Source organism: Brachypodium distachyon, chromosome 3, assembly GCF_000005505.3.
Source record: "Brachypodium distachyon strain Bd21 chromosome 3, Brachypodium_distachyon_v3.0, whole genome shotgun sequence".
Classification (NCBI taxonomy): Eukaryota; Viridiplantae; Streptophyta; class Magnoliopsida; order Poales; family Poaceae; genus Brachypodium; species Brachypodium distachyon.
Window position 1 is genome coordinate 50,387,038 of NC_016133.3, and position 138,500 is coordinate 50,525,537.

At 46.3% G+C, this 138,500-nt stretch overlaps 16 protein-coding genes and 2 long non-coding RNA genes across 32 annotated transcripts; 8 read left to right on the top strand and 10 right to left on the bottom strand.

Moving 5' to 3' along the window:
* Positions 1-6,039: 6,039 nt before the first annotated feature.
* On the bottom strand, positions 6,040-9,724 carry LOC100839236 (phenylalanine ammonia-lyase). The gene is made up of 2 exons (XM_003575348.4): positions 9,265-9,724; positions 6,040-8,146 (listed from the first exon to the last, which is right to left on the bottom strand). The coding sequence occupies exons 1-2, from the start codon at positions 9,627-9,629 to the stop codon at positions 6,388-6,390; spliced, it is 2,124 nt and encodes a 707-aa protein (XP_003575396.1). The 5' UTR covers positions 9,630-9,724; the 3' UTR covers positions 6,040-6,387.
* An 8,114-nt stretch (positions 9,725-17,838) lies between these two features.
* Positions 17,839-22,324, bottom strand: LOC100840340 (phenylalanine ammonia-lyase). The gene is made up of 2 exons (XM_003575352.3): positions 21,733-22,324; positions 17,839-19,874 (listed from the first exon to the last, which is right to left on the bottom strand). The coding sequence occupies exons 1-2, from the start codon at positions 22,137-22,139 to the stop codon at positions 18,128-18,130; spliced, it is 2,154 nt and encodes a 717-aa protein (XP_003575400.1). The 5' UTR covers positions 22,140-22,324; the 3' UTR covers positions 17,839-18,127.
* A 1,872-nt stretch (positions 22,325-24,196) lies between these two features.
* On the bottom strand, positions 24,197-26,735 carry LOC100841149 (phenylalanine ammonia-lyase). The gene has a single exon (XM_003575355.3). It carries the CDS (start codon positions 26,583-26,585, stop codon positions 24,450-24,452), a length of 2,136 nt encoding a protein of 711 aa, XP_003575403.1. The 5' UTR covers positions 26,586-26,735; the 3' UTR covers positions 24,197-24,449.
* Positions 26,736-30,511: 3,776 nt separating this feature from the next.
* On the bottom strand, positions 30,512-33,032 carry LOC100841454 (phenylalanine ammonia-lyase). Its single transcript, XM_003575356.4, has one exon. The coding sequence runs from the start codon at positions 32,825-32,827 to the stop codon at positions 30,689-30,691; it is 2,139 nt and encodes a 712-aa protein (XP_003575404.1). The 5' UTR covers positions 32,828-33,032; the 3' UTR covers positions 30,512-30,688.
* A 10,860-nt stretch (positions 33,033-43,892) lies between these two features.
* Positions 43,893-47,166, top strand: LOC100844899 (protein CNGC15b). 6 transcript variants are annotated; one of them, XM_010237430.3, is made up of 6 exons: positions 43,893-44,043; positions 44,453-45,065; positions 45,150-45,362; positions 45,437-45,726; positions 45,813-45,924; positions 46,005-47,166. In XM_010237430.3, the coding sequence occupies exons 1-6, from the start codon at positions 44,015-44,017 to the stop codon at positions 46,863-46,865; spliced, it is 2,118 nt and encodes a 705-aa protein (XP_010235732.1). In that variant the 5' UTR covers positions 43,893-44,014; the 3' UTR covers positions 46,866-47,166. The 6 variants fall into 6 exon arrangements, with proteins under 6 accessions (XP_010235732.1, XP_024317746.1, XP_010235733.1 ...); XM_024461978.1 differs by having other exon boundaries at positions 45,813-45,920; XM_010237431.3 differs by having other exon boundaries at positions 45,826-45,924.
* Positions 47,167-48,594: 1,428 nt separating this feature from the next.
* LOC100841756 (probable cytokinin riboside 5'-monophosphate phosphoribohydrolase LOGL2) lies at positions 48,595-52,272 on the top strand. The gene is made up of 7 exons (XM_003575357.4): positions 48,595-48,883; positions 49,379-49,476; positions 49,638-49,668; positions 50,412-50,511; positions 50,979-51,049; positions 51,164-51,307; positions 51,894-52,272. Exons 1-7 carry the CDS (start codon positions 48,746-48,748, stop codon positions 52,038-52,040), a joined length of 729 nt encoding a protein of 242 aa, XP_003575405.1. The 5' UTR covers positions 48,595-48,745; the 3' UTR covers positions 52,041-52,272.
* On the bottom strand, positions 49,820-52,609 carry LOC104583809. Its single transcript, XR_731825.3, has 2 exons — positions 52,356-52,609; positions 49,820-50,540 (listed from the first exon to the last, which is right to left on the bottom strand). It is a non-coding gene; the product is annotated as an uncharacterized LOC104583809 (long non-coding RNA).
* Positions 52,610-55,294: 2,685 nt separating this feature from the next.
* Positions 55,295-59,152, top strand: LOC100842265 (UDP-xylose transporter 1). Its single transcript, XM_003575358.4, has 8 exons — positions 55,295-55,571; positions 56,676-56,822; positions 56,976-57,160; positions 57,235-57,302; positions 57,632-57,764; positions 58,213-58,374; positions 58,465-58,740; positions 58,852-59,152. Exons 2-8 carry the CDS (start codon positions 56,708-56,710, stop codon positions 58,924-58,926), a joined length of 1,014 nt encoding a protein of 337 aa, XP_003575406.1. The 5' UTR covers positions 55,295-55,571; positions 56,676-56,707; the 3' UTR covers positions 58,927-59,152.
* A 6,871-nt stretch (positions 59,153-66,023) lies between these two features.
* On the top strand, positions 66,024-68,799 carry LOC100842577 (auxin response factor 8). The gene is made up of 3 exons (XM_003575359.4): positions 66,024-67,283; positions 67,370-68,307; positions 68,433-68,799. Exons 1-3 carry the CDS (start codon positions 66,099-66,101, stop codon positions 68,500-68,502), a joined length of 2,193 nt encoding a protein of 730 aa, XP_003575407.2. The 5' UTR covers positions 66,024-66,098; the 3' UTR covers positions 68,503-68,799.
* Positions 68,800-76,309: 7,510 nt separating this feature from the next.
* LOC100842883 (ubiquitin-like protein 5) lies at positions 76,310-77,006 on the bottom strand. Its single transcript, XM_003575360.4, has one exon. It carries the CDS (start codon positions 76,760-76,762, stop codon positions 76,541-76,543), a length of 222 nt encoding a protein of 73 aa, XP_003575408.1. The 5' UTR covers positions 76,763-77,006; the 3' UTR covers positions 76,310-76,540.
* A 474-nt stretch (positions 77,007-77,480) lies between these two features.
* Positions 77,481-83,784, top strand: LOC100845205 (pentatricopeptide repeat-containing protein At3g26782, mitochondrial). 3 transcript variants are annotated; one of them, XM_024461014.1, is made up of 5 exons: positions 77,486-78,518; positions 79,838-81,018; positions 81,698-81,829; positions 82,079-82,142; positions 83,431-83,784. In XM_024461014.1, the coding sequence occupies exons 1-2, from the start codon at positions 77,553-77,555 to the stop codon at positions 80,879-80,881; spliced, it is 2,010 nt and encodes a 669-aa protein (XP_024316782.1). In that variant the 5' UTR covers positions 77,486-77,552; the 3' UTR covers positions 80,882-81,018; positions 81,698-81,829; positions 82,079-82,142; positions 83,431-83,784. The 3 variants fall into 3 exon arrangements, with proteins under 3 accessions (XP_024316783.1, XP_024316782.1, XP_003572732.1); XM_003572684.3 differs by having other exon boundaries at positions 82,079-83,784; XM_024461015.1 differs by lacking the exons at positions 79,838-81,018; positions 81,698-81,829; positions 82,079-82,142; positions 83,431-83,784 and adding an exon at positions 78,906-79,046 and having other exon boundaries at positions 77,481-78,518.
* Positions 83,785-87,872: 4,088 nt separating this feature from the next.
* Positions 87,873-88,854, bottom strand: LOC100843189. Its single transcript, XM_003575361.4, has one exon. The coding sequence runs from the start codon at positions 88,699-88,701 to the stop codon at positions 88,186-88,188; it is 516 nt and encodes a 171-aa protein (XP_003575409.1). The 5' UTR covers positions 88,702-88,854; the 3' UTR covers positions 87,873-88,185.
* A 6,083-nt stretch (positions 88,855-94,937) lies between these two features.
* LOC100843490 (aquaporin PIP2-4) lies at positions 94,938-98,734 on the top strand. The gene is made up of 4 exons (XM_003575362.4): positions 94,938-95,369; positions 95,464-95,759; positions 97,246-97,386; positions 98,259-98,734. The coding sequence occupies exons 1-4, from the start codon at positions 95,051-95,053 to the stop codon at positions 98,367-98,369; spliced, it is 867 nt and encodes a 288-aa protein (XP_003575410.1). The 5' UTR covers positions 94,938-95,050; the 3' UTR covers positions 98,370-98,734.
* Positions 98,735-105,037: 6,303 nt separating this feature from the next.
* On the top strand, positions 105,038-110,895 carry LOC106866290. The gene is made up of 3 exons (XR_001406544.2): positions 105,038-105,551; positions 105,692-105,855; positions 110,414-110,895. It is a non-coding gene; the product is annotated as an uncharacterized LOC106866290 (long non-coding RNA).
* On the bottom strand, positions 106,061-109,961 carry LOC100843797 (phytosulfokine receptor 1). Its single transcript, XM_014899963.2, has 2 exons — positions 109,443-109,961; positions 106,061-109,357 (listed from the first exon to the last, which is right to left on the bottom strand). Exons 1-2 carry the CDS (start codon positions 109,816-109,818, stop codon positions 106,356-106,358), a joined length of 3,378 nt encoding a protein of 1,125 aa, XP_014755449.1. The 5' UTR covers positions 109,819-109,961; the 3' UTR covers positions 106,061-106,355.
* A 5,598-nt stretch (positions 110,896-116,493) lies between the features above and the next one.
* LOC100844099 (defensin Tm-AMP-D1.2) lies at positions 116,494-117,232 on the top strand. Its single transcript, XM_003575364.4, has 2 exons — positions 116,494-116,656; positions 116,760-117,232. Exons 1-2 carry the CDS (start codon positions 116,593-116,595, stop codon positions 116,936-116,938), a joined length of 243 nt encoding a protein of 80 aa, XP_003575412.1. The 5' UTR covers positions 116,494-116,592; the 3' UTR covers positions 116,939-117,232.
* A 761-nt stretch (positions 117,233-117,993) lies between these two features.
* Positions 117,994-123,757, bottom strand: LOC104583810. Of its 8 annotated transcripts, XR_002964923.1 has the most exons (5): positions 122,948-123,757; positions 121,256-121,343; positions 119,000-119,054; positions 118,573-118,663; positions 117,994-118,444 (listed from the first exon to the last, which is right to left on the bottom strand). XR_002964923.1 is itself a non-coding variant. In XM_024461279.1 (4 exons), the coding sequence occupies exons 1-4, from the start codon at positions 123,206-123,208 to the stop codon at positions 118,429-118,431; spliced, it is 420 nt and encodes a 139-aa protein (XP_024317047.1). In that variant the 5' UTR covers positions 123,209-123,753; the 3' UTR covers positions 117,994-118,428. The 8 variants fall into 8 exon arrangements, 1 of the variants encoding a protein (XP_024317047.1); XR_002964925.1 differs by lacking the exon at positions 121,256-121,343 and having other exon boundaries at positions 122,948-123,754; XR_002964924.1 differs by lacking the exon at positions 118,573-118,663 and having other exon boundaries at positions 121,256-121,354; positions 122,948-123,754.
* A 2,872-nt stretch (positions 123,758-126,629) lies between these two features.
* On the bottom strand, positions 126,630-130,551 carry LOC100844598 (gibberellin 2-beta-dioxygenase 8). The gene is made up of 3 exons (XM_003575365.4): positions 129,795-130,551; positions 127,829-128,150; positions 126,630-127,017 (listed from the first exon to the last, which is right to left on the bottom strand). Exons 1-3 carry the CDS (start codon positions 130,310-130,312, stop codon positions 126,787-126,789), a joined length of 1,071 nt encoding a protein of 356 aa, XP_003575413.1. The 5' UTR covers positions 130,313-130,551; the 3' UTR covers positions 126,630-126,786.
* Between the last annotated feature and the right edge of the window lie 7,949 nt (positions 130,552-138,500).

Sequence of the window (138,500 nt, forward strand, 5' to 3'; positions counted from 1 at the left end):
TACTATTATTTACTCCTCCCTCCGTCTAACAAAAGATGTCTCAAATTTGTCAAAATTTGAATGTATCTAGACATGACTTAGTGTATAAATGCATTCAAATTTACTCAAAGTTGAGACATCCTTTGTTGGACGGAGGAAGTATTTAGATTGTATTGAGTCAAATTACACTTTCATCTTTTTTTTTTCCGGGTAAATCACACTTTCATCTTAATGATTTGTGTCAAATCAACATGTGACAAAAGAATTCATACGTCAAATACACGATGGGATATGACATTAATTGAGTCTTTTATAAGATGAGTTAAAAAAAGTTAGACTAAACTTCCTTCTTTTCATCTGATATTCCAACCTCTGCTGTCCAGACTTCTACCGCGAGTCCGCGACACGTGGTCACCCGTGGAAGAGAGATTTCCTATACAAAACTGCACATCCATGTCTAGCTGATTTACCTCTGTATGTACGTCGTTGGCATGCAGATTTTGGTCCGGCATTGCCTAAGTTATTCCAGACGAAGCTATCGCACAACACTTTTCTGGGTGGAAGAGAGCCAGCATCTTTGAACACATGTTTTTACTTTTTACTCATACTGGTGGGGGAACCTTTTCTTCTCGAGAAAACGTAACTACGCTAACTAATTCTGCGTCTATTTTCATATCACTAGAGGTCTAGAGTCATTTCCTGGCAAAGCCGCCAAGGTCCCTGAATTCTGTTGATCTACCTGCTCAGGCCATCAGTTTCGCTTTTTTTGCTGTGGCGTTGAGAACAGACAGTGACGCGCAGGCTACTCGAGTGCAATGGTGCGTCTCAATCATCGTTGCTGGACACATATACCTTCTTCAATCGCTAGCCGAATTTGTCGTCAGTTGTATCATTGAACGTGTTCTACATCTATCATCTTCGGCTGCACGCCAACTTGTGAAGTAAGTGGTCTCCATGCCCCTGCACTTGATTTCCACCAACCATCGTCTAGCTACGTAAATATATAGTCGCCTTTTCTTCGACCAAATAATCATTATACAGTCCGTAATTTACCTACAGGCTGCAGTCAGAAAACTGAATTAATAAAGTTGAAACGACATTACGAGACTTGATCGATTGTTTAACTAGCGTTCAAATTCAGGGTTGGACCAAAATATTTTTGGGTCAGATTGTGTCATCGAAAATTCTAGTAAGAAGGGTGGGTAAAAGAAGATGGAATTTTGAAAGGAATGTAGAAGTTAGATGGGTATCAAAGACTTTATGTAGAATATATCCGTGACCTTATCTGAATGTTTGGTGAGAAGAGAGAGCATGCACGCACGGTTGAACTGAACAAATTTGTCGTGGGCTACTACTACTACTAGCTTTCTTTTTACAATGGATTGGCTACTACCACACCTGACTGACCACTAGTGCAGTAGTTGGAACCAACTTTCAATACTAGTTAAGCAATAGCCATCTGAGCTTTAGGTCAACTATGAGATGGATCTCCATGTCTCACCAACCTCGCGAGAGGTGCACCTCATCTGATCCTGACCGGTGACAAAGAGTAGTTCTTGTAGTTGTGTGGTACTAAAGGTGAAAATAAGATCAACATGCCGTCCTGGTTTTGCTTAGCTATCTGAAGAAGCAAGGGAGAAACAGTCCCCTGATTCAGAGATGGGGGCCATTTAAGATTTCCTTGCTTTATTGGTGATTTACTGCTCTGATTATTATTTTTCCTCCATAACCATAACCGAAGGAAAGAAGTAATGAACCTGTGACCTGTCCTCTGCTGCTTAATGTTCTTGGTTAGTGATACGATCCGGCTTTGCGGCGAGATCAAGGAACATGATGCTGCTAGCTAACGACCCCGAGATGGAAACTAAATGGGGGCACATGGTACACCTAATTTAAGCATACGCATCATTGCACCAATCAGTAATCAGGAGCACCAAGTGGTCTGTATAGATCTCTCAGACAGACGACTAGCATAATTTGTTGTTAGAAGTTTTATAACGTTCAACTACCAGATATAAATAAAATTAGGAAAGCACTACTGATTTTACCCTTTGTAACTCATTTTCATTGAACCAAACTAATGTTTCGATCGCACACAAATAATAATTTCATGGCACAAGATTAGTTACGCCGAAACAATTCGGGAAGTAATGTTTCATCTTACATTTACTATGTTGCACATATAAAGAAACAACAGCCCCACATTAGTGTGAAGTTTAGGGTCACGGTACGTAGTCGATCCTATGCAAGGACCACACTATCGATCCCCAGGTTTTCCCACAAAATTATCCTTGTAGAAATCTCCGTGACCTCTGAATTCATTTGCATACTCCTATCACTTGTCAAAAGAAGACTTTCATAATTAATTAAGGATAGTCTAGTCTTAAATCTAAGTCTTGTGTCAATGTCCAACCTCAACCTCACTCTTTTGCTAAATTGCACACTTTCCGCAAGGCAATGATAAGCTCGATAATATGGACTTTCAAGTCGCTGAGATTGATGAATCCTTCAGCCAACAAAGAAATAGCAAAACTGATAAACTTAAGGCCTATTATCTTAAGTCAAATTAAGTAGTATATATTTTGTATTCAGTTCCACAGACACAAGCACACTGATGATGGTAGTGCCATGCCATGTTGCCACTTGGCAATATTGTTTCTTGTCAATTTAGCCATCGGTCAACTACATAAAACAGTAGAGTCCCGCATCTTAATTGGCCGTACATGAATAATGTTTCTTAATTTCTGTCTGATTGAAGGGGCAATTCTTTCTTTAGGGGTTACACTTCATAAGAATCCATGGGTGGATGCACATGGCATACTTATCTTCGGTCTTACACTTCTTTTTCAGTTGGAATGATTGATAACAAGGAACCTCTAGATAATGCTCTTTGTGTACCATTAGCTGTCTTTAAGTGTATGACTTCTATGTATCCTCCATTAATGGCCATGCCACTAAGCCACTGACACCTCTGTTTCTTGTAGGTCTTGTAATACTCCCTCTGCTATATATGATGTACATTTAAGCCAAGTTAATCATTCTACTGCAGAGGGATCCCCTGACTTAAAGTAAATGACTTCATTCTACTTTTACGTTTCCTAAAACAGTTTTAATCGTACCATTGTCTTGCGTGAGGGGTTGTGGAGCTGAGAAAAGACAAGAGGAAGTTGAGTGAGTGGTTTAATTGCATGGAAATATAAAAAGAAATGCCAAGTGGCACTTTGTTTCCCTAACTCTTTTTTTTGCGGGTATTTGTTTCCCTAACTTACTGTGTCCTAAAAAAGACTGCAGATACAAGTAAAAAGAAATAGAGAGCTAGTAAGTGGTTTTCTTAGAACAACGCTATATAAGCATTATATATATCTTACTGGTCGAAGTCTTCACTCTTCAGATATGTTTGTAATCAAGTTATCGATTATTAAGTTATTGAAGTTTAGCTGGAACTGCCTGCCTCAAAACTTGGTCAGAATAACAGGTCATACTGTTGGCGAAACCTCAAGCAGGATGCCGTCGTTAGGTTGTTTTGAGTTTATCCTCTGAGTCTCTGACTAGTACCTCTTGTTATTGTCTGCAAGCAAGCTGTGGTTGGTAGATTCATATAGAAACATTGTGTTGTTTTCAGTGTTTCCTGGGGGCCCTGTACTGGCATCACGCTTGTTCTCGCTGAAAGAATAGCGTAAGTTTGATAACAAGATGAGAGAATGCAACAGAAGCTGTGGGCCGATGTGTTCAGATAGAATTGTAAGATGCCATATTAATTTACCGTCCATGTGATCATATCTAAATCCAAAAACATTGTTTACTCCCAGTCCCATGTTCGTTGAATTTCTCGGGATCCAAGCTCTCGTCTTCCTTCTATTCAGACACTGACACTAGCCTCATTTTATACCAACCCTTTTTTCAGTGCCATTAATTTTCTTTTATTCATATCTAAAAAAATTATATTATGGTGCGGGGTAGCAACCGTGGTAGGTAAACAAAGCAGCAAAGTTGTTGATATCCGTTAGGTTGCCACCTCACCTGCTATAATTTCCAGACAAAAGTTTTTTTTCCTGAACAAAGCTGTGTCCGGTCTAATACGCCAGCAGTTAGCGGATTAGACTGTCAGTACGTCAGTGGGGAAAAAATCGAATACAGGTCTGGCGAACTGAAATAAATCTCATCGCCAACAGTTAGCGGATTGGAACATCAGCACATCGCTTGTACGTCACAGAAGTCTCGTATGCAGGTCAGGTATTACTTGCTGATGGATCAGCCTAACTGAAGTCTGGATTAATTTTAGTCCAAACTCATGGAAAACTGCGACTATTCAGTTCCAAATACTGCAGTGACCACACCAAAACAGCGAGTCAAGTTTCTGCCTCTGATTGGTACCCGAGAGCGAAATTTCCAAGCGACTAGAATTATTTCTCGTCAAGCTGTTGTCGCGTGTGGTAGGTAAGAGTGTCGAGCTCATGGACAATTGGCTTCTTCGCAATCCATTTTGCCTTTGTGCTTGCCCACTACTAGCAATCATCCGTCACTATAACAACTTGAGCAAGGACTTTTTGAATGTTTAAGTGTTTAACTGCACTAGTAGGTCATAGACTATCAGACAGAACTGTTTCTGCTACAGTTTAAGGATGAATCTTTCTAGCCAAGTGGTTGAAGTGACGTTACTACTGTTCACTGATTTAGAAGCTTCAATCCTTTAAGCATGGGTGTGTTAGAATAATCTTGTTGTACGAGTTCGTTTAGGACTGGTCCATCCTGAGTTCGAGTAGTAGCACTAGTACGAGTCTAATTAGTTTTGCACATTAAGTCCTAGTCCTACTAGGATTAGATGATTTTGTGTGTATATATAGATGCGCCAGGGTCAGTTTTTGTAACGTGGGATTTGAGATATTGAGAAGAAATAAAAAGAGAGGTACGACAGGTGGCTCTAGCCAAATAAATTTCCGATCGTGTGCGTCTTCATGTGACTGATCTTTGGGCAAACCCAACATTTGGTATCAGAGCGAGGTTCAAGATTCGAAGATGCGCTTGCCCCGGGGAGGCGATGTGCTAGCGCCTCGGGGCGGGCAATCAGCGGCGGAGCGGTGTCCGCGGATAAGAGCGGGCAAACGGTGGCAGTACGCGGAGAGGCGTTTAGCGGATTGGATCGGGCAATTTCTGGCTGTGCAGTGGAGCGACGTTCAGCAGATCAGATAGGACTATCGTCCCAGTGGACCGATCTCCTAGTAACGGGAGATCATCTTGATCGTCGGAAAGTACTCGACATCGGGTCAAGCTGCATATGTACATCCAGGTCAGCGTCTGTGAGTCGTGGTTGTGTCCAAGTGCTCGTCTGTGTGGGACTCTGTTGCAGCCGAAGTACGTCACGGTCGAAGGGCTGTCCGGTGAGGTGTATCACTGAGGGCGAAGACGTGCGTGCAGACAAGGTGGCGGGTGTCATTTGTGTGTCTCGACGAGAAGACGGAAGCTCAAACGTATAGTGGGGCGGTGTACCAGTGAAGGTGAGTCTCTTCAATGAGGACATATCTCTACGTGGAGTTATGGGTTTAGCTAGCACGTATTGCGCTAGATGTGGACGGTGTAGTCCATGCGGGAGCTAGCGTGACTGGGAGTCTGGATCATACGTTGAGTATAGTCAACAAGTCGTGAAGCTGCGGAGAGTCAAGTTCAGGGGGAGCACGAGGAGACGGCAAGTCAAGATTAGGGGAAGATTGTTAGAATAATCCTATTGTATGAGTCCGTTTAGGACTGATCCGTCCTGAGTTCGAGTAGTAGCACTAGTACGAGTCTAATTAGCTTTGCACATTAAGTCCTAGTCCTATTAGAATTAGGTGATTTTGGATGTATATATAGATGCACCAGGGTCAGGTTTTGTAACGTGGGATTTGAGATATTGAGAAGAAATAAAAAAAGAGGCATGACAGGTGGCTATGGCCAAATAAATTCCCGATCGTGTGCGTCTTCATGTGACTGATCTTTGGACAAACCCAACACGGTGAAAATGAAAGTCATCTGTGCTGTGGCTAAAAAAAAAGGCTCTCTCCAATTATAAGCACTGCGTATTCAGAGCGAGACAAATGGTATATATATATATTGTATTATAGGAGCAAAACATTCTAGTATTACAGGGGACAATGGAAAAGAAGCAATAATCGAGTAGCATACTTCACCCCAAAATACAAGGACAATATATCTTAGCAAAAGCTGCCCGGCGGCCAAGGCGCGCGCATTGCAGGCGATGGCAGAGCAGCTGTACACAATGAACAACAAAGGGCAGGCGCCACACCAACAAAAGAAGCGACAGGATCTGAAAAGAACGACATACACGAGCTTAACCGTCTTATTTTCGGACTTGTAATTTTGTAGCCTCCTCTTCTTCCTCCCTCGACCGATGGATACGGGCCAATGGACGGTCTAGACGACGTTGATGGGCAGGGGCTCGCCGTTCCACTCCTTGAGGCACTCGAGCATGGGGTCGATGAGCTTCCCCTGGCTGATGCCGATGAACACCTTGTTGCACTCCTCTCCGGGGGACAGGAGCTTCTCGCCGGTGAGGTACACGCAGCCGAGCTCCTCGCGGACGAAGCGGTACAGCGGGAACGACCTGCTGTCCTTGATCAGGTTGGGGATGGGCGCCGTGCCCTTCTCGAACGCCACCCGCGCGGCCTCGATCTCCCGCGGCAGCGCCGCCCTCAGCTCCTCCTCGAACTTGTTGATCTTGGAGAACACCGTGGCCTCGCTCTCGCCGGCGTTGTCGACGCCGCTGCTGGTGAGCGCGTGGTCGACGAGCACGGCGCGCAGCTTCTGCATCAGCGGGTAGTTGGCGCTGCAGGCGTCGTCGGCGTAGCTGAACACGGCCTCGCGGTCGATGGCGGTCAGGAGGCTCTTCTCGCTGAACCGCGCGCTGGAGAGGTCCCCCGTGGGGTTCATGGTGAGAACCTTCTTGGACACCTGCGTGACGCAGTTCTTCACGGAGGCCTTGATATTCTCCTCCAGGTGGCGGAGGTCCACGGCCTGGCAGAGCGCCACCATGTAGGTGGAGGACATGAGCTTGAGGATGTCCACGGCCTCGGCGGTCTTCCTGGCGGACACGAGGCCCAGGGAGTTCACGTCCTGGTTGTGCTGCTCCGCGCTCTGCACGTGGTTGGTCACCGGGTTGGCCAGGTACTGGAGCTCCGAGCAGTAGGAAGCCATGGCGATCTCGGTCCCCTTGAAACCGTAGTCCAGGCTCGGGTTGCGGCTCCCCGCCAGGTTGGAGGTCAGCCCGTTGTTGTAGAACTCGTTGACGAGCTCCGAGAACTGCGCGAACATGAGCTTGCCGATGTTGGCGATGGCGAGGCGGGTGTTGTCCATGGACACCCCGATGGGGGTGCCCTGGAAGTTGCCGCCGTGGAGCGCCTTGCCACGGTGGACGTCGATGACGGGGTTGTCGTTGACCGAGTTGACCTCGCGCTCGATGGACTTTGTGGCCGACCGGATGACCTCGATCTGGGGGCCCAGCCACTGCGGCGACGTGCGGAGCGCGTACCTGTCCTGCTTCGGCTTCAGCTGCGGGTCGATCTCGTTGACCTTCTTGGCGTGGCTCATGAAGGAGCTCCCAGCCAGGATGTGCTCCATGATGGCCGCGGCCTCGATGGAGCCAGGGTGGTGCTTCAGCTTGTGTGTCAAATGGTCAGTGAACTCCGGCTTGCCGTTCATCACCTCGCAGAACACGGCTGACAGAACCTCAGAGAGGACAGCGAGGACATTGCAGTCAAACAGCACGGTGGCCGCGAGCGCAGAGCCCACGGAGGTGCCATTGACGATGGCGAGGCCTTCCTTGGGGTTGAGCGTGAAGAAGCCGCCCTCGATGCCGGCGACCTTGAAGGCCTCGGCGGCGTCCACCTTCCTGCCGTCGGCGGTGGTGGCCTGCGCGTTGGGCCGCCCCGTGATGAGGCCCGCGATGTAAGAGAGCGGGACCAGGTCGCCGGAGGCCGTGATGGTGCCCCGGAGCGGCAGGCAGGGGCTGACGCCCGTGTTGAGGAGCTTGGTGATGGCCTCCAGGATCTCGAACCGGATGCCGGAGTAGCCCTGGAGAAGGGTGTTGATGCGCACCAGCATGGCCGCACGGGTCACCTCCGCCGGCAGCGAGTGGCCGTCGGAGCCTGTGCCGAAGATCCCGGCGTTCAGATGCCTGTGGAGGCGACAACGACGTCGTGCATGCGCATGGTTCGTTAGTGGATAAACTTCCAACAATATCCAAGTTGCAACTAAAGAAACAGATAACAAAAATTGACAACGCCGGTACTAGAACTAGCTATTGGTTCCTGTCCTCTGTTGCATTTCCCATCAGGATTTAGTAACCAGAATTTACAGAGTTATTTTGGTTTTGGGTTGGACCACTCGTGCTCCCCACTAACTGCCTCCCTGGCACTGACATGATGAAACATCTAAAAGAGTAATTTTCTCGAATGTCAGCAGAACAGATCTAGAGATGCATTGTTTCCGATCTAAGTGTGCCAGTGCGCGCACCACAACGTCTACTTCATCACCGTAATTACAATCTTTTTCTACTTCCAGCTCACACATCACACTGAGTTCCCCATGCATGCACTCACTGCATGCCGACTCATGCGTGTCTCATTCATGGCCTTTTCACCGGGCACAGGCAGCCGTGTGCTACGCGTGACTCGTTTTTTTCCGGGAAGCATGCAAGTAGCATGTAGATCGATGTAGGAGTGCCCGGTGCGGCCGGCTGAGAGGCACGCGACAAATGCCAGCCGTGAGACTGAGACAAAATTCTCGCCTCGGCAACGGCACGGTGCAGATCCGACCAGTACGTACATCTGACCGGCCGTTCATTTTCACTACTCCTCCTGCGTCTCCCATTCTGTGCCGCCTCCTAATTCGACTTGTCGCCATCCAGAGCGTGGCACGCAGTTTAATGCTTACCTGTCAGTCGTCTATGCGGTGACGTACAGGGCTGCATGAGGTACATGCATCTACGGATGTGTGACGATGTATTTATTTTGTTACCCTTTTTTTGTCATGCTTCTTCTTTCCACTGATGTACTTGCTACAGCACATGAATCTCAACGAAGCATCGGCCAGGCAAAACATAAGTTAAGCTTTCCTAGTCCGACTGGTAGATGGACCCACGTACGGATCGATGGAGCCAGCAAGTACTACTAACAAACAGTTGAACAGCGTATATATATGGATCTGGACGCTAATAATCAACGTGATTAGTTAAGGTACTACTGTAAAACAAACTTTTGCGGGGGGGGTTTGATGAGTAAATTGTATTATTACCTGAGGAGCTCGACCTGGAGGGCGGGCCCGTCCTTGGTGCGGCGGTGGGAGGTGCCGCCGAAGCCGGTGGTGACGCCGTAGATGTCGCCGCCGGCGGCGAGGCAGCTGAGGATCCACTCGCTGCTGGCCTTGACGCGGGGGCGCGCCTCCTCGTCGAGCTCCACGGAGACACCGGCGGCGTCCTTTGCCTGGGCCACGGCGGCCACCTGGCCCACGCGGAGGCTGGCCCCCTCGATCTTCACCACGGGCTCCCGGAACTGGGCCACCATCCGCTTCACCTCGTCCAGGTGGCTGCCCGTCAGCTCCGCCGCCGCCGCGCCCCAGTTCAGCGGGTCCTTCTCCGAGATGGCTCCGTTGCCCGCCATTATATTGATCGGTCGGTGGCTAAAATTGAAGGGTTGAAGAAGAGCTAGCTGCTGGAGGAGACTGTGATGAGTGAGCTCTTCTTGGAGGGAAACGGACGCGGAGTGGCACGCTTAAATAGCGCCGGGGCAGGGCAGGTTGGTGGGTTTAGGTGGGTGGATGAGGGGCCTATCCATCCATCTAAGCTCGCCGGCCCTTTCTCATCTCCTCTGCGGTTACTACTAGTGCTCCTGCCTAAGCTAGTGGGTTGGTTGGTGACTGATACGGTGGATCTACTAAAGTTAATTTCATATGAGGAGTGCTTTATTAATTCTCTTATTAAATCGCGTTTCTATCTCTAAGCTCCCGTTCTTCCTACCGGATCTTCGGTGTACTCCAATCTTATGCAATGGGTCCAAAACAGCATCGTAGAAACTGGTACGACATTCAGGAGAACATGACAGTTATCAAAACCAAAGGAAGAGTTCCTTGGATAAAACAAAAGAACAAAAACTAAGAGTTGGGGACAGAGTTTATAATCTTCATTTTTATATGCAGCGGATGTTTATCATAGATAGAAAGAGGAAGCGAGGAACTAAGCCAAAGTCACTTAGATTGAGGAGCAGATGCAAATACAACCTCCTCGCCACTTCCTCTATCATTAGTAGAGCATCTTGTGCATTTTTGTTTTCTGTGCTGTCCTAAAATATCATTTTCTTTCTTTATTTCCAGAACTTAGATCGAGGATTAAGGATTAGGGAAAAAGTTCCCCACGAAGATTAAAAAAATATCTCACCAACCCCGAAAAGGAAAACCAGGTTGCTCTCAAGTGGAAACCGGAGTTGTTGGCGGGGTAATACGTGTGCCCCTCTCTAGCTTGTTGCCCACTGAATAACTGCAAATCCGTGGATTTCGCCTCGCTTTGCCCTCTCCAATATTTACGTGGTTGCGACGTCGTCGCTGCACGCACGGAAGACTGAACTGAACATGTACCCGCGCCCTTGCTTATAGTGCTTGGCGTTCCGGACCAGGTTACATCGTCAGATTCACGAGGATACTGTTGCTTTCCTCCCATCCGTGTCCGTGTCTGCTAAATATGCCAGGCAGTGTGAAGACATTCAGCGGTGTCTATCAAAGAGCAATGTTAAAACAAGGTACGCGTGGGAGAGATATAAAACAAGGCAAAGCTCCAACGATCCCAAAAATGATCAGTCGGTTACTACGAAAGAGCAATGTTAAGCCGGTGCTGCTATACGTACGCCCTTTTTACGTCCGACCTCGTACGATCCGTGTCACGCGAGTTCTTTCTCGCCTGTCAAGTCAGGCCGGCACTGACCTCCGCGATTCTGCCCAAGTCCAAATCCAAGTCCGAGTAAAAATACTAAGCCAAAGGTTAATCATGTGTCTCTCTCGTCTTTTATCTGCACCAAGGGCTGCACCGGTTGTGCCCTACTATTTGGGATTTGGTGCTCAACGGGGAGGCCTTTTTTCTCTTGCGCCCATCGTCTTGGTTGCTGTCGTATGGTATCTGCAGAGTTGTTACCTACTCACTTCGTTCCTAAATTTTTGTCGTGGTTTCAGTACAAGTTATTTCAGTACAAATTTTCTCCGTTTCTAAATCCTTGTCCTGGTCTTAGTACAAATTTGAACTAAAATCACGACAAGAATTTAGAAACGGAGGGAATTTGTACGAAAACCACAACAAAAATTTAGTACAACGGAAATTCCATGAGAAGTGTATCTCAGATTTGACGAGAAAAAAAAATGTTAACCAATATATACCAATGTCGTAGTGGTGTCACGGCAGATGCCATGAGATGGCTTATCTTGTGGCCGATGGACGAAGGAGGAACCGGAGGAGAGAGGACGTGAAGAAAAACACGCACGAATACACAAGCACACACAGATTTACCCAGGTTCGGAGCCCTCTTGCTGAGGTAAGACTCCTACTCCTACTTTGTTGTATTAGCCGAGATAGAGAAACTTTGCAATGACGCTCCTTGAGCTGTATGTGTAAGTGCACCATCTCTTTCTATAGAGGGGTAAGGTTCTATTTATAGGCCGCCCATGTCACACTGACATGTGGGCCGAGTTCCCCAACCGAGTACCCGAGTTTATTTTTTCTGTTAGTGAAATTTTATGACTGCTTTGTCGGCGTTCGACGTACGAATCGCGAAGTCATAGAACAACCCTTTCAAAAAATTAAACTCGACAAACTCGCTTGGAAATACCCGAAACTGGAATGAAATGCCAGGTTAAGTGAAACAACGCACATCTCGGCTCGTTTCTTTGTTTGTTTCTGCAATTGTTTTTCATGTGTTCAGTTATCTCGTTCCCAATCTCTAGCTTGCCATGAAGCCGGGTTGCGGACAGCAGCGAAGTCATAGAGGGGATTTTCAATACCGACACAGTACTAAACCGACATAAGATTACACAACTAAACCATGCCGACATACAAAATAATAATTGCAATATAACACGTAAATAGCATGGAAGTCCTCAAGTTCCTTTTGAGAACCCGGCGGATAATTTCATTGTCTCAAAACATTGAACATAAGGAGAAAACGATACAAATACTCATCTTTCAAGTATAGAACGGATGAAGTAAAGATACATTCCATGCCCTCTTGGGGTCCTCGCCTGACCGGTCCATCCTGTTTGCTTTGGGATCCTGCGCATCTATAAGATAGTATGAATCATTATGCAGCGCTTTGCTCACAATGAAGGGTCTTCCCGGGGGGCGACAGTTTGTGCATGCCGGCTGTGCGCTGCACAAGTCAGAGCACGAGGTCTCCTTCCCGGAATACTCGCGGGTTTACCCTCCGGCTGTGATAACGCCTTAGGTGTTGTTGATAGATGGCCGACCAAGATAGAGCCAATTCCCGTGCTTCTTCGAGCAGGTCGACATCATTTTCTCGGGTCTCTTTTACCTCGGCTTCCGTATACATGGTCACTCGCGGAGAGTCATGTTCAATATCGGCTGGTAAGACAGCTTCCGCCCCGTATATGAGGAAGAATGACGTGTAACCTGTGGAGCGATTTGGAGTCGTCCTGAGACTCCATGGCACAGCCGGGAGTTAATCTAGCCAGCATCCCGGAGTACGTTCCAATGGCTCAATCAGCCGAGGTTTTATGACGGGTAGAACCATGCCGTTTGCTCTCTCAACTTGTCCATTGGACTGAGGATGTGCCACGAAGGCAATGTCTTCACCTCGATTAAGGGGGTTGCGCCCGACACCCTACTGGCCTGCAGCAGTATTGGGTGCTGGACCCCGAGGTTGGTGTCCATGACTAGCCGAGTGACGTTCTTGCTGCTCTCGGCGATTGTTGCCGAGACGGAGACCACTCTGGCTGTCATCGATTCTCCTGACCATTTGTCTCTCGGCCAGAACCGGATCATAATGCTCCAGGCGCTTATCTCGGCCTGAGTTGACACTCTTGTCCCGTTTGCCACCAGGCGAGGACGCTTGTTTGTCAGCCCGGCCATCGGTGCCCGCTGCCGAGTGAACGACTTGAGACGCACCGGGCTTGCCGTGCAACCTCATGTATGCCTCATTCTGCTCGTTGGCTGTGTGGAGCAATTCTTTCACGCGCAATTGCTGCAGCGGGAGTGCCTCTCCCGTGAGATTCGGCAAATCTTCGGCCGCAGCCTCGACGGCCCTGAGATTCTTGGCAGCGGTGTTATATTTTGGCCTCAGCACCGAAGCAAAACTTGCCGACACTGCGGACACCCCTCTGCCATCTCTGGCTATCTCGGTATTCAAGTTCCACGGTTACGCACCTCTCCAACTCGGCTAGGGTTAGTCAATGCGGTGGAATTGAGACCATGGGCTTTCTTATACTCACGGAGCAAAATATCAAGTTCTTGCCAGGCGCGAGCCACATCGACGGCCTCCTTCAGCAGATTTTGGCGCTCCAAGTCCTCCTGCAGCTGGGCCGGGTTAGTGTTTGACGCCACCGATGCGGTCAGCCGTTCGATGGAGGCCTCGAGCTGAATCGGCTTTGGCGGCAGAGCCGACGTGCCAGTTTGAGCAGCGACATTATCCGGCTTCTCCAGGGGGAACTTTGCCGTTCTCCCGGATTTGCTTGGGACTGCGCCGCTCTCTGCGGTGCCCTTGCCAGCATCGACGCCATGAGACGTCACCATAACCTCCACGCGGTCAGCGGGGCAGTCGACATGCCAGCTGCGAACCGTGTTGACATGTCGGTAGCAATGTAAACCTCATGCATGCCGAAGTTGATGAAGCAGCCCGCGCAAGGAAGTGGTGCGTTGTTGAAGCAGCCCGCGTTGTTGTCGACGAAGCCCAGAGAACCGAATCTCTGGACCAAACCGGAGACCACGCGCTCTCCGGTGACGATGAAGTTTTCCGTCCGGATGAAAACTCCAACCAGCGCCGCTGCTGGCCCCACGATGGGCGCCAACTGTCGTGGTGGAGTCACGGCAGATGCCATGGGATGGCTTATCTTGGGACCGATGGATGAAGGAGGAACCAGAGGAGGGAGGACGTGAAGGAAAACACGCACGAATACACAAGCACACACAGATTTACTCAGGTTCGGAGCCCTCTTGCCGAGGTAAGACTCCTACTCCTGCTTTGTTGTATTAGCCGAGATAACAAGCTCTATAATGGCTCTCCTTGAGCTGTATTCTTGAGGAAGAAAAAGAAGAAAGGGGAAACCCTAGGTGCCTAAGTCTTGGATCACTCTCCTGGGAGGGGTAGTGGTCTATTTATGGACCGCCCATGTCACACTGACATGCGGGCCGGAGCCTAACATTATCTTCTTTGGGCCCCGCCGGTCACGCACCTTGGTTTCCTCCGGGTGGCCCCGCAAGGGATAAAACAACTTTACTTTTCCTGGCGCCCTGCAACAAGTACAGCAGTCATCTGCCGGCTTCCGTCAGAGATTCTCTTTCGGTGCTTCTTTGCGCAGTCGCCTGGCATCACAACGTAAGCGGCCACTGCTTTTCCGTGATAAAAATAGCGCGGTGAGGATAAGACCATTGAGACATCCCGGCGCTGGCCGAGATCAAAGTATTTGTCCTTATCCTGCAATCTCATAAGACAAAATAGTCATGCCGGCATACACCTGGTATGCCGGCTTAGTATTACTTTGACTTAACGATGCCGGCATACATGACTATGCCGACTTTGCGTTCATCGGCTCGACTAAAACGTATCATCGTGACCCTACCCGGATCATCTCCCCGACAATCAGATGTGTCTTCCACAGCGAGGCTTTTTAATTTGGGCTGCAAGGGCTCTCGATCGGATATGGACAGGAAGGTACGTACGTGCTGGCAGGATCGGCAGGGAGTGGGACCATGGTACGAAAATTGTACTAAAATCATGGTACGCACAGCATTTCCGATGTTAAGCTGACAAAGAACGGTTCCGGCTTACTAGCTAGAAAGTGCATTTTTCTTCGTGCTTTTTTTTTCAAGAATACCATTTTTTTTGTGCTTTGGAAAAACCGAAAGCCTGCATCATCACCTGTCTTTCTGTTTTGGAGAAGCTAATTAGTATAAGCTGTGGGACCACTTCATAGGAGAACATGTTTTGGAGAAGCTGCGGCAATAAAAAAAAAGTAAGTTTTTGAAAACTACATTTTTTGTGTGTGTTTTAAGTTTTCACGGAACCACAGTCATTGCTAATTGTCTCATAGGACCAACACTCTTCAGTCAGGGATTCTCACGGAACCCAAATTTAAGAGGTTAAACCATTTGATTTGGTATAAAAAAGGTTAAGCCATTTGATAGGGTTTTGACCGCCGTGTCCTGCATTTGATTTGACACGTCAAATCTAGACCTGACCAGGCTAGCCAGTTTTCTTTGACATGTGGGCCACATATGTCACATGTGTGTAAAGAAACAGACTAGCCGGAACACGTGTCACCTGACATGCAGAGCACAACTGTCAGAAACCCTATCAAGTGGCTTAATCTGCCAGATTTGGATTGTGTATTACAAAGAGCTAGTTATACCGAGAACGAGTGGAAGGGCTGGTCCATGTACAATCTTTACTCTTATAAAGGTCTCTATCGGTGGCGACGATCTGTCACCTTCAGACCACACCACCATTTGATAAAACACAAAATATCAAGCCTGGGTGTGTATGAATTATCTGATCTAAGAAAGTTTTTTGAACACGTATTGTATTTTTTTTAGTCCATATCACCCCGTCTGGAGGAGCCTAGCGATTCGAATGCTCAATCTATACCTTTTTGTTTGTTTGTTTTTGAGAGGAGCTTAACCGGGCTACAACTTTTTTTTTTTGAGGGGAACCGGGCTACAACTTAACCGGGCTGGGTGTTAGGCCTTGAGAACCCAGCAGAACTCACACTACATATCTCTCTTCCTGGGCCGCACGGGCTACAACCGGGCTGGTTTTATACCTTTAGAACCAACATCATTCCATGACTTAGAGACTGGGTTCTCCTTTTATTTAAGAAGAAAGAAACTAGGCTCTATTGTACATTCACAACCACAACTCCACGCCTCTCAAAAAAAAAACCCACAACTCCACAAGCAGAAGGCCGCAGTTCACCCCCCTAAAAAAAAGAAGTAGAAGGCCTCAGCTATTCGCCATGATGCCATCAAACGTAGCTGTTGCAGTCTCCTCTTCGCGCATTTGATATACGAAGTATATAATGCCTCATTCTTGGATCACACAACACAATTAAAACACAATAGACCATTGACTTTATTTAGAGTTTACAGTGCAGTTTAGCTAGATCCTACTAATATTGTGAAGCAGAGTTAGTACCAGTCTGTTGTGTACTTTAGACTTCGGATGAAGTGATGAACCTTTGCTGCAAATCCAGTGTATATCGAGTGCTTGTAGACCTAGCAAGCCAAAAGGAACTTGTCAGTTGTGACTTCATTGCGCACCTTTTGTTGGTACAAGTTTGGTTGAGCACTGCAAACATCGCTTTAGTTGTTAGAACAAACATTTCTGTTGAAGAAACTATGCATATCACTCCAAAGTTAGGCCAACAAGCACGTTGATGGATGTTCAATTATCGTCTTTCTCAGCAGAGTGTACTGATGCATTTTCAATTTCCCCGTCTACATCTAGCCTGAAGTCTGAACAATCTTCTCTCAACCTGCCAAATACTCCAGTTGGACTGGCTACAATTCCGTCATTCCGTGCGCATGGTATATATGACAACTTGACATGCTCATTGACTCATAGATAGACAAATAGTTGAGGACTAGTGTTATTGGATTTCCTTTTCATCATCCAAGTTCCTTCTCTATCTCTATTCTCCAGAAGATTGATACATATCCATCGTGGGTAGATGTCCGCTAATAAAAGCTCTATCGTTCATCGTCCGTGGAGCACGCCCAAATGAATATCATATTGGTAAGGTAATCAGTAGTCTTCGCATATGATTGACTTTGGCGGTTTGGCATGTCTAGGAATCTTTGGTGCGGCAAAATGCAAGCAAGTGTGCCAACTACTTGGCTGCATCGAGATATTAGCTGTCATACAGTAGTTCCTATCACTGAGAAAATAATTTGCTCACATGAACTGTACATCGAAAGGGCGGTGATGCAAACGAACAAGGCATGTTGACATCTGAACTAGAATCATTATTTCTTTTTTGTTGCCCAGCGGCGCTTTTGTACTCTTCATAGGATGAGCCATCACATCACATTGCCCGAGTTTGGCACTTGAAACCCTTCCCTGTTTTGAGTGGATCATCTACCATGCATGGAAATTGTATGTTTCCTTGGGTCTTCTTGTGTTGGTAGACAGTAGGGCGCCACTAAGCAACAACGAAAAAAGTACTCTAATTCAATGAAGCAAAGTATCTACTATGAGCTCGTTTTTTTAACGTTGCTTCTCTGAATTCATACCTGCTACTGAAATTTTACGCACCCAGGAGGTTTGCAAGGTGCTTATGCATTTGACGTTTCCAACCCGGTAAGCAAGAATAATAAAATGCTAACGATCGAATTATCCTCGTAAGCTGATCAGTGATCAATTCAACTCATAGTGGTTGGGCACCACCATCCGAAGTACAGTAGGAATGTAGTAGGATAAACAACCAGCTCGTCCAATTGAAACATGGGCACGTCTCTCGCACTCGATTGGAAACAGAGAGGCACCGCCAGTTCGGAAACAGTAGTGGAGTACATGACAAGATCAACGACCTAACTAAATCCCTTTTTCAACCGATCCTGCTGATTCCTCTGTTGTCGGTGTTGGTTAATCAACTCAAAGTATAAGAAAGAAAGGCGAGAGCACGGAGTATATATTATGAAACAAAATAATGTACTTAATCCCCCATCATCGTACAAGTTACAACACCACAAGTTTGAGAAGCTGCCTGCTGTCTGCTGTCATCGCAGCAGCGTGAAACAGCAACAATAACATCAACTTTAAACTACAAAGAAACATAGATAGTATCTTCACCTAAATGTATCAGGAACTTAACCTCCTCTTCACTGCCATGGAATGCTGTATATTCAGTTTGATATACGTCTCTTTTCTTTTTTTCCTTTTCTTCAGCTCGATCAGCACAGTGGCAGGGGCTCGCCGTTCCACTCCTTGAGGCACTCGAGCAGCGGGTCGATGTGCTTGCGCTGGTTCATGGCCACGAGCACCTTGTTGAGCTCCTCCCCTGGCGACCGCGTCTTCTCCCCTGTCAGGTACTCCGTGCCGAGCTCCTCGCGCACGAACCGGTACAGCGGGTAAGAGCGGCAGTCCTTGATCCGGTTCGGCGCCAGCGGCGTGCCGTTCTCCACGGACGCGCGTGCGGCCTCCACCTCCTTGGGCAGCGCCGCGCGGAGGTTCTGCTCGAACTCCGCGACCTTGGCGAAGATGGAGGTCTCCAGGGCGCGCTCGCCGTCGCCGTTGGCCAGAGCGTGCTCGATCAGCACAGCCCTGAGCTTCTGCATCAGCGGGTAGTTGGGGCTGCACGGGTCGTCGGCGTACGCGAACACCGCCTCGCGGTCAATCGCGGTGAGCAGATCCTTCTCGCAGAAGCGGGCGATGTGGAGGCCGCCCATGGCGTTCATGCTCAGGGTTTTCTTGGCCACCTGCATCACGCAGTTCCTCACCGCTGTCTTCATGTTCTCCTCGAGGTGGCGAAGGTCAATGGCCTGGCACAGAGCAATCAAGAACGTGGAGGACATGATCTTCAGGATGTCGATGGCCTCGGCAGTCTTCCTGGATGAGATGAGGCCAAGTGAGTTCACGTCCTGGTTGTGCTGCTCCGCGCTCTGGACGTGGTTGGTCACCGGGTTGCCCAAGAACTGCAGCTCAGAGCAGTAGGAAGCCATGGCGATCTCTGCGCCCTTGAAGCCGTAGTCCAAGCTCGGGTTGCGGCCACCGGACAGGTTGGACGGCAGGCCATTGTTGTAGAAGTCGTTCACCAGCTCTGAGAACTGCGCGAACATCAGCTTGCCAATAGCAGCAATGGCAAGACGGGTGTTGTCCATGGAGACACCGATGGGGGTGCCCTGGAAGTTACCACCGTGGATCGCCTTGCCACGGGAGACATCGATGAGCGGGTTGTCGTTGACAGAGTTGATCTCACGCTCAATTGACTTGGTGGCAAAGCGAATGACTTCGATCTGGGGCCCGAGCCATTGCGGTGATGTGCGGAGCGCGTACCGGTCCTGCTTTGGCTTCATCAATGGGTCGAGCTCGCCTTGCTTCTTTGCCTCCTTCATGTAGGAGCTTCCTTCCAAGATGTGCTCCATGATTGCAGCCGCCTCAATCTGTCCAGGGTGGTGCTTCAGCTTGTGGGTCAGGTGGTCGGTGAACTCCGGCTTGCCGGTCATGACCTCGCAGAACACGGCAGACAGGACCTCAGCAAGGATAGCCTGAATGTTCGCCTCAAACAGCACGGTCGATGCAAGACCAGAGCCCACGGCCGTGCCGTTCACCATGGCAAGGCCTTCCTTGGGCTGCAACTCGAAGAACCCATGCTCAATGCCGGCGATCTTGAATGCCTCAGCAGCGCTCACTTTGCTGCCATCAGGGGCCACCGCAACAGAGTTTTGGCGACCGGTGATGAGGCCAGCAATGTAGGACAGCGGCACAAGGTCACCGGAAGCGGTGATCGTGCCCCGGAGCGGCAGGCATGGCGTGACATTGGCATTGAGCAGCTTGGTGATGGCCTCAAGGATCTCGAAGCGGATGCCGGAGTAACCCTGGAGCAGGGTGTTGATGCGGACGAGCATAGCCGCGCGGGTTGCCTCGGCCGGCAGAACGTGTCCGTCCGTGCCAGTTCCAAAGGCGCCGGCGTTCAGGAACCTGTCGAACAGAGAGAGACAGACTGGTCAGTTTTCTATTCTGGAGTGTCATTACGGACTCTGCAGTTTGCGTAAAAACTCCTACTACTAAATCCCAAAACTTGGTCAGAGCTCAGAAATACCCATATACTAAAACTACACTAGGAAATGTTCCTCGCATTTTCCTTTCGTTTTTCTGACCGTGTACTAGTACGATGGCTCAAATACTGACAACAACTTGCGTGTTCTGCCGAGTATCCCATATATTATTGTTTGTTAGTACATACATGTTGCCCGCGACACTGAACTACTCGTACCCCATAATCCTTTTTTTTACTCTCTTTTTGTTTCAGAGACCGAGTGCTCTCCATAATCCTGTCCCCATTCGGTAGGTGGACACAGAAAATATGACATATCTATTATAGTGACAGGTTATACTTTTCTTCGAGAAAAAAAAAATAGTGACAGGCTAAACATACAGAGCACAGCAGCCGGTGCAAATAAAGTACGTGGCATGCTCAAGCCACTTGACCACTTCCTACGCTATTAAACTCTACTCATCTACCACTGCTTCACAGCTTGCTTAAGAAAAAAAAAACAAGACACGATCTGATGCCTTGCTTTATCTTTATCTGCAAAAGTCTACCGAAACTTCTGAGGCACATGACTCGTCCGAGGAGAGCTGGAGCAAGCAAGTTCACCACCAACAACAACAGTGAAGCGAATTAGCCTCACCAAACTCCAATTGCGTGTGACGCTCGCATCCCGCCTTCTCCGAACCAGCCACGCCCACGTCTTCTCCGTGGCCAGCCAGCCAGATAGATAAACTAGACTATGCGCGCGATGCCGACGACGACTTTGTCTATGGGCAATTGGGCGTGCATGAGCATGATGAGATGACAGGCGGCGCCAGGCAACCCAACTCCCACCAGCCGATCGCCCAACAAAGTCCTTTATTTTCCTCTCGGCGGGCCCGAAACAAACAAAGAGCGGAGGGAATGGGATCGTCCTTTTGCTACATCCCGGGATCTCGGTGAAGAAGAGAAACGTCGGTTTCTTTGATTCTTTCTCTCCTCGCAAAGAAAAGAGAGAAACCAGTAACAGCGGCATATGTGCGGCGTCGGCGGGATCTCCCTGTGAGGTCTACCGAGCTGTCGCTGCCGCTTTGTATGGTGGAGTGAATAGGCGGACACGGGCGGATCGGCACCGATTAAGATGGCCCGCCCAACAGTAGTACTCCTACTGAGCTCAATTCTGGATGTGTGTGTGGCCTACTCTCGTGTCATGTACCCTGGAATCTGAACATATCTATCTGAGTGAGGTACATGCCAATTAGATTGCTCATACATACTACTGCTACGGCCCTACCCAGTGGAAGTCCATTTTCATCTATCGTGTTGCTACTTCAGTTGTGAAACAGAGCACTACTAGATCCTGAACACACGGGTATTTCTGGAATGACGGCTGTGTCATGGTTGGAGAGATGGGTGGTTTTCTATTTGCAAAGTGGGCTACACAAAGCACGTCAGTGAATCTACCCGAATCCTTGAGTATAAGGATCACGCAGTGATGTCTAATTCGGGAAAAGATTCTGGTAATTTATGGCCAATCCCACCGTGATCCCACCAGAGGGCAGAGGCCAATCCAACCTCAGAAGAATCTTTCTGGGCTTCGAAAACTACGGAGTCCTGCGTACTCAACGAAGCAGAGCACATGCGCTGGTGCGGGCGCGCATCTAGCACAGCCAGATGTCTAATAAACTACCACCACCACTCGAATGCCTAATCTAGCATATTAAGTGGATCCTAATCTCAGAATTACAACTGCGTGTGAAACAAAATTAATCGAGCGGAGGGCCGGGATGGCGAATTTCTCCTCACCTGATGAGCTCCCTCTGGAGCGCGCCGCCCTCCTTGGTGCGGCGGTGGGAGGTGGCCCCGAAGCCGGTGGTGACGCCGTAGCTGTCGGTGCCGTTCATCATGCTGTTCATGACCCAGTCGCTGCTCTCCTTGACGCGGCCGCGGGCGGACTCGTCGAGCTCCACCCTGGCCTCGCCGGCGCCGGCGGCCACGGCGGCCACCTGCGCGATCCCGAGCGTGGCGCCCTCGATCTTCACCAGCGGCATGCGGAACTGCGCCACCATCTTCTTCACCTCCTCCAGGTGGCTCCCGGCGAGCTCCTCCGCGGTCTTGGCCCAGTTGAGCGGGTCGGCGGCGGCCCGCGGCGGCGCCGACATGCACAGGCCCTCGCCGTTGAGGGAGCCCACGAGCCCGTTCTCGCACTCCATTGCGAGGGAGGAGAGCAGTCCGGATCGAGGAGAAGGAACAAAATGGAAGGAAACGCACGGGACCGGAAGGCGGGGAAGGAAAGTAGTGATTAGTAGCGGCTACTTATGGGTACAAGTAATTATCGTACGATTTAGTTGTGGAAGAAGAGCTCGAGGAGAAGCTGGAAGCTCTTCTTGGAGAATAGCGGAGGGGGGAGATGGGCTTATATAGGAAAGCGCTGGGGGGGAGAAGAAAGGGGGGGTTGTTGGGTCAGTGCTTCTTGGGCTGGGTTGGTTGTTGGAGAGCTGACTCTGAGATCCGCCCTTGGATGGACCTGCCAACCGTGCCCCGATGCGCGCCACGTGGGCCACCAGAGCTGGCTCCCTCACCCCGGGTCGTCGTCTCGCGTGGCGTGGCTGGCTGTCTGCCGTCCGCGGAAGCCGCCGTGCGGGGCCCAGGAGGAAAACCGGCCCGCCCGGCCCACGGATCGGAGGCCCGGGACGCGCGCGCCGGTGTTGGTGGGTGGCGAGTGCCGGTCTGGGTTTGGTGTGGTTGGTGAGGGGTGGTTCGCGTGTCGTGTGGACGCGGGCTGGCAGCCTAACGCTCGCTCTTCTATTGGTCAGTCCGTCCGGTCGGTCTGGTCGCCGTCGCCCCGGCCGCGTCTCTACGGTTTACACGTGCAAACAGCTTTGCAGCTGCAGATCGATCCAAGAGACGGACCAAGACGCTGCAAAAGGCCTTGCCTGTCTGAAGATACTGACGGAAACTGGCCGGGTTGCAGTTTACAGGTTCAGTTCGTTCCCGACGCTCGGATTGTCAGAATCTCAACTGATGTCAAGTACTACTCCAGGCCAAAAAGATGGAATCTGCTCGGTTCTTTTGCCGGTAATTTCTGCTTCCGTCGACACTTGCTTGGCAATGCTTCCGCAGGGTTGGAGGAAATGCCGAACAAGCGAAGTAGAACGTTAAAGGTCAAGCTGCCGCATTCGATTCTTGTTGCCACCAAGAAACTAGCACATCACAACAGAGCTTCAAAGGAAAGCAATGCGATTCAAATGTGTCATGTGGTGCATGCTGCTCTGTTTTCCCCCATGCCGTGATCCCGCATAATAGTATTCATTCCAAGAAGCATTTGTGCGTGCAAAGTTCCTGTACACAATGAGTGACCCTCCGTCCTCCACAAAGACCATCAGAAAAACGCAGTCGAATCATGAAGATTCCACGTTCCTCTCTTTTGGAATGAAGAAATATTATAAGGGAAAGGGTTGGTTCAAGGATGCATATGCACATTTCGCCCAATTGTCTTGTCTTTTAGGGCCGCACTTTAGGATTGTACCAGTAGTTGGTACCAACGAACTCTCGTGGCGACCAACTCAGCAATTATGCCAGATAAACTCGACGCGCTTGGCGACTAAGCTAGCACGAAAAAAGTTTAATGATTGGTTTCTGGTCCCTCACATAAGTTCAGTCAGACTCAATTGTCATGATGTAGTAACACACCTCTTGCACCTAAACCCCAACTTTCCTTCTTCAGATCTGAACCTGACGAAACATTGACTACTTCAACATCAATTGACGATGTATATATTTATGAAATGAAGAAGTCCAAAAGGGCAAAGAGAACAAGACCAAACGGGATACGGAAAACCAGGTGCTAACTGAAACAGAGCATAGGATTTGTTTTTTTCCAGAAAAAGACTATCATAAATATTCATCAGGGCGATTGCTGAATAGACTAATTGTACTTCAGCATCTGTGAGGGGATTTGGTATTATTATATACTTGCCTTTTACAGCGAGTATGTAGGCAATGCTTATTACCCCCTTTGTTCAAAACTTCAAATGAAGTGAGACTAAGGTTAGGTACATAATGCAGACTGAACCATACAGAATGCTGAAAGTAATACAAGTGGAGGAAAAGAAGAACTTGAAAGCCGCTATGTAGTGGTTTAGATTATGCTAGTTCACGTTGTCCTATTTGAAAGTACTTCAGTTGTTACAACTTACGAGATTGTATCAAAACCCACAACTTTACATATTTGCAACAGGGTTAAGTTGCGGTACCTAACACCAGAAGATCAGTCTCAAATTCTTTTTGGTGATTCACAACACTTCGAAATTTGCCATTGAATTTGTTTTAGCTGCCTGACTGGCCATGCTCGTGGCAAATATGGCATTGCAGTTGCAGCTGTACATAGAAGAAGAACCCAAAACATGTATAGAAAAGAACAAAAGCAAAAACATTTCGCTCGTCTAAACGTATCACTAGTCGTCAGAAATCTGAGGACCACTGTCTTTGTACCCTCTCATCTTGTCCTGTCCGTTCTCAGTTTAGCAAATGGGCAGGGGCTCTCCGTTCCACTCCTTGAGGCATTCGAGCAGAGGGTCGATGTGCTTGCCTTGGTTGATGGCCATGAGAACCTTGTTCAGCTCTTCGCCAGGTGACCGTGTCTTCTCACCGGTCAGAAACACGGTTCCCAGCTCCTCGCGCACGAACCGGTACAGTGGGTATGAGCGGCACTCGGTGATTCTGTTGGGCGTGGCAGCCGTGCCGCTCTCTACTGCTGCGCGTGCGGCTTCCACCGCTTTGGGCAGCGCCGCGCGCAGCTCCTCTTCGAATTGGGCGACCTTGGCGAACACAGAGGTCTCCACATTGTACTCGGCGACGCCGTTGGCAAGGGCGCTCTCCACGAGCACACCGCGCAGCTTCTTCATCAGTGGGTAGTTGTGGTTGCACGGGTCGTCGGCGTAGGCGAATACCGCCTCGCGGTCAATCTCCTGGAGCATGTCTTTCTCGCAGAAGCGAGAGACGTGGAGATCACCGGTGGAGTTGGTGCTCAGAGTCTTCTTTGCCACTGTCATGACACAACTCTTGACGGCGCTCTTGACATTCTCCTCGATGTGGCGCAGGTCAATGGCTTGGCACAGGGCAACCAAGAACGTCGAGGACATGAGCTTGAGGATTTCAATGGCCTCGGCGGTCTTCCTCGAGGAGATCAGACCAAGTGAGTTGACGTCCTGGTTGTGCTGCTCGGCGCTTTGGACATGGTTGGTCACCGGGTTGCCCAGGAATTGCAGCTCGGAGCAGTACGAGGCCATGGCTATCTCAGCGCCCTTGAGGCCGTAGTCCAAGCTCGGGTTGCGCCCACCGGACAGGTTGGATGGCAGACCGTTGTTGTACAAGTCGTTCACCAGCTCCGAGAATTGCGCGAACATGAGCTTGCCGATGGCGGCAAGGGCGAGGCGGGTGTTGTCCATGGACACGCCGATGGGTGTGCCTTGGAAGTTTCCACCATGAATCGCCTTGCCGCGGGAAACGTCAATGAGCGGGTTGTCGTTGACGGAGTTGATCTCGCGCTCAATTGACTTGGTGGCAGCACGAATAACCTCAATCTGTGGCCCGAGCCATTGCGGCGACGTGCGGAGTGCATATCGGTCTTGCTTTGGCTTCATCAGTGGGTCGAGCTCGCCTTGCTTCTTGGCAAGCTTCATATAGGAGCTTCCCTCCAAGATGTGCTCCATGATAGCAGCAGCCTCGATTTGCCCGGGATGGTGCTTGAGCTTGTGGGTCAGGTGGTCGGTGAACTCCGGCTTGCCATTCATGACCTCGCAGAACACTGCAGAAATGACCTCGGCGAGAACAGCAAGAATGTTTGCCTCGAAGAGTACGGTGGATGCAAGACCAGAGCCCACCGCCGTGCCATTCACCATGGCAAGACCTTCCTTCGGCTGCAGCTCGAAGAAGCCGCCATGGATGCCGGCTATCTTGAACGCTTCCGCAGCATTCACCTTCCTGCCATCGGGTGCCACTGCCACGGAGTTCTCCCGGCCAGTGACGAGGCCCGCAATGTAAGAGAGCGGGACCAGGTCACCCGACGCGGTGATCGTGCCCCGGAGCGGCAGGCACGGCGTGACATTGGCATTGAGCAGCTTGGCAATGGCCTCGAGGATCTCGAACCGGATTCCGGAGTATCCTTGGAGGAGAGTGTTGATGCGGACGAGCATGGCTGCCCGTGTTGCCCCAGCCGGCAGAACGTGGCCGTCAGACCCGGTGCCGAACGCGCCGGCATTGAGGAACCTGATGAGTTCTCTTTGGAGAGCGCCGCCCTCCTTGGTCCTCCTGTGAGACGTGGCACCAAAGCCCGTGGTGACGCCGTAGCTATCGACGCCGTTGGCCATGCTGTTCATGACCCAGTCGCTGCTGGCCTTGACGCGCTCACGAGCCGACTCGTCGAGCTCCACCTTGGCCTCGCCGGCCGCGGCGACCGCGGCGACCTTGGCGATGCTCAGGCTGGCGCCCTCGATCGTCACCACGGGCTCGCGGTACTCCACCACCATCCTCTTCACCTCGTCCAAGTGGCTCCCCGTCAGCTCCTCCGCGGCCTTCCCCCAGTTAAGTGGGTCGGCGTGCTGGATCGCCGTGCAAATGCCATTGGCGGCAGCAACCCGGGCATTCTCGCGCGCCATTGCGGATTTGCAGGAGCAGAGAGAACTAATTGGCGCCACTAATTAAGCAGGCTGTGTGCGAGATGATTAGAGAGAAGTGTGTGATGAGCTGATGGCTTCTGCTGGAGTGAAGATGAGGAAGTGTTGGTCGCTGGGAGGATGTGTGGCGCTTGCTGGACTGAAATGGAAGGGGGGACGGGGTTTAAATAGGAAGGGGGGAGAGCTTGGGCAGTGCGCGCGCATGCATGCCGGTCAAAGGGCCACGAGGCCACGACCAACGGTGGTTTCCACGAGCGCAGGACTTGTGTCGTGTGTGAGGACTGAGGAGGGAGTGCTAGTTAATTTACGAACAGCACGTTTAGACGCGTTCCAGTGCTACGTACTACACCTACATGGAAATACTTCTTTTTAGGGACGGCATGGAAATTGTATGGTCGATCCAGCTCGGTCGCGCAGGCTGCGGTTGCCTGGTTGGTGCGCGTGAGGTTGGTGAGAAGAGAAGGGTGCTGCGCATGCTCATGCTCATGCTCATGAGTACTCCCTCCGTTTCATAATTCTTATCTCAAATTTATTTAAAAATAAATGTAACTATTCCTAAAAAGTGTCTAGATACATGTAATATTTCGATAAAAATTATGAAACGGAGGGAGTAGTATTTTACGCGACCGAGTCCAAAAGTAGTAGTTGGGCATGTATTTGGACATGTTTAATCGAGAATTTTGGCTACCTTTTTATGTTTAGCTTCAGCGGTATGTTAAAGCTAACGTGCCGATAAATATAGAATGACTTTGGTGACAGTGTGAAATGCTACGTACTCCGTGGTAAATAGTTCTACCCTCTCCTTCTAGCAAGGCCCCATTCAGAAACCTCCGATACAATGCAAACTGCATGTGTTTTAAAGAGCATGGTGATTTTGGTTTTGTTCAATAGATTTAGTACCCAAAAGATTTGCAATTATTATAGGGTGTAGCTACGCCTCATACGCACATTTTTTTAGTAAAATGCGTAAATCTCAAAGGAATAAATAGCACGTGATTTGGCCGCTATAGCATCACGGAAGTCTCGGCTCGACGCTCTGACGGCTTTCGTGAAATCAATGTTAATCCCTAATTTTGCATTAATTTTTTCTTCATATAACGAATAAATTTAGATCTACCGCTAATTTTCTATACGCGATGGCGCTAGTGCAACATGATAGCGGCTGCTATTGCGGCTTAAAGATATTGCCGCAAAATGATTTAGCACGTATCAAATCTGACAAATATAATTAGTACTCCCTCTGTCCGGAAATCTGACAAGTCACTTATTTTGGGACGTAGGAAGTATATCTAGACGCCATCCCTCCTCCCCCTTTCCATCATTCGCCTGAATCTTAAAGCACAAAACAGATCGGATGGTTGAGCAACCGTCCGAACAAAACTAAAGATTAGACGACTTAAACATAATAAGAACAATTAATATAAATTTGAAATTTGTAAATATGCATTAGTGGCATAACGCAGATATAAAATCCAAGAGACTTTTAATTAATCTAGGAGCATGATTTACCAAGGAGTTGGAAAATGGCCTCTGTAGGTTTAGAAAATCTAGATTTGAAACGTGGCCTCGTAAAGTTGGAACAACATGAACCATCAGATCAGCTGCATCATGACCGTTCGATTCGCGATTGGGACTGCTCATCCACGCCGAGTCGCTCAAACATCTCGCCGTGCCCTTGGACGCCCTGCCCTGCCCTGCTCTTCCTCCTCCTAGCAGGCGTTTCAGCCTCTCGCGACCTCGGATTTGATGAATCAACGGCCATCCCAAGCTTGAGCGTTCCCTCCGGGCCGAGAAGCCACTAGTGCCGCCGTTTTTCTTCTCGGCAAGGTAGTCCCCATGTCATTCCGATTGGTTTTGAGATCGCATTGGCATTGCCTAGAGTCGGCTGAACTTTAATTTTTATCTCTGCTGCCCGTCTCCTTCCATCCATTAGCCCTATGTCATTCCGACTGGTTTTGAGATCGCATTGGCATTGCCTAGAGTCGATTGAACCATCTTTTTTTTCCCTCGGGGGATACCATGGGTGGTTGCCGTTCACATACTTCATTGGATCCACTTATTTTCTTTCGTGCTAAGCTGATTCACGATTCACCTCTTGCAGATATCAATCTTGTATCGGCCCTTTAGGAACTGATTTAGACTTTAGAGGCTTATGCTACGTGATATGGTGTTGTATCATCAGGTTTTACTCTGATTTGTTTGCCAGGTGCTCGATGAAATTCCCACCCAAGCAGATTTTGTTCTGTTGTACCAGGGGTGCAAGGTGGATCTGATTTGAAAAAAAAAAAGATGTGCTTTCCTGTCTCCTGTATGTTAGATATGTTTGGTTGGATGTTATTTATACCGGTCCTTGCTTATTTCCATGAGATAATTTTTGTGAAGGTACAAATACAATACTAGAAAATTTCATAGACCAGAATGGGGATTATACCTTCAGTTCCATTGAGTATGCGCTTCACAATATCTAGTACACTAAATAAAGGAAACTGCAGGTTTTCCTGACATTTGACATGTAAGTAAAATTCTTACTATGTTTGCCAAATGACTGGATATTCTGAATTTAGCGTTTCATAGTGAAATCCTGTCATTCTGAAGTGTACATCATATTTTTTTTCTGTTATTTCATAATAGTGTTTATACAGTCAGAGCATGTTAGAACAAGCTTATGCTTTCTTCTCTTTGTCTTAGCCTCGCCTTTTTGTCTTCACAACCATGATCCAAACCATAAGCTATGCTCTCAACCTATGCGATTCTTTGAAACTGAAAAGAAAAATATTTGCAAATCCTCAGAGTACATTTTATTGCCCATTGTCGGTTTTGAGAGCAACACAAACATTTACTTCCATAGTAAATGGAAATTAACTTTGCTGGCATTTTGTTAAATTTGCTGGGAGCTTTACTTACGAGTGTGGTGCTTAATAAGATTTAGGTATAGCAGTTGGTGCATCTGTTCTGGTTGTTGTAGTCGATGGAGTTTTCTTTGAGCCTTTTATCTATCTCAGTAAAAGAAAGGGTTTTAAATTTGCAGGAGTATTCAGAGTTGTTTAAAGGAGGAATGGAAGGATAAAATGAAGTATCCACTACGACGGCCACTTCCTTATGCATATAAAATTGAGGTATCCCGTATATCCATGATAAGAGTAGTTGCCTTCCAATCCATAAGAAAACATACTGTGCCTTTGTGATTTTAGCTGCATGCAGTTATGCATCTTCCTGTCTTCTGTGAAATTGCAGAATCTCTGTTACCCAGAATTGCTCGAGACTTTGAGCCTACACGTATGAAACCTCCAGATTTTTTTTTGAGTGAAATACACCACTAGTGCATAAACTCGGATAGAATGCACAGTTTAGTCCACAAACTCAAAAAACGCACACATAAAGCCCTAAACATACTGTGCCTTCGTGATTTATTTTCGTTGCTTAGTTTAGAGATTATAGGACCTACATACTGATATTATTTTTGCGCAAAACATACTGATATATGAATGAATGGGCTAAGTTGTTTGTTTTCAGACAAACTGACTTACCTCGCCAGGCTTCTTGGTTTAGCTTGTGATCTTTCCAAAGTTATGAGATAAGAGCCGATCCATTACTGGACACTTTCTTTTTTCAATCTCTACATCTTTATGTCATGTTCGTAGTCGATTTAGGAGGACTTTCGCATGCTTATGGAAATAACGTTTCAAAAGTAAATGCTGAAGTTTTTCGTCTAATCCTAATTTCAACACTCAATTGCATATGCAATTCAACACATGTTATTGAAATGCCTTAAACTATTTTTATATGTTTTGCGAAATAGCTATCCGGGACCATGCAGGCATTTAGGTTGATGAGTAGTGTAAGTTTCTAGTGGAATCTACGCAACCCAAATAGCCAAGTGCACTGTGAAAGCTTTTGAACAACGATGATGCCATGAAAAAAAGTATAATTTATTGTTCCCAGTTCCAGAACTTACAGTTCGCGACAACTATTCATTTAGTTACTTGCCTTGCTGCTGTGCTAATGACAGGTTTACAACAAAGAATGATTGGCATAAGAACAATGAAAAATAATCAGCACCCAGAAGCACTCCTTCTATTCCCAGTTTAGCAGATGGGCAGTGGTTCACCGTTCCACTCCTTGAGGCACTCGAGCAGAGGGTCGATGTGCTTTCCTTGGTTGATGGCCACGAGCACCTTGTTCAGCTCCTCGCCGGGTGATCGTGTCTTCTCACCAGTCAGGTATGCAGTTCCGAGCTCCTCGCGGACAAACCTGTACAGAGGGTATGAGCGACACTCCTTGATTCTGTTGGGTGTCGCAGCCGTGCCACTCTCCACTGCGGAACGTGCGGCCTCGACCGCCTTAGGCAGTGCTGTGCGCAGCTCCTCCTCAAACTGAGCAACCTTGGCGAACACGGAGGTCTCTGCGTTGAACTCAGCCTTGCCGTTGGACAGGGCACGCTCCACGAGCACACCACGCAGCTTCTTCATGAGTGGATAGTTGGCACTGCAGGGATCATCGGCATACGCGAACACTGCCTCACGCTCAATCTCCTGGAGCAGGTCTTTCTCGCAGAAGCGAGCAACGTGAAGACCACCGGTGGAATTGGTGCTCAGAGTCCTCTTGGCCACTGTCATCACACAGCTCTTGACGGCACTCTTGACATTCTCCTCGATGTGGCGGAGATCAATGGCCTGGCAGAGGGCAACCAAGAATGTCGAGGACATGAGCTTGAGGATTTCCACAGCCTCGGCGGTCTTCCTTGAAGAGATGAGACCAAGAGAGTTCACGTCCTGGTTGTGCTGCTCGGCGCTCTGGACATGGTTGGTCACCGGGTTACCCAGAAATTGCAGCTCAGAGCAGTAAGAGGCCATAGCAATCTCGGCGCCCTTGAAGCCATAATCCAAGCTTGGATTGCGGCTACCAGACAAGTTGGATGGTAGGCCGTTGTTGTAGAAGTCATTCACAAGCTCCGAGAACTGAGCGAACATGAGCTTGCCGATGGCAGCAAGAGCAAGACGGGTGTTGTCCATGGACACACCAATGGGTGTACCTTGGAAGTTTCCACCATGAATCGCCTTGCCGCGGGAGACATCAATGAGTGGGTTGTCGTTGACGGAGTTGATCTCACGCTCAATTGACTTGGTGGCAGCACGAATAACCTCGATTTGTGGGCCCAGCCACTGAGGGGAAGTGCGGAGTGCATACCGATCTTGCTTTGGCTTCATCAGTGGGTCGAGGTCACCAAGCTTCTTGGCAAGCTTCATATAGGAGCTTCCCTCCAAGATGTGCTCCATGATAGCAGCAGCCTCGATTTGCCCGGGATGGTGCTTGAGCTTGTGGGTCAGGTGGTCGGTGAACTCCGGCTTGCCATTCATGACCTCGCAGAACACTGCAGAAATGACCTCGGCGAGAACAGCAAGAATGTTTGCCTCAAAGAGCACAGTCGACGCAAGACCAGAGCCCACAGCTGTGCCATTCACCATGGCAAGACCTTCCTTGGGCTGCAGCTCGAAGAAGCCACCATGGATGCCGGCAATCTTAAACGCCTCAGCAGCATTCACCTTCCTGCCGTCTGGTGTAACCGCCACAGAGTTCTCGCGACCGGTGACGAGGCCGGCAATATAAGAGAGCGGGACCAGGTCACCTGATGCGGTGATCGTGCCCCGGAGTGGCAGGCACGGCGTGACATTGGCATTGAGCAACTTGGCAATCGCCTCGAGGATCTCGAACCGGATTCCGGAGTATCCTTGGAGGAGAGTGTTGATGCGGACGAGCATGGCTGCCCGTGTTGCCCCAGCCGGCAGAACGTGGCCGTCAGACCCGGTGCCGAACGCGCCGGCATTGAGGAACCTGATGAGCTCTCTTTGGAGAGCGCCGCCCTCCTTGGTTCTCCGGTGAGACGTGGCACCAAAGCCGGTGGTGACGCCGTAGCTATCGACGCCGTTGGCCATGCTGTTCATGACCCAGTCGCTGCTGGCCTTGACGCGCTCACGAGCTGACTCGTCGAGCTCCACCTTCGCCTCACCGGCTGCGGCCACTGCCGCAACCTTGGCGATGCTCAAGGTGGCACCCTCGATCGTCACCACGGGTTTGCGGTACTCCGCCACCATCCTCTTCACCTCATCCAAGTGGCTTCCCGTCAGCTCCTCGGCCGCCTTTCCCCAGTTAAGTGGGTCGGCGCGGGGTGTCGCCATGCAGAGACCAGTGCCATTGGCAGCAAATTGGCCGTTCTCGCACTCCATTGCAGTTGCAGATAAAGCAGTTAACTGAAGCACTATGCTGAAGAATGTCACGAATATATGTGTTGTATTGGTTCTCTGCACTACAGAGGCTTGTGCAGATCGAAGAGCTAGTGTGGCTTAGATGTTGCTGCTCTTCTTGGGAGAGAATGGATGGGGAGGCAGAGTTTAAATAGGGAACGTGCTTGCTGCTTGGGAGGGTTAGGTGCAAAGCAGCACGAGTGCTGTGTTTGATACTGGGAACTATTTTCTGAGGTTACTGGCCAGAGGCGCGGAAACTTCGTGAGAGGTATTGCTCGGTCGCACGGGCTGTGGTTGCTGCGCGGCACGGGGGTTGGTGACTCAGCGATCTGCTCGCCTGCTGGGTCTTTGGTCTCGCTCTTAGTTCCAGTCGTCTTATCATTTTGCCTAGCATATGCATTTTCTAAGTGAATAGCTTATACCAACTCCACGGATGTCTTCGCACTTATAAAGATCTGAGTTGGTGGTCGCGAGTTCACTCCAACAAGACTATTCTTTAATGGCTACGAAATTATCTAATTGCCACTCATTTTATACATATCACGATTTTTTGACTATGCTTGATTGGTTTTCATGATTTTTAGGATAATTGTTGTTTTCAAAAATAGTATTTGACAAAATTCCTACTTATCAGAAAAATTTAAAAATATGAGTGACACATATTTAAACAACTCATGCATAATATAAATTTTTAATTTCGTAGCCGAGCACGGACATTTAGCTAGTCAGGTAAAAGGTCCATCTTCTTTGGGTAGTTAGAAGTCTGGAGGCTTGGGACAATGTTTGATCAAGTATCCTTTCTCAGGAAATAGCTGGTTAATGTTTCGGCTGTTGGGGCAATTTTCAATTGTGCACTGGTCTGGAGGCTGATGATTTAAAATGGTTTCTTTGAATTGCTCAATGATCATCATGTTTCAGGCGACAGAAGACTATTGATGATTTAAAATGGGTTTCTTTGAATTGCTCAATGATCATCATGTTTCAGGCGACAGAAGACTATCAGCTAATATCGATCACAGTGCGATATTCTCCATTTTATTTCTATATACTACGTTCTAATTAAGGGGGTGACCATGCTACCAACAAGCAACAGCGTTGAACTCCATGAATTGACAACTCTTCGGACGGTCGGTGTACCCCGGTCTGGGTGTGGCACGGTGGCTATACAGGTTCTATCAGACAAAACGGCACGGTTTGGACAAAGTCGACATCGATTAAGAATCATATGGCAATCGCCCTTATTTCAGATCTTTGAGGGTTTGCGAGAACTGACGCATGCATAGAGGGCCGGGAGAGCCGTCCAAAAAAAAAAAGAGGGCCGGGAGAGCCTGAACATGGTCGTCGAAGATCATTGCACATTTACCATCAACAACACGTGTAGTCATGTCTGAGCATCTTGTAATGTAAGCGTGCCACTAGATGATTTCTTGCCAAAATGCATGCATGTGGAAGATTATATCTTATGCCACTAGATGATTTCTAGTGGTTTCTCGTCATGTGTCATGTAAAGGTGAGATTATTTTACACACTCAGACTGGACGCCGGCCGGTAGACAATCCGTATAGATTTATGAAAACAAAATGTGGGTCCATTCCATAACCAAAATCTTACCTACGCTCTCTGACTCTTCCACCCTCTGTTTCTATGATTTCTTCCTCTAGGTCCGACTGACGTGGCTCTCACTAACACATATTCAAAGTTAACTGGACCAACAAAACATTGTTTAGAGCATTGTTCCGGCCGGTTCATGTGCCAAAAGAAAGAGCAGCGCCAAAACATTGAACACGCTTGTGGCATATCGCTGGTCCACTCTAGTGGCTATACGCGTGCATGCGTCGGATGGACTATAGAAGAGAAGAAAAAACGGAAGGGCTAAAGCTGGCTGTGATAGTGTCTGGCGGTAGGTGAAAATGCAAGCTTCACCGACCTGGAGACTATTGGGCATTGGCATACATCTATTTATTTTTCGAAAATGAGAAGCGATCCTCGGCTTCTGCATGGATTAAGTCACACAACCATTTTTATTGGCCATACATTTGGAAAATAACAAGTGGCCTTGCAATAATGTCACGTCGTAATGGTATGGCCTTGCCGTATCAACCAAATCCTCGTAGAGAGATAATCATTAATTACTACTCCCTCCGATTCTAAATTATTGTCAAAATATTACATGTATCTAGACGACTTTTAAGAGTAGATATATTTGGGCAAAATTTGAGACGAGACAAAATTTAGGATCGGAGGAAGTATGAAACAATTTCTTGTTGCAATCCAAGGAAAAAAAGAAAGATAAAATATACTATTGGAACGGGCGTATCCGCGTAGAGCACTGCAATGCGTAGTGGTTGGTTTTGGTGATACGGACATATATACCTTTTCTTAACACATGTAATTAAGTTTAGACTTGAAAGTTACACATATATAAAACATAACTTATTTAACATATGTAATTTTTTAATCGAATAAAACATATGTATTTTTTAGAACTTCTTAAACTCTTAAAGATGGTTTACGGAGTTTTCACCAGAATAAATATTTAAATATATATTTACACGCAAGTAGACATGATTGAGAGGTGTCCTTAAGAGTTTAAGAAGTTCATGAGATCACGTATGTATCTAGTAGGAGTACATGAGATTAGGAAGTCCAAAAGTTGGAGGAAGAACCTGACCTATCCGTTGCTAGCTAAGCCGTTTGTGCGGTCTGACGTTAGGTGTTTCGATTAATTCCAAAAGTCCAAAAGCTCTGTGCAACTTCATATTCAAGGTTAGGTCCGCAAGAAGAAACGGCAAAGGATACAAGTTTCAAGTGCCACCAACCACACTCGGTGGCCTGCTGCCAAAAAAAAAAAAACGTGACCTCCTCACAAATCACAATGACCTCGTCAAGAGTCACCGGCCACATATCCCAACCTCCAGATCCAGATATCGGTTTCTGATTGGGTCGTCTTTCAGACTATTTTCACTCCTACCAAGCACCTAACCTCTGGGCGTATGGGCTATGCAGGGTCATTTTCTTGTATGGGAGAAAAATCCGAGAATGTTTGGACCTTTTGCAGAGAAAATTCGTTTGGTTTGTGAAAACCTGGACAGAGAGATCTGACATTGGAGCATGGAGAGTCTGAAAAGTATATGACGATCGTACCAAGTATATGAAGCTGGTCACTCTACCGATGGATTGCCATGCCATCCTTCCTGGCAACAGTGCTTAGTCACGACGATCTCTGAAAAAAAATTCTTTCTGAATGCTATAATCTCTGAAATTCGCTGTCCCATCGAGCGCTAGTGGGCTACTTGGCACGTCTAACATCCGCACGTTCTACCAAACAAAACTCGCGCACAAGTTGCATCGACCCCTGCAATGAAAACGGCCTCTGGCGTTGCATTTTCAGGTAGGTAGGTCCCGAAAGCAACATTATCACTCAGATCTCATCCGCCAGCGAGAGGAATCGCGAGCTCCGTCAGTTGTCAACTCAGGCAGCCAGAGGCACGGAGCTTACCAAACTCCGACGTTGAAGCATGGAACCGCTGCTGGATTGCTGGTGTTGGTGTATGCAGATTTCCACCACATGGACTGCGGAGAAGGGAAAATCCCCTGCAATTGGGTAGAAGGATGGACGACTGAGTTCACGGCGGCGCACTGATATGTATGACGCACGGGGAGAGAAAAGGAAAATTCTTGGCGCACGAGGAGAGAAAAAGAATTCTTGAGCGACTTGAAAGGCATGTGCGGTGCGGCCACTCATTGTGTGATATCCATCCTGAATTCCTGGCACTTGACATCGTGCTGTGCCTGCCTGATCAATGATCATATTCCTTGATGGGGTACACAGTAAAAGCATCATGCTATCGTGTTCTTCCAATGGGGGCAATAATGCGTTATCTGGACCATCTGAATCGGCGGCTTCCTAGTTCTATTTGAATGCCGATCGGGACCGTAATGGGCATTGCTACTGACAGTACTCTCAGGACACTCAAATCTTACAGAAAGTGTATCCTCGACACTAAAAGGCAGACTAAGAATGAAAATGACGATTCTTCGGCCTCCGGACGGCTAAGGTTTGCTCGAATGTCGCGCACACCAGGCCTAAATTAGATAATGCTAAAAAAGGCAGTCGGCCCATTGTCAACGGACCGAGTTGCCCATGTTGGGCCATACACCCCATTTCTGTTGTTTGGGAGTATAGAAGGCCTAAATTGGGCCATACAGCGCATTACAGGTCTGGCTCCACGGAAATGACGTCACTTTCCCACGAAAGGAAATGTCATCCCCTATAAAACAATTAAATGGAAATTTTTCGAAATTTACTTCTAAATTACTTTTGACGGCCACTCTACAATATACGAAGTAAATGGCATTCGCGCGCACACCTATATTAGTGTCCCAGTTTTGAGAGGATTTGTTCTCGACTAAAAATATTTGGTGGTCATGGGTCATAGCAGCAAATGGAGATCAGTTACAGGCTAGTACCTATCATTCTGGTGTTGCTAGCAATCAAGACACACTTGCAAGCAGGCGTAGCCAGGTTTTGAAGTCAGAGTAGTCTCATGAATATATTTTTGTCACAATATAAAATTAAAATTTTATGTATACACACATTCATATTTGGACAAATTTGAATCACTTAATACGAAACCGAGGGAGTGCTATAGAATCAAATAAAACCACATATAATTGTGCTCTTGCAAGCATGATAAATCGTGGCAGTGGCGGTTCTACAGTTTGCTCTTCCACCGCATTGTCCACCTGCACCGAGGAAAGAGCTGAAAAAGGTGGAGAACCTTCTTCTTTTATGCATGTTTCAAAACACAGAGACGCAATGTCTCTTCCTGTCCTCTTCATTTTTGCAACAATTTTACAATCAATGCTCGATTTATCAATTATCGAAAACAAGCCAATAATACCTCGTCAGGCACCAAAACACTCTTTTACCCATCTGATCAAGAGCTTGAAGTCGGGCCGCCGCCCGTCGGCCGGCCGGCCACTGCGTCGTGCGATGCCGTTCTCCGATTCCCCATTCGCTGCAGCCTCCGCGCTCGTTACTCGCAAGGGCTTCCTGACTAGGAGACGGGAATTTGGGAACTGGGAGTCAGTGGTTTCAGGACGAGTGGAAACTGGAAAGGCGAACGGCCGAACGGGCGAGCTGCATCCTTCGAGGCTTCGATTGATCGATGGATCAGCTATATGCCTGTATTAGGGATGCAGCTGGGACGGGATCAGCCCGCCCGCGTCCCACCGGCGAGATTAAACGGGACGTTCGTTACCGCCCGCGTCCCGCGAAATATCGTCCCGCTGGGATAACTGGGCTCGTTGGCTTCAGCCCGTTTATCCCGTGAGAACCCGTAACGAACAGAATAGGTGTTCGTTCACTGCCTAATTGCCATCATCGATCCAAAACATTTTTTAAAAAAAAGAAGGGTTTCCCCTCCGATTTTTATTAATAGCTATTAATAGAAACCAGCATCCTACAGGTTCAGGTTTGTAGCAACAGGAAAAAGAAAACAGAACAAGACAGATTACAATTCGGAGCTTCGAGACAAGCCACAACAGCTACAGGAGTCACAAACATCGAAGCTCTCCAAGCTAGAAAAAGGCACTGCCTGCACTGTATTCCCTTCCATCTGCTAGAACAGCAACACTCCAGCAAGACACATTAAGACAGATCGAGCCCCTTAGCACCATCGATCCAAAACTACATTAGCTCATTAAAACAAAGACTTGCAACTCAGCACTAAGATGGATCTGGACCTAAAAAGCATTGTCACTAAATGGGATATCCTGAATTCATCCCACTGGCAGTAACAATCCTGATAATTACATGCAGCTATGGATCAACGTCAAGAATCTCATCATCAATCAAATCTTGTTGTATTGTTGTGAGATCAGATACAGCTGAACATAACAATGAGAAATAATTAATTATGAAATAACACTTTATTATTTAAGGGCATAATAATTTATTAAAACGAGACCTGATGGTCGCATCCAATCCTGTAGGCATATCAGTGCATCCGCTATTTCGCTATTCAACCGACTTCGGTAGTCACTTATCACTCTACTTCCAGTGGAGAATGCGGATTCTGATGCTACCGTTGAAGCTGGAATTGCCAATATGTCTCGCACCATACGCGATATAGTAGGATACTTCCTCCTATTGACCATCCACCATTGCAGAATGTCAATAGGTGTATTTGGACTTACTAGCGCCTCTTTTAGATAGCTATCTAGCTCATTATGCTTAGTGCGATGTCTCTGCTGCTCATCAACATGGTTGCTCCAACTCGTCCATGGATCATTTGTTGGAGATGGTTGTGTCTGCTGCTCATTGCCAATGTTTGAGTCACCATGTGCAGAAAAAAATGCATTGAACATGTCTCTGAAAATCCTCTTCACCTTAGCTAAACATTTGGGTCCTTCCATTTCTAACTCATCCTTCAAGTTGAACTCCAAAAATTTGTACTTGCACCGAGGATCAAGTATTACTGGGATACAAATTGTCAAGTATGAAAGCCTCCAGTACTTCAGGAATTTTTTCTTCATTGCATTTACCATTGATCTAATGGTAGAGTTTGCATTTGAAGCTTCCTTTCCCAGCATCCATTTAACCTTCCAAATCTCATTGAAATAGGTGTTAATTGTAGAATATAGTGAACCAGAAAGTACCATTGTAGCATCATTGAAGATCTCTAACAACTTGCAAATTTCTTCAGCAATTTTCCATTGAGCTACTGTGGGTGCACACTTGAATTGTGGATCTTGCAGCGCTAATTGATCAAATGCTAATATATATTCAATTGCTATATTTGCCATGAAGTATGTGGAATTCCATCTAGTACTAACATCCAATGGTATCTTCTTCTCACATGTTATCCCAAGCTGTGCCACAATATCATCAAACCTTTGCTTCTGATGAGGCGAGCTCCTTAAGTATCCTACGCATTCCCTAATGGCGTCAATAGCCCCACAACTAATTTTGAAACCTTCTTGCACAATCAGATTCAGAACATGTGCTCCACAGCGATGATGCAATAGGTCTCCATTCCCAACCAGCAGTCTCCTCCCATGCAAATTTGATTTGACATAACTAACCATCAAATCGTTTACTGATGCATTATCTAATGTTATGGTAAAGATCTTATCTTCTATGCCCCAATCCTGAATGGTCTTTAACATAACATTTAGTAGATTGCGTGCATCATGTGGGGTGGCAACGGAAGCAAATTTGATAATCTTCTTTTGCAGTTTCCATGTGTTATCCACAAAATGACAGGTGATACAAATGTAACCCAATTCTTGGTTAGAAGTCCAGAGGTCTGCTGTAAGAGAAACTCAGGAAGGTGAATTTTTCAATACCTCTAGTAGCTCTAGTCCTTGCTTATGAAATTCAGCCATGCAATCGTTTTTTATCGTGGTTCTAGACATGAGTTTGAATGCTGGGTTTAGTGCTGCCAAAAATCGCTTAAAGCCCTCATACTCAACTATGCGAAAAGGGAACTCATGAAAAACAATCATTCTAACCAGTTCATGACGTGCTTGTTCTTTACCATACTTAAACCTTTTTGGAGCCGGTATCCTTGCATCACCAGGTTGCATGTTACCGATCATCTCATCATACCGAGGTTTCTCCTTGCAAACCTTTAAATGCCTACGACACTGGCTAGATCCAGACTTCTGTGTAACTGAATAGATAACATCACAATGGTTACACTAACCTTCCATAAGCCTGCCTTCATCATCATAGATAGGTGTGAAATCATCCTTCCATAGGTCAGAAGTGAGCTTTCTTTTCTTAGGATTGCTGCTTGAGGGGCCTACATCATGACAAAGAAAGCATATATTATCAGCAAGGTATTAGTACTAAAGTACTAGCCCAATTTATGAATATATATACATAAAAAACTAAAGAGAAATTACCTTTTGGAGCTTCAACTGAATTTTATGGACTTGTTGGAGACATCACAATAGATGGAGACCCCCTTTGCCTTACAGATGGAGACCTCCTTAAACCCCTTTGCCTTATAGATGAAGACACCCTTTCCCTTATAGATGGAGACCCCCTCAAACCGCTTTGTCTTGTAGATGGAGACACCCTTTGCTTTATAGACGGAGACCCCCTTTGCCTTGTAGTCATAGATCTTGACAATGATGGTGACAAGTACCTTCTAATCCCTGGAGAGTTAACAATTGATAGCACCGGCGACTTGAAATGTTGGCGTGTCTGAACATCCATAGAGCATGTTCCTGAGGGTCTGACATAACTGATCCTGCAAATTAGATACTAGATAAGGAAGGCAGCAATAAGGTGGCAACAACATATCATGTGCTGATAAGTGCTTGAACAATTTACAAGAAAAAAAATTGCCCCCATTTTTTTTCTTATAACTGATATAAAAGATATTAAGATACTACCAACAAGCCTCAGCATTTGAACTTACTGAAGTAAGTTACACGCATAGCAGACTCGCATATACACCTGAAGCTTTTTTCCAATTATTTCAGAATCATATTTAACTATACATACGTCAAACTACTTAAACGTGTTTAATAAATTCAGAATTTCAGAACTATAATAGATTCAGCTTCTTGCTGTTGATAGTTAGAACATCATCAAAAGTTCATTAAGTATAATGCATATTCTAACCGTCATAGTGGACACACACAATATCCATGACCAAAATTGAACTCACGGTACAATGCATGTTCTAATAGTCATCTGTAAGTCCTCATTTATTTGATTGGATCCAGGCCTTTCTTTTCCATAATTGCTCCAAATTTGCAGTGCTCATGATTCAACTAAAAGAAAAATTCTAGGATTATACAAGCCAGGTGATCACCGGAACTAGCAGAAACTTAATCGGTACTAAACGACTGGAAAAAAAATTAGAGGATGATGGGGGAAAATCCCCATTCCCCACCGGGATTGCTCTAAAATTCCACTGCTCTGGAAGAAAGCACTATTGAAAATTGCTAACAAGAAACACCTCACCGAGTCACAGATCTGGAAGAAAGCACTGACCTGAAGAAATAAGAGTCCGATCTCCGCACGGAGGCATCCTGCCGCCGCCGGCCAAGGCGAGGGGAAGGTAGAGGAAGCAGGACCTGCAGGCCAAGGCGAGGGGGAAGGTATTGGAGGGAGGACCTCAACGCCGGCCACCGGCAGCCTCCCTTCTCCTCGGTTCCGAGTGCTATGCGCCTGATGCCGCCAGGTCCAGCCCTCCTCGATGCAGCCCTCCTCGATGCAGTTGGGAGAAGACGGGATAAGTGGACTGCCCGGTGGAGTTGGTGGGTTCGTCCACTTAAAGCCTTACGGGATAAATGGGCCTCATTAAACGGGATAAATCAGGTTTTTAGGTGGGCTGGGAGACGGGATAAGTGGCAGGCCCATCCCACTTACATTCCTAGCCTATATGGGCCAGATTTTGTTTTCAGCCCATCCAATACTACATCAGATTCTCTTTGCTTGATTTTTTGCTTTTCTAGGCTGACATAGCTGTAGTATATTGGACTAGGCCAAAATCCCAGGGTGGTCCTGGCACCCTTGTGGCTACGCAAAACACGGAGTTGATAGCGAGGAAAAAAAGTCAAGTCCGACACATTCATGGACTCATCGAAGCAACGGCACAGTTGTTTCGACATCCAACTTGTTGATGCGGAGAAACTATAACCTGCGCATCACATGATTCACTGCACCCCGAAAAGCAAAATATGGGGTAGCATTCACTAATTAATTGCTTAAGTAAGCTTATTGCCTTAATGAATGTGTTGTTCAAATGATCATGTTGTACTCTGTCCTAGTAGCCTAAGCGCATCTTCAGAGGGGGAGGGGAGAAAAGAAACGTCTTCAACAGGCCTCTACTAAGACCCTATTTTAGAGAGGCCCCTAAACCACCCCCTCCCGCCCTTATTCTCAGAGGTCCCTAAGCCCCCTCCTCCCATGATGGCCATCTCCGCCCCTGCCTCAGTGTTGGACCTAACCAAGACATCCAAGGTGGTCCAACAGTCATATTAATCATCAAAATTAATTTTTTCTTTTATTTTGTGAGTGCAGTTCATATGATCATGAAGGAGCCCAAAATCCCAGGATGGTCCAGGGACCACCCTGGCCACCCCCTAGATCCGCCACTGCCGCACCGCACCGCCTCGAGCGTCTGTTACTGGTCATGGTCAGTCTGCTGCCTGCGTCCAACACCCTCGGCCCGACGAGGAATACATCGGGGAAGAAAGGAAAAAAACAATAAAAAATTAAATGAAAGACAAGTCACTGACAAGTAGGGCCCACATGTCATAAAGAAAAATATGGCAGAGGTGGAATAGTGGCTATTATTTAAGTTGTTTAGGGGCCTTGTTTTAGGGCTAATGCTGAAGATGTTCTAAGAGAGCTCATATCCACTTTTCTTCTTATATAAAGGCAAGTTTTGGCTACCGAATGAAAAATTTAGCGGAGATTGGTATTTGCAGGTACCGTTGTGACCGTAAAATACCACTCGGTTACCATCTAGGATTTCTTTAAAACAAATTTTAAATTTCAAACTTTTTATGCATCTAAGTGTTAAAATTTAAAATTTCCAAGATAATTTGGTATCTTTATTTGTAAGTTCATTTACCGGAAGGCTTAGTAAAGGCGGTTACCAGATGATAACCAAAATTTCCGTCCAGTAACCAAAACCCTGCTACACACGCTATACGATTTTGATTGTACGAATGGTTCGTGAGCATTCTGCAAAGCCCCCCAGCTTCACGAATTTTTCCTCTGCGACATAATCATTAAACATTGATGGATCTTAAGCCATTCTAGGTTTTGCGAATAAACATGTGAGAACCAGAGACAGGAACGTTAAAGTAAGCTTCACATGCATGTTGATAACCTGGTCACATGTTATTGGTGTTGGCCTGTCCAAATGAACAGTGACAACAAATATTTCCATTGGTCTCCCCAGCTTTACGTACAAAACCACGAGATGCTTGTAGAAATTAGTTGTAGATGGCCTTTCGATCGGTTCTCGTGGCTGCGCACAGTGCTCCCGTCGCTTTCTCTCCCGTCTCCGGTCGAAGAAATAGTACGGCCGGCATGCCTGCCTGCACATCATACAGCCCCCTCTGCTTGCTTATAAGTTTGTGCCCATGTACACTTGATGGTTTTTGACCAGAGACTGGCTGCTAAGGAGCAGCATGGCGTGCTGTGGTTCACGAACCGTCAGGTGAGCATCCCTCTCGATCGGTCTCTCCACCTCGCTTATCAGGGTAAAATTTCCACATTTCGATTGTTAAGGATTTACTACGTGTTTGATGTCACCAGTACAAAATATAAACCTCTTTCAGCGTACTGAACTCAACTGATTACTTCCAGATCGCTCATTGCATCTGCCTATAGTAGTATTACTAGTATTTAGACTTGTTAATTTCAGCTCGCCGAATAAATGTTTCAGATAACTATGCTGTAAAATATATTTCATAATTGAGTAAAGAATATGTTATAAACTATTTTGTCGGTTTTTGCTTCCTCGCAAAACATTCGAAGAAATCCATGGATAAAAAAAGACTGTTGTCTTCATAATCTCCTTCACTTGTTGTTCATATCACTACTTCTTCTGATTAGTGCTATTCCAGGTTTCAGAACGACCTCGAGGTCCAGCACTTGAAAGCAAGCGCGTTGGGGAGCACGCCATCGCCGAGCAGCAGCAGCAGCAGGAAGCACAAGAAGCCACATGATCCAAGGAAATGCAAGCCGGGTGGCACGTCCCGAGGCTGGCCGCCGGAGGAGCCGGAGAAGCCGTGCAGGAGGAGCCTCAAGGACCGGGTGCTGTCGCGGGCCTTCTCGGAGGAGCTGGAGTCGCTGATGCACGCGGGCAACAACAACCACCACCAGCTGCCGCTGTTCGACCCCCGGGGCCGCGTCATCCACCTGTGGAACAAGGTCTTCCTGGCGGCGTGCCTGGTGTCGCTGTTCGTGGACCCTTTGTTCCTGTACCTGACGGGCACCCAGCAGAACATGTGCATCGAGTTCAAGCACTCCCTGGCGCTCACGCTCTCCATGATCCGGTCCCTGCTCGACGTCTTCTACGCCGTCCACATCTTCCTCCGTTTCCGGACCGCCTTCATCGCGCCGTCTTCCAGGGTGTTTGGGAGAGGGGAGCTTGTCATCCTGCCTTACAAGATCGCCAGGAGGTACCTGTCCAGTACCTTCTGGTTCGACCTCATCACCGCGCTGCCTCTGCCGCAGGTAATAACTGACCGTCAGATTCAGTATAAGAACTTGAAATATTGTGTGAGTGACATCTTCTGAGTTGTGTGCGTGAATTTGCAGTTTGTGATCTGGATTCTGGTGCCGATGCTGAAGGAATCCGCAACGGCGAACAGGAAGGACATCCTTCGCTTCAGCATCATCTTCCAGTACCTCCCCCGGCTTTTCCAGATCTTCCCGCTCACGAGGCAGATCGTCATGGCCACCGGTGCCATGACGGAGAACGCGTGGGCCAGCGCCGCGTACAATCTCATACTCTACATGCTCGCAAGCCATGTATGTCCGTTCGTTTTTGTACGTGAAAAGTACTTGTACTGTGTCACTGAACGCTGAATGGAATCAACGTGCAGGTGCTGGGAGCGTTGTGGTACCTGTTCTCGGTGCAGAGGCAGGAGGCGTGCTGGAGGGCGGCGTGCCACCTGGACGGGCCCATGTGTCAGACCGAGTTCTTCGACTGCAACACCGTGAGCAACAACAGGACGATCTGGTACCAGCTGAGCAACATAACAAGCTTGTGCACCCCGAGCAACAGCTTCTACCAGTTTGGGATCTACGGGGAGGCGCTGGACCAAAAGCTGACCACGTCGGCGTTTACGCAGAAGTATTTCTACTGCTTCTGGTGGGGGCTGAAGAACCTCAGGTTCAGACAAATTAATCCATGTGTAGTCTATCTGATTATTTACATGTTGGTTTCTGAATAATGCAAAAAAATAAAAACTGTTTCAGTTGCTTAGGACAGAATCTGGCGACGAGCTTGTTCATAGGAGAGATAAGCTTCGCGATCGTCATCGGCGTTCTTGGGCTGGTGCTGTTCGCCCTGCTCATTGGCAATATGCAAGTAATTAATTAAGCTCGTTGCTTCTGCTACTCGGTCCTCTAGACAGTGACTGACATTCTCTAGCTCTGTTCTGTGCACAGTCTTACCTCCAAGCGACGATGATCCGGCTGGAAGAGTGGCGGACCAAGCGGACGGACATGGAGCGGTGGATGCACCACCGTCAGATCCCGCAGCAGCTAAAGCAGTGCGTGCGTCGGTACCAGCAGTACACGTGGGTGGCCACCCGGGGCGTGGACGAGGAGGCCTTGCTCAAGGACCTCCCCATGGACATCCGCCGGGACATCAAGCGCCACCTCTGCCTGGACCTGGTCCGCAGAGTTCCCCTCTTCGACGAGATGGACGAGCGCACGCTCGAGGCCATCTGCGAGCGGCTGCGGCCGGCGCTCTACACGCGCGGCACGCGGCTGGTGCGCGAGCTCGACCCCGTGGACTCCATGCTCTTCATCATCCGGGGCTACCTGGACTCGTACACCACGCAGGGCGGGCGGTCCGGGTTCTTCAACTCGTGCCGCATCGGGGCCGGCGAGTTCTGCGGGGAGGAGCTGCTGACTTGGGCGCTGGACCCAAGGCCGTCGGAGTACTTGCCCCGGTCCACGCGCACCGTGAGGGCGGTCTCCGAGGTCGAGGCGTTCGCGCTCGTGGCGGAGGATTTAAGGTTCGTGGCGTCGCAGTTCCGGCGCTTGCACAGCGCGAGGATCCGGCATAGGTTCAGGTTCTACTCGCACCAGTGGCGCACCTGGGCCGCGTGCTTTATTCAGGCCGCGTGGCGGAGGCATAAGCGGCGCCGCGCGTCCATGGAGCTCAGGATGATGCCGGAAGGGGGAGGAGGGGGAGCGAGGGCGGGAGGAGGGGGCGTGAGGTGTCGGAGGCATAGCTGCGACGGCAAGGCGCTCAAGAAGCCCATGGAGCCGGACTTCACGGTGGAGGAGGAAGACGACTGAATTTGTTATTTTCACTCCGTTTTAACTTAAGTACGGAGTACTATAGCTAGCGTTTCGGCTCTCAAAGTATAGTATCGAAATCGAATTTGCTCGGCAAACCATAGTTACATGTCCGAGATGCGTCCGATACTCTCCTGCGCCCCATTTTGATGTAGTGATTAATTTGATCGAAATGTACTGGAGTGTCGGATGAGTATCGGACCGGAAATCGTCAGACCTATAGCACCTCTCCTTTAAAATCTGGTGACGAGGATTTGCACGTTCTTGAATCGGTTTTGCTATTTCTTAAACGACTGAGAAATAACTGTTTCTTAGTCGACAGTAACAACCTTTTGATTCAATCACTGAGATTCGTCTAAGATTAATGTAGATCAAATGGATAAGAAAATCTTCATTGGATGCTACGATTGTCGATCGAGAAATAACTATTTTTTAGGCGACTGAGAAATAGACACTCCCATGTCCCATATGTCTTCCACGTCTTGCTCAGGCACCCAATTTTGTTAAAGGGAACTTAATTAAGAAATGAACATTGTACAAAAAAAATGTCATGCATGACTCCGTCAACTAACCTAAGCCGCCGCCGCCTCTCCCTCGCTGCCCCCGGCGAGCACCGCCGGCGCAGGCGGGGCCTCTAATGATTCTGCGATGGATCCAGCACAAAGGGGCCTGGAGATCAACCGTGCGCAAGACTAGGGAGAAGTTGAGGGCGGAACATTTGTTCATTGCGCGGAGGCGTTGTCCAGCGGTTTCATCGTCGAGCTCGTCGGTGGGAGGCTGCGGATCGACAGGCGCTCAGAGTGCAGATTGATGGTGCCGCCAAAGGCGTGCGCCCATGCCGCGTGCAGACCAAGTAGCGATGCGAGTGGTGTCCTAGGTGGAAGGAAGTCTGAGTCAGCTCCTCCTTCGCCGGTGCTCCTGCCGGCACTTGCTATTGTGGTGATAAAGAGTCTGCTGTCTTGGATAGCGGAGGTCCGCTGGAGTCGGATGGTTCCGACCAGAATTGGTCATGGAAGCGCCGGATCTGCTGTTGTAAAGTGGAGGCAATATTGTGCTCAGGCGGGTACGTAGATGTTCTTCGTGACATCTGGGTTCATTCTGGTCCGTCAGGAAGTGTATATTGTCGGCAGGCGCTACACAAGACATTTGTTTTGCAGAGACATCAAGTCATAAATGTTGTTGTTGGCCCGAAGGTTGTGCAACAGGGGCCGAAAGCGAGAGGGTCGTTGTCTCGTCTTCTAGTATCTTCTCAGCGGTATCCGGCTAAAGATGTGTCGTTTGCCGGCGATGTGATGATGGGAGAGACAACTTCGACGACAGGTCTACGCACTCCGGTGAAAGCACTTGATCCTTGATCGGGCATCGCGCACCTACGTTGTGCCCTTGTTGAAGTTCGTGGCTCGACGCTCAGCTTTGGGGAGGAAAATCCCAAGTTTGACCTTACGATTGAACTCGTCATCTTCGGCGCACAATGCGGCGTTCCTGCTTGGATGCTTTGCTTAGGAGTGGTGTTTCTTTTCAATTGTTTCGGTCTTATTCATAGGGTTTGGATGCATAGGCTGGGGTTTATGCATCTAGTTTAATCTGTTCAATTGGAGACCTAGGAGACTGCACCTAGTTTAATCTGTTCAGAGCATGCCTGATGTTCCTTAAGATAATACGCCTAAACAGGACTAGTTTCAAGGGGTGGGGGAGAATTCAAGTCAAATCAGAGACACATATAATCTCCACTTCGCTAGTGGTGGTCTGCACTCGAGTATATACGGCCAGGCAGGCTAAGTCTTGTTGTAGTGGGTTATCTCAGCAGTGAGATAAAATAAGAAGGAAAACCCTATAGAACCTGAAGAGAAGAGAGTACTAGCAGGCTGCTACTAGCAGCAATGGAGATCAAGATCGATGAGAAGGCACCGGAGGTGGTGGTGCCATCGCGGTTCAGGAGGATATGTGTGTTCTGTGGGAGCAGCCATGGCAAGAAGAAGAGCTACCAGGATGCTGCCATTGAGCTTGGAAAAGAGCTGGTAGGTTTCGTTTCTCTTCCTCGGAGCTTGTGATCTTGTAGCTTTCGTTTTGTTAGTTAAGTGGTAGATGTTCTGCTCATTTAGTCATATACTCCTTCCATTTATCGTTGGGAATACTCTGTTGTTTCGATCATGAAAAGCAACATGCTGAAGCTTTTCAAGTTATGTGAATTCCATGTGATTTAAGAGGCTTCACAGTGTAAGTGTTATCTTCACGGATGCATGCCATATTCCCATGCATCCGAGCTTGGCTTATGTTACTGTTCTCACAAAAACATTCAGCTTCAAATTTCAGACAGAAACAAAGCAGTCCAGCATGCATTTGCTTGAATGTTAGCCAATCTCTGTTGCTCATCGTTACTACAGTATTTAATACTATGCCGGTTTAGATGCACAAAGTGACAATCTACCATTACAAACGTGTTAAGTTTCTAATTTTTATCTCTATGTGGACTTCGGAGCACTTTTTACCGTTGATATGATCGATCTCTTTAGGTGTCAAGAAAGATTGATCTGGTGTATGGAGGAGGGAGTGTAGGGTTGATGGGCCTGGTTTCTCAAGCAGTGTACAATGGAGGAAGGCATGTTATTGGGTATGTAACAAACTAGTTTCTGCTATGGAGAGTTCAAGACTAATACTGCTAACTTGAGAGCAGTAGGTTGAAAGAATATCATTCCAAAAAGTGATGTATTGGTGTCTTCCTCATGTGCTAATTAAATTATTTATTTTGTCATTTTGTTGTCCCCTATGCAGGGTAATTCCCAAGACCCTCATGCCTAGAGAGGTACTCATGTTCTTTCTACCCTACTTAGTTTATTGTCATGCTATGGTTTCCTTGAAAGTAGCATTATAAATTCGATCTTCACTGGTGAATGCTGTAGTGTTCATAGTGCAGAGAAGGAGTAACACAAAAAATAATACTACTCCTACTGTACTAGTAAGGCAATAAATCTTTGCATGACCTAAATATTGTGCTGATGGGAATCAATCTATCGTAATGCTGAAGTGCACAGGCTACTCAGCATGTTTATCATCAGATATAGTATATTAGTATTTGCACAACAGAGCTGTAAAGGTATAACAAATTGATACTGTCCATAGATCTTGCTCCTTTCGTCTTTCTTGCTAGTGGGAAAGAAGAAAGCAAACTTATGATGAAAGATCAGGAGAAATGCCCACTGAAATCTTGTTCCCCCCATGATAGATGAAATCTCACTGATCTTGACCGCCATCTCTCAAGCAGATGCTGGCCAGATTAAACAAAGGGAATGCCCATCACATCTTCTTCTCTTGTCCCCCCACGCCAGCACCATCATTGCCTCTCCTGAACTTGTTGTCTCTGATGATTCAAAACAATACTGGCGCCGTAGAACAGTCGACACACACACACGCTCCCGTTCTTCTTTCTCCATCCGTCGAAAGTTGGTCCTTCTTTTGGTTAAGCAGAAAGCTGCAGGTTCCTCTGGTAATTTTATCATGCGTGTTTGCTTGTGCGTGTGATCGATGGCGTATGTAACCTGCATGCAGATATCGGGTGAAACGGTGGGAGAGGTGAAAGCAGTGGCTGATATGCACCAGAGGAAGGCTGAGATGGCCAGGCAGTCCGATGCCTTTATAGCATTGCCTGGTGAGTGAGTGAATGTGTGTGTGTATCACCTGAGTAAGTAGAGCAATCAATCAGTGAAGATAGTAGTACTTGTAACTGGTAAACTTTGGTTGTCACTTTCTCTTCACTTTTGTTATGATTCACTACTGGTAGTGCAAGCGTGAGTTGAGTGGAAAAGGTTAAAGTTCAGGTTGTATCGTCTGACTCTGACTACTTGACTAGGCTATCTGCTTTGAGCCTCTGAGACATCTGTTCTGCACTGTGACTATATGAGAAACTGAAATTAATTAGATCATGAAATTTTGAACAGAGCTTTCTTTCAACAACAAAACAGTACCTGATATCAAGTATAAACCTTGGGATACTAAAAATCGGAGTTTATATCATCTTGAAAACATAAATTCAGCCCGAAATTTTTATGTAAGGATGCCCAATTTTTTCAGTAAAATCTTCACGATATACCCAAAGTGCTAAACAAAGTCTTGCAGGGGGGTATGGAACTCTTGAAGAGTTACTAGAAGTGATTGCATGGGCTCAGCTTGGCATCCACAACAAACCGGTACCAAACCTTAACTTCACTTCTTCACCAGTAATTCAAGAACTATTGCAGCAAACAAAAAAACTGTATAACAGGTGTTGTAAAGTCTGAAATATTGCGGTTGAAATGTTGCAGGTTGGACTGCTAAATGTCGACGGCTACTACAACCCGTTGTTGGCTTTCATCGAGAAAGCTGTGGAGGAAGGGTTCATCAAGCCTACAGCCCAGCATATCATTGTCTTGGCTCCAACACCTAAGGAACTGATTGAAAAGCTGGAGGTATTTTGTGCTAACCTCACCATTTCTTATGTCCACTTGTGTAAAAACTGGTAAAGAATCCACATGCACAAAAGCTTCAAATGACCAAACTTTCAGGAGAGAAAAAAATCTAAACATTGTTTCTTCTGTACTATAGTTAAGCTTTGCTTATAAGCAAAGGTTACCTGCTTGCCTTGTCAACCAATCATAATCAGATCTGGTGTTAAAACTTAAAACACTGGAGCGTTTCACAGATGTTGCAAACTCAGCTGTCAGGCTGAAAGTACAACCAAATAAACTGCAAAAAAGTATGATTTCACAATCATGAGCATGCTGTTCTTGGTCCATTCAGTGTCAAGGTCTTCATTACTGCGATAACACCTAAAGTGCAAATTCAGATTCCATTGTACTAGCACTAAAGCAATCCCTAGCTAGCGCACAATGACAACTTGTACCTATTAACTGAAACAATGAACTTTTTCCGAAAAGGAGGGCACACCGCACCCCATCCTCTGCATCGCACGCAGCCGCAAATTGAAACAATGATAAACCACAATGCTGACAGAATTTTTTTTAACGATTGGACATATATCTTTCTTGTTTGCAGGAGTACTCGCCTCGGCACGAGAAAGTGGTGCCGCAGATGAAATGGGAGATGGAACAGCTGAGCTACTCCCAGAACTGTGAGATCCCCGTGGCAAAGGAGGGGAAGGTGATCATGGAAGCGCAATTGGGAAACACGGTGTGGATGTAGGCACTCACTACGGGAAGCAGGTCAATTTGTAATATCATTGTGACACTAGTAATATAGGTCGGACATTGGCATGGACGCGCCAACAGTATGTCTGACTATTGTCTTAATCTTTAGGTTGCTGTAACTTTGGTAGAAGGTGCTCGTTCTTGATATACAGTATTCGGCTTGATCGTTCATGTAAAATTTGGTAGTCGTATATGCTATCTATGGAACTTTGGTAGAAGGTGCTTTATCCTGGTATATCTGTGTACTACTTTGTACACAGATCTGGAGTAGATCTGTAAGCGGTACTATAGATGACTCTGTTAGGAATACCTCGTAACTCCATAAATTCGGCGTCGGGCCTCCCGTTGTCAACCCTGATGTACTCGGCCGTCCCTGATCTTGCGTCCGGCCGGCCAACGGTCCGCCTATCGATCGGTGGCCTCGCCGCCGGTCATGGCAGCGCAAAGAACATCCGCCGGTCCGCCGACTGGAAGTGGAAAGGCCGGGCCTTCACAATCACACCGCCTCGATGACCCGAACGATATGCATTACGGATCGAAAGGCCGGGCCTTCACTCCGCCGCCGCCGCCGCCAGAGGACGCTCTGAAGTCTGCACCCCTATGGATTATGTTTATGTATGGCCCATTCAAAGTCTGCAGGCCGCGGCCCGTGGAAAGGCTATGACCCAAACAGCACAAGGCTATGGCCCATCCAAACAGGATGAGCGTACCATGGTACCGGTTTACCGGATTGATAGGGTGAACCCGCGTCAGTTTCTTGTGAGATCTCGTTTCTTGTCGGTGCAACTCGTGAGTTTAGAGCCTGATGATTTGGTTCATGCTCGAGTTAAAAGTCAGAGGTATACAATAGGCGAGCGTGAAGTCTCACCAAACGGTCGAAATAATGCCGGTTGCTGTAGGGCATAGCTGTGCTGTTGGGCCGTTACCTTTGCTTGAGTTCCCAGAAAGCCTACCTAGCAATGCCATGCAAGCCTACGACCACCTACCCCCCCCCCCCCCCCCCCTCTCAACCTTGTGCACCGAGTGACACAATTTCCTTTGTTTTCCCCCTTGCGTGTCAATTATTGGATTATTAGTGAAAGTTCGCATGTTCCCTACGTGCCTTAACTTAATCTAGTTTAGTGGGTGTGGAGTACCTTTGTTAGGTCGAAGCATCTGCTTTCCAAATGCAGCATCCCGGCTATTCCCCCCCGGTTGGTGCATTTTGTATGCAGGATTTGACTGCTATTCCTTATGTATAAGAGAATTGGTTCAATGTATATATTTTTTATCAAATACTCCTCTGATCCATAATAAGTGTTCGGAAATTTATTATAAATTGGAGGATCAGAGGGAGTACCTTGTGAATGCTCGTTTATTTGAAAAAAAAAAACCTGTCATTAAGCAAACAACCTAGCCTCCACGAGGGAAAAACATAATAGCACCGTGACAACTGCTACCCGATGTCGCGGCAACTAGCCAACCTCAAGCCAGCCTCCACCATTGGTCAAGGGCTCTAAGACGGCATCTTCAAGGATGGAATGACGTCAAAGATGCAGCCGCCTTCCGATTATGAGTTTCGATCGGGCACTAAGGTAGAAGAGACACAGAGGCTCCACAAGATGGGAATGACATCCATGGAAGCTGTTATCACAAACACTGAAAAATATATCTTTTGTTCAAACGTTGCGGGAGCTGACATGTCATTTCTTGATGAGTCGTCATATAGGATATGTTTGGTTTGAACCCAATTCTACCTCACCAAAAATTCGGCTAGGTAATATTTTGGATAAAGTTTTGGTTATCCACGATTCGGCTAGTGTTGGCAAAACGATAAAATAGAGTTGTTTATGGAGTATTTGTCTGCCAAAATTTTGGCAACCATCAAAAGAAGAGCCAAATTTTTGTCGCGTCCAAAATGTTGGTGAAACATGATTTGGTAATGAACCGAACACACACACAATACTTTTTGGAGTACTTATTGATAATGTTGGTAAAACAGGATTTGGTAATGAACCGAACACACACGCAATACTTTTTGGAGTACTTATTGATATAATGTGGCTCGTACTAGTTAATCTGTCAGTCTCCAAATTCCGTGACTCTAAACTTCAGAATGTGTTGTACTCATGGTGATGTTTCTCAATTATTTTTTATTTCTTCTCCACGGTCGTCTATCATACCAAGATGATACATACTAGGTGCACGCACCCTCATGGCGAAAACTTATTTCTGCTTTGCAATAGCTTTAGCCTTGATCGCGCTTTTTTAATCTAACAAATCCTCGTGGCATTTTTTTCTGTTGAAACAAGGACGAAAGAAAAAATGATTACACCGCCACTATGATTTCCACCTCACCTACTATCAAAAGGGAGAACTAAAGAATAGAATTCGGACCTCCTCGGCCTATCATGCCATCCCTGGTGGTGTGTCAACTAATAAAACATTATTTTATTTTTTTCAATTTTTCACATGAGAGATGATTACCCATACGCTGCCAGGCCATACCCCTTAATTAGTTAAGCAAGGTTTATGTCACATCGGTGAGTACTGAAGATGAAACATCTTCTTCACATGGCCCTTTACTTAAGTAAGTACTCAAAAACAGTACGATCTCGATGTTGTGCTAAAGCAAGACTAGTTGTTAAGCGTGATTAGTACTGAAGAAAAATAAATAGCGGTTGTTGCGATGGGAGACTAGGCCAATGAGATACGTGCGGTCCACGAAGCAGTCTGAGGCATACAACTTGAAATACTACTACCTTGCAATCAATCAGTCTGTACTCACGTTTATGTAATCATAGGACCCCTCAGAGTTAATTGCGGTCGATCACTTCATCTAGACGAGCAAAGAGGCATATCGTTGGACTATTCTCTGCCACCGTCGTTGCAAATGGAGCAAAAAAAACAGGATCAAATTTGGATCGTAGCAGAATGTTCCACCCGAGCAATCAGGCGGCGTCATATTTTGGCATTGTTGGCCTATCCCTAACTAGTTTTTGCATTATTTAGTCTAAAATTGCGTGCACCGAGATCTCCAATCTTGGTATATATTCTTGACACATCTGCGCAGATTTTTTTGGAAACTTGGAAAACGAAAACACACTGCAAGCCTGGTAGTATTCTTTTCAGCGGCATTGACTCGGGAGAACATTCGGTGATTCGTCCACTGGGAAGCATTCATGAGGGCGAGTTGTTATACCTGACTGCACATATTTTTCCTCCTCCCCCCACCCTTTCTGACGGTAGCACGAGCATGAAGCAAACTAGGAACACCGGTGTCAAAGTAAGGAGGACCAAACTGCCCAAACACACACCGACACACGCCACCAGCACCTCCTCCCCCGGCACACACCAGATACATCATACCTGAACATAAGAATGCGCCCCCCTCGCCCACCCTTCTTCATCCTCCAAGGCTCCAGTCCACCACCTACAATTCGTAGTCTCGACCATTCCTTCTCTTCTCGCTCACACAGGAGAAGGAGGAGACTAAGAGCAGAGCAGAGGGAGGCGCGCTCCTGTGCACTGCAATCAAGGGCTTAAAGTGAGTGCTAGTTCCTCAACCTCTGGTTCTAAAGTCATATTTTGTCTCAGGTTTTTCTTGCTCCTGTTCTTGAATTCGTAGACATATATACTCCATGTTCAATTATATGCTATTTGTAGATACTTAATTCAGTTAGATGGGTTCTCCTTTGGGGAGGTGATGTACTCCTGCATGCTTGCTTGAATTGAGTTTCCCATTGCTCGGTTCTATTTACGGGGTTTGCTTGGTTTGATTCAATCTGGCCGCGTCCAAGATGCCAGCGGATCAAAAAGGCGCGCATGCAGTGGCTTTGGTGATGAGTTCAGTGACAGTTCTTCATAGATGTTCATCTTTGTGAAGTGTCAAGTGATCAATCACCCAGGAATTCAATGGCAAGTGGGAATTACCTCTTGGCTTTTGGGTTGTTGTACTTCCTGGGACCGGAGTCAACCATCGAATTATTGGGACCTAAATTACGTTAGGTCAGGGAATACAGTAGTACTTAGATACCACCACACCATGTGATATGTAGCATTTCAGGAAATGACTAGGCTTTAATGATAGACTTTAGTTAGTTTTTCTTTCGGCGAAACAGACATTCCCAAGCTCGTACAATTCTCGCTGGATCCAATCTGGCAAAGGCATACGTCCAGCGGGATTCCACCGGCCTCAACTGGACGGCACTTTCTCCGGTTTTCCTGACGCGCTACGCGTAAAGCGACCTGGTTCCTGCCGGTGTTTCGTCTGGACTTTGCCATGCCAGTTTGAGCTTTGAGGCTTGAAGTCAATGTTTCCCCACATAACAGTAGCTGCAAGATGAATATATTCTCGGCTGGTGTGGTGGCACGACAAAATGACTTCGGAAAGCATCACAAGGCAGCCGCTCGAGCAGAATCTCGTGGGCTGTCGCGGCAGCCACTTGGCAGCAGGAGCTATACAACGTCGGCCAAATTTAATCCCATAAAACGGTGACTGATTCTGCTTAGGCCGCCGGTCCTGTCGTTCCCGCTTAAACAATGAGCACTTGACTTTGTCTCGTTTCGATGTGTGGTCTTGTCGTGGCAAAATGAAAAAAAAATCCCAGTAGCATTATACCTTAAAACTGAGCTTCTTGACCGTATGCAGCTTCAGACTAGCAGACGCATCAGGTGGCCAAGATGACTGCCGGTTTCCAGCTTGGTGTCATCGGGTCTCTCACGCTCTCCGTGGCATCATCGGTCGCCATTGTCATCTGCAACAAAGCCCTCATCAGCACACTTGGCTTCCCATTCGGTTTGTAATTCAGCTCTCTACTGTACTGTCTACTTTACAAGCTTGAGTTGAGACTTGAGAGAACCCCATTGGCAATTTGGCATCATGGTTATGGTGGGCATTGGATGCTTAAGGAGACTAATTAATTCTTCACTTGTGATGTGATCAATGCAGCTACAACATTAACAAGCTGGCATCTCATGGTGACCTTCTGCACCCTTCATGTGGCGCAGCGCATGCGCTTCTTTGAGCCCAAGGCGATCGATGGACACACAGTGATACTATTCGGGTTACTGAATGGCACCTCGATTGGACTTCTCAACCTTAGCTTGGGATTCAACTCCATTGGATTCTACCAGGTTGGTGATCTTGTCGTTATGTTTCTTTCATCGATATATGAAATGCAGCAGATGCTCAAATTCATGTTCTGCAGATGACAAAGCTAGCAATCATACCTTTCACAGTGCTGTTGGAAACAATCTTCCTGAAGAAAAGATTCAGGTAATTAATGAAATTTGATTAGGCCATAACAATGATGAATATTACATAGAGCATATACTAACACGTACATGTAAATTTCAAATTCAACTACAACTGAAATTTATGTGTATCCAGTGTAGCATTTATTCATCAAACCAAATGCGAAGAAAAATATTAGAGCCGAACTAGATGAAATGTCCCTTGAAAATGAAAACTAGATGAACTGAAACTATGCTTAGTTTTGTTTTTTTTGGTCCTCTATGGCTCATTAAGTGTTTTTCTTTTCAGCAACCAGTCCGTTTCCTTTTATTTCTTGCTACGCTAACGCCAGTCGAACTACCAATGTGCAGTGAGAGCATCAAGTTTTCTCTGCTGGTCTTGCTGCTTGGAGTTGCCATTGCTTCTGTTACTGATCTCAAGCTAAATCTCCTTGGGTCTGTTCTTTCTGGGCTCGCCATCGCCACTACGTGCGTTGGCCAAATTGTATCCTACATTTGAAATAATATGCTCATCATCTAGGTTTGGTAAGCTGGCACCCTTACATGCATCATGGGCATTAATAGTAGACTTACAGAGAAGTGGAATAAATAATGAAATAAGAAAAATAAAAAGGATATGTGCTACTTGTTTTCTTTCCAAAAAGGGAAAGATCCCATCAATGATATGTGCTAATTGTACAATATGTCTCTTCATCATGTTGCAAAAACGATAAGTTTCTAGCATAAACCAATTATGCTATTTCATTAGAAAGTTCCAAACAGTATATATAGTTACCCGTTGTCTCTATTTTGTTACTTTAACAGCCAAATGCATTGTTCATAACTTCATATAATGTGAAACTCTGAACAAGAAAAGGGCTAATTTCCAAACATCATTTTGTACGACTTCCAATTTGCCATAATGTATCCTTGACCTGTTAATTCGAATGAAGCTCACAAATACGATACAGAAGAAGTTGAAAGTCACCTCAACACAGCTTCTGTACCAGTCTGCACCTTACCAAGCGGCAATTTTGTTTGCAACTGGCCCCTTCGTGGATCAACTCCTTACCAACCGTAGCGTCTTCGCCCATAAATACTCTGCTCCAGTTGTGGTATGCACTGTAAAACCATACATTTCGGGATTTTTTGTGTGTGTTCCAAAACGGTGCTGAGTCTGAATGTTGTTTCGTTAACTTTTGCAGGGGTTCATCGTTATGTCTTGTTTGATTGCGGTGTCAGTGAACTTCAGCACGTTCCTCGTGATCGGCACGACGTCGCCAGTGACTTACCAGGTACTAGGGCACCTGAAGACATGCCTGGTTCTGTCATTCGGCTACACCCTGCTGCACGACCCCTTCACCATGAGGAACATATTGGGCATCCTCGTCGCCATATTCGGGATGGCTCTCTACTCCTGCTTCTCGGTGATGGAGAGCAAGAGGAAGTCAGCAGGCGACGCCCTTCCGGTGTTATCACAGGTTTGATCTCATTAACCATCACATGACTAGTGTCCTTAGCGAAGGTTAACTACGGCTCGAGGGCTTGAGTTCGACGGCTCACCAACTCGGTGCATCTTGATGTTGTTGCAGATGCCAGAGAAGGAGACCGAGCCACTCTTGGAAACCAAGGACAGTGGCGACACCAAGAAGGCAAACGGCTGCTGAATATCTTGTCTTGTTTATTCTAGCGCGCCCAGCTCTAGCACCAGGCATGTACACCTACTCTTTTGTAGAGGCCAGGAAAGGAAATGTACTTCTGGTATCTGTTCAGCGGGTATATAAATTTGGCATGTCAGTTACATACGGTACTCTCTTTAGACAGACGTACGGCTCAACGTGGCCGAAACCGAAATTAATTACGAGTATATGGAAGCGGGGTTGTTTGGATCAAGGGGATTAGAGAAAGAATTTCTGAATCAGCTAATGTGGCCAAAGAGAAGTGCCAGCACAAACCTTCGCCGTCGTTAGTCGGCTTCGTTTGCATCTGCTGAATTTGTTGGTGATGGACCAGGTTAGTTCAAAAAGGAGCTTTTTTTTTTTGAGACGTGAACCTTAGCTAGACGCCTCTTTAGCGACTAACTGCTTGGGCGGTAAATTCTTTCGCCCACCCTCTCGCTCTTTCCCCCTTTGTCGCTTTGCCACCGCGGCCCTCCTTCTCCCACCGATTTGCATGCTTCCGCCGTCCACCTCTCCCATGTTGCCAACAGGGGAGGCCGCTAAGAGGCCACCATCATCGACGGGATTCGGCGGATCCAAACCCGACGCCATGATATCCGGCCACGTGGATCTCTCCTCTCGGTGATCGCGCCTTCCCGAACATCATGAGTTCCGCCGGGAAGATGCCTGCCGAGAGGCCACCGTTGGGGGAGTCAATGCCGGGGGAAGGCGAGTTTTATTTTATTATAACCTGCAAAACAAATAAAATTTGAAAAATAAAAGCTTCAAATTAAAAGTTGACAAAAAAATTGGCTGTAGAACTTCGTCCGCAACTCTCTCCATGCCCGAGCTCCGCCAATAAGCTCACCCCAACCGAACCTTGGACTTGTACTTTTTATTTTGAGAACATCCTTGGACGTTTTTTTTTTTAGCGAAGAACATCCTTGGACTTGTACTTTGATCGAGTTCCACCTTCACGCGGAGGCCCTTCTTTTTCCAGACGCGTGACGTGTAAGGTGGCTACTGGGCTCTTTTCGGGCCCGTTGAACCGCGTGCGGGCTGCCTTGGGTATATTCCTATGCGGCAATTTACCGGGGTGGACTCTAGCTCAGTGTGCGAAGTTAATGTGACCATCCTGGGCTAGTCTGGCCTAGGCCCAAATTTGTCTGTACTAACGTCTCTATTGTTCCAAGCGACCAAGGCTTTTTCAGTCACCCGGTGGACATAGAAAATAACTACTCACTCTGATCATAAATTTTTGTCTCAAATTTGTCTAAATAATAATGTATCTATTTTTAAAAAGCGTCTAGATACATGTAATATTTCGACAACAATTTAGGATCGGAGGGAGTACAACCAGTAACAGACATGAGTCACATGACTGCACGCCATGTTGATAACGCATAGTTTTTTTTGAGTAATTTGATGCTAACCCATAGTGGACTTGGGACTTCAATCAAACCTCATAGATAATGAAAATATGTACTCCGTGATATGGTAGTATCATCTCTAACTCCACTTTCAAAAAAAATTAAAAAATCACCGAACCTATTTGAAAACGTCCATCCTTGATTGAAAATAGGGGAAATTTGTGCAATCCACTCCACTAGTTATACTACTCTATGTATGAACTCTTAACAATACCAATAGGAGGGGAAATTTTGTGCAATCCACTCCGCTAGTTATACTACTCTATCTTAACAATACCTATAGGAGCACAAAATATAGGGCTTTCACACGTAATTCAAACACATGACGCTCCCAACAGCAGGATATAGCTTTCCATCCATGCCGTCCGGGACAGACAGAGACAGGCAGAGAGCAGCAGCAGTACCAGCACCATGTACTCGTGCACGGACAGCTAGCGTTAGATGCATCTATAACACTAGATATATAAATAAAGATCCCGATAAAAAAAAAAGCACATGCTGTCATCATGGCCCCTTGCTTAACTCGCAGCTTTGACTTGTGCCGAAGCACACGCCATGCAAGAACCAGCAGCATGTGCATCAATCCTCGCTTTATTATGCATCTTAACGACCCCTTCCTCGATCCCATCCCACGCGAGAAGACTAATAAATAAACAAGCGGCAGCAAGTCAACAAAGCAGCTTCCATAATACTATCGTGTTCGCGTCGCGTGGTCTCACCGTATGGATCGCCGGATGCTCGGATCCCGCAGCTGGCGCCGCGCGCGCGGAGGGGGCGGCACGGGCATGTGGGGCGCGACCGGCGAGCCGGCGCCTTGGCTGGGGCTGGGCTGGGAGTCCTCGGTCGTGCCGGTGCCGGCCGGTCACGTGGGGCAGGAAGGCATACACGTTTCTATGCTCTGCTGCTGCCCCGGGGAATCTTTGTTCCGAGGCAGACACGATCGATGATCCGCCTCAAAAACCCCTTTCCGTTTTCCGCCCTGACACGGCTAGCTACGCGCCCTATGAGTTGTTGTTGACGCCGATCGAGTGCATGCGTGCATATGCCCATGCACTCGCTCTCTCCTCTGTAGTCGCGCTGTCCATCGGCGATATATAAAAACGAGTAATAATATGAGAAATGGGTTCGTCTCTGTAGTTGTCATGTTGATTCCCTCGTTGGATCGCACTGTGTTTTCTTCTTCTTCTCTCCCCGGCCTTCTTGGTACATGTAAGTCAAACTTGGTGACCCAACCTGATCGGTGAGGGCCGAGGCCGGGCGGGGAGGATGCATGGTTGCTCCACGCCTAGACCGTTTTCTTTTTTGGGGGGGGCGGGTTTGATCCCAACGCAGCGGTCTTCGCTCCGTGGTTCATGCGAATAACGGTGACTTCCACTCTCTGACTCTTGCTCCCACCGTCGAGATCCTACAAAAAACTCTCCTCCCTTCCTTCCTTCCTTCCTTCCTTCCTGTACGTCTCCGCTCTCTTCGTTGTAAGTATTCAAGCTCGTCCACAGGCAATTCTTTCATGCATATATGGGTTGACTACGGGCCTATTTTTATCTGATCCCCCTTCTCTGATGGCAATAATAACCAACGGAGTACTGTACGTGTAACAGCATCGCCATGTGCATGCGCTTCCAACGAGCTGTTTCTGCTTGTTTCGGGCCGGGGCTAGGCACTGACGCAGCTAGTGCATACTGTATGTAGGCGCAAAACTACAACTGGGAGGGGTGCAGGGCCGGGCAGACAAGCAGGGACAGGCAAACGTAGCCCAGCATTGGAAACCGGGTTGAACCGTGTTCTGTATATGTCTGCGGCCCCTACCCTGCACTAGCAGAAAAACAAAATAAATCCAGAGAAAGAAAAAATCACCCGTCCAAATCCACGGATTTGCCGAAGTGCCGTATCTGACAGATGCTCCCTGCTTCCGGTTTAGGGACCTTTCGTATGCACTATTGCACCATTCATTCTCTTCGGTATAACAAGTAGCGTAAGCGTATATATAACAGCTTTTTAATGTGTGTGAATGGTTCCAAAGAAAGAAAGAAAGGAAAATAGACGGAGGCTTTGGACCTGGAGAGCGAAGCGCCAACTAACAGCAGAGGCAAAACTTCGCCTTCAGCCACAGACCCCACAGTGGTTTTGTTCCTTTTTTCTCTCTCTCTTTTTTGCCCACATGAGGCAGTTTGGACACGGGGGAGTGTCGATTGTGTGGCGCTGAAGTCACGTCCCTTTCACATGACGGACTGTTTCAGCGGTCCGATCATTATGTCTTGTTAAGCAGAAGCGTTTAAACAAGCGACCGGCGTGTATTAAACAAGTAGCGAGATACGCAGGCGTACAATATCTCGTATAAAAACATATAACACCATGCGTTTTCACACGAGGTTTCGTAGCGTAGGTGGCTCGGCCAGTTCATTTAACTATGCTTAACCCTCCAACAAGCTAGATTACCTGTTTCATATTACCTCCTTCCCATATTAAGTGACTTTTTATTACATGCATCTAAACGTTTTTTAGACACAAATACATCCATATTGGGACAATTTGAGTCACTTAATATGAGACGGAGTGAGTATTACATGTTGGTATCATCCAGGTTACCAACAAATTGCATTATACTGCGTACTCTGTCTGATCATCTCATCGGAAGAAAAGAGAGAAAGAATTCCGATCTGAAACAGTGAACACCACTACGGAGGACTCCACTAGCTATGGGGTCGATCGTGCTGTGGGTGCTACTGCTAGTAGATGTGCCCACCATTTCGATTATCGAGTCCGGGCCCACGCATGCGGGGACGAGCTAGGCGGGGTCCGGCGACAGCGGAGCGGAAGGCGACGCCGATGCCCGCCGGCACGCATCGCCGGCGACAAATCCCCCACCAGCGCGCGTGACGAGGCGCAGGCCGCGGCACGCCTCCCTTGACCTGGCCCCCGTCCCCGCGTCAGCGACGTCGACGCCCCGCTGCTGCCTGCACGGCTACAGTGCCTGGCCCGGTTGTCTGTTTGCTGTCCAAGGGATCCGGGCCCGTGGGCCCGTCGCGCGGCTGGCGGAGGATCCAACGGCTCATACGCGGTTGATTTGCATGAGATCAACTTGAGATGGTAGTACCACTGTGCTGATCTCAAATATTCTCGGTTTGGTTGGTAGCACGGCTTCTGTGTGTCGAGTAGTCCAGTCCACATGGAGGCGTTTCAGATGACAGATGGATATATGCCATGTTTACTCGAGGAACAGTGTTTGACTGTTGATGCATCCCTCATGTGTGTGATGGTCACGAGGGAATAATGCTGCTTATATTATATGGGTTTTTAATTAGTTTGTGTACATCTGTTTTGGATCTCAACATTAAAGAAATTTAAGTCCTTATAATGTGCATCTAGTGCTAAGGGCATGACCGAAAAAGAAGTTTGGAGATGTGAATCTTTTGTTATGACTGTCAGCGATGGTCCATCATTTCAGATTATGTCCCTTCTTGATCCGAGACAAATCAATAAAACGGGAACACATCTGATTGTATGATACTGAGTACTTCCTCCAATCCATATTAGTTATCGTTGATTTAGTACAAAATTATACTAAAAATCCACGTCACTCATTTTGGGACAGAGAGAATACTAAATTAGCGACAATTAATATGGGTAGAAGAAAATAATAAATAATATTATACCTTGTATCATTTTTCTAAGAGATGTACTGTATTGTATTTTTTTTTAAGTGTGCAGAAATGCAAATGTGATGTGCTAGTGAAGAGAGAAGGTTTTTGTGATAAAAAAGGTATCGGCCCAGTTCGTGTAAACTACATGCAACCTTAAGTATCTTCGAACTCTAGGTTGGCTTATGAGTATATGTTAGTCATGTCTTTTTAGTATGCCCTAACACATTACGTAGATTTAGCAGTTCGCTTTTTTGAGTTATAGATCCATTTAACAAAATAATTCTACGACGTGGATCAATATGTGCTTTGCCGTATTGGGACCATATGGGTCTCGAAACACTTTGATGTTTCATTGATGCCCAATCTTCTCATTAAAACTTGTCAATTAATTATGATATCTAATGGCCTAAATAATTCAAATGATGTGGATTAACATGGAGTTCCCTCTATTATTGTGATTTTAGTATATAATAGAATATGTATTGTTAAATACGTTACAATATGTTGGTTTAAGCGTAACACCCGAAAGTATAGGGCGTCAATGCTTGATGGGTTGACTGCAAGTGAGTCATGAGTCATGAGTCAGTGAGATTCGTACGCCGGTCATGTTAGAGATGGTCGTCGCACACTCGACAAGTTGGCGCAATGACACCGTTGAAATAGTTTCGATCCCTCTAGTTGAGCGACAGGAGAGTCACCGAGGGTTTCCTATCGGCTATTTATAGATATCATCACTCGACTTCGGGTCAATCTAATTTTCCCAAGTTTCGATGCTAGAGTCAGAAAGAGCTCTTGGCTTAGCCTTGAATTTCTAAGGTGTCAATACTAGAACTCAAAGGATTAGACTCTCCCATTAAGTTTATCCAAGGTAGATGAAGATGAGTTACAACCCCATACAGAGGGTATTCACAATCATATAGTCTCTCCCACTCATTTGTATGCTTGGGTTTCCCCCTTTAATTAGGTCTTTATCTTGACTTGTTTAAGTCATCGACCTGCTTAGGTGGCTTGGCCAGTATTCGTTGGCACATTGCTTGAAGGAAAATTTCCGCTGGTTTGGTCTCTACTACTTCTGTTCCTTATTTGTACATGCATCCTTTTTCAGTCCAAATAAGTTAAGGGTGACAAATTGCTGTTTGTTCTTCCCCTTACATTCATAATACAATTAGTTTTACTATTCATTCAATGCTCCTCCAATCTCTCCTCTACACCCTACCTCACCCAATAGAATGCCAAAATTAAAATGATTTGCCTATGAAAGATAAACATGCACAGATTAATTAGGTTTTGGGACTCAAATATTGGGATCAAATTTATAGATAATTTGAGAAAACTTGGCTATAACTACATATGCAGCGTGTACTAAGTAGGAACGATAGGTTGACTCAGAGTTCAAAAGTCAGAAATCACAATGTGACAAACATTTTGAAACGGACTAAGTATAAAATAGATAATGTTGTGATGCTAGTATGTGAAAGCAAATCATTTGGCCTTTGTGAGTGCTCTAACTTGGTGGCATCATCGTCTCCTACACTTCCACAACATTTCTTTTTTGTCCATGTGTTGCAAAATTAATATAGAGATGGTGCCGTATATTCTAATTGATGCCAATTTCTTTTCTTTTTTTGCCCATGTGTTGCAAAATTATTAGATTTCGCACACTCGTCAACCAGTTAGCACAAAAAACTTTAATAAAGCGAAGTTTACTGTACAAATATATACTCTAGTGAAAATACGATAAATTAGGATCGATAACTACTAATAGTACATGGAAGACGTTACCATGTCACCAAATGTAACAATGAGGTTTTGTTGCGACCACGAAAGGCTTCTGGGTGCGATCCGTCGGTTGCGCAGACCAAAGCCAGCCGCAGCGACCATTTCCTCGACATGATGAACTCAGCGGCTCAGCTTCACAGTCCACTCTTTATGAGAGGTTCACAGTCCACACTTGTCCACGCGTACCACAGAGATCCCGCACCCCTGTTCCTACGGCGAACCGCCACGCACCACGGACTATTGTGTCTCCCTAATCCAGTCCCAGTCCCCACCCACCAGTCTCCCGGCCCTGCACTTATAAGTCCCCAAAAGCGCCCCCAGCAGCAAGTCCATGCCGTTGCTCGCCTCCGCTTCCTCCTCCGATTCCCATCACAGCCAGTTAACCAGCAGTACACACCACCACCACTCCAGGGGAAACCAACCACCACCTTGCTCTGGGATGATCACGTTCGGGGACCTGACGGATCCGGCGCCCGGGGGCGCCGAGCGGTGCGTCGACCGGCAGCTGTGGCTGGCGTGCGCGGGCGGCATGTGCACCGTCCCGCCGGTGGGCTCCAGCGTGTACTACTTCCCGCAGGGCCACGCCGAGCACGCGCTCGGCCTCGCCGCCGCCGGGCCCGGCGTCGGCGGCCTCTCGCGCGTCCCGGCGCTCCTGCCCTGCCGCGTCGCCGCCGTGCGCTACATGGCCGACCCGGACACGGACGAGGTCTTCGCCGGGATCCGCCTCGTCCCGCTCCGCCAAGACGTCCAGGACGATGGCGCGGCGGCTGCGGGCGAGGACGAGGAGCACGAGAAGCCGGCGTCCTTCGCCAAGACGCTGACGCAGTCGGACGCCAACAACGGTGGCGGGTTCTCGGTGCCGCGGTACTGCGCCGAGACCATCTTCCCGCGGCTGGACTACTCCGCCGACCCGCCCGTGCAGACCGTCGTGGCCAAGGACGTGCACGGGGCGTCCTGGAAGTTCCGCCACATCTACCGGGGCACCCCGCGGCGGCACCTCCTCACCACGGGCTGGAGCGCCTTCGTCAACCACAAGAAGCTCGTGGCCGGCGACTCCATCGTCTTCCTCCGCGGCGACGCCGGGGACCTCCACGTCGGCATCCGGCGCGCCAAGCGCGGCTTCTGCGGTGCCGAGGAGGGCTCCTTGCCCGGTTGGGAGAACCAGCAGCTGTACACGATGGGCCCGATGCGAGGAGGAGGCAATGTGAGCCCGTCGTGCAAGGGCGGCCGCCGTGGCAAGGTGCGCGCCGAGGACGTGGCCGAGGCGGCGAGGCTGGCCGGCAGCGGGCAGCCGTTCGAGGTCGTTTACTACCCGCGCGCCAGCACGCCCGAGTTCTGCGTGCGCGCCGCGGCGGTCCGCGCCGCGATGCGCGTCCAGTGGTGCCCCGGGATGCGGTTCAAGATGGCGTTCGAGACCGAGGACTCGTCCCGTATCAGCTGGTTCATGGGCACCGTCGCCGGCGTCCAGGTTGCCGACCCCATCCGTTGGCCGCAGTCGCCCTGGAGGCTACTTCAGGTACTAGCATCACGAACAAATCATCAAACAGTTGCTGCTTGTACTTGGTTTTACTCACTTCGCTTGTTGAATTGGCTGGCACGCAGGTGACCTGGGACGAGCCGGACCTGCTCCAGAACGTGAAACGGGTGAGCCCGTGGCTGGTGGAGCTCGTGTCGAGCATGCCGGCCATCCACCTCGCCAGCTCCTTCTCGCCGCCGCGCAAGAAGCCCCGGATCCCGGCGTACCCGGAGTTCCCCTTCGAGGGGCAGCTCCTGAACCCATCGTTTCCCCTGAACCTAGTGGCACACGGACACCACCATTACCACCACACCCAGAGCTACCATCCGTCCTTCTTCCCTTTCCCGGACGGTAGTGCTCCTCCTGCAGGCATACAGGGAGCCAGGCATGCGCAATTCGGTCCGTCTCTACCGGATCTCCACCTTACCCACCTGCAGTCGAGCCTACTGAACCCGGGGCTCCGCCGCCACGATCATCTCACTCCTGCCTTGGTCCAACCAAGAATCAGCACTGACCTCACCATCGGCAGCTCGCCGGCGCGCAAAAATGGCGTCTCAAGCACTCTGCCCGACGACGGCGCCAAGAAGCCTAAGCCGTCGTCGGGCCTAGTGCTGTTCGGGCAGACAATACTGACGGAGCAGCAGATGAGCCGTAGCGATTCGGCCGGCGCGACATCCCCGGCAGCCAGCGGGAATAGCTCCCTCAACTGTGACACCGAGAAAGCGGGGAATGTCTCGGAGGGCTCGGGCTCTGGCGTCATCCAGAACGCGTCGCCGGAGAGACTCCGGTGGTTCGGAGACGGTAACAGTGTTTCCGAGCTCGGGTTGGAGCCCGGGCAATGCAAGGTGTTCATCGAGTCGGAAACAGTCGGCCGGAACCTCGATCTCTCGGCGATGAGCTCGTTCGAGGAGCTCTATGGTCGCTTGTCCGAGCTGTTCTGCATTGAGAGTGCGGAGCTGAGGAGCCGTGTGCTCTACCGCGGCGCCACCGGCCAGGTGAAGCACGCCGGCGACGAGTCCTTCAGGTGAGAGGGCATCCTTGATTCCTTATGTGTCTTACACTTGTGCCACTAGTAGTAAATAAATAATTTCTAAATGATCTTACTTGAACTGACGAAGCCATGCTTTAATTTTCCCCTTGTCATTTCAGCAATTTCATCAAGTCGGCACGGAGGCTGACAATACTGGCAGATGCCGGCAGCGACAACATAGGGAGCTAGGCTAGAGAGCAGCAAGCGGGGCGGGAGCATCGTCCCGTCGTCGTAGTCTGTCCAGGCAGGCAGCTGAGCTCAATGAGCAATCGTTTTCAATGAATTTCAGTTCTATGCCACCATATCTTTCATCAAGAAAGCCTGTGTCCAATCAGGCAGTCCACTTCTCCTTCCCGTGTATGTATCCCATCCTATAATGCGTGTAACGAGACATTGGGAGGGAAGGATAATGGTGGTAGTACCATCATGTTCTTTTGTGTAGCAGCATCCTTTCATTCATCAGATATGCATGCAATCGTTGATCCCCGTGCGTACGATGCGAAATCATGTGACCGTCCTCCAGACAACAGAGACTTGAATGCCCCCGCTGCTGCGTCTCCCGGGCCATCTGAGCGGCGTACTGCCCCGTGGACAAGGGACAAGCGCAGCGGCAGCACGTCCCAGATGCAGGCGTTGAGACGCAGTAATGTCTGTGTGTGCGCTGCAGCTGGGGATATCATTGCAAACTGCGCTAGCTGCGGCTCGCCTCCAGGCGTTTCTCTCGCGGTCTTGCCTGCCCCCCGCCAGCGCCTCTGCCTGCCTCCTTGCTTTGCCCGATGAGCTCATCGATCCATAAGATCGCAGCAGCAGCAGGATAGGAGTATCGCGTTGCGTATCTCGCTGCCTTTCCGGCATAAATGCTCCAGGCTCCTGTCCTTTTGCTCAGGGTGAGGAATTATTGCGGGTGTCCGGCTACAGGCTTTAATTTGCTTGAGGCCGACACGTCAGCTAACAAGCCACAGTGCCCGGACTAGCGACTGTGCGTGACGATCTCACACTCACGTCGCCGTTGGTCCACAGGTATAACACGAGCTGCCCCGCCGGTGCGTGTCCCCACATGACCTCAAGGTTTGTGTTTTGTTGGCTTTCCGCTGATATTTTGCCACCCTTCGGACGCTTGCTCGGCTACCTGTTCCCCTCAAGGCCTCCTGGAAGGAAAATCAAGATTCCAGAAATGCTCACCCGGATGTTTATATGACCAAAGCACAGCCACATCGCGCCACACGCTCGGGCTTATGAATGTTTAATCCGGGTCGTTTTCACCGGGTAGCTAGGAAGGCGAGATAAATTGCAACAACTCTAGCTAGCTTAATTTTGTTCGGTTGCGGTTTGCTTGTCGAGCGAGAGAGTACGTGCATGATGATATCTCCTGAGCTTAATTTATCCGTGTAGGGAGCCCGTGTGCAACCGTGCGATTTCTTGTTTAGCCGCGCGCCAAAGCTACCACAGGGTACAGTACATCCAACGGGGTCTTCTTCCTTCCCTGTCGGCTGTCGCCCTGACTTGAAAGGACGTTACACACACACAATTTTTTTTGAAAGGGTTATGTGTGACAACACGCATTTGCCGGACAAGTTGCTGTCTTTGCCGTCACGTACGTACGCGCGGCTCTAACAGGACTCGAGCCTTCAACTTGTGTTAGATCAGATGGAGCTATGTACATAAACCAAAAATGAGGCGTGTAATTTTAATGCGTGAGATGCTGCACTCTTCTTCACTATTTCTTTGCCAACCAAGAGATGTCCTTTTTTTGGCTTTGAAAAGGGATTTAATGTCGCGCAGGCAGAAAACAGTGTTAGCCAAAGGACAGGTTCGGTTTTGCTAGTTTAAGACTCGCGCAGTCTGGCTGATATGCAAGTCGCCTTGCTTGGTGGCGCAAGTGCTGGGCATTTCTAATTGCCGTCTTAAATGGTCTCTGCACGTTGGGATTGGCTAAACTTGCCTGTCAAAGCGTACGGGGGGATTATTTAAACTGGTTTTCTTTGAGATAGGGTGTGTGCGCGCGCCAGTACGTAGAAGTGGATCTGAATCATCTGATGCGTGAGCTACGATCGAAAGCTTCATTTTGGAACAAAGTCTTGCTAAGTCAAGCTAGGTTAAGTTATGTTTATAGTCTACAAGTGGCTATTATGAGATGATGATTCCACTGCGCTACGGGAAAATATGTGTCCATGTGTAGGCTTTCTATAATTGGTAGTAGTGACTTATTTTACTGCAAGTGCTGGCAACCTTGAATATGGGCTTGAACTGATCCGTGTCACTTTTGCAAGCTCCTTTTCGTTTAGTTTCAGATATTTATGATGATGGTTGTTTGTCGGTGCCAATGCCGTAGCCATTAACTTTGCACCTTTCTTGCCTTTCCGAAAAAGTAATGGAGGCGAGTATCCGATGAATCACATCCGAAATTAATCGTGCGAAGTCCTCTTCGCTTTCAAAAGGAAAATCATACCCGACAGGTACCGAACTGCACTTGATCCCCAAGTAACCAGGTTCATTTCTTTACATACGTGGGCTAGCTCTCGCAAGACCAGTAACTTCAGCACATGTCTACATCCGTGAGAAATTACAGGCATGCTTTCAAACATGCAGTACGGCATTTTGTGGCTTTTCTAGCATCAGCTCAAAGCTCTTTTTCATGTTTGGTCCCGTCGCACGCGATGGCAATTGGGCACCGGCAGTCGGAACCCGTTCGGATCTTGCTGCCGTGAGGGTCCGCGGGTGCATGAACTGCTGCAGTTACACCGCAAATATGTAAGGAAACCCGTACCCAGCTGGCTAAACTTTAACATGAAAATGAATTTGCCAAGGAAGAGGGCTGTGATGCATGTGTGTGAGCCTATTGCTGATGCGGGTGTTGTGCCAGTGACATGATTTGAGGGCAAATGTTCCGCTGCATCGTGCATCTGTGCAATCGCCAAGTGCAAGGCCAGTGGCATGCCAGGTTCGCCGCCATGTATTGTCGCCTTCTGGAAGTATAGTCGTGTGGGAATCAAATGTGCGGACAACAATTTACTTTTTTCAGAACTGATTTAGATGTACTTTAGAGACTTGCTTAATCTTTCTAATATTACTACTTTTTGACAGCGATCGTTTTAATATCACTTTGTTTAAAGTGGCGACTAAGATATCAAGAAAATAGTAAATCTATGCCTCTCGCTGATCAAGTAATTGATGGAGTAGCATGCAAACAAACAATGTGGCTCATAGGCGCGGGCGCCAATTTTGAGCTATGCAGGATCACATGCCGCCCAATAACAAATGCAGACGCTGGGTTTCCTTGCTTTCAGTGCCCCAGCGCAAACAAACAGCTATAAACAGGCACCAATCCAAACCGCAAAATAAGCAGGCTCCAGCGATCCCAATGCCGGCCTGTCACCTGTGCCCGGGTTGTTTTAGGTCACGTACGTTAGCCGTGGTCTGGATTCCGATTTTTTTACTCTCCACTACGTACCTCCTACATATATCTAGTTTTTGTCATGTTTAGTTGACCGGATAGCGAAGCTCCGGCCAGTGAAAGCCGCCGCGGCACTCTCTCCGGTGCCGGCTTCGAGGGCTTTGTGTTCCCGGAGAGGGAAGGCAATTTTTTTGGGGTCAAAGTTGCCTCGGTTGGATAGCGACATATGTATGCGAGTTTGATCGGAAAACTATTACTGTGCACGAACGGCCTTGGGAATTGGCACTCTGCTGTCATGGGAAGTCGTAGTAGACTTGAGTAGTTGTTGATCAAGGGGAATCCCAGAATTGCTGGCTATGTGTTTGGTGGAGCTGACTCGTGGGCCACACGAAATGTAAGTACACATGAGCGATGGTTACAAGGGTATTTAGTCTGATCGGTGATAGACACTGTATCAGATCTACTTCCCTCTGTAAAAAAAAATGATGCTTCAACTTTGACTAAATTTAAATGCATTTATACACTAAGTCATGTCTAGATACGTTCAAATTTTGACAAACTTGAGACATCTTTTGTTGGACGGAGAGAGTACAAGTTTTTTCCTTTTCTTTTGCGAAAATATCAGATGTACCAGTTGACAGTACACTGGTGCAGTATTTAATAATGGTGTAATAATCACTAATCAGAAGTAAAATTGATCTTCTACTCCGTACTAATTGATCAAGCATGGATTGTTTACCTGCATCGATAGATAAGCAGGAACCTCACCAGGACGACATTTGTTACACTCTGATAGTGTGTATTTGCACGTCAGAACCTAGTAATCAGTTTTGGGCCTGCCAATTGTTCGTGTGGGCTTGTGCGAGGATCCAAAATCTTCATCTTTAGCACATTCCACGCACAAGATACAAGACGAACTAAACTAAAAATGATCCTAGATGGGCCGTAAGATGGTCTACAAAGACAAAACGTAGCCTGTAAAAGTTAGCCCGGTGACAAGTTTTTGCAAGTACAATGGGAACAATCTTTTTTGCAAGTACAATGGGAACACGGGCATTCTCCTCGTCACACCTCCGCCCGCTGAATTCTTCCCCGACCCCGCCACTTATGATCTCCTCCCGGTCGCATCGCATCCTCTGCCTCTCCACACACCGCTCGCCACGAAATGTGCAGCAAAGCTATACCTGCATTTCGTTAATTTACATCAATGAACTCACAAACCCAAACGTGAAAATTGGGTCAACCCATTCACTCCGACTAAGCCAACCAAACATAAAATTGATTCGCCCCACACTGACAATCAAACACGAAATTGGTTTGCCCCGCCCCTGAAATTAGGTTTGGCCAACCCACCGCCCTCCACCAACCAAAAACACACCCTTAGAAAACGAAAAGAATTTAAGGGCCGTGGCAAATCACGGGCACTGTACTAGTATTACTTTAAAGTAAGAGTTACATAAGCGAGGATGGTTAGTCTGGAGCGGAGCCAGGATTTGGATATAGGAGGCAATTTTTTTTTATCGTGCAACAAACATAACACAACAATCTATTAAATCTCAGTAAATCATCAAGACAAAAAATATAACAAGAAACTTACGTATCTAGAAACCAATATGTACTTTAATCAATCTAACAATTGGAGTACTCGGTAGTACTAGTTTGTACGAATATCATAATAGTACATGAAAAAACTTGAGATTTAGGTCTAGTTAGACGTGAGTTGTGAGATAAGACATCTGAGAATCTGAGCTGAAACGGCTGGCACGTCGTCGCACGGTTCGACAAGAACTGGCACCCAAGGCAGGAATGTCCTGGCATCAGCGGCAGCCAGCTATCAATGACTCGCATGTGAAATCGAATCGTCGAAGGCTGAGAAATCTTTCACGCGAGGTATCATCTAATTCATCCGCTTTACCGCGAGGGAGCACTTGTGGGTTGGCTGACTGGCTTGGGTTTGAATACTTCGGTAGTTAGGCATTCTAAAGTTCTAATGGCCAGCAAGTAATGAAGGTTCGTTGTGACGCATTGCCTTATGGCTTAATGGAATTGATAGAATACTCATATTAATAAGGTATACCTTGTTTTTCGGGAGCCCATCCGAAAGAAACCTCAAAGTTAAGCGTGCTTGGCTGAGAGCAATTTGAGAATGGGTGACTGACCGAAAAGTTTCTTCCGGGAGTGCATGGGTGAGGACAAAAAACGCTGGAAAGACATGTGTTGGTCTGTGGGGCCAGCCTTGAAGCCTAGAGAGCTGTCAGAAGTGATGCTGGGACGTTACATTCATTTGCTAAAAAAAATAATAATAGTGAAGGTTCAAGGCTAGTAGCACTGTGTACTGCCTATTAGGCCTCCTAATAGAATTATTGAAAGTTGGCATAGAATTCCGCGTAGGCCTTACGTACCCGGACGGAGGGGGTATTTTTTTTAAATGATCAAACCATTAGTGAATCCAAACATGTCGGTGTCATCATCTAGATAAATCCTCGTGCCTTGCATATGTTTTTTACGGTGCCAACGAGAATAATCTGCAAATTTAGCAATAAAGTTAAATTGACATTGCATGGGTAGTAACGAAGCACAAATCCACACATTAGTTTAGGTTGTACCATGTTAACTTTCAAACCGTTACATAGTGCTTCACCGTGACTTCCGTCATGCCCGGCGTAGCCGACATGCACAATATTTTTGTTGTACTCCGCAACAAAGTTATTTTGGGGGTGGGATCTAATTACTGGAGGTAGAACACATTCATAATTAAACAATGATAAAAAAGACACCTCAGTCAAAAAATTCATATAAAGTAATGCATTTGTGTTATGTTCCAAGTTGAATAATATGTACAACAATTTGCGTCTGAAACCCAGCATATAGCTCTACAAAAAAAATTGGGAATTAATGTGTGAATGAAATATTGTCGATGTCATGAAACTTTGTGACAAGAAAATGATGTGTAACTGGTTCAAACAACTCACGTCCTGTAAAATTATCCATGTATTTCCACATAAGTAAACCGCACTGTGAGTTGTAGTATTACAAATATTGATTAGTACTTTTATTGCCTATGAATCATGACAAGATGGTCATAATTTAATGGTGTTGAGTGTATATCTCTTTGCCTTCTTTGCAGTAGCATTTCTTTGAATTATCATAATGTAATGTGCATGTCTGGTCATCTATTGCACTTTGAGTCTTATGTTGTCTCTTGTGCAATTTTTATATAGTTCATCAAGCGTTTTACTTGTGAAGGTTTGCAGGGCTAGCATCATAGACAAAAATATTGGAAATTTAATGAAGTAGTAAATACTCACCGTGGTGTGGAGGTCACTGCGACTTATTTGGTGTAAATAATCGCACACCAGGACGATTATTTAGTACTTCACTAAATTCCAATATTTTACTTGGTCGCTAACCCCACCCCGCAAACCTTAACAGCTAAAAAGCCTAATGAAATATATAAAATTTTCCCAAGAGACAATATCAGACTTAAAGTGCTATAGATGTCCAAACATCACATTAGAGAATGAGAAGTCAAAGAAATGCTACCACACACAAAGTGCAAAAGATAGGTAACGCATAACACCATTAAATTATGACAATCTTATCAGGATTCATAGAGGATAAAGGTATTGATCAATTTCTAATCCCTCGACTCATCGTGTGGTTTATTTATGCTAAAATGCATGGAGAATTTTACGACACATAGTTTTCCGAACTAGTTACACATGTATTTTCTTCTATCACAAAATTTGATGGCATCGACAATATTTTATTCACATTAATTCCCAGAATTTCTTTGTAGAGCGATATGCTGGGTTTCAGACGCAAATTACCATACGTATTATTCAACTATAGTAATTAGATCCCACCCGAAAAAGTAATCGTCTCGTGGAATACAAAAAAATATCATGCATGTCGGGCACGTCGAGCATGATGGAAGTCATGGTGAAGCAACGTTTTATGACGGTTTGAAGGTTGACATGGTATAACCTAAACTAATGTGTGAATTTGTGCTTCATTTCTAACAATGCCTTGTCAATTTAACTTTGTTGCTAAATTTGTAGATTATTCTCATTGGCAGCATAAAAAACATATGCAAGGCATATGATATGTGCATATTTCCTGCTAGATGATGGCACCGACATGCTCAGCTTCGCCAAATAGTTTGGTCGTTTAAACAAAATATGTATTTGGAAAGTAGGCAATATATTAAGCATGAATTTATCGTATAGGCTAAATGATGATGCAGATGAAAAACAAGTTGCTTCAATCAAGTAAGCAACTATTGCGTGTATTTTTTTTTATGATTGTTGCAAAGTTCTAACAAGGGATGATGAGTACTTCTCCGTACGTGAAACCTTAAAACCTATAAAGAATAGCCTTCAATTGCAATTGTAATCAGGTTACATTTGTAACGTAATGTTGCTAAGGCATTTTAGACGCCAATAGTTATAGTATACTAAATATTATGGATATTAGCTTCGAGAAATGCATATACCATATATAAATTAACCAGTTTCCCCGTCTCTGCAATCGATATGCCGACGCCCTAAACTCTGCAGAGATCAGAAATTCAGAAACAGCATGGACCAGGAAAGCAAAGTCTTCAATCAAAGAAAGGAAAATAAGTCGCGATTTTTCTTCCAAAACACCACTCAGCACATCAACATAGCAACAGAAGTTCGCCCCCAAACTTTCAGTAGCGTGCCATCCAACGTACGTACAGCAACAGGATCCAATCGCATAATAACAGGGGTTCCGGGTGCACCGAATGACAGTACCCTAGAGAGACGCAGAGTTATTCAGACCAGGGCTCTGGATCTAGGAAATTACTGGCTAGTTGTAGTAGAGCTCGAGGCCCATGCCGTCGTGGATCTCGTAGTCGGCGAGCGTGATGTGGTCCTTGTAGGTGGTGTACCACTTCTGGATGCGGATCTTGTCGGCGCGCGTCCCCGTCTGCGCCGCCACCAGCTTCTTCAGGTCGCCGATCGTGTCGTCCTCGTTGCACTTGACGCGCACCTTCTTCCCCAGGCGGTCGTTCAGCACCAGCTCGATCATCTCCGCAGCAGCAGCAGCAGCAGCAGGCGTGTTAGCCGGAACTCACGACGAGGCCGGGCGAGCGATCGGCGCAGAGAGGAGATTGTGCGCTTCGCGTGCCGTGCGAGGACAGCTCGGGACGGGAGAAGTTTATTTATCTTACCAGGCTGGGTACTAGGTCGGTTGGAATTAGGAGTCGGTATCGTCTCTCTGAAACCGTGTTTGACACGTTCAACATTGCCGGCTTTTCCTTTCTTACGGAGGGATTACAGCACGAACAAACAAAACGCATTTCTTAAAAAAAAAGATAATTTCTTAAAAAAAAAAACAAAACGCAATATAATTAGTGCTTCGGGCCTGTTTTGGATGACGGTTTCGTGGCCCAGTACCGGGGTAAAACTCGGAGCCGGAAAACATTCCAGCAAGGCCCAAACTCCCGCTTGTTTCCTTGTTTTCATTTTTTTCCCCACCCAATTCCATCCCGGTGCACGTTATAACAATTTTTTTTCCTAACTTACATTTATAATTTAATGATCCCGTTACGTCATGATGTTACACATGTTTCATACTTACAAAACTTTTCATGGTGCGTCGAGTTTTCTATGTTACAAATGTGAAAAATACAACATATACGATACTACAATGATGAACGGACGAGATATAGTTTTTTAAGAGATCAACGGCCGGGGAAGCCTAGCGCGGTAGCGGCGCCTTCTATCAAGGAGGACAAAAGAGAGACACGAGTAAGTAGCTATGGCGTGAAATCCTCTTCTCCTCCCTCCTACAAACTACCAGCAGCTCAGGCTCAGCAATGGCGGCAGCAAACATCCTGCTTCCCCTTGACCCACGAGCGGCGGCGCCTCCCCCGGCAACTAGCGCCTCCAAACCCGAAGAGCTAATGGACGCGCTCGTCCACACCTCTACCCCTTCCCTCCGCGCGCTATTTCTCCGGGCGGTGGACCCCTCACGCCCTGCCTCCTGGTCCGCCGCCGTCGGCGACCTCCTTTCTTCTGGAGATCCCGTCGCGGCGCTGGCTGCCTTCGCCGCCGCTCTCCGCGTCAACCCCGCCGCGCTCCGGCCGGCCCTTCCACCGGCCTTCCGCGCAGCTGCCGCCGCCACCTCCCTCGCCGCAGGCCGCCAGCTCCACCTCCTTGCCATCCGCTCCGGTCTTTTCCCCTCTGATCCGTTCTCCGCTTCCGCTCTCCTCCACATGTACAACCACTGCTCCCGCCCCATCGACGCCCGTAAGGCGTTCGACGAAATCCCCAGCCCCAACCCCGTCATTATCACCGCCATGGCCTCCGGCTACGTGCGCAACAACCTAGTCTACCCCTCGCTCGCTCTCTTCCGCAAGTTGATCGCCTCTGGTTCTGCCACGGCTGTCGATGAGGCGGCTGCACTCGTGGCATTTTCTGCATCAGCCCGTATCCCTGACTGCGGAATTACCAGTAGCCTTCATGCTCTTGTTGTGAAGACTGGGTTGGACGGGGATGCTGGAGTGGTCAACACAATGCTAGACGCTTATGCGAAGGGCGGCAGACGTGACCTGGGAGCTGCCAGGAAGGTGTTTGATACCATGGAGAAGGATGTGGTATCCTGGAATTCGATGATTGCACTGTATGCTCAGAATGGGATGTCAGCAGATGCGCTCGGGCTTTATCGCAAGATGCTGAATGTCAGCGGAAGCATTAAGTGCAATGCTGTGACACTCTCCGCTATTCTACTGGCTTGTGCACATGCTGGGACGATACAGACTGGAAAATGCATTCATAATCAGGTGAATTACTGGCTGTTAAACATATTACCAGATGTTGCTTGACCACTTGCATGTTATTTGTATCAAACATGCAATCAAAATAGTGGGCTAGATGATCAGATCACCTTGTTGATGAAGGCATGCTGACTATACCTATTACAAATATAATTGTTTGATATTAGTTGTGGAGGGAATGGGCCGCAGTTTAGAATTGTGGGAAAAACCTCTCTCACAAGCCAGCTTTTGGACTGTAGGATTTATAGCACCCAACAATAAATATAAGCAAGAGACATCAAAACTTTGTGAAACAATACTAGTTTCCTGTTAGTTATATCTCTCTCAGGCTTCATCATCTCCAGTGCCAGCATATGCAATTTCTTCCTCTGGCCCTGATGTGGGCACTTTCAGAGGCAGTTCGGCGGGGCATCTCGCCTCTTCCATGGTTGCTGATGCCCCTCATCTTCATCTCCGGCGGCAGGCGGCACATTGGAGAAGGCAGCACGTTCCGACGGCGGCACTCAAAATCATCATCATCAAGATGTTTTCTTGTCTCCTGATGCGTAACCCTCTTATGTGTCCTATCCCTGCTTGCTTTGGGGAAATGTAGTCTCAGGGGCGTCTTCATACTTTCATGTATAACAGTGCCTTATGCCTTGTAATATTCTACAGGGAGGGCTTTATGCCTTGTAATGTTCAGTGTAAAGTGGGTTTAAAAAAAGACTTAAAGAAGTTCGACTTAGGAAAAAACTTATATGATTTATATTTTGGGGAGGAGGGAGTAGTTATTTCTGCATATTGGCAACAAGCCTGAAAAGGTAAACACAAAATGTATAATATTTTAAACACAAAAGTATTGACGTACGCAATCACTTAGAGGTCCACAAAATTATTGCTTTGCATTTGGAGATCTTCCGTATATATTGATGTTTTTTCGTTAAACATTCAAATATTCATGCGAGTAATTTGGAATACCTCAAATAGATTAGCACTTCCTAACTGTCAAATTTTTCAAATTCCTACATTCAATGATAATTTGCTTATCACTATGTGTCATACAAATCTTAAACTCAGGACATTTAAGCGCATTCTCTTCACGCGGTCTACAAATCATCGATTCATTTGAGTTATGGGTTAAAATGCTAGTCATTTTCATCAATTTGGAATTTAACTGGTGGAATTATTCAAAGCTTAAGTAACTCACAGGCAGCATAGGAGATTGGTCATGTCTCATCTGTTTTACGTTCCCAGTGCCTTTTACTCATATTATCATATCGTAGTGCTATAAATGTTTGTCTGTTCTGTGCGTGTGATTGAAGTTTTCTCTTATGATATATTGAAAGGTGGTAAGAATGGGTTTGGAGGAAAATGTCTACGTTGGGACTTCAGTAGTTGATATGTACAGCAAGTGTGGACGAGTTGAAATGGCAAGAAAGGCCTTCCAAAAAATTAAGGAGAAGAATATCCTTTCATGGTCTGCCATGATTACTGGATATGGCATGCATGGTCACGGACAAGAAGCCCTTGACATTTTCAATGAGATGTGCAGATCAGGGCAAAATCCTAACTATATAACTTTTATCTCAGTTTTAGCTGCTTGCAGTCATGCTGGTCTCTTAGATAAGGGTCGTTATTGGTACAACGCCATGAAGAAAAGGTTTGGAATTGAACCCGGTGTGGAGCACTATGGATGCATGGTAGATCTTCTTGGCCGTGCTGGTTGTCTTGATGAGGCTTATGGCCTCATTAAAGAAATGAAGGTGAAACCCGATGCTGCTATCTGGGGAGCTCTTCTTAGTGCATGCCGAATCCACAAAAATGTTGAGCTGGCAGAAATATCTGCAAAAAGATTGTTTGAGTTGGATGCGACTAACTGTGGGTACTATGTTCTATTATCCAATATATATGCAGAAGCTGGAATGTGGAAAGATGTGGAAAGAATGAGAGTTCTGGTTAAAACAAGAGGAATAGAAAAGCCTCCGGGGTATAGTTCAGTGGAGTTGAAAGGTAGAACCCATTTGTTTTATGTTGGTGACAAGAGTCATCCCCAGCACAAGGAGATCTATTCTTATTTGGGGAAACTGCTTGAGAAAATGCAAGAAGCAGGCTATGTACCAAACACAGGTTCTGTTCTTCATGATTTGGATGAAGAGGAGAAAGCATCTGCATTGCACATCCATAGTGAAAAGCTTGCTATTGCTTTTGCTCTAATGAATTCTGTCCCAGGCTCAGTTATCCATGTCATAAAGAATCTCCGGGTCTGTACTGATTGTCATACAGCAATCAAGCTTATTACAAAGATCGCTCAACGAGAAATTATTGTTAGAGATTTACAGCGGTTCCATCATTTCAAGGATGGATCATGCTCTTGTGGGGATTATTGGTAACAGTGTACAAGACTGAGGTTGTGATACCATCTTCTCTGCCATATGCCTGTATATGCTCATGTGGATTTAGATCCAAGATATCTCAACTGCATTGAAGGTTGGAGCAGTCAAACAAAGTTCACGTGATAATAGTGAAGGTTAGTGCATTTTTGCATCCTTTTTTTTTTTGCCTCTAGTCCTCATTGGTTCAGTTTGCACATTCATGTGAAAAATATGAACTGCCGTCATCCTAATGAATTATCCGGTGAGCTCATCAAGACTAGGAGGTCAAATTAAAACAAGTAAATGGGACACAAGGGAGCGCTAATGGGCATGGCCACATAGCATTACTGTGTAAGTTTACTGTTCGCATGGTTGGCTTCCCACCAGCTCTCCCTGGGCTATGCCATGTGTCGAGCAGATCCATGATGAAGTTGTGTTTCACTATTTCGTAATGCTGGATATGGTAGAGCAGATCCATGATGAAGTTGTTTTCTTTAGCCCACGATTTTGTATGTTTGCATGGCAAGCATGTTCACCATGGTTTCACACATAATGTAACTAAGGAACTGTATAGAGCTGGTTAACCGGACTATAAAGAATGACCAGCAACTTCCCAATTTAGACAAGATATACTCCCTCCGATCCATATTACTTGTCTCAAATTTGCTCAAATATGGATGTATCTATGTTTAAAAAGTGTCTAGATACATGTAATATTTCGACAAGTAATATGGGTCATAGGGAATAGTAGATTTATATATATAAGCGATTTATCTCTGCTATTTCTTATGGCTGAACATAGCATAATTTGTGTAAGCTATTGTCCATATGCAGAGGAAATGATAAAAGAGAACAAGCAGGTTGCTGTTGCTGTTTCTCATGTGCAGAAGTCTGCTTTTGGTGTAACACATAATTTTCTTCTAATTCTTGAAAACAATGGTCTACAGACGGAACTAAAAATCTCTGGTGAGCTCTGATTTGCCGCGACCGCGGTTACTCTTCATGCATGTTGTTTAACTTCAGCCGAAAGTACTTTAAGCTCTTTGCCGCCACCTTGGTTCCTTTTTTCACTGTATATTGTCTTTCCAGACTGCTCTCGGCAATAGATGCTCTTGTCTGATTCTGATTTGCAGAAGAGCTGCAGATGTTTGCATTTGAATTCATATATGGTCTCCATGCCCATTACCAGTAATTCAGTTCTGTTTTCTCACTCAGGTTTATGCAAACGTCTTGTTAGTATTTACTTGCAGCTGTTCTTGATCTTTAGCAAACCGGACAGGTACACCTCTTTGCTCTTTCTTACTTTTGCACAACTTGCGGCAAACATGATTTTTTTAGAATTAGTAAACATGATTTGATATACTGCTTTGTTGAGTTACAGAGTGACATCAACTCCACTTTTATATGTTTAAATGCTGAAAGTTATGTTGGTTGGCAAGCAGCAACGCCTCACTTGGTGCTTTTAACACAGCTATCTAGGTCATTGATTTGACAAGAACTGAAGATATAAATTTTTGTTATCATTTAATTTGTGTTATGATATGAAGAGTACAATTTTTTCATTAGAAAGTGCCACGGCAATACTTGCATAGGAACCATACCTGATCCCATTCTGGCTAATAAGCTTTATTAATCAGGTTTAGACAAATTGTTGTCTCCTATTTTTCTTTCAGTCGAGAAAAATATGCAATATAGAACATTTTAGACTAGTCATAGTGGGAGTAACAAAGGTGGTAACTGAAGTGCCAACTAAGCAATTTTGATGATGTGTCATGTCATTAATGAGGAAAAAGAGAGTGGGGTAACTAGATATGTTACCGTCACATCACACTCCCCAAGATAGAATGACTCTATAAAGCCAATAAATGAAGTTTCTATGTTACCACAAATATGTTACTACCCACTATTGAATTACTAACATAAACTAGTAACATGCATATGTTACTAGTTCATGTTACTCCCCACTATGACTAGTCTTAGGTCGCACGGAGTAGTAGTAGTAACATGATAACTGATGAATTGTCTCCAACAACCATGATTCTGGTATGAGGGTTGTTCTTTAGTTTCTCTGTGTTTTTGTTCTCGAGGTCTTCAGATTTTTGTTGGCTGGTCAGTTCATTCTGTTGACAGAGCCTTTTGGGGGTTTTATATACAAAAAGAAGCCTTTTGGGTTTCTTCCTTCCAGATTGTGTGAATCAATCATTTAGGGAATTGAGCTATTGAGAAGTTAACTGTGCTCGTAACTGCTCCTGAGAAAGTTTGTGTTAAAAGGAAGTCCAGTAGCATCGAGGATCCTGAACATGTTCCTTCTGTGGTTGATCATTCACTATCCTTGTAATATCATCACCCTGCTTCTCTCAGATACTGAGATACCTAATGGTGTTGAGTCATGACCGTCCAGAATAAAATACATCTATCTGCCGAGTAGTTGAAGTGCTTCGATGTTTTACAGAACTTTTTTTGCAGCAATTCCAAAGCAAAATAAGCAGTTGTGATTAGGCTGCGACTAACTCGAACTTACCCCGTTAGTTTTTATTAGCCAACTAAGTTTTGTTCATCGATTCCAGACAGGAAATTGGCAGCTTGCCAGTGGCCTGGAGGCTCTGTTCCGTTAACGTCTTCCCAGTTTGTAATATTTTGATTTTCAGGTGTTCAATTTTTGTATAAGCAAAGGATGTTACAGCAAAGATAGTACTCCCTTCGGCCGGAATTACTTGTCGAAATATTAAATGTATGTAGATGTTTTTTACACATAGATACATCCGTATTTGGGCAAATTTGAGACAAGTAATACCGGTCGGAGGGAGTATCAATAAAGTATTTGGTTCAGAGTTGCTAAAAAATGTTCCCTAATGTGCTTGGAATTAACTTAGCTTAAGAAAGGGTGGAAATAAAATTCATAATACCCTACTTTGTTGATTCGGGCTTGAAAGTATTGTGCTGGTTTCATAATGTCCAACTTGAGATAGGAATTTATTTCTCATATTTTGCCTCGTATTTGGAATTATGTTTTACATTGAATTTGATTTCTGCGTTTTTTCGATTTAACAAATAAATTCCTGCATTAATGGGCTGAAATCTCAGCTGCCCATCTCTGCCCTTCTCTCTTTCCTCCTGAATGGGTCTCAGCCCATTTTCGTTTCCAAAGACAGCATCAGCCTGAATGCAACAGAACGCTTCTTGTTCCTCCTGCAATGGTAACGTCGCCACAAATCATGCCATTGGTACCATGATATTTTTCCTTGCAGTTTCTTGCAATTCAAGTGCCTCACTCCATGCCCATGATTTCCCCCTTTAAATCCCCTCTCATCTTGGACATCGTTCCTTTTACTTCTCTTATGAACCAAAAAATTCTCCTCGCTGTTGCAGTGCTAAGATAAATTACAATTCATACTTCTTTTTGCTTGAGCTCGAGGATGGCGGTATGGATATCGTTGACCTCTGGATTGGTCTCCTTAGGGTCGAAGGACCAGTTCCTCTTCTCTTCCGGGGGGCCGACTTCGAACCCCGTTAGGTTGATCTTGTCGGCCAAAGAGTAATTTTTGACATAGAAAAAGGTCTTGAGCCATTTTTTACATGACTCAAGACCCTGGATCCTTGGGAAAGCCGAGTTACGGCGAGGGAAGATGGTGGCGGCGCCGCATTGGGTCATCGGCTTTGCGGCGCCGGGATTATCTTTGTCTGGGAGAACCTGTGGCCGGAACATGAAGTACCGGGACCACAGGTCGATGGATGGCCAGAGGCCGAGATAACCCTCACAACAGGTGACGAAAGCCGAGAGGGTGAGAATGGCATTCGCCGGAAGATGGTGCGGCTGGAGGCCAAAGAAATCTAGAAAAGTTCTAAAGAAATCACTAGCGGGGAGAGCAAAACCGCGCTCGAAGTGCGAGAGGAAGACGACGCACTCACCGGCTTCGAAGTCGGCACGATTTCTCCGCCGGGAACCCGGCACTCGACTTCCTCCGGGACTCGCCGGGAGCGGCGGAGCCACTCGATATCCGGGGTTACATCGAAGCCCTCTCAGGCTGCGCACTCGGAGCTGGCCCTCTCCTCTGCCTGAGCAGCAGGGTCGACGGCTGCGTTGCGAGAAGAAGACGCCATTGAAGGGAAACAGATCTAGGGTTTGGAGCTTCGATGGGGAAGTGCCTGCGCGAGGCCTGAGCTACCAAGCTAGTGCGGCGGAGGCCTAGGTGGTTGCAAGCGAAGCGGCGGCTGTGAGCTCGGAGGCGAGAAACCGCGATGGCGGGGATGCTTGGAGTTAGCAGACGGCGACGAAGTGCGCGAGGAGCAGAGGAGAACGAAGGGGCGAAGAGAGCGAGGAGTGCGAAGGGTTTTCTGCCCACGCCCTCCTCCTCCTTTTATATACGAGGCGAAGTAATGGGGTGCGCGTTTCCCGTGCCACCACCTTAGTGGCTAATGGGAAGATTGCGCACGATTTGGGCAGTTATGCTCATTAAGGCGCACGCTCGGTTACTGCGCGGCGTGCCGCCGAGAATCCCGCGAGATTCGGAGGATAAGTGTTCGCGTGGGAACCCAAGTTCTATCCTTAAAGGCTCTGTCGGCCTTACTATCTGACGTGACAGCACGCTCGCCTCAAAAGCGCGATGGCAGTAACTCAAGCCTTATCCTCCCGTTGGTGGCGGTTATGTCGGCAGAAGTAAGTTTTTAATTGTCGGTCATGGAGAAGAAAGAATCTCGGCTAAGGGCTGGATAAGCACGCCAACCCGGAGTCCCAAAACGAATTGATCTCGGCTAGGAGGACTTGGAGTTGTCTCGGCATTCCTCTCGGCTGGACCCAAGTAGGTGTGAGTGGTCTGTCTATGGGAAACTGTCACAGCCCGACATACTTCTATGCCGGACCACAACAGCTTCGGAGACTAGTGTCGGGGGGATGATCCTGGGTAGGGTCATGGCGACACAACTCTAACCGAGATAACGGAGGCAAAGCCGGCATAGCAACGTGTGCCGGCATCATAAAGTTAAACTAACGATAAGCCGGCATCCCGGGCATATGCCGGTATAGTTTTCTTATCTTGTAAGTTTGCAGGATAAGGACGAGCCCCTTGACCTTGGCGGTGCCGAGGTCCTTCAACGGTCTTATCCTGACCACGCGATGCAAAGTAAAGCAGCGCCATCATCATCTCAGAAAAGCAGTCAGCGCCTGCGTATCGGTGTCAGGTGACCACGCTAGAGAAGCACCGAAAGGGAATCTATGACAGAAGCTGGCAGATGATAGCTGTACCCGTTGCAGGCTGGCAGTGAAAAGTAAAGTTGTCTTGTCCCCTGCGGTACTGCCTGGAGGGAACCGAGCTGCGTGCCCGGCAGGGCCAAGGAAGGTGACGTTAGACTCGGCCCACATGTCAGTGTGACATGCCTGGCCCATAAATGGAGCACTACACCTCCCTGAAGAGGGGATCGAGCACTTAGATATTTTAGGGGTTCCCCTTCTTCTTCTTCTTCTTCCTCAAGAATACAGCTCAAGGAGCGCCATTGCAGAGCTTGCCTATCTCGGCTAATATAGCAAAGTAGGAGTAGAAGTCTTACCTCGACAAGAGGGCTCTGAACCTAGGTAAATCTGTGTGTTCTTGTGTGAATCGTGCGTGTTCTTCTTCACGTCCTCCCTACTCCAGTTCCTCCTTCGTCCATCGCCCTCAAGTTAAGCCATCCTATGGCATCTGCCGTGACACCATCACGACAGTTTTGAAATTATGAATTAAAAAAACATACATTGGCAAACAACACAAGTACTTCCTCCGTTCCGTAATGCTTGTCTCAAATTTTGCCCAAAAGTAAAAGTATCTATTCCTAAAAAACGTCTAGATACATGTAATATTTCGACAAGAATTACGGAACAGAGGGACTATTATTTAATCAAAGTGCTCTCTAATTGTGAAGAAATGAAAACAAAGAAACAAATAAAAAAGGAAGATATAGAGCGAGAGAGACTAAAAATATGAAAAAACCGAATCGAACTTGGCACATCATCGAACGCCGCACAATGCTAATAAACTGGCCATACTTAGGTTACGGTCCGAGCCTGTCCAAAAGGATTCTAATCTATTCTAAATCAGTAAACCTCTCCTGTACGAAGTACTTGAAAAAAAAACTCTAACATCCTTGCATGTCTTTCTACTTCTTCTGTTCCTAAATGTAAAAAAATTAGGATTGTTGTAAGTCAAACTTCTTAAAGTTTGACCAAATTTATAAAATATGTTATCGGTATCCAGAATACAAATTTAAGGATGCCATAAATGAAAATAGTTTTTATAAATTTGGTCAAAATTTAAAAAGTTAGACTTAGAACAAAGCTCTTAAGTTCTTACGAACGGAGTGAGTACTTTTGCTAAGATATCTGATCGATCGGCATCGACACGATTAGGAGGCATGACTCGGACACAAATGCGAGACGCGTACGTGCTAACATATGCATGATGGATGCGGGCCCTGCATGCACGGATGATGATCTTATCCATAAAATCCCGAGTCAGCCACACAGAAAGGCAAAATTACCTGTTTGCTACTCGAGTGGCTTTGTTAGGCTTGCCTGTGTTCTGTTCAAATCCAGGGCTTTCAGAGCTTTTGAGGTTCAAAAAAAATCTTGTTGTATTTTTAGCAGAGCGGAAATGTTTTGCTAGGCTGCTAACGACGAAAACATACACGTAAGGTCAACACGACTCACTGGTGAATGACAAATCCTTCATTGTACCGTCTGTACACTCCAGCAGAGCACACGTAATTTCTCTGGTACTGTCTCCATTATTATTGGCCTGACTTTTAGGCCAGCGTATTTGCAACAACAACAACTGCCAGTTGTTTTGTCAAATCAGTTGGCGCAGCGCAGCAAAGCGTTTGGCATATTCCCTTCGCGTAGTTGGTGTGTAAAATTGGCAATCGCCGATGATGCCCCACCGCGCTGCTGACGCAGATAAGGACAGCACACTCGAAGAAAAAGTCGCCCGTTGATCGCCTTCACGACAAATCATTTTACCTGCTTATTAACATCAGCCAATTTATTGATCCATTTTATTTTACCCATATAAAATGGCAACACAAGATCATCAAAGGCACGTTCTGCGTTGATGTCATCGAAAAGACTGCACAACATTGACCGACGAATTACAACGATCACTCCTCACTCTTTCTCCCCACGCCGAAGGGGAAATTAACCAAGGTCTGTCAAAAACACCAAACTTAATTAACTACGCTGAGCTAGCTAGCAACTGCCACTACGCAACGCAAGAGTTTATCCCCATCTGCTCTGTCAAAACAAATACAGCTATTAGCAATGACACGACTCCTGACTCGTGGGTGCGCGCGCCAGGTCAGGCCTGGAACCCGGTCTTCTTCCAGACCGCGTCCCGGACCTTGAGCGTCCTGCCGATCCCCATCCCGTCTTCGTGCTCGTGCACCGACAGCGACGCAGCCCGGCGCCGCCACGCGAGCTCGTGCGGCGGCACCACCACGGAGGCGCCGCCGCCCCCGATGTCCTCGTCATCCGCGTCGTCGAGCTCCCACTCTTGGTGGTGCCCGGCGGCGCCCCGGTACTCGTCCCCCAGGATCTTGGACCAGTCCGGGATGTTCACCGGCAGCGACCCGTGCGCCGCGGCTGCCGGCTTCGTCTTCCGCCCCGGCCGCCGGGGTATCTCCGCGCCCGCTCGAGGCCGCTGCTCGGCCTCTGCCGCCGAATCGAACGACCCCCAGATGTCCGACTCGTCGAACTCGTCCGCGCCTGCCGCTGCCTCTGCCGGTCGCCGCCCCGCCGTGAAGCCGTGCGCGCGCGGCGCCGCGGACGAGAAGTACTGGTGGTACGCGCGCTCCCCCGTGCCGCTCCTCGCCATTGCCGGAACTCGAGCTAGCGCGCGCGCGCGGTGAGAAGAAGAAACGTGACGCGGATCGCGCAAGGAGGGGAGGCGAGAAAGTTGAGACCTGCGAAAGAAGAGAAACCGCAGCGGGGAGAGAAGGGAGGTAAGCGAGGAAGGCGTGGGCTGGTGGTTTTGGGCCGGCATTTATATGAGCTGGAAGGACGAGAGTGGAAAGCGGAGGAATGCGGATAAGGCCGTTTAATGGAATGACCGTTTTGCCCCTTGACGTGTTGGGGATCGCTACGCGGGCGATATCTACACTGGTGACACTGTTAAACGGGTCCCACGCGTTTTCGCGGTTGCAGATCGCCACGTACCGTACGTGTTTTTGTGGTTGCGGGTGATAGTAGGAGTTTTTGGGGTGTTAACTGCTTGCTGGCACGTTGCTATTGGTCGTTGCCAGTGTAGTGGGCCTGGTGTCTTAGTTTGCTTCTGGATAAGGAAAAATCAGGCATCGGACAGATGATTAAAAATAAAGGCTTATCCGTACGACGCCCGGAAACGCAAGAGTTTCATGTCAAATTCTTCTCTAATCTGGGTGTCATGAAGCTATTAATAGAAAGTGTTTTACCTCGAGCAATGCGCACTCGTCTCAACACGTGTTGAAGAGGGAAGATTATCCTAGTCACGCATCAGGCTTGTCCTGATCTTAGTACTCCGTATTTACTATTCACTCTGTTTCATAATTTTTGAAGCAATTTTATTTAGATACGGATGTATCTTAACGCATTTTGGTGCGTATATAGTTGCTTGTTTTGCTCAATTTCAGAAAAAAACTTGCGTCAATAATTTATGGAATGGGGAATAATAATTACTATCCGTAGAATGGCTTCCGCCTGATCCGAGGATGTACATAGACGTACGTGTGTCCAGATCACACGAGGAACCACCGTACCCGATGTATGTGGTTGATCGGTAGTTGGCTAATATTTGTTGAAAAATTAATTGGATCGAGAATTGGACCGGCCAGCTTTTCGGCGGGCGCGACTAAAGCTCGCTCAGTCTGATCTCTAGCCAAGCAAGGTCGAACATAATTGATGTCTTCGGGGCAGGTCATGATATGCATCCATGCATGCCTGGGTCCCGAGCCCGGCCCACGTGTGTTATCAGACACTGTCGATCAATGGCTTCCCCGCACGTACGTGCCGGGTCGTTATCCTGTTCCCTACCTTGGCCCTGTCCAGCCGGCCCGGCCTGCTCTGCATGCATGCATAATCTGGATATGTAGCTCTCGAATGCTCGATCATGCATGCGACGAGAGAGCCGTAGACACGGTCTCCAAGCGGATGCGGGCGTACGTGTCGTCCTCGGGATGGATCGGGCCCGGGCAGCCACGTGGGCGGCCTGCGGATGTATGTGTGGCAGGGCGCACGAGGATTAACACGGACAGCGGGACAGCTCCGTATGTCCCCGCAAGGCGTTTGGAGCCATGCAAATGCTGCCAATATACGTTTGCCAAAGAGAGTGAAGCGACGTAGAGGATACAGGGGCCTCTCATTTGTAATACGTTGTGTGTTAGTGGCGGCTAGCGTTTGCGGGCTGTGCAGACAGGCGAGGCAGGCTAAAGACGAGAGTTGCGCGTTGTTCCATGCATGCGTGCATTCGAGAGGTTGCGAGGGGCAGTCGAGCTCGCTCGAGTTGGTCGAAGAAGACTTCGTTCGAGTAGACGCACGTGCGCAGACCGCACGGTGTGAGCAGAGAAGGCTGGTTTAATTTGTTCCTTATCCTTGCATCAGCTGCTCCGGAACTCGAGACGAAGCTAGGGCGAAGAAGACGAATGATAGGAAATTAGGAGAGAGGAGAAGAGCGACGTGATATCCTAGTTACCTCGCACGTGGCAAAATACTTTTTCTTTTAACGAACCCGTTTCACAATTTGCCTATTTGAGCGGATCATTATTTGTTCTTTCTTTCCGATGGAACTTGGGAGTCGGCCATTTGGGTCAGCATACCTGTAATGTTGAAGAAAATGCACGCGCCGGTCCATCGTGCTACGCCTTGGTAAGTAGGCTGTGGGGGTTGTTCAGCCTCTTGCCATTATTGGTGAAGCCCAATTCGGCCTGCTTAGGGATGCAATCTGGCCATGGTCCATTTAAGATCATCTAATCTTTCCGGTCATGAGACACCTGCAGCCCATCAAATGATACTTACACTGTTCCTAATTAATTGGAGTCGAAAATTTCGCAAAAAAACCCTTACTATTTTCTAAAATCTACCTGCAGTCCACGTTCTACCAGAACTTTTGCAAAAAACCTTGTAGTTTTCGAAATCAACGTGCAGTCCACATTCAATTGAAGATGTGTACTGCAGGTTGATTTCGTAAATCAATAGGTTTTTTTTTTGCAAAATGGCAGATGCCAATTAATTCGGAACGGAGGAGCACCATTATACTTTATCCATCGCAAAATAGTAAAGCACCATTGTGTCTGAAATTTGAACTTGACTCCATGCAACTACATGATTAATGATACGCCACATTCCACTACAACCATGTGATTTTGCATCACACATAAACCATATTTTGGTACTAATTGTTGCTCAAACTACAATTTTCAAATATGTTCTTTTTTAACGGCAAAATTTTCAAACGAGTTGGGAGCTAACTTACCATTGCAAAAATCCCGACGGATAATCTGTTCTTGTACACAAATCCTGCAAGAGCTTCTCCAGCAGATTAAGGTCACTGTAAAAAAAAACTCAACAATAGCGAGATTTTGAGAAGTTCTCTTGGGAAATGACACCAATATGTTTGAGAATTGGTTAAATGGGGTGACAAAAAGTCCAAAGCTCACAAATGGTCGGTAGATTCCGCATTTTGTTGGGCTATTTGAAAATGCAAAATGATATTATTTCTAACAGATCAAGAGATGCACTTATTTTTTGCAGGTTGTCAATGGTTTGATTCGTCTATGGTCCTTTCTTTTGCTAGTGGACAAGCGGGAGCATTTAACTTCCGAATGCAACGGGCTGGAGACTGTCGCATGAGATATCTTCAACTAGGCTAGTTACCAACCGGTTGCTAGGATTCAAGGTTCTTAGTCACGATATACGAGACTTTAGATTTCTCTGGTTGATTTTTATATCCACACTGTGTGACCCGTGAAATGGATTGTTTGTCTATCTCAACTTTGATATAAAATAGATGCGGGCATCGTTTCGAAAAATAAGTTGTGAGATTTTGAGAAGTTCTCTTAGGTAGTGTTTGGTCGAGGGCACGTGATAGAATGACATGGAACCATATGATTCCACCGTTTTTGAGAAACCATTTCTTTCTTCTAAACTGAAAAATACAAGATTTGTTGCCAAGTCATATTTATAAATCATTGTTTTATATTATTTTGACGCTAGGTCCGATACAGGGCATATTTTAGTAACTTAGAATCTACTTGTTGCTACTTCCTCTGTTCTGGTTTGGCACATATGGATTTGACTAGATTTTTTGAGATTTTAGTTCATTTATAATTCTCAGAATTTCCACAAATGTCATGAAATCCAACGACGCCAAACATGTCCTAACGGAACAAAAACCAAGGAGAAACACCTCTTGGTGTGGTAGTAGAGTTGTAGGTGCATGGCTCCACCCATCAGGGTTCAAATCTGGATGCTCACAATTACTTTACATGTTTCCCCTACAGTATTTCTCTAAAAAAAGAACAATAACCAAGCATTTACTCTCTTGATCATAATAATCGGTGACATGTGTATTATTTCAACACAAAAGATTATAGGACAAGATCATAATAATCAGGTGCATGTGTATTATTTCAGATGCTCCATCATACAATTATATATTGAGATATTACATATCAAACCTGCATTTCTTACCCCAGAAGAACTGATCGGCTCATTTGTCCTCTGATACAAGTATAATCCCCTTCCTATAGCTATCAAACCGGCCAAGCTGTCCAACGTTACCGCCAACGAGTTCGATCGATCACCTATGCCATTCCACTGGCTCGCCATCCTTTTCCAGCTAAACCGCCCTCGAATCTTTCCATGCTTACACAGGACCCATCGCCATCGGCCGGTAAACAACAGCACAACGCAGAGGAATCCAGCGGATCATACAATAGAGAGTTGATTTTACATATCTGTATGTTCTTCTATCCTCTGCTCCGGAGGACGATCGAACTACTTTTGTCCTGTGTAGGCAGCACAGTCGTAGGGGGGGAGGCATCTGAAATCTGACTGATTGGGGCCGTGAATGAGACCCCAGCCGCCCGGTTCTTCCCAGCCACATGAGCGTAGCTGGCAGCGCCGGATTGGCCGGTCGGGCGCCGCGGCGGTTTCTGATTCTGTAAAATCGTAAGGCCACCGTTCGCCCACGTGTCACGTTGATGTCGTATAGAGGCCTGAGTACTTGACCAGTCGATCGGGCTTGAAATTTCAGGAGACAGAAAAGAGTTTGCTGAAGAGGAAACTAATTCAATTGGAGCGAGATCATATCATCGAGAGGGCCCCGCCAACGAAATCTTAAAGAAATATTCGCAGACAGGGGAACGTTCTGCGCCCATCTGTTTCGGTGTTACACTTGGCTTCTTCATAGAAAGCGATCATGGATGATTTCTCTACTACGCAAAAAGGGGAGCTGACAGAACTAATGGCCAGAGTGGCCAAGGGTGACACAGTGCCATATGATTAGCTAGATAGCGCATGCAGACAAGAGACAGGGCAGCCAGGAGCGAGCAAAGAGAATAGATAACAAATTAAATCCCAACCCAAAAAGATAACTCACGATGCAGTTTAGTTATTATGTTGTGTAAAATGCTTCTGTGGTTCGATTGACAGTCTGCTGCTTAAAGGTTAACGGTGAGGACACATGAGTAGGAGTGATGGGTTATCAAAGGAGTATGAGGTTAGCTGCATGCCTATTCGTTCGGAATAGAGACCTGAGTACTTGACCAGTCGATCGGGCTTGAAATTTCAGGAGCACGTTTCTCTCGGGAGGAAGAGGCGGGACTGCGGGAGGGAGCAGCTAATGCTGTCACCTCATACAGCTTGTAGCTGCAACTAATCGAAATCGAGCAAGTGATGAGAATCTTAATTTGTGTGAATCGCTAGGACGAGCTGTCTGTCTTAGCAACGATTCGCTGTCCTTGTATGTTATTATTAGCAATCAAGTTTCTACGCATCTCCATTGGTGGATAAGTATGTATATATACTGATCGAACTTTTTAAAAATACAGAGATCGGATACAGAACTGTTTTCTAAAAGATAGGACAGCCGAATTATGTAGGCTCTAGAACAATCGACAACAATAATAGCATGTCGAATTCCCCTGGTTCTCCACCCATGTTGTTTGGTTGATTTTCGAACTGTCACTGCAGAAAAAGGACTCGAAACCACCAGTGAACATAGAATTGGTTACTCCCTCCGTCTAACAAAAGATGTCTCAAGTTTGTCAAAATTTGGATGTATCTAAACATGACTTAGTGTATAGATGCATTCAAATTTGGTCAAAATTGAGACATACTTTGTTGGACGGAGAGAGCAGTTAATATGTTCGCATTAGTATATTCTAGAAAAAAATATGTGCGAATTAGTCATCTATAAAATTGAGAAGATTTACGATTAGTTTTGCTTTAAGGCGATGCCAACTTATGCATGCTTTGGATGTGCACGCAGTCGGGCCATTTATCAGTATGCCTGCATGCTTTGTAGGGGAATACATACTTATCATCGATGTGCTGCATGCCGTGCCATTAGCTGAATCCTGCATGCATGTGGAGCAGACTCACCGTTTCAGGTCAATCTTAAGCTGTTAAGCCTTAGGCCTTGCGTAAACCTATAACCTCTATGATAACTCTTCACCAAGCCCCTAGCGAAAGGTCGCTATACACCATCACCGACTCACCGTTACTGAACACCAATTATAAGCCGTGATGTGCCTTCTGACCTTTCTGCAATATTCTTGTTCCAGAATAGTACAAATAAAACAAACAGTACGTAAGCACACAGCTAGCTAGCTATCTAGCCGTTAGAATAGCCCCTCCGATTAATCACTAGCGGCCAGTTAATTAGGCTCCGAAATCCGTAACAGTGACCTTACGATGATGGCATAGTCGGTTTCGGGCGGCAAATTATAACGCAAAACCCCCATAAATTAAGCACAAAACCTTATCCCTCTATCGTAATCAATCATTCTCGCGCTTAACCAGACAAAGTGGAGCTGATGATGATGAGCTCCTCCTCTCGCGCTCCCCATGTATATATATATATACACCTGACCTCTCCCATCGCCTCACACACACAAACAGCAGCCAAGCGCAAGCTTAATTAGCCCAGCTGCAGATCTCCAGCAGCAAGATCAAGTTAATTAGCAGCAATGGCCAAGGACATCGAGGCGTCGGCGCCCGAGGGCGGCGAGTTCTCGGCCAAGGACTACTCGGACCCGCCCCCGGCGCCGATCGTGGACTTCGAGGAGCTGACGAAATGGTCGCTGTACCGCGCGGCGATCGCCGAGTTCGTGGCCACGCTCCTCTTCCTCTACATCACCGTGGCCACCGTGATCGGCTACAAGCACCAGACCGACGTCTCCGCCTCCGGCCCCGACGCGGCCTGCGGCGGCGTCGGCATCCTCGGCATCGCCTGGGCCTTCGGCGGCATGATCTTCGTCCTCGTCTACTGCACCGCCGGCGTCTCAGGTAATACAGACAGAGCACTATATATATATATATTGTAATTTCTCACCGGATCACCAATTATTCTGATGGCTTGGGTATGTATGTATATATGCAGGTGGGCACATAAACCCGGCGGTGACGTTCGGGCTGTTCCTGGCGAGGAAGGTGTCGCTGGTGAGGGCGGTGCTGTACATCGTGGCGCAGTGCCTGGGCGCCATCTGCGGCGTGGGGCTCGTCAAGGGGTTCCAGAGCGCCTACTACGTGCGCTACGGCGGGGGAGCCAACGAGCTCAGCGCCGGCTACTCCAAGGGCACCGGGCTCGCGGCAGAGATCATCGGCACCTTCGTCCTCGTCTACACCGTCTTCTCCGCCACCGACCCCAAGCGCAACGCCCGCGACTCCCACATCCCGGTGAGCAAAATACATACGTGCACGTTAATTAATTTCGTTATAGACGAAATTAGATGGAGTACAATACTGCAGTGCAGACTGCATGCAGAGCATGAACCATGGTGCAGAGTACACTTTTAAGAGTGTAGAATTGATGCTTTCGGTTTATGGCCACCCAATGATAGAAGTCAGAGTTAAGAAAGGCGTTGACCAACTTGCTTTGGCACCGAGGAAACATTTTCAACAACTGTTCAAAATTAAGAACCTTTTTCAAATAAAACTGTTCAATATATGTCCTAACAGTACACGAACAGTTTAAAAACAAATTATACTCTGGAAAGAGAGGAAAAATCTTTGTGTAGCACTAGAACATTTCGCAAATGTGCCAACGACATTTTGGACCTGGACCCACATGCCATCGAGGCATTGACGCAATTAGTGACAAACACAAGGGGGTGGCTAACTCAAGGACGTCAAAAAATTCCCCCAAAATAAGGCACTCTGGTCTTTAGTAAATCATTGCAGTTAAGTGTGCAACAAGTACACTTCGCCTACTAAGTTAAGCTCGAATGTTTACACAAAAAAAAGAGTTAAGCTCGAATTTTCGAACATCGCATGTTAAAAAAAAATCGGCGGTACTCTGAATCTCTGCTACCGGTGCCTATACTGTTAGCACAACACTTTTGGGTAGCAGCCCCCAGAGAGTGTGCATGTTCACGAATGAATAATACTGTATATACTACAGGAGTAGGCCAAACACGTTCGTGAATCCTGACAAATTAAGCATTTTAGTGCACCTAAATCCTAATTAAAGTACACAAGATAAACATGCAATGTCATGGTCCCAATTGTACAAATAGCTTCTGAAAACCACTCAACACCCAATGTGCAAATGATGCGGCATGCCAATAGGAAGATAGGAACAGGAAGATTCTCTCGCTTTTTATAATCAGGCAGCAGTCCCTGTCTCGTTGTATTGTCTGCAGCAAATGTGAGGTGGCCAATGGCAACTGATTGCCGCCAATGACTATATATATTCCATGGATAGCAGCAAACTGCAAAATTCCAAGAGAAATTTTTGGTGAGACGATGACTGCCTGGATGTATCGTGTCCTTCAGATTTGGTGAACCGTCCCTTTCTAGGACCACAATTTTCAATTAATTATGCACTTCTTTTGGGTCGAAATAAATATTTAGTGCGTTTTGGATTTTAAATGCTGTCCACACTACTGGCTGTCCAGTAGTTTGTTTTGTCCTTAACAAGCTAGTAGCGGAGTACTATATTTATATCAAGCTGCAAAAGCTTTTACTACTTTGAAACCTCAAAAAAAACATCAAGGAGCAAGAAGCTAGCTAGTGTTAGGTTCTTAGATTAGGATAATAATTCACTCTGATCAGTCTGATGTTAACGGCTCAGCGTGCTACAATGCAATACAACTAGTATACAAGTCCATGCATGTGTTTGATGATTTTGATCTGAATGTTCTGAACTTATCCATCTACTCAGGTGCTGGCTCCTCTCCCAATCGGGTTCGCTGTGTTCATGGTCCACCTGGCCACCATCCCCATCACCGGCACCGGCATCAACCCGGCGAGGAGCTTGGGAGCTGCTGTCATCTACAACACTGACAAGGCCTGGGATGATCAAGTACGTATACAATACCATTGCCAGTATATTACATGTTATATGCTGTCCGTATCTACTAATTAGCTAGTAGTACTATTAATTAAGAAGTACTAGCCTAATTTTTTGTCCATCTACTAGCTAGCTACTTCCTCCGTTCCATAATTTTTTTATCGAAATATTACATGTATTTAGACCCTTTTTAGGAATAGATACATCCATTTTTTTGGCAAATTTGAGACAAGAATTATGAGACGGAGGGAGTAGCTATTTCGCTTAATTTAGTCACAACTCGCTATCGACTAGGACTTGATAACACTAGACTGCTGAATTGACAATCGCGCGGGATATGTTTGATTAACTTATCATGCCCCTGTTTACTCTTGCCAGTACTCAGAAATAAGAGAGGAATTAATTATGGGCTGCAATCAACACATGAATTGTCTACATTGCAAAACGAACGGCAGGATAAGGCTGGCCAAAAATTAAACAGCTAGCTGTCACCATTTTTTAAATAATCTATCAACATTCGAACGATTTGTTTACTGATCGGTTATGCATGGCATTTGCATCCACCCACTTGATGCAAATATACAACCTAATCCCTTCCCACTCCGTCCTACTCCGTAGCACCTTACACCCACCTAAAAGATGCCCCGTGTAACTGAAGAAGCGACATATACCTGAGTTTCGACCATCACAAGCATACATGTCACCATCGACCAAATAACTTGACTATGTTTCGTGTAAGTTCTAATCAAATCGATAGAAGATAAGTAAAAATGAAAGTTGCTTTGGATATCGTTCATTATGCAAATGCTAGCTGCCGGAGTTTAATGATGCTGGAGTTTAATTAACTGATCTCTGACACTGATTGCGCTGCCTGTTTCGTGCAGTGGATCTTCTGGGTGGGGCCACTGATCGGCGCCGCCATCGCCGCCGCATACCACCAGTACGTGCTGAGGGCCAGCGCCGCCAAGCTCGGGTCCTACCGGAGCAGCAGCTAAGTCCGGCGCTCGATCCGGGCGGGCGAGGGGGCACTGAAATGTAGATATGCGACAAAGAAGGACGCATCCACCCCATTGCTTGTTTAGTTCAGCCTTATTTTGCATCATCAGCTGCTACCGTGCGTACGTTCTTCGGGTTGTAGTCGATTCGATCGATCTTCTGCACATGGTGCCTCCGTACGTGGCCGTCGATCCGTTCATATGCATGTCGATGTCTTCCGAGTTCGCCATGTCTGCTTGCTCTGCTGTTTGTTCCAAGTGTGTGATCATTTCTTTTACTCGCTGTATGTATGCATGTGGAGAATTTCGGAATATTAAAGAATTGTTGTCATGTGCAAATTCTGAAGTACTACTAATTGCATACAGGGTTGTGATCTCCATCGTATCAATGTCTATCCATTCGTCTCCTCACTCAATGTTTCTGGCCGCGAAATACCGTGAATTATGGTGGTGGTTGCAACTTGCAAAACCATGTACCTTGCAGTATTTGCACTGTAAAAACTCATAGGAAAAAGTCGCCGCGAAAAAGAGCTCATAGAAAAATGAGAGAGGAATTTATTTTTTTGGGATTTGCTATTTCTCAGACAACTGAGAAATAGTTATATCTCAGTCGATTTATTAACTGTCTGATATTGGTTAAGATTTGTGTTGTTTTTATTCTCCCAATTCTTGCCCACGTTGTCCACGTAGCAGGCCAGCAGAGGATGATGATCTTGGCCCAGCGGCTGTCTGGGAGCTTCATGGGCCGTAGGTTTTTGCTGGTGTGTTGGCCTTCTAGCTGTAGCAGGTTCATATGTCTCCGTTTTTCCTGATTTTTGGTTGTTACGACTGTATTTGTGCATGCTCTTTTGTGTCCTTTTGTGACATCCCAATTTTCCCAAACTTTGCATCACGCATTTGTACTCATGAGCATCATGTCATCTATGCACTTTGAGCATTTTAAACCAAGGATTCAAAATTTAAAATCTTATTATTAAGCTTTTGCCTCTTTAATTTTCCTTTGCATTTTTGTTGGAATTCTTCAACCCATGGGGTTTTTGTCAATAGAAAGGGTTTAATGCAATAAGATAAGCTACCCCCATAATTTTTAGAATTTATTTTGGATGTGAAAAACTATTTTATTCCTAAATATTATTGCACTAGAGGCAACTATTTAAGCAAAAATATTTTTAAATAATTTGCTTTTGGAGGGAATCAAGTCCCAGATGCTTTTGCATTAAAGGATATGATTTTACAAATTTTTTGAAATTTATTTGAGGTCATTTGGAGTTCAAAATCAAAAGATATAAAGGAAAAACAGAAAAAGAAAAGGAGAAAAGAAAACGAACAAAAAAAATAAAACCGGACCGGCTCGGCCACCTTGGGCCAAACCGGCCCAGCCAGCACCCGCGCGCGCGTCACAACCCAGCCCGCGAACCGGCAGCCCGCTAGCCCAGCCCACCACCGCCCGCTCGCCCGCAGTCGCTGACAGGTGGGGCCCTTCAACCCCTCGCCCGGAAATCTAGCACCGGCCACCATTACTCGTCTTCATTTCACGATTTAGAGCCCGCCTTTAATCCTCTCTCCCGCGTCACTATAAAGAGGGCTTCCCCCTCTCTCTTTTCCCCCTGCCCTCTCACTCCATCTCGCGCCCACGCCGCCGCAATTCTTCACCAGAAAAGCTTCGGGCGCCGCCGCTTTTCCCGTCGCCGCCGGTGACCGAGAGGGTAAGACCCTACGAGGCTTGCTCCTATCTCTTCTACTCGTCGATGCGCAACTTTTGACGCGCTCCGCTCTTTTTTTTGTGCTCCGTAGCTCCTCGTCGTCACTCGCCGGAGCTTCACCGTCGTCGTCCTAGGCGTCGATTCCGACGTCGTCTCGCCGCGCCGTCCGCGTCATCTTCTTCGTCTCGCCGCGCCGCCCTCGCCTACGTCTTCCCCGACGTCCGAAGACCGCCGCCCGCCCGTGACGACGCTGCCGCCGCCGGAGACCACCGCCGGAACCCTAGGGTCACGGGAGGTGAGCCCGACACCCCTTGGCCGTAGAATCTGGGCCAACGGCCGCGATTAGATCACTTAAACGAACCAGTACCGACGAATCAGAGCGCGACACGTGTCATGTAATAAAATGTAATTTTATTCCCGGATGAATTAAATGGTAAAATTGCAGAAAAACCCCTGAAACTTCAAACGCTCATAACTTTTGAACCGTTTGGCCAAATTTGATGTTCTGCACCTTTTTGGAATCCTCATGGAATGTAGAATCTTTTGGCACAAATTATTTTCAGTTTTGGACAACTGAAGCAGGACCAAGTGACAGAATGCTTAACTATGAACGTATCCACTTAAAAATTTGCTTAAAATTATTTTGGACGAATTATCCACTCTTAAAATTTCTTAGAGACACCCTCCAACCAGTGGAGTCAGAAGAAAAATTGTTTATGTATAAAAATGAATGTATAACCAAAGTTAGTATAATCTAGCTTAAAATGGATTAAACTGGCTTAGTTGAATGATTTCCAATTTACACCCCATGATCATGATCCTAACCACTCACCACGTAGATTTAAATCACTAAACGAGTTATTTGTGACGGAAACAAAGTTTAGGTTGCATCATGTGCATGGCATCATGGCATATTTCATTCGATTGCTTGTATGTATTGGATGGTTGTTTATTGTTGCTATACGTTTCGATTGATAGATTTTACGGAGTGCGAACCATGTCTTTGCGACGAGTGTGAGAACAACAACAACTTTGGACAAGGCAAGTTTATCTTGATCATGAATCACCTATCGTCGCAATTATTTTATTCCTATATGCATTAGCGTTGTTTTGTAGAATTGCATTAGGATTAAATTATTGTATTTATGCTAACTATGTTGTCCTAGTAGAGTAGATTTTCCTCGCCGTCATATCCCCACCAATAGCCATCGAATTAGTTTACGCTTAGCCGTGCTATGTAATTACACGTGGGAGGAAACCACTTTCATTCTAGAAATATTGTTGGTATAAAATGTTATTTTGAAGTATGGTTAAAATCAACCCCTAATGAACCATCCTGGGTGGGCGGTTTTGAGTACTGTGGATGTACACGACGTCAGGTCCATTTCTATGGGGCCCTCTGAGTCGTCTCTTCGTGGATTCGGGAGCGTCCATGGTCGTCTCTCCCGTGGATTCGGGGAGCGACTACGTCGCAAATGTGGAATGCCACCCGGGGTAACCAGAGGCTGAATTGGGTTCCTATTTAAATTGCTTCCGGTACAACCACATGCTATATGGGCTCTGGCGAGAATAGAGTATGTTGTATGAACCTAGACCCGAAGAATTGTAATGATGTAGCCGTGTAGGTGGAGCGTGATTCTCTCGTGGTCTAGGAAATTACTTCGGAAAATCTCGTAATCGACGCCGTTGCTACTCTACCCTGAGGACAGCAGGGGATCAACCCGTCGGTTTCTTGTGGGGAATGTGTACAACCTCTCGAGAGTGTCAAAACCAAGTATTTAGCCGTGTCCCCGGTTACGGACGAATTATGAGCAGTTGGATATGGAAACTAAGTAAGGTCTCACTCATTCAAATTTTTAAATAAAATGAATGGTTTAAACTTGGGTTAGGAGCATTGATGTGTCTACTCAATGTCCTTAGATTTAAATAGGAGCATCGGTGTGTCTACCCGATGTCCAATAAATTTATACTGTTAAATTTAATTGTAGTAGGATAAAAATGTTATGTTAATTGCTTCCATGCCAAAAAGCCTGATCTCTACCTAGCCAATAATTTCATATATTTGTTAGGTTCTGTTATAATCCCCGGTGAACTTGCCAATACATTGAATGTATTGACCTTAGTGGCTGCAACCTTTAAACTGTTGCAGGGAATTTCGACGACGAGTAAGGTTAAGTTGTTGGGTCATGAGCCTGCATTCCAACATGCACTCTCTGTGGCGTTGAATTGGCTCAATTTTTCCTTCATTTTCCGCTGTTGAACAATTTATGTTATTTCTAAATGCTAACCCGAGTGGTTATGCAAAGTTGTAAGTACTATAAAGTTCTGGATGATGACGTTGTAATAATATTACTTGACCTTTGTTTCTCGATATTACATCTTGAACGGTGTGTGCTAATGAGTCGATCCAGGGACTAGCACTATAAGCACAGAAACCGAACCCTGTATGGGGGCGGTCGCTTCACCTTTCATATGTGCGTCAGGTGAAGAAATAACAAGGCATGCAGCCTAGGCTTAGTTCGCTTAAAGAGTTTGTTGAACCAAGTCTTGTATTTTTTTTGGTAACGAGTCGTGTTTCTTTTTGGAACAATTCTCATTTTCTCCCTAGAAAAAATATTTTTTTTATTTTCTAGGTCTATGCTTTAATTAAATCGATCGGTTAAATATTTCAAAGACCGTGTGGTTGCACAAAATAATATTTTTTTGTCTTTTTGGTCCACATCAATTTGTAATCCCTCCGATCCAAAATAAGTGTCTCAATTTTGAACTAAGTCTAGTTCAAAACCGTGACACTAATTTTGGATCGGAGGCAATACCTTTTTGTTGTTGTTCCTCATGTGATTTATATGAGATTTTTGTAAACGTAAAAAATGCACATTCACGATTATTGATGTGGGAAAATTTATAAGGAATTTTTCGAAGTTTAGACATGAGCCCTTCATATTGACTATTTCCACATTTTGAAGATCGTAGTTGCGCAAAGATGCTAGAAATGTGCATCTAGGGTAAGTTGCACATTCCTGACATTAATGCACATTTTTTTTGCCTTCATTGTTAGATTTGCCGTCATGGTTTATGTGGATTTGTTTGTAGAAAAGAACTCAAAATAATTATAGCATTAAATTTTTTGGTTTATCATCTTTTGGGGGTCATTTGCCCATGCCTCGTATGGATGTGCAAAATGGGTTAATTGCGACGCCTCATACTGATGTGTAATTGAGTTTTTTTAGGTTAGTTGCACATCGCCACTCTTAATGTGCAACTAATGTTTTGGGGGTTGTTGCTCATGGCAGCTCTCAGTGTGCAAAAATAGTGGCTAGCTTGCACATTTAGAATTTTTGACGTGCAATTAAATTTTTAAGCCGGTTGCACAAGACCACTCATGTGTAATTAAGTTTCAGTTTCCCATGCCTCGTATTGATGTGCAATTGTTTTTGGGGTTAGTTGCACATCATATCTCTTGATGTGCAACTGAGGGGTTGATTTGCTCATGCGAGCTCTTGATGTGCAATTTGAGCTTATTCTTTAGCTACTTGGGTTGCACATTAAAAATTTTGATGTACAATTGAGATTTTTAGATCAGTTGCACAAGGCCCCTCCTTATTTGAAATCAAGTTTTTTTTGTCAATTGTCAATGCCTCGTGCTGATCTGTAGTTGAGTTTTTTTGGGTTAAGTTACACATTACCTCTCCGGATGTGCAACTGATGTTTGAGGGGCAGGGTGGGGGTGAGTTGCTCATGGAAGCTCTTGATGTTTAGTTTTTTTAGGAGTTGAGTTGCACATTAAGATTGTTGATGTGCAAATTTAGTTCTTTTAGGAGTTGAGTTGCACATTAAGGTTCTTAACGTGCAATTGCACATTTAAACTCTTTATGTGCAATTGAATTATTTTTTCTGAGTTGCACATGATTTAGACTTAAGAGTATTGTTTAGGTGAATTGCACATCATCTCTCCTAATGTGCATTTAATTTTTTGACGAGTTGCACATGAAGTTTATTTTGTGCAATTGAGTTTTTTATGTGTGATTTGTGCATGAATGAGATGTGAACATATTTCTTCATGAGAGTCTTTTTATGTGAATTTCACATTACCTCTCCTAATGTGTAATTTAATTATTTTTTTGTGAGTTGAACGTTGAGTATTTTTTTATTGATGCACAACTGAGTTTTTTATGTTGATTTTGTGCATGACTGAGACTTGAAAACATTTTCTTAGGTGAATTGCATATCACCTCTCCTAATGTGCATTTGTGTGTCTGCGCGCGCGCGTGCGTGCGTTCGTGTGTGTTAGTTCTTCCGCAGCATTTGGAGGTGAAGTTAATTGTCTGTGTTCTCGGAGTTGCTCTAACTGTTGTGAGCCTTTTAAAATGTCAAGAATCTCAAAAGTAATCTTGGGAGCATGTTGAAAATCTGATTTTTCCTATCTTGCGAATGGACTGAGAGGACCGATCTAGGCTTGTACTGGGCTAGTTGTTTTGTGGACTTTTATCCTTTGGTGTACAGTACATGCTGAAATTAACCAATGGCCCAGGCCTTTGGAGGGGTGGATGAATGGGACGCAAGTTGCTAGGCCGAAAATCACAAAAAAAAAACACTTTGCTTGGTCCAATCGGGAGGTCTTGGGTAAAGGCAGAACCCAATTAAAAAGCCCACACAAACCAATTAAAGGCAGAATCATAAATTGCGGCAGATCAGCGCGGGATGAATCGTACGACTTGTATTGATCGACTGAGATTTAATGAATTCTCTTATTTCTCAGACGATTGATCCATAGGCGGTCCCTTTTTTTTTCTGAGAGGAAGATAAGGGATTTTTTTTTAGAGGAATAAGGGAAATGAACGATAAAGGTATCAAGAGAGATGGGCTCTCGCTAGCTAGGCCGGCCGGAGTCCAATAAGGAAAACTCTACTATATGGGCTGCCTTCCGGATCAATCTGCGAACTCATACGGGGCTCTGGCTTAACTTGTGCTCTGCCCGTCTCGGCCAATCGGGCTATTGGAAGAAGTTGGGCTCAACTCATCAGCCTGCCACTGAATTCCCCTAAAAAAATAAATTCAGCCTGCCACTGAAAAGAAATGAAGGAAAAAACAACGGCAGAGCACGGCTGCGAACTACGCTCGCCCGATGCGACGGCGCAGTCGCCCGTCGGGAAGGAGATGAAACCGGCCGCCGGTTCGTTGTTGCCGCCCACGACCGTCCTCCTCCGCGGATGCCCACACCAATATCGGGCCCGACCTCTGGGCGTGGCGTCATTCTCCCTAGTCCTGCCCGTCACAGAGACCCTAACAGTGAACTATTCCGGCAAGCGCGGGCGTGCTAGGGCTGTGACGTCCAAGCGCCGTGGAAACCGACTACGCGTACCGATGGCGCAGTCGATCGCTGTAGCGGCGCACTGGTGGTGGCTTAGACGGGTGATCGCTGTACCACGCGTGCTACCTGCTCGACCGAATGCCTCAGTCCAGGGCTCCTACCTACCAGGTATGTATCGCACGCAGAGATGCTTCCTGTTTTTCTGGGTTTATTCTTTGTTTGTTTTTTCAATGATGTACCTGAGTTAAGCATAGCGAGTGGAAGGGGGTTTCCTGAATAAATTCTTCTTTCGTTCGAATCGTCTGCAGGCAACAAAAGATGAAAAGAAAGAGCAGTTTCTCCTCTCTTCAGAAAATTTTAAGCACAATTCGATACTGACGAGCCAGGACCAAGGAGCCAAGGACTTTGTATATCTAGTCATTTACCTGAAATGCCAGTGAAAGAAACCGAGGATGGCTGTGGATATGACGAGGTAAGGTTTTGTGCATAGCTATGCAATTTTATTTTGCCTTCCTTCCATTTAATCAGCCATAGATAATGTCTATAATTCTGATTAAGTTCCAGTCTTCCAGCACAACATAACCGGACTTTAATTTGGCTAAGGTGAACCATAATGCTGCCTATGGTAAATGCAGGGTAACATGTGATATGTTAACTGCAAAATGTGTACAAAGCTGTTCAAAGGAAATAAACATTATGTTATCTTATCTCCTTGGAACGTCCCACAAAAGATAAAACTCTGTACACCATATCGGACCAGAGCATAAGAAGCGGCAGATAATACTGGCACGAGCTACCAGAAAACCTAATTTACTGCATACAGTAGAACAAATGTTTCACTGTTATTTTGTATGCAATCATCATCATTATGTTACATCTTTTAACTATGATAAAAATCATCCAAGAGGGAAAATTGAGTGCACGTATATCCACAATGGTCACTGTTATTGTCTTATTGAACTTGGCATCACTTTAGTTTATTGCTTCACCGCTAGTATCAATGGTGTCAATCCATAGCACTAGTTCATGGCTCAATGGTCTCAGTTTAGGTGACTCACTGATGCACAAACAAGCAATATCAATCATCTTCATCATTTGTATCTCGTATTTCTTCTCATACATTGCACGGTCCAATACGTCGGCTTCACGGTTTTCTCCTTTCATATGTATGACCCATGAGACCAACTCCCTAGCCCCCTTCGGCTTGCACATATCTACAGGCCTTTTTCCTGTCAATAACTCCAGAAGAACAATGCCGAAACTATACACATCACCTTTGAAAGTGGCTACCGAAGACTGGCCATACTCGGGGGGGATGTAACCTAGAGTGCCAACTAGGTCAGTTGTCACATGTGTATCATACGGACAAATTAGTCGAGCAAGCCCAAAATCAGCCAATTGAGCTTCAAAATTTTCATCCAGAAGTATGTTGCTTGACTTGATGTCACGGTGGAGTATATGGGGTTGGCATGATAAGTGGAGGTACGCCAGACCTCGTGCTGCTCCTTTGGCTATCTGAAGCCTTCTTTGCCAGCTTAATTTTGGAGGGCCATCAGGCTTTTCATGGAGCCAATAATCTAGGCTGCCATTCTCCATGTAAGAGTATATCAGGAGTCTGTCACTGCCAACCCTGCAGTAACCTTGCAGAAGCACAAGATTACGATGCTTGGCTTTTGATAAAGTCTCCACCTCTGCTTTGAACTCCCGCTCCATCTGGCCAAAACCACCTGATAGTCTTTTGATGGCAATCTTTGCACCATCTGGTAATGTTGCCTTGTACACTAGACCAAAGCCACCACAGCCAATGATGTTAGCCTGATCAAAGTTATTTGTAGATTTCAAGATGTCACTGATAGTATATGCCTTGTCATCATCCTTGTTCTGAAACAGAAGAACCAGTGAGGCTGGTGCCAACTCCAGGGCTCCATCTGTATCTGCAACAGCCTTCACTGTATGATCCTGCCTCCTGAAGCTTCTCTTCATCACAAATACAACAGAAACGGACAAAGCCAATGCTGCTCCAAGTGAAATACCAATAGCTGTTCCTAATATGAGACCCTTGTTCTTCCCATTTTCGGTTGCAGACATGATGGGAGCATGACTCGAATGACATTGGGCTAAGCCAAAGCGGCTACCGCAGAGTCTGGGGTTCCCCTCATAATCAGAACTTGCGAACGTTGAGAATTGCCCTCTTGTTGGAACTGTGCCCGTTAGATTATTGTATGCCACTGTAAAGCTTGATAGAAAATTCAGGTTTGTTAACGAAGAGGGAATGCTTCCAGTAAGATTGTTATGTGACAAATCCAAGGATTCTAAGCTTGACATGCCTGATAGCTCATCAGGAATGATCCCAGTAATATGGTTGTTACCGAGGTCCAAGACATACAGGTTTTTGAGGCTTCCAAATCCCGGCAATATGACACCGGTGAGCTTGTTATGGCTGAGAATTAGAGAGGGCGGGAGCCTGCTAACCTGATTGTACTGCAACCCTTTGCCTGTTTTGTTCCTTTTTATGAAGAAAGGAAAATAATCAGTCTCCGTGGATTGCTGCGAGCTGTTGCATGTGAGAAGGCCCTTCATGCTTGAAAAATTGTTTGGAATTTCTCCAGTTAGTGAATTGTTAGAAAGATCCACATAGAACAAAAACTCAAGACCACCAATCCATGCAGGAATGTTGCCAGCCAATTGGTTCCAGGATAAATCTAGCACCTTCAATTCTGCGAAATTAGCCAGCCATGGCGGTATTGCTCCTGAAAGATGGCTGTTAGCAATGACAAACACTTGGATGTTATGAAAGCCATCTATTCCAGTCATCGGCAAGGCATTCCCATCACCGAAGTTCTTTGTCAGCACAAGGCTTGTTAGGCTTGGACAGTTTTGAAGGACAGATAATGCTGATGGAACATTCGTGAAGCTATTGTTCGAAAGTGAGATGTAGGTTAAAACCTGAAGCTTGCTGAAGCCAACTGGGATTTCACCACTGAGGTTATTGGTGCCAAGATTCAGGCTTCTGAGATGATGGCAATCTGACAAACTATCAATTGTACCAGTGAACTTATTTGTTCCAAGGTCAAGTGAGCCCAGTTGTGCCATCGCTGAGCAATTGAGATTGATATTTCCATTCAGTGAATTGTTCCTCAAGTACAGCATCTTCAGCGATGATGAATGAGCCAGGGAGACAGGCAGTGGGCCCCTGAAGAGGTTGGACTGTGCAGAGAAGTACTCCAGCTTGCCAAGGCTACCAAAAACATTTGGAAGGTGTCCATAGAATGAATTGAAAGAAATGTCCAGCTGTGCAAGGCTGGACAGATTGCCAAACCTTGGGCTCATCCGGTCAGCCAGCTGATTCTCCTGCAGAGACAGGTTCTTTAGATATTTCAGCATGAATAGGTCATCTGGCAATCTCCCGGAGATGCCGTTGAGCTCTACAGATAACTCCTCAAGCTTTGTGCAGTTCCCAAAACCTGCTGGGAAATCCCCAGCAAAGAGATTCGATGTAAATCGGATCACACGGAGCATTCCTGACGCCTCACAGATGCTTGAATCAATTCTCCCAGCAAACATATTGTACCCTGCGTCGAACACTGTGAGCTGCGTTGAACCATGGAGTGTGGGATGAGTGCCGCTGAACGAGTTGAAGGATATGTTGAAGACCTCAATCACCGGAAGTGACACGTTGACTGGGAATTTGCCTGAGAGCTCGTTGTTGCTTACGTCGAGCTGCTGCAGCCTATGGAGCTGAACAAGGGATGCCGGGATGGCACCATGGAGGTTGTTGTTGGAGAGGTTGAGCCACTGGAGCTGGTCCAGCTGTGTGAGCGAAAGTGTCAGCTCGCCCTTCAGGTACCTGCGCTGGAGGTCCAGCCCGATGACCCGGCCGCCATCATCGCACGTCACACCCAGCCAAGCACAGCAGTTAGCTGCTTCAGAGGTTTTGTTTGGGACCGCCCAGCTGCTGACGCCTGCGCTGAGACCTTTCAAGAAGCCCATTAGGGCATTAAAATCACCCGGGCTGCAGGAGCTTTGATTGAGGGAGTAGGCTGGAGACAAGAAGAGCACCTGCACAGACAACCAGAGGAAGAAGAAGAAGCAGCATGGCCATGTGGTGGCGCGTTGCATCAACAAATGCTCCATAGAAGCAAGAGCTATAGTGATGGTGCTGAGCAAGGAAGAGAGGTTCTTGTTTAGTCTTTTCAGGAGCTACTGTGTGATATCTAAGACATTTTGGTGCGTAAAGCAGGCCTCCTGAGCGCTTGCACCCCAAGCAACAATGGTGGCGGTGGAGAGAGAGAGGTGAGGTGTGAGACAGTAGGACAACGTAGCAGGGAGCTGCGTGCTCTGGTTTTGACTTATGATTGTGTATGCACTTAACCAAGGAAGACCCAAATTTCTTGCGGAAATCGATTGTCTCTGTCAACTTGCTAGAAAAATCCATGGTCGGAAATCTTTTGACTTCTGTTTCAAAGCTGGCCTAACCATCTTTTTCGTGCTCGCTTTCCTTCCTTTTGGCTGTTTTGATGGAAATGAATCTTATAACTAGCATGAAAGCAGACAGGTGCAAGGATAGAACCTGCATACCAAATGTATATTTATACTTCCTCCGTCATAAAATAAGTGACGTGGATTTGTATAAGATTCTATACAAATCCACGTCACTTATTTTGGGACGGATGGAGTAGATATTATGCGGAACTAGACAAATACTCTATGCGGTTACTGTTGAAGAGAAAATAACTGCGACGGAGCAATACGTGTAGATAGTACATGGTAGAGAATATAAACATGAAAAGGCTGACAATTTTATAAATATTACTTCCTCCAATTCATAAAAAGTGTCGTTCAATTTTTACTAAGTTAGCACAAATTTTATACAAGTGTACGACACTTCTCATGGATCGGAGAGAACACATTTAACGGACACCAAAATGAACTGTTTTTTTTTTATGATCTCATCAGAAGAGCCAGCAGGCACATGAGAATGACTTCTATTATTGCATAAAGCTAAACATTTACATTGTGCTGGAAATTAGGTGAAGAATGGCGGGTTGTGAGTTGTGACACGTTGGCAGGAGAGTCAACGGCCAGCGGCGAGCTACACATGTGCAGCCGCCGCTTTCGGCCGGGCCGGGCCATCGCCCTGCGCTGCCCGCCAGAGTCCATGCACGGCGCAGCACGGCACAGCTCCATACCTGAGCGCTTTATACGGGACAAAGGAACGGAGGGCAATTATCCTGCATTTTGGTTCGAGCCGACGGCTGGCAAAACCCATGGACGACACAGCCGGCCGCGGCTGCTCTGCAAGATGCGATGATCCGTTGCTATGCACTAGCACTGGGTTGTAGGTGAGAATTGGATGATCGTTGGTTTAAAATTATCTCGCTCACTGTTTTTCCCTGCAAAATATTCAGGGGACTACATGTGCACTTGTGCAGTTGTTTCTGGGAAAGAAAACATGCATAATTGGACTCTCTTTTTTTAATCCAAGGCATAATTGGACTTGATCGGCGAGTCAGTCGGCTGGAGTATTCAACTGCGCATGTGATTCCTTTAAACGTTTTGGAACTTTAACCGGTGTTGTGAGTGGGTTAACTTAACCCACAAGTGTCAAATTTCGTATTTCGCCGGTCTGCTAGATCGCTTTCTTGACAATTACTTAACTGACGTTTCACAGCCTCAGTAACACAATGAAGAACATAAGCGTCGTAAAGCATAACAAAGCTACTTGCAGTAGCTAGGTACGTACCGTGCAAGTTGCCACCGCCCACCGGTGCGCATGTCGTCCGTGGCCACTCGGACAGTCGTGGCCAATTTTTTACCTAGCTTGCGAAAACGCTACGCCATTTGCACGCCCACTATCCAAGGAAACTTTCGTCCTTTCCTTTACCTTATTTTTTCCACGAATTGCTGGTCTTGCGCATGAGATTGAATAGAGTTTTAACTTGCACGAGTGCACGACCAATATTTGGACTCTGGGTTTCCTTTCCCCTGAGTGCATCACGGCGTACGTGCGTGCGTGCAAGACCAGTAACGACCGACCGCTCTGTCTCGGACCACCGGAGTTTGGTAACGATCCCATCACGCATACGTACCAGGTTAGTTACCAGCACAGCTCTCGTTGCCGTCATCTACGTGCGAGGACAATCCCTGTACCGTTCGTGCTTTTAGCTTTGGTATATGAAGCCACGCGTACTTCCTGTTACGTACTACATCGTGTCATTACTCTGTCTGTCTGGCACAGCACAAATATATAACTTTTCTGATCTCCATATCTTACCCCTTATATTCTTCTTCCCACCTTCGTGAACTAATGGCAGGTCCGCAAAGTAATCATGATATATGGTACCGTCAGCTTAGCTCAATTCCGCTCTACTAGTGCGTATCTCTCGTTTCTCTTTCGCGAAGACTTTATAACCAAGAAGAACATATCCCCACGATTAATTGACAACCGTAGCACGTACGATTAGCCGGAGATAAATAAATTAATCCAGAGTCGCAGAACCGGATTCTCGTCGCTAATCGTGCGTCTTGCTTACTTATCTCCCTACGCAACGCAAGCCCCACTAGCTATAGCTAACAACAAAACATCCCGTGGTGGATCAATCCATCGGTCGATTCCTTCTCCGGATCGAGAAATATTGCTATTTTTCCCCGGTAGTGGCCACGGGGATTATTTGTCCTCCAGCCAGTCCAAACGTCCAATCCGGTGAGCTCACGATCCGGCGCCTGACATCGATCGCCAGAGAGCACGCACGTATAGGCACTACTAGCAGCTCTGAGTGGTGCGACAATACTGGCCAGTGGCCACCGAAATCGGGCGATCGGGCGTGCAAAAGCCGTCCTCCCCGGCGAGGTGCTGCTTCTGCCTGTGACGACGCGCGCTACGGGGCAACGGGAGGCGGAAGCGCGACGTCGACATGTACCAACAACGCCGGTGCGACGCTAACCCCGCCAGTTTCTCCGAGGATTATTCTGTGGGCGGAGGGCCGGCGTCGTTTCATGGATCGCGTTTTTGTTTCCCTGTCATGACCTAATTAACCATTGGGGAGTTGGGGACTGGGGAGAGCCTTCTTTGCAATTCCAAGCTACTCCTACTCTTTTAGTTCGTGTTTCCTTTTTCTCGAGTGGACTTCAGTTGTTTGCCTTGGTACAGTTCAGGTGGAATATGAGAGATTATATCATGTCTTAATAGAAGGAAAAAAATGAAGGTAATAAGGCTGGGAGTACATAAACTTGTCCTGCATGTGCAAACTGGTACAAGAAGTTGAAAAATGGTTCAGTTGCCTACCTGAACTCGTCATGTGCGTACAGCTTGGTGCAACACGATCAAACCGGACTAAATCTTGCCGACGTGGCACGCCACGCAGACGTTAGGGCACACAAAGCGCACATGGGGCTCATGCAAGGCTGAAATTTTGCGTTTAGACTTTAGACCCTCTAGTTTTGTCGAATTGGCATTACCAAGTCCTAACAAAGGAGTTGCTAGTCGAAATCCCTGGAAAAAATACCCATGCCTTGCGGCCTACCCAAATTCTCAACCCCTCTCGGTCTCGACTTTGTCGTCTGTTGGCCATCGCCATGGTATCTTTGAGTACATCCAGCTCCATCCGCCACCCGCAGTGAACAATTCATCCCTTTGTGGTGACTAAACCATTTTTCAACTTGTTGTATTAGTTTGCACGTGCATGACAAGTTTATGTACTCTTTTCATTATTACCTAAAAAACATAGAGAAATACCTATCTGTCGGTTCGCTTTTAATATTTCAGAGTACATTTGGAGTTAGTGGAAGTATGACCTGGTTACCAACATGAGATGAACCAACTTTTTGCAAAATTGTTTATAGCGGAACACCATTTAGTAACGATATATTAAATCTTAGCGCTCGTGCAACTGGTTTGGTAGCAAGTCTAGATGGTGCATGCTTACTATAGGTGATTAGCAATCAGTACTCCCTCCTGTCCAAAATAGACATCACAAATTTAATGCAAAATCAGTACAAAATTATACTAGATCTGAGACACTTATTGTGTGTCGGAGCGAGTAGTAAATTTGAGGTGCACGAGGCTTCTGGAGAGTCTCGAGCAAAAGAGAAAAATAGACGTGCACCTACTTAAAACCAAAAGTGCCGATCAAATCATGGAAATTTGCAGAGACCCTGGCTAAAATAAAAGGAAAGGCCGGTAAGAACTGGTGCATTATTTTGTCAGTGCTGGTAGTGGTAGAGGAGGCCGGTGGTAACTTGACCAGGAGTTTGGTCGGTGAGAAAAAGGGCGTTCAACAATTTGAGTCATAGTGGGCACGTTTTCATGTCCGCGTACTGCCCAATAAAAACAGTACTGTAACTCATTCTGCGGTCACCTGAGGTTTGGTAATTTGTCGGTAAATAAACGGAGAACTATCCACCCATGCACGGAGCAAATTTGAGCTTCTGTAAGTGCCTAGTGACGCGGACCGCATAACGTTTGTAGTTTTGTAGCTCGACACAGGCAGTGTATGGTAGCAACATCGCGAAGGTGCCGGTGGTCTGAAACCATTGAGAAAATAATCTTTTCTCTCCGATTCATATTATTTTGTTTCAAATTTTCTTAAATATGAATGTATTTATGTCTAAAAAACGTCTACATACATGTAACATTTTGACAACTAATATGGATCGGAGGTAGTAGCATAAATATTCGCCTTTATATAATTCAAAGAAATAAGCTTTTCAAAAAGTTCGCAAAAAGAAATACTCCAGTATAAAATTTTACGCTAGTGAGAAAGGGGTTTTAAAATAATATAAAAGGAGTTTTTTAGCGAAATACAAAAAGAGTTAAAAGCAGGGAAAGAAAACGACAGAATAAATTATCATTATTGGGCCGGATGGTGCGTGTCAGACGATGCTTGATCGGCCAAGAGATGGGCCAGGGAAATAAGGCCCATAAAGGACAGACGAAAGAAGATGGGCTACTGACCCTACTTACCGAGGCCTGTTGACAGAGAAGGAACAAGGCTGGACTGAGCGCCAGGTAGAGAGAGGGGGGGGGGGGGGGGGGGGGGAGAGACATTCCGCCCAAGAGGCTGAAAAAAAAAGAAAAAAAAAAGGAAAGGCTCTTCCTTCTAAAGAAAGCTAGAATAAATAAATAAACTTCAATTAAGTACCAAATGAACTCTGAAAATCCTACTCAGTAAAACTCATAGAAGCATATAGGAAAAATTTAGAGTCCAAATAAAGTACAAGACAAACTAAATATCAAGTAAAACTCACATTCAAATCCTAGTCGGTGTTAATTCAATTTGAAACTAAAAAATTAAGAAATTTCCAATTAATATTTTATTAATTCAATTAAATATTCCAATTCTCATTTCTAAAAATCATCACAAGTTTGAAAATTCAGATTGTTGCAACGTACCAGCACCACCAAGTGAAAATGAGGAGAAATACCAGGATTTGACCGCACGCCCGCAAGCTTGTCATTCGGATGAGCGAAGAGAAAACAAGACTAGGAAAGACTTTTGTGCAAACTTTCCACTATTTGCAAAAGCCCCCAGAGTTTAATCCTTTGGCCCTACAAAATTGTCACGTTGACAACCCGAACTAGTCGATGCATGCCACAACGATATACATATATCAAAAGTTACGAGTGTGCTTTTTTATTTTGTAGGGATGGACAGACTAGCTACGAGTTCATGATTGTTAAGCTCATTATGTTTTACGAGTTGAATCTCGTGATCGGCTCGGTTCGTAAGAGCTCGTTAAGCTCGCGAGTGTTCACGAGCGCTCGTTATGACACAACATACTAGATTATGACAGCTCGTTTTTTTCATGACTTCGTGTAAGAATTGTGACTCCGTGATGACTCGATGTGACGGACCATAAGTGAAATAGGAAAAGAGATAGCTAGACGGTCTCGGTTGGCATGTTGGGATCTGGCCGTTTAAGCCTCTAAGGATGGGTTGGATTTACTGGCCATCAGAAAAAATAACGAGGTGCTCAAGAAACTGGTTCGCCCACTCATTAAGCTCATTAATACTTTCTCTGTTTCATGATTCTTGTCTCAAATTTGCCCAAAAATGAATATATCAATTCTTAAAAAATATCTAGATACATGTAAGATTACGAACAAGAATTATGAAACGGAGTTAGTATTAACGAGCTAAAATGGTTGATTGGCTCGGCTCATTAACTAACGAGCACGAGCGGCTTGCGAGTTACGAAATTTTGTCCAGCCTTAGTATTTTTACGGTCTTAAAAGAAGGCCCAATGACCATCTTAGAATATTGTGATGGCCATTTAGGTCATAATTCTCTTTTTTATTTATTGATGGGCTTTATTCATCCTAGCTCGTTCTAGAGCATTCCAAAATTCACTTCTGCAGAAATTCAGTTATCTTACAAAACATATCAGCCTCGGATCCTCCTCCGAGTGAAACAGGACGTGTCTAGTGTTCACCATGCATCTTGGGGCAGCATGGGGTGAAGATGACCAGTGTTCATTGAACACGTCCAGTCACGATTACGCAGAGCATGGCCGGCCGGGCAGGCAGTGCGATCTGCCCACAGGCCAGAGGCTGGCCCCAATCCCACGGGCACTCACGAGTTTTCACGCCAGTATCTATTTGTCCTCTTGTGCATCGACGTGGGCGTGCACTGTGTGTGGCTCCCATGGTGTATGTGCGCTTTTCACGTAGAGGTAAAAAAGCTTGGCCCAAACCAAGCAAGCTCGCGCGTGAGTCGTGACGTGCTCCAACCGATGCGCCACTCCATATCCATCCATTCGGAATCCGGCCGTAGGTCCCCCTACCACCCCGGCCTGGGAAATTGAGTCTGCAGCATATCCATGGCGCGTGCCCGCAGTGACCCACTACAGTCCAGCTGCTTGACGTTGGTAAATTTGGCCCGTGAAGGTACACGCCCACTATTGGGCGTCGAATTATTGGTCCTTGGATGAGCATGCGAGGAATGGGCCACCTGCTCCAGAGCCGTAAATCCTGAATCGGTCCAGAAAGCATTCAAGTCGGCAGCAGCTTTTATTTTTTGACAGGTCGGCAGCAGCTTAGCAGCACTTAAATGCGGTACCAGGATTGAGTTAGCCCACAACATAAACATGCCTCGCCTCGCCTATATAAACCCCACCCAATCCACCCTTGGCTCCTGTATCCATCGACGCAGCAAAGTTCAGATAGCCAGCCAGTGATAGCAGTGAGCTCTGCTCGGTTAGTGTGACACTGATGGCGCTCTCTCGTCGCATGGCTGCGTCCGCCCTCCTCCTCATGGTCCTCCTCGTCGCCACAGGTGCTGCTTCTCTTCCCGTCGATCTGCTAGCAAACTGTTTCTTTCGCGCAACCTGTTTTGTCGTGATTAAATGCTGATCATGTGTTAGTTTGTCTGTGTGCAGAGATGGGGACGACGAAGGTGGCGGAGGCGAGGCACTGCCTGTCGCAGAGCCACAAGTTCAAGGGCACCTGCGTCCGCAGCGGCAACTGCGCCAACGTGTGCAAGACGGAGAACTTCCCGGACGGCGAGTGCAAGACGCAGGGCCTGGAGCGCAAGTGCTTCTGCAAGAGGGTCTGTTAATTAATGACGTGCAATGCATGCTGTTACTAGATTTGTAGCTCCGTGATCCATCTGGTAGTCGTGTTGTTCGTCGGTTGTCCGTGTGTTCCGTCCGCGCAGAATAAAGTAGACTCGGCATTGTTCATCTGCATAGTCCGGAGCTCTGTTGTTTAGGTGAGGAGTTATCGGGTTTCAGTAATTCAGTTGGTCGTCTTGTTTGTGCTAGACAACTACTAGTAGAGGGTGCTGTCATTAATTGTACTGTCGTTATTTCAGCATGGACGTATGCAATGCATCTGTTATGTGTGACCGTTTCGTGTTGAGACGCAGAGAAACCGCAGCTCACTGGTCGTGCACCGAATCACCGGTGGAGTCCTTTTGCCGAGAGCTTCATGGCTCACTTTCAGGAACGATATAATCTGGCTTCTGTGTGGTGCAGTGCACGTTGCTTGAACTTAGGTGGTGCCATGAATGAATCGATCAGTTGTCTCGTCTGTTCAACACAGAAAGGACCAAGGGGACGTGCGCGGTCGGATAAAAAAGAATGAGCAGGTGTTTTTTTTTGCGGATACGGCCCATCCAACCTTAGGACCAACCTGCTTCCCCCGCAGGTTCGAGGCGGAATCAGGCCTGGCCGCCTGGGGCAACGGGGCTATAGCCCCAGCCTGGCCCGTTTCCTAGAGCCTGTTAATTTTCTTAGCCCACCAAAGAGTAGCCCCAGGCCCATGTAGAACTCAGCCCATCTTCCAGGCTTCTCCACGACAAGAGCACACCACACACCACAGAGAAAAAAAATATGGACGGGACTAGGGGTGCCCGTGCACTTTTAAATATCCAAGGGTGCACATCCAAAAATGAAAAGTTTTTGTCCACTTTTCTAATATGGAAAAAAGGTCCCCACAAGCTGTCTCACCCCTCGGGTCTATTGGAGATCAACCCGTTTTCTTTACCGGTCTTTATGCTGTTGCCAGGTTGTCCCAAAATTGCCCAGCCCCCCACACAAGTAAAGCAAAAGGCAAAGAATAGACCCTCAGAATTGCAAAAATCTGGTTCAGGAGCTAAAACTAGGCATGTGATGAGAAATCAGTTTAGTTTCAAACAAAGTCGCACCCTACAAAAAGCAAATCTAAACCCACATACAGGTTAAAAACTGAACATAGTCAGGAGCTATACAGCTAATGTAAAACAAATCCATGAATCATCATTCAGAACAAATTCCAAAAGCAAAAACCACTAGTAGTAGGAATAGCAATAGTATAGACGACTAGATAGTACATATATGCATACAAAGCAGTATTTCCAAGAGCACTCAAGCTGAATCCCCACAAAAAGTGCCCGAACATTTGATTCACACAAGTAGAAGATTTCCATATGTAGTAGTTAGGCCCAGCATATGTTCCGCCAGCATTAGTCTTGTCTTAGGTTCAAAATCACAAAGCTAGCTGTACAAAATGTGCATCCCTTGTTACGCCTTCATTAGGTTTCTTGTCCCATATGTACAAATCCATTCTTCAGAAAGCCGCAACCCTGTGAAAAAAACCCAAAGAAAGCATATTAGGTTGACAAATTGTCATATAGTTGCAGGCAGAAAAAGAAAAACAACAGAGTGGTAGAAAAATAACAAAACAATGAACAAAAGCAAAAAAAAGAACAACTTGTCATATGGTTGTTGTTCCCTATCCCCAATTCTCAGGCGTACATTGCCCCCACCGTCTCCTCATATTCTCAACTCCCGCGGGCACCAAGCTGTAGAGGTGGCAAGTAAAGCTATTACCTCCAGGCAAAAAGCAAAGCAAAAAAGCACCTTCTCCATGCTGTTCTCTTAACTCACGGGCAAGCAAAAGGCAAAGCTAAAAAACACCTTCTCCATTTCTCTTAGCCCAGACAATGTAACCAAGTGTTACCTATTGACTTGTGCATCTAGGCGTCTAAGCATAGGCACAAACAATATCGGTATTCTCTAGTGATCGTGGACAGACCAATGTGAACCAAAATCAAATTTACCAACGATTAGCGGGTCTTAAGCAATTTTTTGGAGGGCCTAATCGCGAACTCCTATGCAAGTCGCTTAGGTCAACGTACATTATGCGGCCACGGTGCTTGATCCTCCCATCGAGCTTGATGTGGCAGCCAAACGCTTCAGAAAACACCATCCAAAAAATAGTTCAGTCCGTCGAAAGGCAACTTATAATCTAGAAATTAAAAGAACAATGAAGCAAATCCTAGTCGATATTTGCCTGATTAGTCATACAGTAAAAAAAAAGATCAGTATAAAAGGCAACTTATAGTCAGGAAACAACTATTTGCTTAGGGGGGTTTGTTTTCTGTCAGGACGCAATTTTGGTCACAAATTTTGCATAGATTCATATCCCTAACCCCAGAATTGAAATCTGAGTCAGGAGTAAGGTCATGCGTCAGGCACCTGTAACAGCTAAATTCAGAAAAGCAAAAGCACAAAAATTGTAGATGTAAACACACACACACAAGGTTATCTGATGCACACAGAAAAAACAGCTACAAAATCAATTTAGTTGCGTCCCTGCTTCACCTAATCCCCTATACAAAGCCATCCATTAAGCAAACCATTTCACCCATGTTTCCTCCTCCCCCTAGCTGCAAAAGTAGCTGCTTCACATAGTCCTAGAAGCAAAAAAAGTTGTACAAAAGACAAAAAGTTGCTGGGTTGAGTTGTGACAGTTGGAAAAAAAATGTACAAAGGAAAACACAACTTAAAGATTAGTGGAAGCCACTATATATAAATAGTAAATAGAGAACGAAAGCAACCGTGTTTCAAAAATTTGCCTAAAGCATCTAAAAAATCTTTGCACAAAAATTCCTAAAAAAAAGCAACTCCTACACCCACAGTATGATAAATCAACTTATAGTTTTGATTAGTGGGAGCAACTTATAAATGAAAGTTTGCCTTAAAAAAAGCAACCCAAAAAGCAATGCATCTGTTCCTAAAAAAAAGCAACTACACCCCTGAACCATTTGAATCCTAGAAAAGGCAACTTAGGCTATTACGCTGCTCAAATCCCTGAAAAGCAACTCCTACTGAATGACTTGCCTAGCCAGTGATATAGCTCCATTCAAAATAGCTAGGCATCTTGTCATTACTAAATGTGAACAGTGACAAGTAAACGGCAACTCCTACTGAATGACTTACCTAGACACTGGTGCAAACTGTTGGGTTCGTTGCATAGGAAACAAAAATTTTCCTACGAGAAGTGCGGAAGAAACCCAAGAATATATATATACTAGATGTATGTAACGAGAGGGATCATGAACACCATACCCTCGTAGACCGCTAAGCGTTACGATCACGAGATCGTTGTTGGTGTAGTGGAACTTTCAATGAGATCAATCTCAGTGCCGAACGGACAGCACCTCCTTGGTATCCACACGTTCAGCTTCACGTTATCTCCTCCTTCCTCGATCCAGCAAGCGAGAGGGAGAGGTAGACGAGATCCCGGCAGCACGACGGCGTGGTGACTATGGTGAATATTCTCACGGGCAGGGCTACGCCGTGCGCGTGAGAAGAGGAGGAGAGGAGGGCTCAGGGGAGAGAGATCCAACTGAAAGCTTGGGGTGTCTCTCTCCCTTGCCCCCCCTTCTATTTATATAGGGGTAGAGGAGGCGTGGCCGGCCAGGACTATCCGGCGGCCAGGACTCTCCCGCGGCCAGGACTCTCCTCCTGGCCGCATGGACCCTGTGGGCTAGCCCCTCGGCCCATTAAGGCCAGGGTGCTCCCTCACAGGCCAATTTAGCCCAGGGATAGGTGGGCCTCAAGGTGGAACCCTCCGGATCCCTCCGGAACCTTCTAGAAGCTTCCCGGTCAAAACCGGGAAATATTCCAAACTTTCCAGAACCCTGAAAACAACTTTCCATATATAAATCTTTATCTCCGGAACATTCCGGAGCTCCTCGTTGCGTCTAGGATCCCATCCAAGACTCCGAATCATAATTCGATATCATCATCATTTATCTCATCTAACCCAAGCAACATGAAACGTTAAGTGTGTGACCCTACGGGTTCGAGAACATGTGGACATGATCAAATATCAATAACCAATAGCGGGACCTGGATGTCCATAATAGTTCCCACATATTCCACGAAGATCTCATCGGTTGAACCACTATGTCGAGGATTCAATTAATCCAGTATCCAATTCTCTTTGTCTCGCGATATATTACTTGCCCGAGATTTGATCGTCGGTATCGCCATACCTAGTTTAATCTCGTTACCGGCAAGTTCTCTTTACTCGTTCCGTAATATAATACCCCCGCAACTAAACACATTAGTCGCATGCTTGCAAGCTCATTAGGATGTTATATTACCGAGAGGGCCCAGAGATATCTCTCCGTCACAAGGAGTGACAAATCCCAGTCTTGATCCATACAACCCAACAAGCACCTTCTGGGATACCTGAAAAACACCTTTATGATCACCCAGTTACGAGATGACGGTTGATGCCCACAAAGTATTCTTCCGGTACTAGGGAGTGGCATGATCTCATGGTCTAAAGAAATAATACTTGACATAATAAAACATAAGCAACTTAAACTTAAGTGACACGATCAAAAGCTATGTTTAGTTTTGGGTCTGTCCATCACATCATTCTCCTAATGATATGACCTCGTTATTAAATGACAACACATGTCTATGGTTAGGAAACCTTAACCATCTTTAATCAACGAGCTAATCTAGTAGAGGCGTATTAGGGACACGGTATTTGTTTATTTATCCACACATGTATTTGAGTTTCCAATCAATACAATTATAGCATGGGCAATAAATATTTATCAAGAACAATGAAATATGATAATAACAAATTTATTATTGCCTCTAGGGCATATTTCCAACACAAACTCCCCATTAAAGGGGGGGGGGGAAGCAACTACAAAATGGTAAAACAAAAAATCCTTGGAGTGGGAAAACGCAACTCCTAATAATCAATAAAATGTGAAAGGTGAAAGCAAATCCCCTACTACACAATGCAACACAGGATTAGCCGATTAGGCACAAGATTTTAGGGGACAAATTGACAGAAGCATTGCCCAAAATTAAGGCCCAATTAACACATACTAATCCCAGTGAGACTACCCCCTCCCCCCTTTGTTGTAGATCAACAAGCTCCACCAAAATATGCATTCCTGAGTTAAAGTAACGACATAATGTTGGCATAATGTTCGAATCACATAAGTTCATGACATACTAATTCAATGATGCGACCTCCTTCAACGACCCAGGAGAGGCAACTTTTAGTAGGTAATGCATCTAGAATTCAAAAAGGTTGCTTAAAAATCAAAACACATATGGTTCGATTAGCTTATAAGCAACTTTTAAATAAATAAGTGCCTAACAAAATGGAGGCAGTCAAAGCCAAAACGAGACGACTAGCACAACTACTTCTTAGCCCCTTTGAACAGTGAACTTACATTCACGAACACATCGTTGCATCTAAAAAACAGATGGACGATGGTCAGATGATGTAGCATTGGATATAGATGTGTCGCATGACAGAAAATGCATACACATCATAACTGACCCCCAATGTCCATGCAGCTTGCTCATGGTCTGAACCCATGGAGGATACTGATCCTCTAATAGCTGCCAATTTTGCATGTAAATTACAGGTTTCCATTAACAAATTGAACACGTAAGTACAACTTGCGTGTGGCAACAACAAGGGAACAGACAACGGCAAAACCCCAGCGCATGCTTGTCTAGAGGTATTCCACACAATTTAGGGTGTTTGGATTCCAAAACCTCCGAAAAAGCTAACTAACCTAACCTAAACCTCCTAGTTTAGCTCTAACAAGCTCTAATTTTCCGCACTAACAGCATATCCGCATCGCAAACCACCAGAGCTCGTTGCGGCCGCAAAAAAGACGGGCAAAATCACCAACCCCTATCTTGAAACAGCACAAGCGGGAGCCAGCCAACACAAGAGCAACGACAACGCAAAAACTGAGCGCTGCAAATCAAAGTACCATGCGCAGATGCTGGCTTATGGGGAGGGTACTAACCGTGAGGAGTGAAATCATGAAATCGATTCCGCCCGCTGCGCTCGAATTAGCAACCGTAGAAGGTTCGCGCAGCCGCCACCACCGTGCCGTGTGACATGCAGACGCCGAGGCCCTGCGTACTGACCACGACATGACACGAAGCCACGGCGAGAAAATCGACAGTGAGCTCCTCGATGTCCCACCTACTTCAATCATGCTCCCCCTACCCCACGCGCAGCGCCTCTCTCTTTTCCGTTGACCCGCACCGCCGAGACGCCTCATGCCATGGAAATCGCCGGAAAATCGCCACCGGGCAGAGGAAATCAGGGGCGAATAAATAGGGGAAATATATATGAAGGACAAAGGAGATCTAACCGAGGTCGATGTGCCCCGCCTGCGTCCAGCAGAGCTGGATTCAATTATGCAATCGCCTTCGCGTAGCCCTCGTGACCTCCCCCCGCGACATGCAGGAGGTCCCGTGCCCTGTGGCCTCGTCGGTAAAACCGCACCGCGACGAAATCAACCAGCAAAACCTCGGGCAAAACTGCACATCGACGCCGACGCCGCCCCTCCCGGGGCTGCGTATGACCACGCCGCCAATCTGCTGCTCCTCTCTGACACCCGGCGGCCCGGAATCGCTGCTGCGAAATCGGCCGAGAGAAAAACACGACGAGATCAGAGTTCGCGAGAAGTAAATGGGGATGGGGAAAGAGGAATGGATAAAATGGCACGGTCCTGCTTTGGCTGACATAGAGGGACCACGTGGGAACCTCAGAGACTCATGTCCTCTAATTAGATTGCACGGTGCGGGTGGCTCAGGGTGGATCGGACGACGCGCGCCCGTTTCTTCCGATAAGTGCATAAGAACTTTGAGCAATTGGGAAAAAAATCCCCGGTCGAGAGTTCGGCTTCGGCCATTCATCTCCCTGATCGCACCACACGTAGGACAAAATCCCTTGCCGACTGCTTGTCGCCGGCCACCGCTACTCCTGCTCGGACGCTCCCCGCTCCCACACACGGCCAGCCGGCCCCAGGCGCTGCGCCGCACCCGCACGGCACAGTCAGCAAACAGCAGAGCAGGCCGCGGGAGGGGAAGGCCGCACCAGCACGGCGGCGCACGCATTGTCGCGGCTCCATCCAATCAAGGTAAATGTGTGCTGGATCTCTAAATAAATCCGTACTATTTGCATTTTTCCTCACTTGATTGGTAAGAATAGTAAATTTTGTGATTATAATAAAAATTTCATCATGATCTACACCATCATCGGACACCAACCAATACTGTAGAAGGATAACCGAACCGAACCGAAATTACATGTATGCTAAGAGTCCAAATAATCTGAGTACACCGATATGTGCAATCTGCTGGAAACCAATGTCGTTTTTTCCTTTTAATCCTTTCATTGTTGTCCACGTGTAGACAGAAACTTCCCGGAACTCAGAACTCGAAAATTGCCGGAACTCGGAACTTGCCGGGACTCAAAACTTGACAGGAAGTTGGATCTGAATTGCTTGGCTTCACGTGCACACACAAATCTCTTCTTCTTTTTTCTTTAAGTTGCTCACCGAGTAAACACTGGAAATCTGATACCAAGATGATAAGGGATGGCTCGATCTTCTCAGAGAGCAACGTGGATAACTTGTATGATTCTACAAATCTTCCGGCTGTTCACCCGTCGCCGCACGACGAACTTGCAACCCAATGGAAATTCGCAACACAACACACTTGCGCAGTAGTCTGCCGACCACAAGCGGTTTCGCAATCTTCCAATTCTCAGCGAAACGACAGATTACGCTCGAAATTTCAGTAGATAACAAACACCCTATCGAAACGAATATGGTGTATATGATTCCAGATGAATGCTTCTCGCAATCAACAAGAGTCTCGAAAATAGCTAAAACGTGGTCTAACCCTAAACCTAGGCGTACCCCTTGTTTATATAGACGAGGAGTAGCCCAAACTCAATACAGACTCCAACTCAAATTCAAACTAGAATTCGACTCAGACTCAAACTAGAACTGGAATTCGACTCAATACAGACTCCGACTCAAATTCAAACTAGAATTCGACTCAGACTCAAACTAGAACTGGAATTCGACTCAAACTAGAATTCAACTCAGACTCAAACATGGGCTCGCAGATCTGGGCACTCCTTAGACGTGTCGGACTCGTCGTAGGCTGTCCTAGTGTGCCTCATATTCGTACTCGACTTGTGGTGCATCCTAGGCATATCATCCTTGTCGTTGGCTGCCCCTTGCACACAAGACATTCTTCTAACTTATATCCTTCATCTTCACTTTTGGTGCGCCTGCCTCCCTCTCCTCCCTCCCGCATATCTTGATGTTGGATATCAACACTTGAGGATCCGTACCCTCATCAGTTAGGCTCGATGCTACTTGCGGCTCTATCACTGGCCCAACAAGGATGTCTAGAAGAGAAGCAATTATCTAACTAGCTATAACTACGAAACCCCAACCAATATAGCACCACTACGCCAATTTTAGTATCCTCATTCTCCAATTTCCGGCTCCACCACTGGATGGTTTCTTCAGCTTTTTAAGCTCTCAAATGTAAGGTTTTTTCACCATTTAAGATCCCTAAAGTTATTCAAAAGATTTTGATGAAAGTATATTTTGGTCCCTCAATTGACAAAAAAGTCTAAAAACGATTCATAAACTTGAAAATACTATACATTTGGTCCATCAATTGGCAAAACCCAATTTTTTTTATCCTTTTCCTGGATTTGACCCCATGTGGTTTCTTTTTCTTAGATTTTTCAACATCAGATGTCACGATGCCGTCCAGTTTCTCCTTGAGCTCGAAATCGTATGCGTTTAGCCTCTCGATTGTGCATCGTGACATCTGAAGTGGAAAAGTCTGATGGAAAATTGCTCTATGTGGAGTCAAATGGAGTCAAAACCACTCAATACGGTTCGAATCCAGAAGAAAGACCAAAGTATCTGGTTTTGTCAATTGAGGGACCAAAATATACTTTTTTCAATTGACCGTACTTTATGAAACAACTTAAAAACTACAAGGACGAATTTACCCTTTTCAGCTCATATTTATTATGGAAAAAGGCCTTTTTGTTCTTTGAGAGACTAGTTTCTCCTATCTCCTCACATTCTGTCCTCCACGTCAGTCAAGAATTGATGTGGTATGCGAAAAATGAAAATCGATGTTCCACCCTCTAAGAAATAGTTGGGGGTGTATTGTTCAGCAATATGCTCTTGCAAATACAAAATGCTAGTAGTCTGTACAAGTACAACACACGTTTTAATACAACCACCTGGCTTATATCGTAAAGATGTCTTACTTGAAACACATGATTTTACAATGAAAATAAGCCAACGGAGGACAAAGAGATCGAGTAAAAGAATCAAAATATATTGGCAAACATACAGAAATTAAGATCCCCTAGATAAACTGTGTAAATCCCTATCCTACAAGTGTACTCCTTGAGGAGATCCTTCTTAGGGGTCTTGCGAGCTCCATTGACCCCGGGTATGTGAGGGTGGGCGACCCGCGGGGTCAACCCTTGTTGCATGCTTGAGCTGTTTTTCTGTTTTTTAGCTAGTCTTGTAATTATGAACTCCTCTCTCTAATCTAATGTCAATCTACTGCCTTTTCTTAAAAAAAATTACCAGTCTACTACTTGTACTTTATATCAAACAATAAATGATGATGCGCATGCATGCACTCTTAGGTAAAATAAACGATGCACTATTAATATTACACAAGCGGTGTATACATGTATATATTGACATGGACAAAAAGAAAACTACTACAATCTGCATGCATGATATTAGTATGCAGTAGTAGTTTATAATTACACCATGCAACAATCAAGACCAATATTCTACAGCAGAAAACCGGGGAGCCCGACTTTCTTCCCCGTCTTCTTGACGTCCTCTTGCACCCTTCTCCGGTACTCCCCGAATGTGAAGGTCCTGTAAGGGGAAGGCTCCTCGCAGGCGCCGATGGGCGAGTCGTACGATGGGCAAAGGAAGTATGCCACGGAGTACCTCTCTGTCGTCGCGTTGGTTACCACTTTGTGCTCCACGCTCCTGTATCGATTGTTGCTCCATGCCTTGACACGACAAAAACCAGAGCGGACAGTAAGAAAACCGACCTTTTAAACAAAAGAAAATAGAATTGCTTTTGTGCATTTTGCCCCCTTTTCGAACAAGAAAAAAACACTGACTTTAATTGCTCTGTTTGTAACTGTACCTTACATGCTCGATTCAGCGATGAAACTAAATCTACGGCTGTACGTATATAATACTACTGATCAATAGGAAAAGGCAGTCTGCAGTAGATCGGTTCCTTAGCTAGCGAAAGTTGCAACGTATGTAACCATGTGAGCATCGTGGATAGAGGTCTCGCTTTTGTATATCCAATGTTTTCCTGTCCCCCCTGAACTCAGCGGAATCCCTAGGCTTTATGTTAGCGGCGGTACACAGCACAGCACAGCGATATACGCAAGTTGCGGATATGTATGACACGGCAGCTTCCGCTTTTAGAGTGTCCGAGTACACTCCCCCCGGCAGATGTTCACAGGTGCCGCACTTGTACGCAGCCAGCATGTTACTGGAGCGTACACAAATAATCAATCGCATTCTGACTCGTCAAGTCAAGCTAGCTATGGATCGAGGCCGGCCGGCACTGCAGTGCACACGCACATGTTTGTGTGTACCTTGTGAGTGGTGGATCTTAAAGTATATTCTGAATGCATGATTTCCTTTTTCGTATGGATAGCGAGAGGGCAAATTAACTCTAGTCCTAGTTAAGCTATGGATGCATGGCTCATATATTGTCGTAATGCTACACGTACGTACGGTATACCTGAGTAATAAATACAGTATAAGTATATGTCGACGTGTCCGTAGGTATATACGTACCTGGAAGAGGTCACCGATGTTGACGATGAGAGCGTTGGGGATGGGCTTGACGGCGAGCCAGCGGGAGCCCTTCATGAGCTGCAGGCCGCCGACTTGGTCCTGGCAGAGCACGGTGAGGAAGTCGCTGTCCGTGTGGGGCACGAGTCCGAAGGCGTCCGGCGAGAGCGGGCACGGCGGGTACCTGTTGAGCCGGAGGAAGCACGTCCTCTCGTCGCAACCCTCCGGGAACCGCTCCCCCGCGTGACCCAGCCTCTCAGCCAGCACGCGCGCCAGCGTGTTGGCCAGCTTTGACATCGCCGTCGCCACCTCCTGCGTCACATCCCTGCAACATCATATCGATCAGCTTGTGTCTTAATTTGACTGTACTGGGTAGTATTCCCTCCCTACTGAAATAAGTACTTGTATTTGCATAAGAATTTATACAAATTCACGTCACTTGTTTTAGACAGAGGGAGTAGTAATGTTGTGTTGTGAAATTTCTCCCACGCATGTGACTAAGTTAAACTAGATTAGTTACTGGCATGCAGGGCTGGGCAGAAAAAGCGGGAACCGAACACCGAAACCGAACAAACCGAAATCTCGGTTTTTTCTTGTTTGATAGTCTTTTTCGGTTTTTGTTGTTGCTAACCGAATTTAATCGGCGGTTCGGTTTATTGTTCGGTTAACCAGTTAACGAAAGATGGGCCAGCCCAACTGGCAGCAGCAGCGGGACGCACCCCCTTGGCGGCCTGGCCCATAGCATCCAACGGCCCACATCCCAACAACTAAGTAAGGCCAAGCAGCTACCAGAAGCGCCTCGTCCTCTCTCCCGATCTCTTCCTCCCGTAGTCTCTCTCTGTCCCGTAATCTCTCTCCAGTCTCCACGCATCGTGCAGGCCTCACCTCGAGCACAGGCCGCCGTGAATCCTGAGCCGTCTTCAGCCCGCGCGAATTGGCCGGCGGCTGCCGCCTTTTCCCGCCCCCAATCTGCCGAGTCGCCGAAGGTCGCAAGACTGCCATGAATCCCCGCCGCCGTCGTTGACCGCGACGCGCCAAATCCTCCGCGGCGCCGCCGACTGCCCCGAATCCACGCCACCTTGGTTGAACGCCGCGAATCCCGTCGCCACAGCCAGCCCGCCATGAATCTCCGCCACTGTTGTCGACCGCGACGAGACTAATCTTCCTCCGCCTGCTAATCTCGGTATAAACCGAAACCGAATTTCCGGTTAACCGGATTTTCGGTTTTTCAGTTTCAGGCGGTAATTTCGGGTAACTCATTTGCTAACCAGATTGTGAAAAACCCCGAAATAAAGAAACCGAAAATTCGGTTTTTACCGAATGCCCACCCCTGCTGGCATGCATCCTTGCCCGGATCAAAACCCAAATATCCAAGGAACGTAGCTATAAACGTACAAAAGTTCAGTCTGGTAGTAGCTTACCGGCCGTCACGATCGAGTAGGTATCGTTTTCACCACGATAGGGCATACTCATGATCTTATTGTCAGGCACCCGATAGATACATATATAGTTGATAAGAAGTTGATCGAGACATCATACACGGAGTAATAATAATTAACAAGCTAACTAGAACTACTGCGTTTTTCCACATCAGACACCGAGGGGTTTGGATCTACTTCTTGACCACGCCATGATAACATTCCGATGATGTTGCCAGGCCAGCTTAATCGCCGTACGTTACTAATCCAATCCCTCCTTTTTACCGGGTGCATGCTTAGTTATTCGGCCGCACTAGTCAATGTCGCCATCATATTACCGTGACGGAATATTTTTTAGTTACCAATCCCCGCGGGATGGGAAAAGCTTATTCCCGGCCGGTACTTGAGAAATACCGGCGCTTCAGTGAATGAGAAAAGGGAAATCTGGATCAGGATCCAGGAGGCACACACACACATGTCGATCAAAGCAGCCTATTACTTGAGATCAGAGTTGCACGTAGTATGTAGCTAGGAAGAAGGACGTTGATTACCTGAGGGTGGTGAGTTGGCCGTAGTTGCAGGGCGGGTCGCCGGAGACGGCAGCGAGTGGAACGTGGAAGGCCTCGGACCAGGACAGCTGGGCGGGCGACGTGGCGGTCGGGGTGCCCCAGCGGTAGGAGTGGTTGAGCAGGCCGGCCGTGGCCTTGGCCTCGAACGGCAGGCGGAAGAGCCGCGTCTGCTCCCGCCGCATCGCCTCCAGGAGCTCCTGCTTCACGCCGTGGTTCACCACCTGGAAGAAGCCCCAATCCTCGGCCGCGCCCGCGATCGCCGCCGCGCACGCCGCCCGCTCCTCCGCGCTGCCGCCACCCGTCGTCAGGCACCCGACGTCGATCATCGGGAGCTCGCACTCCGACACTGCCATATCGGGCGCAGGCAGAACGTGATCGGCATGCACCGTCGGCGTACAGTGCGCGTCTTTGTTCCGGCCGTCGGCGCCGGCCCGGCGAAGAAGCGCGTGGTAGCTGTCCGCCAGCGGCGGCTCGGCCGCGCTCTCGGCGAAGGCCGGCATGGCTTGGCTTGGCTTGGCTTGGCAAGCTGTTCAAATGAATTCGCTAAGCGGGAGCTGTGAGTGGCAGTTTATTAGCTGGGCGTGTGCACGCGCGCAAGCTTGCAGTGATGGAGAGTTGGCTGTGGCTGTTCTTGGATGCGAGCAGGGGTTAAGCCTTTATATAGGGGACGACGGAAGCCACTCGTGGGCAGCGATGGAGCCTCGTTGATTAAGCTGCTTGCATGGGTGTGGCCCGCCCGATGGAATGCGGGTGTTTTAGACTTTAAAAGAGCAAGGGAGAAGGCTCGATCGGGCTGGTAACAGCGCGGCACAGGCCGACACTTGGAGGCGACGCGGGCAAGCGTGGGGTGGTCCGCGTTTTCTGACTGGGCCGGCGAGCGACCCGTGCTTGTCATTTCTCAAGAAATGGAAAATAAAAAACAAAAAACAAAATTTGGGCGTGCATGGCGATGCGGACGGCTTAAATTAAATTTTTGCCTACTCTAAAAAGCAGGAGTATCGTCCCCCTTTTATATCTCGCTACACAGTACACAGTGCGTGCGCGTACGTACGCAACAGTGCGAATTTCCCCTAGTTAATTCCGGCGCGGGGCTTCGGCCCCCACCCCGGCGGCACGTCGCTGTACGCGTGGTCTACCCGGAGCCCTACGCGCGCCTGCCGCGCGTCACCGCATCTGCTTATCATACTATGCTGCTCTCGTTCGTATTTAGTGCGTAGTGTGATGCTCGATCAAGGACGTCAGCGCGCGATGGTAGATGGAGCAACAGGAGGAGAGTGGTGGAACACGGGTTGGGTGGAACCGAATCTCTGCAGTATCATTAGATTGGAATGGCCATCGAATGGACTTTTTAATTATTATTTTTCATATAACTTACTCTCACCGTTTCATAAGCAAGTTCTTTCTAAAATGAGCCAAGTACATACATCCGTATCTAAACAAAACTATGTCAAGAATATTGAACGGAGGGAGTATACCGTTAGTTAAATTGGTGACTTAGGAACACACACAAATGTATAAACATAACGATGGAGTAAAAGAAATATAACAATATTATAAATATACTATTAAGATATATTTTCTCCTTTTTCACAAAGGTAGCATATTTGGTATCGTTAAGACAAGACTTTTACCAATGATAACTCTAGTGATATGTATTTTATTTGGCACGAAACCATAATTATTAGTAAGAATTTTTGAAAACAAATTTATTGATAAAAATTTCATGTATGACAAAACACATATTAATCTAGTAACATTTGGTCAAAACGTACCTTTGTGAAAGGAAGGGAGTATATCATGACATTTAATTAATTTAGAGTTATAAATGTTGGTAAATTTTTCTATAAATTTTGTCATTTGGAATAAATAACCCAGGATTAAACTAGTACAACTTATACATATTCAGGAACAAAGTGACCACATCGTCATTCAGAAGAGAACCTATAGGGAACAAAAAATTTATTGAAACTTAACTCCCCTACCGTCCTCTGAAATATAAGGTATTCCGATTTTATCTTCAATCAAACTTTAACCAAGGTAATAGAAAATATACTATAATATCTACAATGCCAAATAAGTATACTATGGAGATATATATATTATGACGAATTTAATAAAATCTATCTAGAGTTGTAGATTTTTGTTGATGGTTCTATCAACTTGGTCAAATTTCAAAAAGAGAAAGAAAAATTAACTTAGAATATAGTCAAAACATCTTATAATTTAGAAAGAAAAAAACACTACAGAATATGCTATCTCACCAGGTACAAAAGGTCCAACTGTGGCGTTTATAGCCGTCTACGGTAGAGCAAATAATATTCTATCCCAATTAATTAGAACAGAAGGAGTACATTGATTAATCTATCCCTGCACCCAGGGCGAAAGATGCCACGCCATCTTGCTTCATGCTGCTCCTTTTTGCTGGGTGGGGCATATGGGTTGGTCTGCAGTTTGTAGCTAGATTTGGTGGTTGGCATATGCAGATTGAGTTGGTTCTGACCACCTCCACGTCAGAAAAGGCATGACAGAATTAAAAGAAAACACAGGGCTAGACTCCCAGGACCGGTCATATGAGCCAGGCAGAGATATTTCGGTCCCAGGAAGCTATCTGCAAGTATTCTGTCCGTCTGACTTTTTATTACATTTATCTAGACATATTTAAGATACATACATAATTTTATATAATTTTGAGTTACTTAATATGAAACGGAGGGAGTACATTACATTATCGGATGGACAAATGGGCAAGCCTACTTCTTCGGGTTTCTTTTTTGATAAAAACTTCTTCGGTTTTCTCTGTCCAGTTAATTAGTGCGGAGTAACTAATTTGTAACCCCTCCACTGAAATGATGTGTCCATAATGTTCAAAATAAAGAGAGTAGTAGAATACAATATAAGTAGGCATGGACGGTTCTCAGATGCAGAGAAGTACATGCAGTACTGCGTCGATGAGGCCGACTGACACGATTTTTCTTACGGCTCGTCTGGCAACCAAGAATTCATTTCATTGATCAAAATGAAATGAAATCCAATTTTGATAGGATTTTATTTGATTAAATTTGAATTCTGGGTTGAAAAATCATGTTTGTCTACCACATGGAATTGAAGAGTGAGATCCAATTCTAAAAAAAGATGGCTTTTAGAGAGGAATTGAGACTAGTTATAGTGTGATTTCATGAAATTTGAGATTGAATTCCTGTGACTAATTCTGTGCCAGCCAAACAAGTTGTTTTTTGAAATTCAAAATGAATTCTAAAATTCTATACCCAAACGATGGGTGCCAAACAAACTGTAAGAGTACGAAGAAGAAGAGACACCGTCGCTGCTACTACTTTTTAAGCATCCGTACGTAACCATCTATACTGGCCGGGAGTCAAAAGCGTTTTATATATACAAAAGCATGTACTTGCCCGTCCGGCGCTGCTGACTTAACAGGTTGGATAATTAAGGAACATGCTCCATTGAGGAACAAAGGGAGTTGTCAAGGACGGCAGTTTGTTCCCTCCATCCACTAGAGCAGACAAAACTTTCAAACAGCGGCTTTTCCGTAGCTAGTTTAGTTCATACTCCGACCGAACCCAAGTATTCTAACCCTACCTCTGTTTCCTAGCCGATCTGAGATTTGGCATCCGAAGAATCCAATGGTTTCTTCTCAGCAAATGCAAGACTTCAACGGTTTCACACGCATGGGATCACGCGCAAGCGCAGGCCACGCATATTCTACTCGTCTGATCTAGTATCAGTCTGCTGCTGGCCAGTGTTTCCTCTGCTAGTACTACAGTACTGCTCCGGCCATTATTCTCGATCGTTTGTATAAACAATATGCGGAGCTAGAAGGAGCCGGAAGCATCGTCGAATCTCGTTTGCCAGCACCATGCCATGTTGCATTGTTCCTCCATCACCTCCAAGAAGGTCCTACAATGCGCTCGCGTACGTGTACGTCCTCATTTATGTTTTCCTCTTACAGCCTTTCTTTTCGTAGGATTAGAAAAATAAGAAAAGGAAACCATATCTACTAGATTTCTACGAAATTTAGAAAACAAAAGATTCTTCGTTAAGAGTTGATGTGGATGAAAAAAATTCTACAAGATTCAGCCCTACAAATCAAACGACTCACACATACATTTTTTTTCCTATGGACTCCAATTAAACCTCCCAAGTTCTATGAAACGATTATGTGACGTGGAGTAATAGAAAAAATCACATGAATTTGATACATATGTGCATGCAAAACTTAGGGCAAAAAAGCACATGGATTCAAAAGGATTTTGGATGATTCTATTTCTAAGAATTAGTTCCTACACAACTTGTTTGATTTGAAGACGTAGGAACTTTTCTCATGAACTTCTTTGTGTACAATTGTAAGGAAATTTCATGAGGTCCAAACCCATAGTAAACTTCATTTGTTTTTACGAGAACAATGACTAGCACCTCCGCTGAAAAAATACAATTACCTTTTTGTGTTTTGAATTCTTATGGGATTCAACATGACATTAGTGTTCAATTTCTACATTTTTCTAATTTTGAAATCATGCTAATCAAAGCGGCACAAATAAAAAAACAAAAAATGAAAAATAAATTTTAAATGAAGTATTAATTATGACATCTGGTTCTCATGCATATGATGTATGATCCAATTGGATTTTAGTGTTTTTGCTTCATTTTTGTTTCGAACTAAGATCAAAGAATAATTTTCTCATTGCCAAAGAAAACAAGAATTTTCGTTTGTTGTTCTTTACTCCATTTATTCGAATATATGACTAGAGCCAGAAAACCTTGTGCTATGTGTTTCTTAAACTTTTCCCACAAATAGATGAGCCCTAATAATCAGCCCACTGACAGAAGCCTATTATATCGTTACACTAGAATTCCTAAAAAACTTGACTGGTCATACCACATGCACTTTGACTGATGCGGCAAATCGTCCCACGAACTTGGTTTTTGGTTCCGTGCGCAATTCGGCGATCTGAAGAACCATTTTACAGCGCTAGCCTATAAGTATGTCGAAACCTGTTTAAACTTTTTTTCAAACTTAGTTTGTTCCCTTATAATTTGATAGTGGAACCTGACCAATGTTGATCGAATGAAAAAAAGAAATCCCCCCAAAAAACTTGTTATATGTAATAGTATTCGTCAACAAAAATATGTTGCACTAGCTTTCTATAGCCAGCTGCTCTACTGATAATACTATAATTAGCACAGTAGCTATCGGGTTTTTCAAACAATCAACAAGAAACGACGGCATTGCTGCTTGCCCTATGTCTACATCGATTAATAGACTGCCGCGGCTGTATTAGGACCCTGTAAATAACTGGCCGATCCCGCGTACGTGCGGCCGGCCGCAGAAGAAAGTCAAGGATACGCCTTCTTTTTAGGTCGGCAAATGCTCCGAAACTTCTTCCGGCCTGGACCTAAACAGCGCATCGATATCGCAGCTAGCGAGATAACTAAAGCCCACGGGGCGGTCACCAGCGGGCTGGCCGGCAAACGCTTCTTTTCGCTCCCCTTTCGCGATCCAACGTAATAGTGTACGTGTACCCTAAGCTGTGTTTTGTGGTTGGCGGCAAACGGAGCGCGGCCTGCGAAACCCCCTTTCCTTTTCTGTCTGTGTGCGGCTCGATCTGGATTCTGAAGGAAAAAAGGACCTACGTGCTGTGTTTGGTCCCGTCCCGCCGCTTGCGCAATGCAAAGCGCTGGCGCACCCCCCACGGCCGGCCCTTTCCCAAACGCCGGTGTCTATTTTCTAGCGTGTCCGAACGACTTGTCACTGGTAACGTCAACAACGACTCGCTTCCTTTTAGTGAGTGAGATCGATGTTCCAAATTGAGGTATGCTAGACACTTACATTGGTTAATTTTATATACTCCCTCTGTCTCAAAATAAGTGACGTGGATTTGTATAGATTTTTATACAAATCCACATAACTTATTTTGGGGCGGAGGGAGTATATCGTTTGTCAAGCCAGCATTATGTGGCTCACTGCACCGCTAGAAATAGAGTGCAAGGTTGTATTGACATTCCAGTGTACGCATGAGATGAGTCATAGCCGTCGGAAACAGAAATTCACCGGAGTTACACTTTTAGTCGATTTCTCTACTTCTCATACTTCAATTCGGCATCGGGAGGTGGATGAACCACGGATCATAATTAGAAAATACCTCTTTGTGAGGACCGTCAACAAGTCCAGGAGAAGACTGCAACAGAGCAAATTAAGATGGCAACCACAACTTCAACCGGGAGGGACAGGGAAGGGGGGGGGGGTTTGACGTCAATGAATTTTACATTTTATAGAATGTGGTGTTTATTCCCTACAGTCGGGGGAATATGAAAGAGAATATCGGTGATCCCCTGGAAAGTTTAGGAGTGAGAAATGGATAGGAGAACGGTTGAAAAGAATTTTAGGACTTTTTTTAGAAAATGGTAACAATTGTTAGGGATTGAAAATTATGGGTATTGAGACGTTGTTAAAGATGCTATATGAAGACCATCTGCTCTAGACTGCTCGCTTATACATAAACCGTACATTTGTCTTCAATGGATAGACATCACTCTTGACTCTTTTTTTCACAAAATAGTTGATCTAGCTAGTGCGAGTGATTGTTATGATATTGACATATATTCGATCAATCCTTATCGAAAACAAGCCCATTTGTTATGCAGTTATGGATCTACAATGTCTACCTCTTATAATTTGGCCCACAATTTTTTACTAACTATTCATGTTTTTTTAGAGGATTTCTACGGGTTGATCGATGTTGGAAGACCCGTACGTCCTACCATAAGTTGTTCATGACATGTACAGTGATTTGAAGTCCCAAGCTAGATCTTACGTGTGGGCCAGCATTAGGTCGTCTTTGTACTGTCGGCATGACTGATATTCCTGTTTCCGTAAAACTCATAGCAACAGCGTCCACTGTCACTAGCAAAGCAGCCACAAGAAGAAACTCTGATGGCAATCACACGCTGCTCTGATTGTCTTCTTGCACAATCTCCTTTCACGCATCCAGTACACTGTGGGCTAGTTAATTTGACTATAGCGGGATCTTGACATCTTTTTGTCAGCTTCAACCCTAGAGCTTTTTTTTTGAGCGAATTCAACCCTAGAGCTTGGCTAGCTATCTTGACATCTTGCACATACTGGATTCGGGCCGTAATAAATATTTTTTCCGTTTCTAAATTTTTATCGTGGTTTTAGTATAAATTTGAAATAAAGCGACGATAAGAATTTAGAACGGAGGAAATAATTATTATAAGCAATCGTGGCAATAGTTCTAACTATGACCACATACGCATATACAGTTCTAGTGCCAAGCATTATCTAAAATTAATACTACAGTAAAAACGGTGCTTCTATGTCCACTGTTTTTTGCACGAATCCCAAAACACTAGTGCTTGGTTATAGCTTAGTCCAAGTTTTTCAGTTAGAGCCTGCATCCAAGCGCACTTTATCTGACGGACCGGCAGCAGCGGTGGCGTCCATGGCCGCCGGCGCTGCGGCATCACAAATGCACATTTGCGGCTGCGCTTGGTACTGCCGATCGATCTGCTATCAACAGTGGAATAATACACGAGATGGACCTAGACAACGCGAACATGACCGGCCGGGCCAAGACTCGGTCGTACAAGCCGAAGCAGTTGATCTGGCTCAAGTCGTCGTCGGCAATACAAACCTTAGTAGGCTAAATCAAAATTATGTTGTCTCCTTTCGAGCTATGCCTAACTGTGAATGATTTCCTCTGTGCGGCATGTTAACCAAGTTTGGACGATATTCACATTTGCGTCGACGCATGTACATGATTGCAGACTCATCCTACTAATAACCAGTTGTTTGGAAAATAATACTCCCTCCGATTCATAAAAAATGTCATCCACTTAGTACAAAATTTGTACTCCCTCCGTCCCATATTAGGTGACTCAAATTTGTCCAAATATGAATGTATCTATACTCAAAAAACGTCTAAATACATGTAATATTTTGTCACTTTGACGGAAAAACAATACTAGTTTGTACAAAATGGGCAACATTTTTTTTATGGATCGGAAAGAAAGGAGGAGTAATAATCAGTTACTCTACTTATCTGGAAGCGCAAAAAGATCAAACATACAACCGCGATCCCCTGCCGCTGCGGCACAACTGTTCTCCAATTAAAAGTTGTCAGCTCGCAGGAGAATAGCGATCTCTGACGCTGAGAAGCTGAGGTTGCGGTGGAAGCCTGGGGGCGGTGGAAGCTTGGGAATGCTCTGGAATACCGATCTCCAGAGATCCAGCCCAGTAGCCCAGCCAGCTAGAATTAAAGAGCCGTCGTTTGGGAGTAGTACGATTTTGCGACGGTACACTATGCGATTCGATACTCTCTCCCTATCCAAGAAAAAAGATGTTTCAAATTTATCAAAATTTAGATGTATTTAGACATAACTTAGTGTATAGATGCATTCAAATTTAGTTAAAGTTGAGACATTTTTTGTTGGACGGAAGGAATATATGATTTTTGTTCGTTCAAAAAATGCCATGTGATTTGTTTGCTCAAAAGTATTTGCACGATTCGATACGTATCTATAGCTAGATTCAGCTTTGCACAACTTTGTGAAGAGTATCAACCGCTGCTAGCCAGTGGCTGCCAGTAGAAGACCGGAACTTTGCACCCATCTTCATTCCATCCAACGCTTCCGATTAAATTTCCGTGAGTA

Coding starts and splice junctions, on each gene's coding strand:
- LOC100839236 (XM_003575348.4), bottom strand. CDS start 9,629: ATGGCGGGCAACGGAGCCATCTCGGAGAAGGACCCGCTGAACTGGGGC. Junction 8,147..9,264: donor CTCCAGGTCGAGCTCCTCAG/GTAATAATACAA, acceptor TCGCCTCCACAG/GCATCTGAACGCCGGGATCT.
- LOC100840340 (XM_003575352.3), bottom strand. CDS start 22,139: ATGGAGTGCGAGAACGGGCTCGTGGGCTCCCTCAACGGCGAGGGCCTG. Junction 19,875..21,732: donor CTCCAGAGGGAGCTCATCAG/GTGAGGAGAAAT, acceptor TCTGTTCGACAG/GTTCCTGAACGCCGGCGCCT.
- LOC100841149 (XM_003575355.3), bottom strand. CDS start 26,585: ATGGCGCGCGAGAATGCCCGGGTTGCTGCCGCCAATGGCATTTGCACG.
- LOC100841454 (XM_003575356.4), bottom strand. CDS start 32,827: ATGGAGTGCGAGAACGGCCAATTTGCTGCCAATGGCACTGGTCTCTGC.
- LOC100844899 (XM_010237429.3), top strand. CDS start 43,978: ATGGTTTTTGACCAGAGACTGGCTGCTAAGGAGCAGCATGGCGTGCTG. Junction 44,044..44,441: donor TGTGGTTCACGAACCGTCAG/GTGAGCATCCCT, acceptor TCTTCTGATTAG/TGCTATTCCAGGTTTCAGAA. Junction 45,925..46,004: donor TGCTCATTGGCAATATGCAA/GTAATTAATTAA, acceptor TTCTGTGCACAG/TCTTACCTCCAAGCGACGAT.
- LOC100841756 (XM_003575357.4), top strand. CDS start 48,746: ATGGAGATCAAGATCGATGAGAAGGCACCGGAGGTGGTGGTGCCATCG. Junction 48,884..49,378: donor TTGAGCTTGGAAAAGAGCTG/GTAGGTTTCGTT, acceptor CGATCTCTTTAG/GTGTCAAGAAAGATTGATCT. Junction 51,050..51,163: donor TTGGCATCCACAACAAACCG/GTACCAAACCTT, acceptor GAAATGTTGCAG/GTTGGACTGCTAAATGTCGA.
- LOC100842265 (XM_003575358.4), top strand. CDS start 56,708: ATGACTGCCGGTTTCCAGCTTGGTGTCATCGGGTCTCTCACGCTCTCC. Junction 57,303..57,631: donor TTCCTGAAGAAAAGATTCAG/GTAATTAATGAA, acceptor ACCAATGTGCAG/TGAGAGCATCAAGTTTTCTC. Junction 58,375..58,464: donor AATACTCTGCTCCAGTTGTG/GTATGCACTGTA, acceptor TAACTTTTGCAG/GGGTTCATCGTTATGTCTTG.
- LOC100842577 (XM_003575359.4), top strand. CDS start 66,099: ATGCCGTTGCTCGCCTCCGCTTCCTCCTCCGATTCCCATCACAGCCAG. Junction 67,284..67,369: donor CGCCCTGGAGGCTACTTCAG/GTACTAGCATCA, acceptor GCTGGCACGCAG/GTGACCTGGGACGAGCCGGA. Junction 68,308..68,432: donor GCCGGCGACGAGTCCTTCAG/GTGAGAGGGCAT, acceptor TTGTCATTTCAG/CAATTTCATCAAGTCGGCAC.
- LOC100842883 (XM_003575360.4), bottom strand. CDS start 76,762: ATGATCGAGCTGGTGCTGAACGACCGCCTGGGGAAGAAGGTGCGCGTC.
- LOC100845205 (XM_003572684.3), top strand. CDS start 77,553: ATGGCGGCAGCAAACATCCTGCTTCCCCTTGACCCACGAGCGGCGGCG. Junction 78,519..79,837: donor GAAAATGCATTCATAATCAG/GTGAATTACTGG, acceptor ATATATTGAAAG/GTGGTAAGAATGGGTTTGGA.
- LOC100843189 (XM_003575361.4), bottom strand. CDS start 88,701: ATGGCGAGGAGCGGCACGGGGGAGCGCGCGTACCACCAGTACTTCTCG.
- LOC100843490 (XM_003575362.4), top strand. CDS start 95,051: ATGGCCAAGGACATCGAGGCGTCGGCGCCCGAGGGCGGCGAGTTCTCG. Junction 95,760..97,245: donor CCCGCGACTCCCACATCCCG/GTGAGCAAAATA, acceptor CCATCTACTCAG/GTGCTGGCTCCTCTCCCAAT. Junction 97,387..98,258: donor ACAAGGCCTGGGATGATCAA/GTACGTATACAA, acceptor TGTTTCGTGCAG/TGGATCTTCTGGGTGGGGCC.
- LOC100843797 (XM_014899963.2), bottom strand. CDS start 109,818: ATGGATTTTTCTAGCAAGTTGACAGAGACAATCGATTTCCGCAAGAAA. Junction 109,358..109,442: donor TCCTCTGGTTGTCTGTGCAG/GTGCTCTTCTTG, acceptor GCTTCTTGAAAG/GTCTCAGCGCAGGCGTCAGC.
- LOC100844099 (XM_003575364.4), top strand. CDS start 116,593: ATGGCGCTCTCTCGTCGCATGGCTGCGTCCGCCCTCCTCCTCATGGTC. Junction 116,657..116,759: donor GGTCCTCCTCGTCGCCACAG/GTGCTGCTTCTC, acceptor GTCTGTGTGCAG/AGATGGGGACGACGAAGGTG.
- LOC104583810 (XM_024461279.1), bottom strand. CDS start 123,208: ATGAGGCGTCTCGGCGGTGCGGGTCAACGGAAAAGAGAGAGGCGCTGC. Junction 121,344..122,947: donor TCATGATTTCACTCCTCACG/GTTAGTACCCTC, acceptor GGTGTTTTTCAG/GTATCCCAGAAGGTGCTTGT. Junction 119,055..121,255: donor GATATCTCTGGGCCCTCTCG/GTAATATAACAT, acceptor TGTTTTCTGAAG/CGTTTGGCTGCCACATCAAG.
- LOC100844598 (XM_003575365.4), bottom strand. CDS start 130,312: ATGCCGGCCTTCGCCGAGAGCGCGGCCGAGCCGCCGCTGGCGGACAGC. Junction 128,151..129,794: donor GGCCAACTCACCACCCTCAG/GTAATCAACGTC, acceptor ATGATGTTGCAG/GGATGTGACGCAGGAGGTGG. Junction 127,018..127,828: donor ACATCGGTGACCTCTTCCAG/GTACGTATATAC, acceptor TGTCGTGTCAAG/GCATGGAGCAACAATCGATA.